The sequence below is a fragment of the Saccopteryx leptura genome, chromosome X (genome assembly GCF_036850995.1).
Source record: "Saccopteryx leptura isolate mSacLep1 chromosome X, mSacLep1_pri_phased_curated, whole genome shotgun sequence".
Classification (NCBI taxonomy): domain Eukaryota; kingdom Metazoa; phylum Chordata; class Mammalia; order Chiroptera; family Emballonuridae; genus Saccopteryx; species Saccopteryx leptura.
In genome coordinates, this window is record NC_089516.1 from 130,436,208 (window position 1) to 130,564,983 (window position 128,776).

At 38.7% G+C, this 128,776-nt stretch overlaps 1 protein-coding gene across 3 annotated transcripts; it reads left to right on the plus strand.

Annotated features, from left to right (window-relative positions):
- The first annotated feature begins 55,030 nt into the window (after positions 1 to 55,030).
- On the plus strand, positions 55,031 to 121,459 carry PHF6 (PHD finger protein 6). Of its 3 annotated transcripts, none has more exons than XM_066357195.1 (11): positions 55,031 to 55,184; positions 59,048 to 59,233; positions 59,467 to 59,568; positions 77,757 to 77,890; positions 78,161 to 78,204; positions 97,115 to 97,284; positions 97,444 to 97,587; positions 99,885 to 99,989; positions 102,509 to 102,642; positions 117,889 to 118,018; positions 118,335 to 121,459. In XM_066357195.1, exons 2-10 carry the CDS (start codon positions 59,096 to 59,098, stop codon positions 118,016 to 118,018), a joined length of 1,101 nt encoding a protein of 366 aa, XP_066213292.1. In that variant the 5' UTR covers positions 55,031 to 55,184; positions 59,048 to 59,095; the 3' UTR covers positions 118,335 to 121,459. The 3 variants fall into 3 exon arrangements, with proteins under 3 accessions (XP_066213292.1, XP_066213293.1, XP_066213294.1); XM_066357196.1 differs by having other exon boundaries at positions 119,012 to 121,459; XM_066357197.1 differs by having other exon boundaries at positions 97,118 to 97,284; positions 117,889 to 121,459.
- The last annotated feature ends 7,317 nt before the right edge of the window (positions 121,460 to 128,776 follow it).

Consider the following 128,776-nt stretch of genomic DNA (forward strand, 5'->3'; position numbering starts at 1 on the left):
TTTTTTACCAGTAAATCATTTACAGCACTAAATCCACATTCAGCTAAAAATGAAGACTGAAACAGTAGCAATAGTTTTCTTGCACATTTGGTTGAATTTGGGTACTTGATTTCTGTTTCCTCACAAAGCCATGCCATCACTCCTTTGATATTAAATAAAGCTTTAACTGACTCATCATTTTGCAATTCTGCGAGTTCTTCTTGATACTGCATATTTAATATATCAGACAAACCCACTAACATTGGCTGCATCATCCATGTTGGGAAATCAATTTGTTTTAAATCAGAAAATCTTTCTTTTAAATCAGCTGTTAGAATATTCAAATGATTGACAATAACAAGTAAAGCGGTATCAGTTACTTCACATTTTTGGAGCCAATGAAACTGTTTAAAGTTTTTGTTGTTAATATGTTTCTGACATAACTCAATATTGGTAATGAAACCAAATATCTTTGCTTTTGCATCGACAAGAGTCTTATTTGTTCCTTGAAGTTGCTTATTTAATATATTTAGTTTTTCAAAGATATCGGCTAAATAACTCACAAATGCTTTACCATCTATGGTTAACAGATACTTCATTTCAGGTTTGTCGCTTAAAAAATCACTAAGAGTATCAAACAGTTCCATAAATCTTTTCAAACAGTTTCCTTTAGATAGCCATCTTACTTCAGTATGAAGGAAAAGTCTCACATGGTCTTCATTTTGTTCTTCACAAAATAGCTTGAAAAGACGCTCACATTTGGCACTAGCTTTAATAGCATTAACACACTTTATTACTGTATGTAATACTTCATTCAGAACAGGCAAGATGTTTTTAGCTACCAAGTTTTCCCTATGAATAACACAATGCACAAGAATCATTTCTGGATTCACATCTTTCATCAATTTTAGGCAGCTATTTTTCTTGCACATCATATTGGGAGCACCATCTGCAGCACAAGATGTTATATTTTTCATTGGTATATCATTGACATCTAAGTAGTTTTTTAGCTTATTATATATATCTTTGGAGGTAGTGGTGCTTTCTAATCTTTTATAGAACAACATTTCTTCAGCAAAATGTCCTTTATCAATATATCTTACGTAAGTTATCAATACTGCCTCACTGTCTCTCAAAGTTGATTCATCCAATTGCAAGAAGAATTTTCTTGTTTTTAGCTTTTCAATAAGTTGTTTTTCAATATCCTCACTCATTTTGTCTATTCTTCTGCTAACAGTATTGTCACTGAGTGGCATAGCTTTTACATCTTTGTCATCTTTTTCAAGAACTGTTTTAAGAAATGCTGATATTGACTGTTTTATTAAATTCTCTCCTATAGTGTGATTTTCTCCAGTTTTAGCGATGAATAAAGAAATTTGATAACTAGCCTCAAGAACACGATTATTAGTTGAAGTATGAGCAGTAAATAGAGACTTTAATGTTGTTCTTTTTTCAAAAATTTTTTTAAAGTTTTAAAGTAACTCAAATCTGAATTAATATGAGCACTATGTTTTGCCTTCAAATGCGCCTCAAGACGACCTCGTTTCATTGATTCGTTGGTCAAGCATTGCTGGCATAAAAGACAAAAAGGAATCCGCTCATCGTGAACAGCGGGTATGAACCCAAATTTTAAATATTCCTCCGAATATTGATGAATTTTTTTCTTGCTTGCACCACTCATTTTACTATGGGCTATAAGAAATAAAAATAAGATCAATTAAAAACTAATATTAAAATATGTGTTAAAATATATTCAATGTGACATAGAGTAAACGTATACTAAAAATTCATATTTATTTAAATGTATATAACACATTTACTACACTACCACTGCAAATCAAAAGGAATCTATATTTTTTCCACTTGACAAAATTTTCTGGAAAGTTATGCTTCTAAAATTAAAATTGTCGTGCATGCACTATTATAGCCCCAATAATATTTATAAAATATTAGTGCTTTCTAGCCCCGATGCAAGAAGTACTTAATAAAGAGTTTAATATTGATAAAAATAAAATCAAATACTTACCAATTATATCTATACAATATATATGTATATTTATTAAATCAACGAGCTTTTACAACAGTTTTGACTGACACTTATTTCAAATTAACACCAACTGAATGATGTGAAACACTACAGAAGTTGCGATGGGCCAATTAGGTGAGAATAACTGCATTGTTTAGCGGGTTTTTCAAACGTCCGGGGTTCCCCGCAGCAGACGGCACGCTCAGGACGAAGTTTACTTGACGATGCCAATCACCCAGTTGATATTTTGGTCTCGTCAAATGAAATTATACTTAATAATTATTTACTGCAATTATTTAAGAATTGCATTTTTTGTTAAATTTGGCACCCATATCTAGCATTGCATTTAAATGGCCCGGGGTGAAAGAGTTAAAGTCGTGTCGAGTCCATTTTCAAATTGCCCCCCTTAACTATCGAATTGCCCCCCTGTGGGGAAAACACCGATCTAACCGGTTCTCTGCCCTAATGACAGTTTTAAGTATAAAAAAATGATATACCAAAAGGTAGTCTATTATCTCACGCATTTAATACTTAAATAAGAGCAATAAAAAAAGCACACAAAACTAGATTATGTTATAAGAGTTTCAAAATATTAATGAAAAAGTATTAAATATTACTTGACAAAAAACAATAAAACTGTTATTTAAGATATTTCTGAGAGATGACGTCAGAGTAATGGCGGGGTAGGAAGCGATACCGATAAATCTCCCCCAAAACTCAACAAGATCTTCAACCAGAAACAGAAAAACCTATCCTTGGAGCCTCCAGATGTTTTGCAATACACCCAAAGGTATGATCGAGCGAAAAATTGGCTAAATATATAACCAAACCCCGAAGGAAATAGGGAGTAAGAAATGCTCCGCCTTCCTCACTAATGTAAACAGGGCGGCTTTCACTGGAAACTGAGAATATAGAAACTAAGGTGGGCAAAGGGGGTGAATAGATCCAGGCCGCAGCACAAACGGCCGAACCAGGCTGTGGCATGGAGATCCAAGCCGAGGAAAAACTGTTCCTGTGACAACCCGGGCAATACAGCTAACACTCACGCCAAACCCAGACAAAGAAAGACAAGCGGGGCAGCCATTTTACCTGATCTCCTGGTCGGCGTGCGCACATAGTGGGCGAGAGATTCCTTCCAAAGCCCCAGGAGTGTGCACCCGTGTTGTACCACAGAGGGGCAGAGTCAGGGGCCTTTGTGTAGGCCTAAAGTGGAATCTCAGGCCGCCGCAGCACCTTGAAAAAGCCGCACACAGGGATGGAGCGAGAGCCAATTCCAACACTGGAATTTTCAGTGCGGGCGGGGGGTTTCACTCAGAAGGCGAGACTTCCGGGCTTACATCCTGGTCTGCGCGCGCAAATAGTGAGCGAGAGATTCTTCCGAGTGCCTCGGCAGTGCCTGCCCGTGTTATCCCACAGAGGGGCAGAGTCAGGGGCCTTTGTGTGGGCCTAAAGTGGAATCTCAGGCTACCCCAGCGCCTTGAAAAAGCCGCACACGGGGACGGAGCGAGAGCCAATTCCAACGCTGGAACTTTTCAGTGCGGGCGGGGGGGTTTCACTCAGAGGGCGAGACTTCCAGTCTGACATCCTGGTCTGCGTGTGCAGACAGTGAACAAGAGTTTCCTCCAAGCGCCCCGGGAGTGGGTGCCCGCCCGTGTTACCGGACAGAGTGGCAGAGCCAGAGGTCTTTGAGTGGGCGGAAGTCCCACCTGATTATGCTAGCAGCTCTGACTGACTGTGCCTTACCCAGAGCCCTCTGCTGAGTGGGAATAGAGTGGGGAGTGGCCAGCTCTTTGAGCCTCTTATTATCCAGGCAGAGGCAGCAGCAACCCCATAGCTAGATTATCAGGCTACTAATTGAGGAAGGAAAGACTAGGAGAGAGGCTCCAGGAACATGGACTCTCTCACTGTCGCAGCCTATAAATGCTAATAAGCCTCAACTGCCAACGTGATTAAAGCACAATACATGACATCGCCATAGAGACGTATCAACTGCAAACCTCTACCTGAGCGTGCCAAAGGGGCAGAACTCGGGGTACAGAGTCACCAACCAGGAAGAGGGAGAGAAAAGAAAAAGCAAGAAGATAACCGCTCAAAATCAAGAATAATCCGCAGACTTTATAACCTATCCCATTTTATTATATTTGTTCATTTGTTTCTCTTACCTTCATCCTTGATTTTTTTTTCCTCTTCCAATTTGGTCGTTTAACTCTCTACCGGTCTTACTCTCTCCTCTCCTTGAACTACACTACCCATAAGTGTACATCTCCCATTATCTTTTCTTTCCTCTTCCTTTCTCTCTATGAGGGTTGCACTCCAAAACCCTTAACTCTCTCTCTCTCTCTCTCTCTCTCTCTCTCCTCTTTTTTCTTTTTTCTTCTTTTAGTGGTTCCCTCTTTTTTTTTCCTCTCTCTCTTTCTTTTCTCCCTCTATATTAGTTTCTTTCTTTCTCCTTTACATCTCCTCTCATTTAAACCTCAATAAGGAACAAATTATCTTATCTGGGACTCAAACTTATGTTTCTGGCATTTTGGGGGGTTTTTACTTCACCTTTTTAAATCACTAGCAGTGCTCCCATCCCTGGCTCTCCATTTTATCAAGCTCTTGTTCCACTAAATACAATAGTAATTTTTTAATTTTTCCCCCCATTGTCCTGTTACCCTCTTATTGCTTTCATCATAACTCTTAGTCAACCAACACCTAAACACAAATCATTTTATTCTTGATCCAAATTTTTTCATTATTTGCTTTTTGTGGGTCCATACTCCCCCTTTTTTATTTTTTTTTATTTTTTTTTATTTATTTATTTGTTTTGCCCCTTCATTACTTTTCCACAATTCAGGCCCTCCATTACAGGCATTGTTTGTTCGATTAAATACAATATAATTCACAGTTCACCACAAGATTTTCTCAAGAAAGAGGGGAGAGGAGAGGAGAGGAAAAAAGGAGGGGGGAATAATTTCCTTTTTATATATATATTTTTAATTTTTTATTATTTTATTTTTCTTTATTTCATTATTAATTAAAAAAAAACTTTTTTCGATTTTTTATTTTTTAACTTTTTATTCTTTATTAAATCTCATTAATACTATCAACAAAACCACCCTCAGATGCCATTAATGAAGAGAAAATCAATTATCATGGATACAAAAGAAAGAGAGGTAACACAGATAGATGAGAAAAAAATCTATGGAGAAAAAATTTAATATATTGGAAACCTTGGAGCTAAATGACAGAGAATTCAAGATAGAAATCCTAAAAATACTCAGAGATATACAAGAAAACACAGAAAGGCAATTTAGGGAGCTCAGAAAACAACTCAATGAACACAAAGAATATATGTCCAAGAAAATTGAAACTATAAAAACAAATCAAACACAGATGAAAAACTCAATTCACGAGCTGAAAAACGAGGTAACAAGCTTAGCTAATAGAACAGGCCAGATAGAAGAGAGGATTAGTGAAATAGACGACAAGCAACTTGAGGCACAACAGAGAGAAGAAGAAAGAGACTCAAAAATTTAAAAAAATGAGATAGCCCTACAAGACTTATCTGACTCCATCAGAAAGAATAACATAAGAATAATAGGTATATCAGAGGGAAAAGAGAGAGAAAATGGAATGGAGAACATACTCAAACAAATAATAGACGAGAACTTCCCAAGCCTGTGGAAAGAACTAAAGCCTCTAATTCATGACGCAAACAGAACTCCGAGTTTTCTTAACCCCAACAAACCTACTCCAAGGCACATCATAATGAAATTGGCACAAACCAATGGCAAAGAAAAAATTCTCAAGGCAGCCAGGGAAAAGAAGAATACATCATATAAAGGAAGGCCCATTAGATTATCATCAGATTTCTCAGCAGAAACTCTACAAGCTAGAAGAGAGTGGACCCCAATATTTAAAGTCCTGAAAAAGAGGAACTTTCAGCCACGAATACTATACCCATTAAAGCTATCCTTCAAATATGAAGGAGAAATAAAAACATTCACAGATACAGAAAAGATGAGGGAATTTATCATCAGAAAACCCCCACTCCAGGAATTACTAAAGGGGGTTCTCCAATCAGATACAAAGAACAGAAAAAAAACAAAGCCACAGTAAAAGCTCTAAGAAGAACACAATAAAACGAAATTTATACTGTAACAACAACAAAAAGAAAGGGGGGGAGAGGATGGTGATTAACAGTAACAAAGGACGATGGAGTGCAAAAGTACTCACAAAATATTGCAGTACAATGAACAGGGTAGGAACCATTTTCATTACTTAAAGGTAACCACCATTGAAAAAACCACCACAGAATCACATGAGATAAAAAAGATAGCAACAGAGGAAAGATGTATGGAATACAACCAAATAAAAACAAAAGATAGAAAAACGAAAGAGAAGGATCAAACAAGACACAAAACTAACAGAAAGCAATCTATAAAATGGCAATAGGGAACTCACAAGTGTCAATAATTACACTAAATGTAAATGGATTAAACTCACCAATAAAAAGACACAGAGTAGCAGAATGGATTAAAAAAGAAAATCCAACTGTATGCTGCCTACAGGAAACTCATCTAAGTAACAAGGATAAAAACAAATTCAAAGTGAAGGGCTAGAACACAATACTCCAAGCAAAGAACATCCAAAGAAAAGCAGGCGTAGCAATACTCATATCTGATAATGCTGACTACAAGACAACAAAAGTACTCAGAGACAAAAATGGCCATTTCATAATGGCTAAGGGACACTGAATCAAGAACACATAACAGTTCTTAATATATATGCACCAAACCAAGGAGCACCAAAATATATAAGACAGCTACTTATTGATCTTAAAACAAAAACTGACAAAAATACAATCATACTTGGAGACCTCAATACACCGCTGATGGCTCTAGATCGGTCATCCAAACAGAGAATCAACAAAGATATAGTGGCCTTAAACAAAACACTAGAGCACCTGGATATGATAGACATCTAAAGGACATTTCATCCCAAAGTGACCGAGTATACATTTTTCTCCAGTGTACATGGATTATTCTCAAGAATTGACCATATGTTGGGCCACAAAAACAACATCAGCAAATTCAGAAAAATTGAAGTTGTACCAAGCATATTTTCTGATCATAAAGCCTTGAAACTAGAACTCAACTGTAAAAAAGAGGGAAAAAATCCCCCAAAAATGTGGAAACTAAACGACATACTTTTAAAAAATGAATGGGTCAAAGAAGAAATAAGTGCAGAGATCACAATATGACATATCAGAATCTATGGGATGCAGCAAAAGCAGTGATAAGAGGGAAGTTCATATCACTTCAGGCATATATGAACAAACAAGAGAGAGCCCAAGTGAACCACTTAACTTCACACCTTAAGGATTTAGAAAAAGAAGAAGAAAGACAACCCAAAACCAGCCGAAGAAAGGAGATAATAAAAATCACAGCAGAAATAAATGAAATAGAGAACAGTAAAACTATAGAAAAAATTAATAGAACAAAGAGCTGGTTCTTTGAAAAGATCAACAAAGTTGACAAACCCTTGGCAAGACTTACCAAGGAAAAAAGAGAAAGAACTCATATAAACAAAATCCAAAATGAAAGAGGAGAAATCACCACGGACACCGTAGATATACAAAGAATTATTGTAGAATACTATGAAAAACTTTATGCTACTAAATTCAACAATCTAGAAGAAATGGATAAATTCCTAGAACAATACAACCTTCCTAGACTGAGTCAAGAAGAAGCAAAAGCCTAAACAGACCTATTAGTAGAGAAGAAATAGAAAAAACCATTAAAAACCTCCCCAAAAATAAAAGTCCAGGCTCCGACGGCTATACCAGCGAATTTTATCAAACATTCAAAGAAGACTTGGTTCCTATTCTACTCAAAGTCTTCCAAAAAATTGAAGAAGAAGCAATACTTCCAAACACATTTTATGAGGCCAACATAACCCTCATACCAAAACCAGGCAAGGATGGCACAAAAAAAGAAAACTACAGACCAATATCTCTAATGAATACAGATGCTAAAATACTAAACAAAATACTAGCAAATCGAATACAACAACATATTAAAAAAATAATACATCATGATCAAGTGGGATTCATCCCAGAATCTCAAGGATGATTCAACATAGGTAAAACGGTTAACGTAATACACCATATCAACACAACAAAGAACAAAAACCACATGATCTTATCAATAGAAGCAGAAAAGGCTTTCGATAAAATACAACACAATTTTATGTTTAAGACTCTCAACAAAATGGGTATAGAAGGAAAATATCTCAACATGATAAAGGCCATATATGATAAACCATCAGCTAACATCATATTAAATGGCACTAAACTGAAGGCTTTCCCCCTTAAATCAGGAACAAGACAGGGTTGTCCACTCTCTCCACTCTTATTTAATGTGGTACTAGAGGTTCTATCCAGAGCAATCAGACAAGACAAAGAAATAAAAGGCATCCATATCGGAAAAGAAGAAGTAAAGGTATCACTTTTTGCAGATGATATGATCCTATACATTGAAAACCCCAAAGAATCCACAAAAAGACTACTAGAAACAATAAGCCAATACAGTAAGGTCACAGGATACAAAATTAACATACAGAAGTCAATAGCCTTTCTATATGCCAACAATGAAACAACTGAGAATGAACTGAAAAGAATAATCCCCTTCTCAATTGCAACAAAAAAAATAAAATACTTAGGAATAAACATAACAAAGAATGTAAAGGACTTATATAATGAAAACTATAAACCATTGTTAAGAGAAATCGGAAAAGATATAATGAGATGGAAAAATATTCCTTGTTCTTGGTTAGGAAGAATAAATATAATCAAGATGGCCATATTACCCAAAGCAATATACAAATTTAGTGCAATTCCCATCAAAATTTCAATGACATTTTTTAAAGAAATAGAACAAAAAATCATCAGATTTATATGGAACTATAAAAAACCCTGAATAGCCAAAGCAATCCTAAAGAAAAAGAATGAAGCTGGGGGCATTACAATACCTGACTTCAAACTATATTATAGGGCCACGACAATCAAAACAGCATGGTATTGGCAGAAAAGTAGACACTCAGACCAATAGAACAGAATAGAAAGTCCAGAAATAAAACCACATATATATAGTCAAATAATTTTTGATAAAGGGGCCAACAACACACAATGGAGAAAAGAAAGCCTCTTCAATAAATGGTGCTGGGAAAACTGGAAAGCCAAATGCAAAAGAATGAAACTGGACTACACTTTGTCCCCCTGTACAAAAATTAACTCAAAATGGATCAAAGATCTAAACATAAGACCTGAAACAATAAAGTACATAGAAGAAGACATAGGTACTAAACTCATGGACCTGGGTTTTAAAGAGCATTTTATGAATTTGACTCCAATGGCAAGGGAAGTGAAGGCAAAAATTAATGAATGGGACTACATCAGATTAAGAAGTTTTTGCTCAGCAAGAGAAACTGATAACAAAATAAACAGAAAGCCAACTAAATGGGAAATGATATTTTCAAACAACAGCTCAGATAAGGGCCTAATATCCAAAATATACAAAGAACTCATAAAACTCAACAACAAACAAACAAAGAATCCAATAAAAAAATGGGAAGAGGACATGAACAGACACTTCTCCCAGGAGGAAGTACAAATGGCCAACAGATATATGAAAAGATGCTCATCTTCTTTAGTTATTAGAGAAATGCAAATCAAAACTGCAATGAGATACCACCTCACCCCTGTTAGATTAGCTATTACTAACAAGACAAGTAATAGCAAATGTTGGAGAGGCTGTGGAGAAAAAGGAACCCTCATACACTGTTGGTGGGAATGTAAAGTAGTACAACCATTATGGAAGAAAGTATGGTGGTTCCTCAAAAAACTGAAAATAGAACTACCTTATGACCCAACAATCCCTCTACTGGGTATATACCCCAAAAACTCAGAAACATTGATACGTAAAGACACATGCAGCCCCATGTTCATTGCAGCATTGTTCACAGTGGCCAGGACATGGAAACAACCAAAAAACCCGTCAATAGACAACTGGATAAAGAAGATGTGGCACATATTCACTATGGAATACTACTCAGCCATAAGAAATGATGACATCGGATCATTTACAGCAAAATGGTGGGATCTTGATAATATTATACGAAGTGAAATAAGTAAATCAGAAAAAAACAGGAACTGCATTATTCCATACGTAGGTGGGACATAAAAGTGAAACTAAGAGACATTGATAAGAGTGTGGTGGTTACGGGGGGAAGGGGGAAAGGGAGAGGGAAAGGGGGAGGGGGAGGGGCACAGAGAAAACTAGATAGAAGTTGACAGAAGACAATCTGACTTTGGGTGATGGTTATGTAACAAATTGAACAACAAGATAACCTGGACTTGTTATCTTTGAATATATGTATCCTGATTTATTGATGTCGCCCCATTAAAAAAATAAAATTCAAAAAAAAAAAAAGATATTTCCATATTGCTGCTTTTTTTTTTTTTTTTTTTTTTTTTTTTAGTGAGAGTGAGGGATAGACAAAAAAGGAGAGAGATGTGAAGCATTAGTTCTTGGTAGTGTCAGTTTAGTTGTTCATTGATCGCTTTCCCATATATGCCTTGACTGGGGGCTCCAGTTTAGCCAGTGACCCCTTGTTCAAGCCAGTGACCTTGGGCTCAAGCTCATGAACCTGAACTTAAACTGGGGTCCTCAGTGTTTTGAACCTGGGTCCTCTGTGTCCTAGGCCAACACAATTCACTGCACCAGTGCCTGGTCAGGCATCCATATTGCTTTTTTTTTTTTACAGAGACAGAGAGAGTCAGAGAAAGAGATAGATAGGGACAGACAGACAGGAATGGAGAGAGATGAGAAGCATCAATCATTAGTTTTTCGTTGCGACACCTTAGTTGTTCATTGATTGCTTTTTCATATGTGCCTTGACTGTGGCACTACAGCAGATCGAGTAACCCTTTGCTCAAGCCAGCGACCTTGGGTTTAAGTTGGTGAGCTTTGCTCAAACCAGATGAGCCTTCACTCAAGCTAGTGACCTCGAGGTCTTGAACCTGGGTCCTCCATATCCCAGTCTGATGCTCTATCCACTGCTCCACCGCCTGGCCAGGCCCATATTGCTTTTTGATTGGCGTCCTTACTTATCATTTTTTTCACCTATGGATGAAATAAACATTGTTGAAGAAGCTTAGAATATGCTGTTGCACAGATGAACATTCAAAAAGAGTAAGGAATGTAAATTTGAGATTTCCACTTTGAGTGGCTGCCCAGGTGCAGAACTTAGAGAGAACCCTGATTACAAGTGTCATTTTAACAACCTGTTCACCAAACTCAACAAAAATTAGGTGTCGGTTCTGCTGAACTGGTGCGAACTCACTGAATCCCATTACTGGCTATATTAAATACATACATGCATACATACATACATACATACATACATACATACATACATAATTGGAGCCTGAGCATTGGTGGCACAGTGTATAGAGCATCGGACTGGAATGTGGAGGACCCAGGTTTGAAACCCTGAGGTCCCAGGCTTGAATGCAGTCTCACCAGCTTGAGTGTGGGGTCGCTGGCTTGAGTATGGGATAATAGACATAACCCCATGATCACTAGCTTGAGCCCAAAGGTTGCTGGCTTGAAACCCAAAGTTGCTGGCTTGATCCCAAGGTCGCTGGCTTGAGCAAGGGGTCACTCACTCTGCTGTAGCCCCCTGGTCAAGGCACATATGGGAAAGCGATCAATGAACAGCTAAAGTGACACAACCAAGAATTAATGCTTCGCTTTTCTCTCCCTTCCAGTCTGTCCCTATCTGTCCCTCTTGCTTACTCTCTCTGTCTCTATCTCTGTCCCCAAAAAAATGGACAGCAACAAATGTTTGTGAGGATATGAAGAAAAATAAACCCTCATATACTGATGGTGTGTTTGATTTGGAAAACAGTTTGACAGTTTCTCAAAACATTAAAGATAGTTACCATATGATCCAGCAATTCCACTTCTAGGTATACACCCAAGAGAAGTGAAAATATACATTCTCACAAAAATTGTCATATGTGGATGTTTACAGCAACTTTATGTGTAATAGCCAAAGTGTGAAAAACAATTCAAGTGTCTACTGAGAAATCAATGAATAAAATGAGGTATATCTACACAATAGAGTACTAATCATCTATAAAAGGAATAAAGTGCTGATACATGCCACAACATAGATGAAACTTGAAAACGTAATATTAAGTGAAAATCCAGACACGAAGGCAACGTCCAGACACGAAGGATAACTACATTCATTTGAATGCCCAGGATAGTAACAAACAGTACATTAGAGGCCATGGTTGCATGTCCTTGTGAATATACTAAAAAGCACTAAATTTTATACTTGAAAATAGTATGTGGCATGTGAATTGTACCTTGGAAAAAATAGAGAAAGAAAAGGAGGAGGGAAATAAAGTACCACTACCACGCAAATGAAATTGCTGATGTCACAAGATTCTCCTCAGGTGCCAGTTATTCTCTCTTTGAAGAAAACAAGTAGGCTTCTGATAAAGCCAACATCTAATTGGAAATGGCTGTGCTCCAGGACCCTGCGGGACAGATTTTAACAACCTTCTTATAGTTACTCTAGTAATTTCTCCAGAAATGTGTGCAGTATGTTTTGCTTTCCCCAACAATTTCTGTTAAAAAGCACAATGGTGTTTTCTGTTCCACATTTTATCCAAAAGTTAGAAGTATAGGTTGGTCTAGAAATTTTTCTTCTTCAGTTGGGTTATGAACATGCTACTGAGCTGATCTTGTCTTTGATGAGTAGCTGAGCCTCACACATGTTGCTGGCCTATAAAAGAGGACTACTGCTGTGTCACGGATTGACATGCTCTGATTTCTAATTTAAATCCCATAGGTTTGTGATTATTGCATTTGTTTTTACACTCAAATGGGAGACTATAATTACTTAAGTTTGTGCATGATGATTTTGCCAACCAATTTGCTAGTGAAATGTTCTTCCTTCACTTGTTTGTTTTTGATGCTGCAGGGCTTCTGGCCAATTCAGTAACAATTACCCCACATTTTCATCATGTCATGAGAAAGAATTATGCAATAGTAGATTCTAAACAAATGTGTACTGGGTAATTGAATGAATGATGTGCTTTCTTATTTATTTTTATGGGGGTACAGAATCGGAAACAAATGCTTCATATTGTGATTCAGCTACTAAGAAATTAGGTTCACTATCATTTAAGTGAGAAAGATGGTAGAATCAGACAGTTGCATGCTGGGATATTTTATGAACACGGATTATCTTTGTTTGCAACCAAGGGCATGGTATCTAGGAGTCCAAAAAACCAGACAGGCAATAGTGAGGGTCAGGCCATAAGAGATAGGGTCTTCCTGTTCTCATTTTCTTTACTTCCTCCTCAAAACAATTGACCTCCCTTAACTTTAATTGCTGACTTAACTCTTCATACTGGCGTGGAGTGTAGCTTCTTAAAGAATCTTCAAAGATACCAAGGGGAGAAGGGGAAGGGGAGGAGAGTAAGTAGGGACAAATATATGGTGGTCAGAAAATGAGTTGACTTTGGGTGATGGACACACAATGTAATGAACAATTCAAATACCATGGAGGTGTTCAACAAAAACCTATGTACTCTTATTGATCAATGTCACCCCATTAAAAATAAAAGAAATCCTCAAAGATTAGGATTTTTGAGGCTAAACTAAAATTTACTGCATTGTGTTGCCCCTTGTGGATGCACAGAAGAAATACAGCATACATCTCCTGATAAACTGATAGAAGGAAGGAACAGCTTCATTATAGAAGATGAAATAATCAGAGATTGGAGAATCTTAGCAACCGTAGCAGTCAATAAATAATGGCAGGATCTGTGTTAGATATTCTTCCTTGTATAAGACACTGCCATGTATAAGATGCACGTAAATTTTGGGGCCCGAAATTTGAAAAAAAAATGTACCATATTTTTGCTCCATAAGACACACCTAACCATAAGAAGCACCTAGGGTTTTAAGGAGGAAAAAAAAATATTCTGAACCAAATGCTTGGGATAAGCAAATGTTTTTTAAACAGGAAATAAAAATCAATAGCTAAAAGGATAAATATTAATAAATTATTCTTCATTATAATAATAGTTAAAAAAAACTTCTGTATGCCAAAATACACCATTTAAAAAGTGAAAAGGCATGTCATATAGACAGAATATTTGAACAAGACTTTTCTCTGACAAGATTCCTACTACGACTACACAAAAATTCCTATATATCAATGAGATAAAGTAATGGAGTTAATTTATTTTTATTTTCCAACTACAGTTTGTACTCAACATTATTTTGTATTGGTCTGGGTACAGCTTAAGGGGGCCCATCATCATGCTCCTCTCGACTGTCCTGGGTCAGAGCAGTGTGGAGACAGTCCATGTTCAACATTGGAGTCTGGGCGACTACCACAACAAGGGTGGGGCCTTACCTTTAGTACCTTTTCTGGCCAACACCTTCTATCAGCTGTCAAGCTACAAGATTATCACCTCAAACTACCTTTTTGGGAGTTTCTTGCAGGGAGCCCTTTTTATGTTAACCTACAGAGTTATCACATCAAGCCACTTCTTATTTATATATAACTTCACACACACAATAACTGGGCCCTGAGCAAAAGGCCGAGTCTGCCTATCATATTTGTACATACTAGATTAATTCCTATCCAGACAGCATAACCTTATTTACTTTACTTAATTGCTTTTAATATTATATCCTAATTATTTCTATATAACTTCCATATTTTTCTATATTTCTATATATTTAATTACTAAAACATTTTATTACTGTAACATAAAGAGAGAACAGATTAGTGCAGTGTCTCTGAACTTTTTTTTTCATTATCGGCCCTCCCAAGAACACCTTTTAGACATTTTTTTCTAACTATCCCCCCAATTAAATACTAAGGAATAAGATTTTATCAGGTAGGGTTGAATTTTAGAAGTTGTACTGTCTAACATTGTACTGTCTAAAATTTTTTTTTCAGGGAGGAGGGAACATGTTGGAAGGGATAAGAGGAAGTCACACTTCTCTGAAGATACATTTTTGTAGAATTTTGACTTCTGAAATACTGCCAATGTTCTACATTTTCACAGATAAAATTGAATCAACAGGATGGGAGGAGAAACCTAAAACTGAAAGCAAATAGAAACAGATGAACCCAACTGCATTTCAAATGAATAAAATAATCACATTGAAAGTAACTAATCTGAATCACCTTTTCTTTTGACAGAGACAAAGACAGAGTCAGAGAGAGGGACAGATAAGGACAAACAGACAGGAAGGGAGACAGATGAGAAGCATCAATTCTTCATTGCAGCACCTTAGTTGTTCACTGATTGCTTTCTCATATGTGCCTTGACTGAGGGGCTACAGCAGAGAAAGTGACCCCTTGCTCAAGTCAGCGACCTTGGGCTCAAGCCAGCGACCATGGGGTCATGTCTATGATCCCACACTCAAGCCAACGACCTCGGGTTTTCAAACTTGGGTCCTTTGAGTCCCAGTTCAATGCTCTATGCATTGCACCACCACCTGGTTAGGCCCAAGTCACTTTTGAACATAGCACTTTTTAAGAATAAAAATAACAGCATACAAATCTTCAACCCTTTTAAATAGGTTTGTCTTATATATAAATGCAGCAATTCTGAAACTATTTTATGTATATGAAGTAAATGAATTAATATTGTTGGAAACCAAGCTTCTCACTGGAAGAAAAAAGATTAAATTATAAAATGGATGAAAGCAAGAAGTACCATGTAGTGTTAGATAGGAATTGGAATATCAGTATGCAGTCACATTTTCTTCAAAATTAAGGGGAAAATTGGGATGTGGGCTAGAAAGTATTAAAGATACAGACAGACAGACCGTATTTTCCCATGTATAAGATGCACCTTTTCCAAAAAATTTAGGGTCCAAAAACTGAGTGCGTCTTATACAGTGGTTGTAGTTTTTTGTTTTTTTTAACTTGCATTTCCCACTTTTTCTCACTTGTTTTTGTTGAAGACAGTGATTCATCATCAGACACAGATGAGGACAAGCTAATGGATAGGAGTTTTGACAGTGATGAGGAGCTGTATGAATTTTATGATGAATAAAACTTGAGTTCAGTAACTTTATGTAATACATTTTTTTTTCAAATTCTGGGCCCCAAAATGATGGATCTGATACATAGAAGCATACATGGGGAAGTACAGTAGATAGATACATAGTTAGATAGATAGATTTATACCACATTATATACACACATAAATGGATTATACTTAACTAGAATTATTTTTATATATAAAGATTATATATAGAGAGAGAGAGACAGAGGGAGAGAACACTGTTGACTAAGAAATATCTAAAAAAGTTGTTTTCAAAATAACCAACAATTTGACAATGTGCTCCTGATTTTATTATTATTATTATTTTCTTTATTGACTGACTTTTAGAGAGACAGCGAGAGAAAGGGAGAGAGAGGGAAGGGGAAAGGGAAGCATTAGTTTGTTGTTCCACTTAGTTGTGCATTTATTGGTTTCTTCTTGTATATGCCCTGACCAGGTATCAAACCTGCAGCCTTGCCATTTTGGGATGATGCTCTAACCAACTAAGCTAACCAGCCAGGACCTATTATTTTTTAAACAATTTAAAATTTCCTTTCATTTTGGAAATCATGTATGGTTCCATAGTCCTTTTATGTTAGAAACAATGTAGCATATTGGTTAATAGAATGAGTTGTGAGGTCAGATAGTTTAAAGCTCAGCTTTTCCACTTATAAGCCGTGTGCTCTTAGTCTAATTATTTAACCTCTCTAAATATTGGATATCTGGTCTGTAAAATTAGAGTAAATTGTATCACTCAGAGAGATGCATATTTACATACCTCACAGAGGATTCCATAGAGTGCCCAACATACTGCAGATGCTCAATTTCAAATTGATGTTATTGTTACTGCATGCAACTATTATTGAGTAGCACAATTATATGTTTATGATGTATTGCTTTTTTTCCATATGTAAGAAAGTGGGACTTAGTACCTAATTCAGTCACTGATACCAGAGAATCACATAATGTTTCTGTTCTCATATTACATATTGATACACATTTTAGGAAGTCAAAGCTAAAATATGGAACTATTTCAGCCTTGGCCAGTGGCTCAGTGGATAGAGCGTCAGCCTGGCATATGAATGTCCTGATTTTGATTTCTGGTCAGGGCACGCTTGAGAAACTATCATCTGCTTCTCTCCCCATCCTGTTCCCCCTTCTCTCCCTTTTTCCCTCCCGTAGCCAGTGGCATGATTGGTTCGATAGATTTGAGCATCAACCTCAGGGCACTGAGGATAGTTTTGTTGATTCGAACACCGGCCCCAGATGGGTGTTGCTGGGTAGATCCAGGTTAGGGTGCATGCAGGAGTCTGTCTCTTTACCTCCCTCCTCTCACTTAAAAAATATATTTTATAATTATAGTGCTTGCGATAATTTTTCATTGAAGAGGAATTCAACATAAGAAATGTTTTTGCACTTTGGACTTTTAATCAGAATGTTTTTGTTACTAATGGAACAATAAATTGTCACTTAAAGGCTGAATGTCTCCTCCAGGAGATAAAGGATTTTAGTTCTGGGGCAGTAAATGACCAAGAGTCAGCCACCTTGTGTTTTGAGTCCCAGAACTAACTGCCTTTTCTCATTGTAATACCTTGGGCTAATCACTTATATACTTTAAATATCACATTCCTCATCTGTAAGATCTGGATAATGTTGTCTATTCATAGGGTTGTTATGAGGATCAATTGAGAAGGGATGGGAACACACTTTTGTAAATAGTAAGGTGTTACACAAGTATATCAGATGGTTTTGTGCCATAAACCTCAAAGAAAATGGGAAAATGGTTCTGCTATAGTTTCACTTGGTTTTATAAGCTATGATTTTGCTATTCAGTACATGCCAATAAAATTCTCAGTAGATATTCAAAAATAGATTATGAGGAATTAGTTTATAAATTGTACAGTGCTTTTGTCACCTACCATGGTATGTGTCCTTTGTTTAACCCAGTGTTTCCCAACCTTTTTTGTGCCATGCCCCACCTTAACCTTTCTAAAATTTTTATGTCCCCCCCTATGTAACACACATAATTTTTAACATTAAAAATTGATTTGTTCACTTAATAAACAAATGATAGGTTCTAGGAAGAAATCACTATGAAATTGTTAACAAAACACAGTAAGTAAAATTTCAAAACATATAATGAAAAACAGAAATTTAAATTCCAAATAATTTAATACAGATTTTTCTATATTAATTTACTTTTTATTTTAGTGTGATCCTTGCACTTGATGCTTGCTGCACAGAGATTTTATATTAGGTTCCAATTTGGTTAGCTTTAGTCTCAAGTCTCCACGTTGTGTTATATCCAGCCGATTTCTTTTTTTTTTACCAGTAAATCATTTACAGCACTAAATCCACATTCAGCTAAAAATGAAGACTGAAACGGTAGCAATAGTTTTCTTGCACATTTGGTTGAATTTGGGTACTTGATTTCTGTTTCCTCACAAAGCCATGCCATCACTCCTTTGATATTAAATAAAGCTTTAACTGACTCATCATTTTGCAATTCTGCGAGTTCTTCTTGATACTGCATATTTGATATATCAGACAAACCCACTAACATTGGCTGCATCATCCATGTTGGGAAATCAATTTGTTTTAAATCAGAAAATCTTTCTTTTAAATCAGCTGATAGAATATTCAAATGATTGACAATAACAAGTAAAGCGGTATCAGTTACTTCACATTTTTGGAGCCAATGAAACTGTTTAAAGTTTTTGTTGTTAATATGTTTCTGACATAACTCAATATTGGTAATGAAACCAAATATCTTTGCTTTTGCATCGACAAGAGTCTTATTTGTTCCTTGAAGTTGCTTATTTAATATATTTAGTTTTTCAAAGATATCGGCTAAATAACTCACAAATGCTTTACCATCTATGGTTAACAGATACTTCATTTCAGGTTTGTCGCTTAAAAAATCACTAAGAGTATCAAACAGTTCCATAAATCTTTTCAAACAGTTTCCTTTAGATAGCCATCTTACTTCAGTATGAAGGAAAAGTCTCACATGGTCTTCATTTTGTTCTTCACAAAATAGCTTGAAAAGACGCTCACATTTGGCACTAGCTTTAATAGCATTAACACACTTTATTACTGTATGTAATACTTCATTCAGAACAGGCAAGATGTTTTTAGCTACCAAGTTTTCCCTATGAATAACACAATGCACAAGAATCATTTCTGGATTCGCATCTTTCATCAATTTTAAGCAGCCATTTTTCTTGCCCATCATATTGGGAGCACCATCTGCAGCACAAGATGTTATATTTTTCATTGGTATATCATTGACATCTAAGTAGTTTTTTAGCTTATTATATATATCTTTGGAGGTAGTGGTGCTTTCTAATCTTTTACAGAACAACATTTCTTCAGCAAAATGTCCTTTATCAATATATCTTACGTAAGTTATCAATACTGCCTCACTGTCTCTCAAAGTTGATTCATCTATTTGCAAGGAGAATTTTCTTGTTTTCAGCTTTTCAAAAAGTTGTTTTTCAATATCCTCACTCATTTCATCTATTCTTCTGCTAACAGTATTGTCACTGAGTGGCATAGCTTTTACATCTTTGTCATCTTTTTCAAGAACCGTTTTAAGAAATGCTGATATTGACGGTTTTATTAAATTCTCTCTTATAGTGTGATTTTCTCCAGTTTTAGCGATGAATAAAGAAATTTGATAACTAGCCTCAAGAACACGATTATTAGTTGAAGTATGAGCAGTAAATAGAGACTTTAATGTTCTTTTTTCAAAATTTTTTTTAAAGTTTTAAAGTAACTCAAATCTGAATTAATATGAGCACTATGTTTTGCCTTCAAATGCGCCTCAAGATGACCTCGTTTCATTGATTCGTTGGTCAAGCATTGCTGGCATAAAAGACAAAAAGGAATCTGCTCATCGTGAACAGCGGGTATGAACCCAAATTTTAAATATTCCTCTGAATATTGACGAATTTTTTTCTTGCTTGCACCACTCATTTTACTATGGGCTACAAGAAATAAAAATAAGATCAATTAAAAACTAATATTAAAATATGTGTTAAAATATATTCAATGTGACATAGAGTAAACGTATACTAAAAATTCATATTTATTTAAATGTATATAACACATTTACTACACTACCACCGCAAATCAAAAGGTATCTATATTTTTTTCACTTGACAAAATTTTCTGGAAAGTTATGCTTCTAAAATTAAAATTGTCGTGCATGCACTATTATAGCCCCAATAATATTTATAAAATATTAGTGCTTTCTAGCCCTGATGCAAGAAGTACTTAATAAAGAGTTTAATATTGATAAAAATAAAATCAAATACTTACCAATTATATCTATACAATATATATGTATATTTATTAAATCAACGAGCTTTTACAACAGTTTTGACTGACACTTATTTCAAATTAACACCAACTGAATGATGTGAAACACTACAGAAGTTGCGATGGGCCAATTAGGTGAGAATAACTGAGTTGTTTAGTGAGTTTTTAAAACGTCCGGAGTTCCCTGCGGCAGATGGCACGCTCCGAGGTGAACTCAGGATGAAGTTTACTTGACGACGCCAATCACCCAGTTGATATTTTGGTCTCGTCAAATGAAATTATACTTAATAATTATTTACCACAATTATTTAAGAATTGCATTTTTTGTTAAATTTGACACCGATATCTAGCATTGCATTTAAATGGCCTGAGGCGAAAGAGTTAAAGTCGTGTCGAGTCCATTTTCAAATTGTCCCCCTTAACTATCGAATTGCCCCCCTGTGGGGCGTGGGCCCCATGTTGGGAAACACCGGGATAGAGCATCAAGTTGGGATGCTGGAAAACCAAGGTTTGAAACCCCATCATTTTCAGCTTGAACCCAAGGTCGCTGGTTTGGGCAAGGCTTCACTGGCTCATCTGGAGCCCCCTGGTCAAGGCACATATGAGAAAGCAATCAATGAACAACTAAGGTGCCTCAACTACAAGTTGATTCTTCTCATCTTTCTCCCTTCCTGCCTGTCTGTTTTCCTCCTTCTCTGTCTCTCTTTCACTTGCTAAAAAAAACCCAAAAAACAGGGAGCCCCTATTTCTCCAATTGTTAAGGAGCCCTTGTCAAAAGACTTACTGATGTCTGGAGACCTTTTGTTTACATTTTATAATGAAGCAGTCAGGTAATCTAATCCAACCTATCTAAATTACCTTATGAAAGAAAGAAGTTAGTTTGATGTCTATATATCATACATTCCAGTTGGTCCTTTCTTTTTCCAAGTATTCAAAAACACTTTTTTAAATAATGCTTGCTAAAATTAAACATTTTTTAATATCAGGTTATTTTTAAGGGATCTACCTTTTCTCGGGGCAGCTCTATAGCATATTAAGCACCACTCACATAACATTTATTATCTAAACCCTTATCCAGAGCACTAGGTATATCTTTGTTTTACACATGAGAAACTCTGAGGCTCTGAGAATTATTTATGTGACCTAACCAAAGCCACACAGTAGTAAAAGTCAGTGCCAAAATTCATAACAATGTTGTCTAGTTCTAATGCTTACTTTTATTCTTTCAAGCTCTTTTGCCTATTTTCACTCCTGGAAATCATGTTTTTTCTCCAGCAATTTCTTAACCAGAGAAGAAAGAAACAAAATAAGAGCTGAAGTTATTCCTTTAGTATGTCATACATGAAATTACATCATCAGCTGTAAGCATCAGGTATCTAACTTTCTTAATCTTCTTCCTATTTATTTTCTGAATATAAAGTCCCTCCGAGTATTTTTGGTTTTCAACATTTATTGCAATTCTCAGATCATTTAGAGCTCCTTGTCACTATTCATAATTAGCTATGACAAACTCTTATGTGTTTTTCCTTGAAAGTGAGTGCTTCTATCCCTGTTTTCATTCACTTATTCATTTATTTAATCAGTAAACATTAACTGAATATCACATAGGTTAAACACTGAGAGGGTAGAGGTAAACATGATGTACACAGTTCTTGTCTTCATGGAGTTTATAGTCTAATGAGAAAGTCAATTGAGAAGGCATTTATATTACAATGTGAAAAGTTCTATAATAAAGTGCTGAGTTCTGTGAAAGTTCAAAGAAGAGAAACCTAATCTTTAAGCAATTAAGAATGCACAGTATGACAAGCAGAGAGAATGCAGGGCCATGGAAATCTTCTAGGAAATGACCATACCAACTAAATTCGAAAGGATAAGAAGCCTGGTGAAAAGGGCAGGGAAAGGGATTCACTGCAGAGATCAACATGTTCAAAGGCTAGGAAGATAAAGAAAGCTGGATTATTTCAGAAAACATGAATAATATTGTATGGCTGGATTATAAGATAAAACCAGAGGAATACATTTTTGTAGATGGAAAAATAATTTGTATATCAATTATGAAGAACTTTGTAAACTATGCTAGGGTGATTGGGCTTCATTCTGAAGGCTATAGAAAGTTTTTTATTGATTTCAAGAAGGGGAATTGCATGATGACATAAATATTTATTTATTTTATAGTCAATATGGAAGCAGGGTGGAAAATAAATTGGGTAGGAAAACAAAGAACATAAGTATGAAGACCAGTAAAATAAAATGGATACTATGTGAGGTGGAAAGTTAAAAACTTAAGAGAAAAATCTGTCAAAATCAAAGTCTTTTGGTTCTACAGAAGCAAATCTCCAGGGGGATGGCCTAAGTAAATGTTGCAGGCACCGGAGAGCTATGCTTTAGCAACAAGGAAGAAGCAAAGTGACCTAGAAATTACCAAACTGCAAACCAATCTTAATCAGCTCATCGTCTGGTTGGTTAAAATGATATATCATCCATTATATCTGTCTAGCAGAGAAAGGTATGAAAACTTTCTGAAGAAAAAAAATAACTTTAGCAAGAGTCAGAGTCTCTACAATTTTTAATATACAGTGTCCACCATTTAACTAAAAATAATTGGGTGTGCCACGAGATTTAGAAAAAGATGGTAGGACTATAGAAATAGACCCACAGAATATCCACAAATTTGAGTTAACAGACAAGGATGTTGAAATAATGTTTATTTATGCATTAAAGAAAATAAATTATAAGATGGGGAATTTCAGCAGAGACTTGGAATCTATAATAAAGAATGGAAGGATAAAGTCAACCAAGATGGTAAAGTAGAAGAACCCAGGTTCTTCTCCATTCACCCACAAAGACAGCTATCCATAAAAACAAAACAAAAACAAACAGTTCTAGGAGAGCTCAGGAATCCACTTAAGAAACTTCAGCAACAAAATAGAACAAAAAGCCTAAGAAAAATCACGCAAAAAGGGAAGGAAGACCAGATTCATTTTCCCTACATTATCCCATCTTATTTAGTGCCATAAGGGAACTCTTAATCTAGAAAGAGTTCTCTTCACTAAGAAAAGGACAGCAGGGTAAACGATCAGCTTCTGTAGGCTTTCGAAGCACTGCATGAAGGACCCAGTTTGGTTTCACCCCGCCCAGAGACCAGCATAGCTGAGATATATAGAGACAGCTGAGAACAAGGAAGAAGGGCAGGGCCACCAGTATCAGCCACATAGCTGGGACAGTAGAGGTTCCCTGTCACCTGCTCTGCAGAGAACCCCAGTTCATCTCACCCCTGAAAACCAATGGTCAACACAGCCACCAAGGACCCTCTGAAATTTTCATGGCCTTCTGCTCACAGATTTTTTTTGCCTGTGGAATCCAGCCATCCTAGTCCCCTCTGTTTCCTCTAATCCCTACCAGAGCCCCTGATCTTAGCAGGCACACTTGGCCTCTGCTACATGTGAGTCATGTGAGTGTGGAATTCCAACCTAGATGTGTGCAGCTGATCCCCACAACTGTGCCTGAACTCAAAGCTAACTCCTCCAGTTGTGTACCTGAAACTGCTGACCCTACTCCCAGCATTGGTTTTCAGGGCCATGAGGGCACCTGTGGTGAGATGCTGCAGCAGTGGTGCCGCCTCTGTGGAAATTAGTATGGAGGTTCCTTAAAATATTAAAAATGGAGCTACCGTATGATCTAGCAACTCCCCTTCTGGGTATATTAGCAAGTAAAAAAATCAGTACTTCTAAAAATATATATGTGCACTTCCATGTTCGTTGTAGCATTAGTCAAGTAGCCAAGACATGAAAACAATCTAAGTGTTAACCAACGGATGAATGGATAAAGAAAATATTGTATACTGTATATATACAGTGGAATATTTATTATTCAGCCTTTTAAAAAAGAAAAAGAAAACCCTGCCATTTGTGACAACATGAATAGACTTTGAGGGCATTATGCTAAGTAAAATAAGTCAGTGGAGAAAGACAAATACTGTAGATCTCTCACTTATACGTGGAATCTAAAAATGTCAAAGTCATAGAAAAAGCAGATTGATGGTTACAAGGGGCTTGGGGCAGGGGTGAGGACATAGGAGATATTAGTGAAAGTTACAAATTTTTTTTGTGTGTGTGTGAGACAGAGATAGAGAGAGGGACAGATAGGGACAGACAGACAGGAAGGGAGAGAGATGAGAAACATCAATTCTTCCTTGCAGCCCCTTAGTTGTTCATTGATTGCTTTCTCATACATGCCTTGACTAGGGGGCTACAGCAGAGTGTGTGACCCCTTGCTCAAGCCAGCGACCTTGGGCTCAGGCTAGCAACCATGAGATCATGTCTACGATTCCACACTCAAGCAAGAGACCCCACACTCAAGCTGGTGAGCCTGCGCTCAAGCCCAGGACCTTGGGGTTTCGAACCTGGATCCTCCACATTCCAGTCTAAGTCTCTATCCACTGTACCACCACCTGGTCAGGCACAAATTTTCAGTTATAAGATGAATGAATACTAGGGATCTAATGTACAATATAGTAACTGTAATTAATAATACTCACCGTAACTACAGTGATAGCAAATGGTAATTATGCAAAGTGATGGATGTATTAACTAACCTTGTAATGGCAAACATTTTGCAGTAAATATGTATATTAACTCATCACACTGTATACCTTAAACCTACAAAATATTATATGTTGTTTATATCTCAATAAAATTGGGAAAAAGAGTCAAATGGAAATTCTAGAATTGAAAACTAATATATGAAATTAAGAACTAAATATAAGTGTTTAACAACAAAATAGACTTGATAAAAGACAGGATTAGTGTATTAATAGACAGGATCAATGAATTCATAGACAGTTAGGTCCATAGCACCTAAACCTAGTAGCAGTGCTGTTGCAGGAACAAAGGAGCAACTCTCGTAGGACAAAGACTCTCAGACAAGTGCTGAAGGAAGGAAGGTGTTATTAGCCAGCAGAGCATTGTGACTCAAAACAGGCAACAAAGCAAGAGCTCCCCGAAGTTAGATTTGTTACATCTTATGTACTTTTAAAGCTTTAGCTTTCACGTGACAAGTGCCTGATTTCTTTGACTCCTTTGTCTACAGACCTACATGACTTTTGTGGCTGGGGATGGGAGGGAGTATGTAAGGAGGTTTGAACTGTTTGTCCTTGATTGTTCACATATCCTGTTTTTCTTGCTTGTGTTGCAAGTTATTTCAGGGAGCTGATAAAGGGCTGTACAGCTGTGATTTGTTACTTTTCAAACTTTCTCAGTCAGCCCTTAGAGCCTTTCCTTAGTACAAAGAGAAAGAAAGAATTTGAAGAATAGAGAAAAGAACAGACATGAGAGGTACACTGAAAATATCTAATATTTTATTTAAGTATTCAGTAATTTTATTCAGGTATTTGTTTTTTCTAGTTTTACTTTTTATTTTTTTCATTTTAAATCATTTTTATTTTTAAGTTGACATACATTGTTATCTTAGGTTCATATAATTAAGTACCAGAAGGAAAGAGAAGAAAATGTATGGGGCAGAAAAAATATTTGTAAAAATTATGAATGAGCATTTTCCAAAACTGAGTAAAGATGTTAACAAGCAGATCCAATAAATTCTATGAACAGAATAAACACACACACACACACACACACACACACACACACACACACACCCCACTTTTAGTCATGTCCTAGTAAAATTACTGAAGATCAAAGACAAAGTTTCTAAAGCAACCAGGGGAAAAAGCCAAATTACCTTCATAAAAGCAAATAAGTCTTATTTTTTTTTAACTTTTTGACAGAGACAGAGAAAGAGAGAGAGGGAGAGATAGGGACAGACAGGAAGGGAGAGAGATAAGAAACATCAATTCATTGTTGCGGCACCTTAGTTGTTCACTGATTGCTTTCTCATATGTGCCTTGACCAGGGGGCTACAGCAGAGCGAGTGACCCCTTGCTCAAGCCAGCGACCTTGGGCTCAAGCCAGTGAGCTTGGGCTCAAGCCAGCGACATTTGGGCTCAATCTATAACCATGGGGTCATGTCTATGATCCCATGCTCAAGCCAGGAACCCTACACTGATGAGCCCGTGCTCAAGCCAGATGAGCCTGTACTCAAGCTGGCAACCTCGGGGTTTTGAAACTGAGTCCTCCGCATCCCAGTCCGACACTCTATCCACTGTGCACCAAGTGGTCAGGCCAACATAAGTCTTAAAAATTACTTCTTCACACCAACCCCAAATATTTTGTATTTTTTTATTAAATGAGAGATGGAGAGGCAAAGACAAACTCCTGCCTGTGCCCCAACCGGGATCCACCCAGCAAGCCCCTTACTGGGCAATGCTCTGGCCATCTGGGGCCACTGTTCTGTTGCTCAGCAACCGATCTATTTTAACACCTGAAGTGAGGCCATGGAGCCATCCTCAGTGCCGGGAGCCAACTTTTTAAGCCATGGCTGCAGAAGAGGAAGAGAGGGAGAGAGAAGTGGGAGGGGAGGAGAAGCAGATGGTTGCTTCCCCTGTGTGCCTTGACCAGGAATCGAACCCCAGACTTCCACATGCAGGGCCGACACTCTACAGCTAAGCCAACTGGCAAGGGTCATCCAACCTCAAACATTTTGAAATGTACTCCCCTAAAATCAAAGATATATCTTTGCTACAATTCCAACTAACTACCTACCCAAAAACTGTCTCTCTGTATCATTGATACTTCTGTTATTAATAGGTTCTCCAGAATGAGGTCCGTACTCAGTGGCAGGCAGTATGATATGGTGAAAATATAGTAGCAGGGTTCTGGCTCTAACAAATTGTGTGACCTTGGGCAAGTTGATTAACCTCTTTAAACCTCTGATATGTTTCTCATCTGTAAAATGCAGACAATATTCATCTGTGGAGTTAGTGTGGCAATTACATGAGAAATGTCTTTAAGTACAGTACTTAATTAAGATATAGGCATTTTGCCAGACCTGTGGCAGTACAGTGGATAAAGCATTGATCTAGAATGCTGAGGTCACTAGTTTGAAACCCTGGACTTTCCTAGTCAAGGCACATACAAAAAAAAAAAAAAAAGATATAGGAATTTTGTGAGAGGCAGCCAATATCTTCTTTTAAGATAAAACAGTTTCGCCTGACCTGTGGTGGTGCAGTGGGATAAAGCATCGACCTGGAAATGCTGAGGTCGCCAGTTCAAAACCCTGGGTTTGCCTGGTCAAGGCACATATGGGAGTTGATGCTTCCAGCTCCTCCCCCCTTCTCTCTCTCTCTCTGTCTCTCCTTTCTCTCCCTCTCTGTCTCTCTCTCCTCTCTAAAAATGAATAAGTAAATAAAAAAAAGATAAAACAGTTTCAGCAGAGGAAGTAAAGAGTTTACCAAATGTTTCACTTTCATTTTTAGCGGAAGGAAAAGCAACAACAACGATCTGACGATAACGAGAATAATGGTCTGATGATGATGACTCTAACTACAATTTATTGGAGCACTTTAATTGTGCTGGTTTACCTTTACCCCTAATAGCAAACTTATAAAACCAGTAGTATGATTGCTCCCATTTTACAGTTGAGGAAACAAGTTTAAGGAGGTTAAGCAACATGCTTAATGTGGAAATGGCAGAGCCCAGACCCAAACCAATATGTCTCTGACTTTGAATTTATAATTGGAATGTTAGGTGATTTCCTTCACTCAACTATGCGAGGTCAGCCATAGCTCTTTGCAAGCTTATCTACACCATCCATTGGAAAATCTCTATTACACCCCACAGTGATACTGCTTCTATGTCTCCCTCTGTTAGCCTGGTCCAGTTTTCTCTGGTTTCTTCATTCTCTGCTCTCTGTACCTGCACACAACTGGATTATCATAGGGATGTATTTCCCTATGACTTTGGTTTTTAAATGTGGTTATCATTCTACTGTGTTGAAGTTCCCTTTCTCACTTTTCACTAGTCACAATAACATCCTGGTCCAGTCCCAAGAAATTCCAGTCCCTTTGCATAAGTAACAAAGTTTCATTTTAGTAATTGACTCAGTCATCCTGATTCCTGAGCTACAGGCATCTCCCAGGGCAGGGAAGAGTTCCCAACTTGGATCTAGAGGAGAGTGGGTGGGAGGTCCTTCTTTCTTGCTCCCTTTCTTCTTCTCTGCACTGAGATTTTAAGGGTTGGTATAGGAAAAAGAAAGAATGTAGACTGTCATTTTGTCTGAATGTCTGTGTTGAAGTTCCTTTCCTCTATTTATGGGTCATCATTACAACACAGTGGATAGTAATGATACCCAAAATGGGGTGTATCTCCCTGGGGGGTATAAGATGCTCCATTAGGTACTGAAACAAAATACTAAAATTTCTATCTATAGGTTTTCTAATCCAAAGAAAAAATTTAAATTCAGTTTCACTAATTTGCATCTCTCTGCTGATTAATGATGTTGGCATTTTTTTCATATGTTATTGGTCATTTGTATGTCCTCTTTGGAGAAATGTCTATTCAGGTCCTTTGCCCATTTTTAAATTATATTATATTTCTTTCTGGTGTTGAATTTTATGAGTTCTTTATAAAGTATGGATATTGCCTGACCAGGCTGTGGCACAGTGGATAGAGCATCAGACTGGGATGCAGAGGGCCCAGGTTCAAAACCCTGAGGTTGCTGGCTTGAGCACGAGATCACTGGCTTAAGCGTCATGTCATAGACATGACCCCATGGTCGCTGGCTTGAGCAAGGGGTCATTCACTCTGTTGAAGCCTCCCGGTCAAGGCACATATGAGAAAGCAATCACGCCCTGGCAGGTTGACTCAGCGGTAGAGCGTCGGCCTGGCGTGCGGGGGACCCGGGTTTGATTCCCAGCCAGGGCACATAGGAGAGGCGCCCATTTGCTTCTCCACCCCCCCTCCTTCCTCTCTGCCTCTCTCTTCCCCTCCTGCAGCCAAGGCTCCATTGGAGCAAAGGTGGCCCGGGCACTGGGGATGGCTCCTTGGCCTCTGCCCCAGGCACTAGAGTGGCTCTGGTCGCGGCAGAGCGACGCCCCGGAGGGGCAGAGCATCGCCCCCTGGTGGGCAGAGCGTTGCCCCTGGTGGGCGTGCCGGGTGGATCCCGGTCGGGCGCATGCGGGAGTCTGTCTGACTGTCTCTCCCTGTTTCCAGCTTCAGAGAAAATACAAAAAAAAAAAAAAAAAAAAAGAAAGCAATCAATGAACAACTATGGAGCTGCAACGAAGAATTGATGCTTGATGCTTCTTATCTCTCAGTTTCTGTCTGTCTGTCCCTATATATCCTTCTCTCTGTCTCTCTCTGTCACCAAAAAAGAAAAGATATTAGCCTCTTGTCAGATGAATTGGCAAATATCTTCTCCCATTCAGTGGGTTGTCTTTTCATTTTGTTGATGATTTCTTTTGCTGTGCAAAAGCTTTTTAGTGATGAAGTCCAATTTTTTTCTTTATTTACTTATTTACTTTTAGCTACCGAGAGACAGACAGAAACAGGAAGATAGTAAGATGAGAAGCATCAACTCATAGTTGCACCACTTTACTTTTTCTAAATTAATTTTAGAGATAGGAGAGAAAAAGATAGGAGGAGGAGGGAGTGGGAAGCGTCAACCTGTAGTAGTTGCTTCTCATATGTGCCTTGACTGGGGTAGCTCAAGGTTAGGTTTTGAACCGGTGACCTCAGCATTCCAGGTTGACACTTTGTCCACTGAGACACCATAGGTCAAGCTTTTTTTTATGTTTTATTTCGGGAGTTTTTTGTTGTTGTTTGATTGGTTTATTTGTGTCATTTTAGTTGTTCATTGATTGCTTCTCATATGTGCCATAACAAGGGTTCTCAAGCCAAGCCTATGACCTCTTGCTCAAGCCAGAGACCTTGGGCTTAAGCCAGTGACCCTGGGCTTCAAACCAGTGACCTTTGGGCTCAAGCCAGTGACCATGAGACCAGTTGATCATCCTATGCTCAAGCCAGCAATCCCACATTCAAGCCTGCAACCCTGCACTCAAGCGAAAGAGCCTATGCTCAAGCCAGCATCCTCAGGTTTTGAAACCTGTTACCTCAGCATCCCAGTTTGTTCTATCCACCGCGCCACCATCAGTCAGGTCCATTTGTTTACTTTATTTTTTATTTGCTTCTCTTGCCCAAGGAGATATGTCATCCCAATAAATTCCATAAAAATAATAAAAGTCAGCTCCACTAATGTTTAATGTGCAATTGACATCAGCAACTTCCCTGAATCCATGCATGTATTACATGGTCACATAAAAGATATGGAAGATTCTTGGATAAGACAGGGATTTCCACAAAGCAAATGTCTTATCAGTGCTGCTCTTCCACATTCCTCAAAATTTTACTTTTTCAATTTACCTGTGGAGGGTTGACTGTATTTATTCATAATACGATCTCATTTTAGCTAAACCAACTTTAATATAATAAACAAATGATTTCAAAAGGCCTTTACAAAGAATCCATGGATTTAAGTAAATGATAATAATGCAAGCACAAACAAATAAAAAATGGCAGAGCAGATGTTTTTCATCCTCTCTGTATAAACACTTCTACATCCCTATTTCAATGAGAAGAGTGAGACATTCTATTCAGGTATGACAAAAAGTCAGGGAAAAGTTTTTCTAATTATCAGAAAGACTATTATAAATATGAATTTACATTTACATTGAACCTCAAGTTTGCTTTATTATATAGTCTCATTTTAAGTTAAAGAGTTGAAACATTTTAAATAGTTGAAACATAAGCATCTCTCCTGATTCTATTCTGTTGTTGCTTCCTGTATTCCTAGATAAATATAAATAGAAGGATTAGGGAAATGAGTCCAAGAAGATTTAAAGTTCTAATCCTATGTGACCAGATACGTTGTGATGTGGAAAGTTGGGAATAAAATGGTAGATGATGTTGCCTGTAAAAGAGTAAAGACTAAAAATAAAATAAAATAAAAAAGTAAAGACTAAGGTTAGAAGAAGACATATTAGAAAACCTGAATAATACAAACACACACCTACACACAGCATATTTGGAAATATATACTTAAGCCTGACCAGGTGGTGGCACAGTGGATAGAGCATTGGACTGGGATGCGGAGGACCCAGGTTCGAAACCCCAAGGTCACCAGCTTGAGCACGGGCTCATCTGGTTTGAGCAAAACTCACCAGCTTGGGCCCAAGGTTGCTAGTTTGAGCAAGGGGTTACTCAGTCTGCTGTAGGCCCGTGGTCAAGGCACATATGAGAAAGCAATCAATGAACAACTAAGGTGTCACAACAAAAAACTCATAATTGATGCTTCTCATCTCTCTGCGTTCCTCTCTGTCTGTCCCTATCTATCCCTCTCTCTGACTCTTTTTCTGTCTCTGCCACAAATATATATATACTTAAGAGTTTCATTGTGAAGAACTTGAAAAAATGAATTTGTAAATTCAAATTTTTACAAATGGAAGTATATTACTACAGTACACCAAAGCAATGTATAATATATTCTACTTTAAGAAAATACAGATATTAAATATTTAGTGCATTTATAAATAAGAACACATTTTGAAGGAAAAGTGTCAGTTCCAAAGTGGTAGTGCATAAAAAGTTTAAACACCATGCTCTTTTAATATACATTTTGCAAATAAAACATTGCAATTAAAAAAACTGACTTCTCAACAAAAACAATAGAAGGCAGAACATAGTGAAATGGAATTACTGGAGTGTGAAAGAAAGCCACTGAAAAAGTAGAAGTTCATAACCAGTGAAGAGATCATTAAAAAATAAAGGTGCCATAGATATGTGTAAGACAAAATCTGAGTGAATTTATAGTCAGCAAGCTGAACTAAAGGGAAGTCTTCAGGCAGGTAGAAGTTAAATAATACCAGATACATACAAAAAAAATGCAGGAAGGAATGCAGAGCAATGCACAAGTAAATGTGTGGGGGAAAATAGATTGATTTGATTGTAAAAACAATAATAGCAATGCTCAGTAGGGTTTTTAAACACACACACACACACACACACACACATACAATTAAAATGCATTATATAGCACTGTTCCAAAAGGAGAAATGCACCCCCATGTTTATGGCAGCATTGTTCACAATAGCGATCTGGAAACAGCCCAAATGTCCGTCAGTGGACGAGTGGATTAAAAAGCTTTGGTACATATATACTATGGAATACTACTCAGCCATAAGAAATGATGACATTGGATCATTTACAACAACATGGATGGACCTTGATAACATTATACTGAGTGAAATAAGCAAATCAGAAAAAACTAAGAACTATATGATTCCATACATAGGTGGGACATAAAAATGAGACTCAGAGACATGGACAAGAATGTGATGGAAACCGGGGGGGGGGGGGAGGAGAGGTAGGAGGTGGGGGGAAGAGTGGGGCACAAAGAAAACCAGATAGAAGGTGACAGAAGACAATTTGCCTTTGGTTGAGGGGTATGCAACATAATCAAATGTCAAAATAATCTGGCTATATTTTCTCTGAACATATGTACCCTGATTTATCAATGTCACCCCATTAAAATTAATTAAAATAAAATAAAATAAAAATTTTAAAAATGCATTACAATATCATGGAGTTAGATGAGATTAATCCCAATCACTTACTTCAGGGTTGGGCATGTGATACAGACCTGGACAATAAAATACCATAATGATTGGTTAAATAAAGGCTATGTGACTAATAATGGATCCATAAGAGTCAGCAAGCACAAGTTCTTAATCTTTAGCAAAATTATTTGGGTACACACACTTTTTTTCATTGGAGTTGTTAAGTAGCAGGCTGTAAGCTTTGAGGTTCCAGTGCTTAATACAATAGTGAAATGGCTTATCAAGATTAAATTTTGAACACAGGGAACCAGAGATGATAAACAAAGAGAGGTTTATTTTGGATTTAAGATCCTGGATCCAGCCGTAACTAAAGTTAGTCCTATCTCTGGAATTAGCTTCCTTTTTTCTTTTTTAAAACCAGATGCTATTATGCAAAGTGAGAGCATAAATGGAGTTAAAGATCTTTAGAATTTTAACATTATTTGGAAAAAGGAAAAAAAAATATTTTGTATTAGGCTTCAATAAGTCAAGGATGCATATTCAATCTTTAAGGTAACTGCTAAAAGAATAACAAAGAAATGTACAACCAACCAAGCTAACAGAAGAGAAAATTTGAATAGTTAAAACAACAACAAAAGTTTAAAAGAAAGTAAAAAATAAGTAAATAAAAAGAGAAAGAAGGGAACAAAAGTAGGTGAATCAACAATTTTTTTAAATGTGACTTAAAAACTCAACTATTTCTAATTTTATTAAAGTAAATGAACCAGAATCCAAGATGGCAGCAGAGTAGGTAGAAGCTAAACTCACCTCCTCCCAAGACCAAACTGGAATTACAACTAAATTATAGAACAATTAACCTGAAAAACCAACTGAAGACTAGGTGAAGAAAAGTCTTATAACTGAGGATTTACAGAATAAGCCACATCAAGACTGGCAGAAAACAAGAAAAGGCAAATATGGCTGGCCTCATTCCTTTGAGTAGTGGCTGAGATTCTGGAGAAATATTTCAGTTTCAAAGGTTCTCCCTGAGAAGCATGGACTCTCAATCTCAAGCCAGGATCTGCAACCCAGCACCAGTACCAGGAAAAGGCACCCACATAACATCTGACTGAAAATGAGTGGGGATTTAGCAGACTTCTGCTATCAGTGAGGGGCAGAAGTGCTAGAGACACAGGAGTCTTCTTAAAAGGCTAATGCACAAATTCTTGTTCACAACCGCATACCTAGGGCCCCAATGGAGGGAGGGAGGAGCAAACTAGGGTTGTGACATTGAAGAGAGAGCTAAAATACAGTCGCCAGCATCTCTGAGCTGAGATTTCTCCCACATTGAAGACACTATCTTTCTTAGGTAGGTTACTCCCCTGCATATGATTCCCTGTCACCCCACTCTGTGGAACTTGTTCCCTGCTAAGTTGTCAGTTGACTGGGAAGGTGTGTAGAGGTCTGGGAATACTCAGGGTTGTTGTATGGTTTTGTGGGAATGGCTATTTCCCCCACTTTCCTGTGTACTTAACTGGTACCTCCCTCTCATGGGAAATCTGTTAGCTCCACCCTCTGGGCTCCCAAAGGCCCCAGCCCCCTTACTCTTGGTGGCCCCACTCTGCCGAGGTCTTAGAAAAATACAAGAAAGACTGAGTTATGTGCTCTAGGACAGAGAAAATATTTCCCTTCTACAGTTAAGCAGTGCAGAGCCATCCCTTTACATGACCAAATCTTGGTCTGTTTGGGCCAAATAAACTCTGATGGCCACACTCAGAGAAATCCCTGAGACCACCCGACCACAAACGTATGCAAACACCTAGCTGGTGGAAGATAGACTTCCTATACTCTGGGACATTTGCTGAGCAGCATCAGACACAACATTAGCACCAAGATTGAACCTTTGTCAATCTGGTGTACACTAATTGCCCTTACCTGATGACTCACTGAGAAACTACCTTATACACCTTAAGTACAACCAGAAATTCTTTCAGTGACTGAGGCTAACAGGCAGCTGGAAGGCAGAAACAAGCAGAGGCAGATCTCATTGTGCCTTGGGACTTTTGCTGAACTTCCTCTGGACATCCGATTATGGCAGAGGCAGCCACAAACTGTGGATCTCTTTGCAACTCCAAAGAGGTTGCCCAAGGCCAGTCACAGTCAGCACCTGACATTGGCTTATACCAAACTCCCCCCAAAGAGGACCCAGGGGAAAAAAAAACACCTAGAGGCCAGCTTCAGATAATATCAGAGTAGGATCCATTTAGCTTCACAAGTGGCATATACGAACTATAGAAATGATCCCTGAAAGTATAGTCTTACAAGTGGCATATACAAAGGGAGATCTCTGCAGGAACCATAACCTGCTTAGGTGATTCCACTTTGTTTGGTCAGCACCTGCATAGCAGCTCATACACATTGGTCAAGGTTGAGCATCACAGTCAGCCAGCCTCAAAGTTGAACCCACAGACAAATGAAGCAACAGCAATCAAGACTTAATTAAAACTGGAGGGCCCACATGATGCACACAAGGGACATTCTTAGAGCACCCAGCTTAAGTGATCAGGACTATACCACTGTTTCCAACAGGACATGACTACATAAGGTCACCCTACCAAGAATTGAAGTTATAGCAGATTGATCTAATACATAGAAACAAACACAAAGAGGCAGCCAAAATGGAGAGACAAAGAAAAAGTCTCAAAAGAAAGAAGAGGGGCCTGATCAGTTGGTGGCGCAGTGGCTAGAGTGTCAGCCTGTGATGCAGAGGACCCAGGTTTGAACCCCAAGATTGCCAGCTTGAGTGTGAGCTCATCCGGCTTGAGTGTGATCTCACCAGCTTGAGCGTGTGGTCACTGGCTTGAGTGTGGGATCATAAACATGACCCCATGGTCACTGGCTTGAGCTCAGAGGTCACTGGTTTGAAGCCCAAGTTCACTGACTTGAGCAAGGGGTCACTGGTTCGGCTGGAGCCCCCAGTCAAGGAACATATGAGAAAGCAATCAATGAACAACTGAGGTGACACAATGAAGAATTGATGCTTCTCATCTCTCTCCCTTCCTGTCTGTCCCTATCTGTACCACTCACTGTCTCTCTTGTTGAGAGAGAGAGAAAAAAGGCAAAGTCTTGAGAAAAAAATCTACATAAAACAGAAGCAAGCAAATTATCAGATACAGAGTTCATAAAAATAATTGTAAGGATGCTCAAGAAATTTAGAACTACAACAGAATAAAAATGGACATAGAACCATAAAAAAGAGCCAAATACACTTTCTGAAATTAAGAATACACTGGAAGGGGAAAAAGTAGGTAGGTTGAAGCAGGAAATTGAAACAGCTATTTAAAAGACAAGGTAGAAAAAAACACCCGATCAGAGCAGCAAAGAGAAAAAAAAAGAATTTTAAAAAATGAGTATAGTTTAAGGCAGTGGTCGCCAACCCCCGGGCCGTGGACTGGTACCAGTCCATGGGCCATTAGGTACCAGTCCGCAGAGAAAGAATAAATAACTTACATTATTTCTGTTTTATTTATATTTAAGTCTGAACTGTTTTATTTTTAAAAAATGACCAGAATCCCTCTGTTACATCTGTCTAAAACTCACTCTTGACGCTGGTCTCGTAAGTTTGACAATTATATTTTAAAATACCACAATTTTTACACCGGTCACATAATTTTATTTTGTGCATTTATCCATCCCACCCTAAAGGCTGGTCCGTGAAAATATTTTCTGACATTGAACTGGTCCGTGGCCCAAAAAAAATTGGGGACCACTGGTTTAAGGGACCTTTAAGACAACAAAACCACAACAATATCCAAAGCATTGTGATACCAAAAGAAGAAAGAGAGTAAGAGAATGAGAACCTATTTAAAGAAATAATGAACAAAACCTTCCCTAAACTGGTGGAAAAAGACACACAAGTCCAGGAAGCAGAGAGAGTCCCAAACAAGATGAACCCAAAGAGGCTCAACCAAGACACAACATAATTAAAGTGACAAAGGTTAAAGACAAAGATAAAATCTTAAAAGTAACAAGAGAAAGAGAGTCAATTATCAACAAAGGAGTTCCCATAAGACTGACACTGATTTCTCAACAGAAACATTTCAGGCTAGAAGGGATTAGTATGAAATATTCAAAATAAAAAATAATAATAATAAAATTAAAAAAAAGAAATATTCAAAGTGATGAAAAGCAAGGAACTACAACCAAGACTACTTAACCCAGCAAGGCTATCATTTAAAATTGAAGAACACATAAAGAGCTTTCCAGAGAAGAAGAAGCTAAAGGAATTTACCATCAAATCAGGATTATAAGAAATGTTAAAGGGCCTGCATGAAGAGAAGTAGAGGGAGGAGGATGAGGAAAAGGAGGAGAAAGAGGAGAAATAAAAGAAAACAGAGAATAACTTTAAATGTAAATGGTTTAAATGTTCTAATCAAAACACATTGGGTAGCTGAATGGATAAGAAAACAAGACCCATATATATGCTACCTACAAGAGACCCACCTCAGAAAAAAAAAAAACATGCATACTAAAAGTAATGGGTGGAGAAACATATTTCATGTAAATAGAAATGTAGAGAAAAGCTTGGGTAGCAATACTTATAATTGACAAAATAGATTTTAAAACAAAGGCTACAAAGACAGAGACAAAGGATGCTACATAAAGATAAAAGAAATAAAAGAAGCAATCCAACAAAAGGATATAACCATTGTAAACATTTATTCACCCAATGTAGAAGCACCTAAATATGTAAAGCAATTTTTTTTTTTTTAGAGGAAGAGACAGGAACATCAAGTTGCTCCTGTATGTACCCTAACTGAGGAATTGAACTGGCAACCTTCATGCTCCTGGAAGATGTTCCAACCAACTGAGCTATCCTGCTAGAGCTTTGTAAAGCAAATCCAGATGGACATAGAGAATGACAGCAACATAGTCATAGTAGGAGATTTTAACACCCCATTGACATCAGTGTATAGCTCTTCCAGACAGAAAATCATCCAGGAAATGACAACCTTAAATGACACATTAGATCAGCAGTAGTTAATTGATAGCTTCTGAGCATTTCACCCCAAAGCAGTGGAATATACCTTCTTTTCAAGTGCACATAGAACATTTTCTAAGATTGATCACATGTTGGGATACAAAACAAGTCTCAATAAATTTAAGATTAAAATAATATCAAGCATCTTCTCTGATCATAATAGTATTAAAACAGAAATCAATCACAAGGAAAAAACTGAATAACACAAAGACATGGAAGCTAAATAATGTTAATAAATAATGAATTGGTTAACAATAAAATCAAAGAAGAAATCAAAATATACCTTAAAACAAATGAAAATGCAAACATAACACCCAAAATTTTGGGGATACAGTGAAAACAGTCCTAAGAGGAAAATTCATAACATTAAAGACTTTTCCCAAAAAACAAGAAAAATCTCACCTAAACAATTTAACTTTACACTTAAAGCAACTAAAACAACAAAATCCAAAGTGAGTAAAAAAGAAGAAATAATAATTATCATAGCAGAAATATATTAAATAGAGTCTTAAAAAGCAATGTAAATGATTAATGAAACAAAGAGCTGGTTCTTTAAAAAAATAAATAAACAAGATTGACAAACCCAGACTCATCAAAGAGAGAAAGAGAGAGAGAGAAACTCAAATTTAAAAAATTACAAATGAAAGAGAAAAAGTAACAATTAACACCACAGAAATTCAAAGGATTATAAAGAAATATTATGAACTACTATATGCAAACAAACTGGGCAATCTGGACAAAATGAATGAATTCCTAGAAACATACAATCTTCCAAAACTGAATTAGAAAGATTTAGAAAAACTGAATAAACAAATTACAACTAGTGAAATTGATGCAGTGATAAAAAAAAACTACCAACAAACAAAAGTCCTGGATAAGATGGTTTCACAGATAAATTTTACAAAACATTTAAAGAAGTACTAACACTCATCGTTCTTAAACTATTCCAAAAAATTCAAGAGTAAGGAAGAATCCTAATCTTATTTTAGGTGGCCAGCATTATTCTAACTTCAAATCCAGATAAAGACACTACAAAGACAAAAAATTATAGGCCATTATCCTTCATAAACATAGATGCTAAAATACTCTACAAGATATTAACAAACCATATCCAAAAATACATTTAAAAAATTATACAGCATGCCTGAGCAGGCAGTGTTGCAGTGGATAGATCATAGGACTGGGATGCAGAGGACCTAGGTTTGAGACCCCGAGGTCACAAGCTTGAGCGCGGGTTCAACTGGTTTGAGTAAAGCTCACCAGCTTGGACCCAAGGTCACTGGCTCAAGCAAGGGGTTACTCAGTTTGCTGTAGCCCCACGGTCAAGGCACATATGAGAAGCAATCAATAAACAACTAAGGTGTCACAATGAAAAACTAATAATTGATGCTTTTCATCTCTCTCCATTGCTGTCTGTCCCTATCTATTCCTCTCTCTGACTCTCTCTCTCTCTCTGTCTCTGTAAAAAAATAATTAAAAAATATATATATATACATACATACACACTACACAGCATGCTCAAGTGGGATTTATTTTGGTAATGCAAGGTTGGTACAATATCCACAAATCAATACTCATGATATACCACATAAATAAAATGAAGAATAAAAACTACATAATCATATTGATACATTCAGAAATGCATTTGATAAAATTCAGCACCTATTTATAATAAAAACTCTCATAAAAGTGAAATAAAGGGAACATATCTAAATATAATAAAGGCCATATATGTCAAACCCACAGCCAACATCATACTCAATGGGCAAAAGCTACAACTGTTTTCCTTAAGATTTGGAACAAGACAGGGACGACCGCTTTCACCACTCTTATTCAAAATAGTACTAGAATGCTAGCCACAACAAACAAAAGAAGAAGAAATAAAAGACATCCAAATTGGAAAGAAAAAAAGTAAAAGTATCATTATTTTCATATGATATGATACTGTATATAGAGGACCCTAAAGATTCTACTAAAAAAAATTGCTTAATCTAATAAATGAATTCAATAAAGTAGCAGGATACAAAGTAATATCCAGAAATCAGTTGCATTTTATACCCCAATAATAAAATATTAAAAATAAAACAATCTCTTTTACTACTGCATCAAAAAATAATACCTAGGCCTGACTAGTTGGTGGTGCAGTGGAAAGAGCATTGACTTGGGATGGTGAAGTCCCAGGTTCAAAACCCCAATGTCACCTGCTTTCATGACAGTTCATCTGGTTTGAATGCTGGCTCACCAGCTTGAGTGCGGGGTCACCAGCTTGAGCGTAGGATCATAGACATGACCCCCATGGTTGCTGGCATGGACCCAAAGGTTGCTGGCTTGAGCATGGGGTCACTGGTTTGGCTGGAGCCCCCCAGTAAAGGCATGAATGAGAAGCAATCAATGAATAACTAAAGTGCCACAACTATGAGTTAATGTTTCTCATCTCTCTCCCTTCCTGTCTGTCTGTCTCACACATGCATGTGCAGGGGAAAAAAAAAGAGAGAAAAGAAAGAAAGAAAATCCTAAGGACAATCTACTGATAATCTACTAGAACTAACAAATGAGTTCAGGAAGGTTCTGGACTCAGGATCAATATTTTAAAAAAATAGTTATGTTTCTATATACTAGTAAGGAGCAAGTCAAAATGAAATTAAGAAAAGAATCCCATTTATAATAGCATCAAGAAAAATAAATTACTTAGGAATAAATTTAACGGAAGTGCTAACTTGTACACTGAATGCTAAAAAAAATGTTGAAAGAAATTAAAGATCTAAAATATTAAAAATCATCCTATATTTATAGATCAGAAGACTTAATATTTTAAGATGGCAATACTCTGCAAATTGATCTATATATCCAACAAAATCCTTTATCAAAATCCCAGTTGTCCCTATTTCCAAAACTGATCTGAAAATTTATCTGTCAATTCAAAGAACCCAAAATATCCAAAACAACCTTTGCAGAATAAGTATGAAATTTGAAGATTCACATTTGCTAATTTTGAAACTTATTACAAAGTTATTATAATCGAGATAGCATGGTTCTAGCGTAATGATAAAGAAATATGGAAAAACACTGAGGTCCAGAAATAAAATCTCACATTTATGGTCAATTGATTTTCAGTGGGTGAACTGATTTTCAGCAGGGTTGCCAACAGTGGGAAGAAAATGGCCTTTTCAACAAATGGTGCAGGGACAAATAGATATTCACATGCAAAAGAATAATGTTGGAACACTACTTCCCATCATATACAAAAATTATCCAAAAATTGATCAAAACTTAAATCTAAGATCTAAAATATCCTCTTAACAAGAGTTTTGGACATAGAATACCTACATTTTACTAAGTAAAAATATCAGTTTTTCAGAGTTGTAGGAATTAGTTTTCAGCTCTTCAAAATGTCATTCACTTAATGCCCTACTCATTGTGCCACCATAGGTCAGTAAAAATGTAATTCACTTGGTATCTTCAAGCTACTTTTGGTAGACCAGTTGTTTACCAATCAGGTCTTTTGCATCTACAAATTTATCCATAGTCTTATCCATGTGTAAAATGTTCATAATTTTTAACAATATTGGATGTCATCTCATTGACCCTTTTTTCTTAGGGAAAACTGTTAAAGCACAGAGGTAATTTATTTTATTTTATTTTTTTTTAATTTTTAATTTATTTACTTTTTTAGATTTTATTTATTCATTTTTATTAGAGAGAGAGGGGAGAGAGAGAGAGAGAGGGAGAGATAGAGAGAGAACAGGGGGAGGAGCAGGAAGCATCAACTCCCATATGTGCCTTGACCAGGCAAGCCCAGGGCTTTGAACCAGCGACCTCAGCATTCCAGGTCGACGCTTTATCCACTGCGCCACCACAGGTCAGGCCCTATTTTATTTTTTTAATTAATTTTAGAGAGGAGAGAGAAAGGGAGAGAAAGAGAGACAGAGAGGGAGAGAGAGAGGAGAGAGACAGAGAGAGGGTGGGGAGGAGCTAGAAGCATCAACTCTCATATGTGCCTTGACCAGGCAAGCCCAGGGTTTCGAACTGGCGACCTCAGCATTTCCAGGTCGACACTTTATCCACTGCACCAAGCACAGAGGTAATTTGAAATTGAGAAATCAAAATTGAATTTCAAATAATTTAGAGTTTTCATAAGAATTTGAAAAAGTCATTTTTTACCTGACCAGGCGGTGGTGCAGGGGACAGAGCGTCGGACTGGAATGCAGAGGACCCAGGTTTGAGACCCCGAGGTCACCAGCTTGAGCGAGGGCTCATTTGGCTTGAGCAAAAAAGCTCACCAGCTTGGACCCAAGGTCGCTGGCTTGAGCAAAGGGTTACTCGGTCTGCTGAAGGCCCGCGGTCAAGGCACATATGAGAAAGCAATCAATGAACAACTAAGGTGTCGCAACGAAAAACTAATGATTGATGCTTCTCATCTCTCTCCATTCCTGTCTGTCTGTCCCTATCTATCCCTCTCTCTGATTCTCTCTCTGTCCCTGAAAAAAAAAAAAAAAAAAGTCATTTTTAATTTGACTGCCTTTTTCTGGTGACATTTTTTTTTTTTGAGTTCTAAAAGCTGTTTGATTTCCAAAATTTGTATTGGTATTGTCTGCTGAATATGCAGATAGCAAAGTTAGACTAAATATCAACAATCTTTTATATTTTTACAGCTTCATTATAATGTTTATAGAAATCAAGAAGATGATTTGAAATTCTAGTTTTCAAATCAAATTACCTAAAAGCCAGGAGGAACATTTTATAGTTCCTATGATCAATATATCACTTGATAGAGAGTATGATCCTTGGTAAGATCTGATAGAGTCAGTTCTATACTGTTAGAGGCCAACACATCTTGTACCAACCCTTTCTGTTCACTGACAGGACATTCCAATTGCAAAATCTGAATCAAGAAATACAACTTTTTCAAAGGGCATTCAAGAGAATCAGACAATAATAAATGTTTATTCAATGATATGTCCAGGCTAAATTACTAGTCACCAAATTCCTCTGAATATTAGTGTCTTTTTGGAATATCAAAAGCTTGCCTGACCAGGCGGTGGCGCAGTGGGTAGAGCGTCGGACTGGGAGACAGAGGACCCAGGTTTGAGACCCCGAGGTTGCCAGCTTGAGCGCGGGCTCATCTGGTTTGAGCAAGAGCCCACCAGCTTGAACCCAAGGTCGCTGGCTCAAGCAAGGGGTTACTCTGTCTGCTGAAGGCCCGCAGTCAAGGCACATATGAGAAAGCAATCAATGAACAACTAAGGTGTTGCAATGTGCAATGAAAAACTAATGATTGATGCTTCTCATCTCTCTCCGTTTCTGTCTGTCTGTCCCTGTCTATCCCTCTCTCTGATTCACTCTCTGTCTCTGTAAATAAATAAATAAATAAATAAAAGAATCTTGCATTCATTTAAAAAGCTTTTGATTCATTTATAAACACTCATGTGTGTCTCACCCTAAACTTGTAAGAATCAATGTCCATATGTGCTTTTGCATCCCCTTTTCTGTCAGTCCCAAATTCTTTTGAGATTATTGTCCAGTATGTTCTGTTTTACTACCGTAATCCAGTTATATGTGTTCTTTCATCTGTCATCGAAATAACAAGGTCACTTACCTTTTTTTTTTTTTTTTTGGTGATTTCTGGGTCAGGCTGGGGGTGCTGTTGTAATCATTCTCATTTTCTTTATCTGAAGACTTAGAACACAATAGTCTCAATATTCTTTTTGTGTATATGTGACAGAGACACAGACAGAGAGACAGAGAGAGGGACAGATAGGGACAGGCAGGCAAGAAGGGAGAGAGATGAGAAGCATCAATTCTCTGTTGCAGGACCTTTGTTGTTCATTGATTGCTTTCTCATATGTGCTTTGACCAGGTGTCTACAGCAGAGCAAGTGAACCCTTGCCCAAGCCAGCGGCCTTTGGGCTCAAGCTAACAACCATGGGGTCATGATTCCACGCTCAAGTGAGTGACCCCATGCTCAAGCTGGTGAGCCTGCGCTCAAGCCAGATAAGCCCGTGCTTAAGTGTTGATCTTGGGGCTTGGAACCTGGGTCCTCTGTGTCCCAGTCCGATGCTTTATCCATTGAGCCATGGCCTGGTCAGGCCCAATATTCATAACGTTAAAAATTAATGTAGCATTATCTCCATGCAAATCACAATTAATTCACAAATTTAGAGATAAAATGTTAAAAAGTATGACTGCAACACACTTAAGTTGCAAACTTGAAGTTGCACCCCACCAAGTGATACAACAATAGATGACCTATTATTGTGAAATGCAAATCACGTTTGTCATCATCAGTGGTCAGTATTAAAAACAACAACAGTGACTATAGATAAATAATCAATGCCATATCCATTGGACACTAAAAACAGCATTGCATTCAGCCTCTATTTTTGAAGCCACATTATGGGTTTGGTATCTTTTCCCCAACCATGAGAAACTATTGCTGAAAACTGATTTTTCTGATCCTAAGAAGGAGTTTCCTGAGATGCAGGACTTCCAGTGCTAAAACCAAGACAGTACCAAGGAAAAGTAGGTTGTTCCTGGGTTAAGAATGAGATAGGTTCTGTAGGTTTGTTTTTAAGTTGAATTTATATGTACCTTGGAACAGGTACATTTGCAGATTAAATGTAATTTAGACACATGTTTGCCTTAACATAGTATTGATTTTTACCTTTCTGTGCACATAAATACTTAAACATTTTCAAACCTACAGAACTTACCTTTTTCATAATCTAGTGATGACCTGTAAGGTTCATTGGTCACCCTGCCTTTTGTGGCTTCCCAGGGCACTGAAAGGGTTGGTATTTTGACAGTTTTGTCCAGCTTTACCATTGATTTTGAGGGAGAAGATTTGTTAATCTTTTTAATTCATCATGCTGGAAGTAAATTGCCCATACTATATATTTGACATATTATTATTTTGTATATCTCTTTTTCTAAAATGTAAACTCCACAAAATAGGGATTTTTGTTTGCTTTGTTCACTGTTGTGTTCCCTATGCTGGGCACACTATAGACCCTCAATAAATATGTTTGATGAAAAATTAATTAATGACACATGTAGGAATGTGGACACTAGATGGAGGAGGAAAAAATTGAATCAGAGAGGCTAAAGGGTCCAGATTAGAGATGGTAGAGATAGTGGAGATAATGAAAAGGGAACAGATTTTATCAGGAGGCCAAATTGTCATGATTAATGATAGAGTGAAGATAATTGGGGGAGTGAAATAGAAGGTGGTGTCAAGGATGATGCCTTGATTTCCAGCCCAGAGAACTAGATGTTTAATAGAGGTGCCATTCAATAAGTTAGCAAACAGTGGGCTGATATCAAGTTTATATGGAAAAGATCCCGAGTTCAATTTAAAACCTAGTGAGTTTGAGACACCTTTGAGAGGGCTAAGAAATGTCATATGGGTAGTTGGATACATGGTCTTAGAATTCAGAGAAGATATGTTGACTAAAGACAAAAATGAGTGTGCTATCAATCCCAGTGGTGGTAAATGAAGTGATGGGTGTCAACGGTTACCAAGGAAAAGAAAGAAAGCTTGATATCAAGCTGAAATTGTACTCTGCATGTCCTCAAGTTTTCACTTATATAAATAAAATTTTTTGATTGTCAAGTAGAGCTTAAATTAAGATTTTAAATCACAAATGTTTTAAGAATTTAAAATGCAACAATTCAAAAAGATTTTCAGGTTTTCTCCTACTTTTCTTTCATGTCCCATTTTTAGAGATGAAGCAGTTTGGTATCCATTAATTATTCATTGTTTAAAAAAAATTACCTGAACAGGCGGTGGCGCAGTGGTTAGAGCATCAGTCTGGGATGCGGAGGACCCAGGTTCAAAACCCCGAGGTTGCCAGCTTGAGCGTGGACTCATCTGGTTTGAGCAAGGCTCTCCAGTTTGAGCCAAGGTCGCTGGTTTGAGCAAAGGGTTACTCATTCTGCTTTAGCCCCCTGGTCAAGGCACATATGAGAAAGCAATCAATGAACAACTAAGGTGCTGCAGCAAAGAATTGATGCTTTTTATCTCTCTCCTTCCAGTCTGTCTGTCCCTATCTGTCCCTCTCTCTTTGTCACAAAAACAAAAAACTGGTTAAGTGCCTATGGAGGACCATGCTTCTGACTTTTAAAGTATTTATCAAGTCCTCCTGAGTTCTCAGCACTGTTTAGGTGCTGTGGAGAAAATATTTACTATGCTTACTCTTGAGAAAATTTCAAACTATTGGGAGGAAGAATGGTATATTAAAACTGGAAGAGACCTGCCCTGGCCAGATAGATTGTTTGGTTAGAAAACTGTCCTAAAGGGCAGAGGTTACTGTTTCAATCCCTGGTCAGGAAAAGGTCCTGGCCAGTTGGTTCAGTGGTAAAGCATTGGCCTGGCATGTGGAAGTCCCTGATTCAATTCCTGGTCAGGGCACAAAGGGGAAATAACCATCTGCTTCTCTTTCTCTCTCTCTCTCTACCTCTCCCACAATCATGGCTCTATTGGTTTGAGCTAGTTGGCTCCAGGAAACTGAGGATGGCACCATGGCCTCTCCTCAAGGGCTAAAATAGTTTGGTTTAGAGCAGAGAGCATCACCTGGCAGGGAGCTTGCCAGGGGATTTCGCTTGGTTGGGGTGCATGCCTCCCTGCCTCCCACTTAATAAAAAAAAAAAGTTAATAATTGGAAGAGACCTTAAAGATCATTTAGTCATGTTCTATCATGTTTTTCAGAACATAAATGTGTGTCCCAGAAAGATAGAATAAAGCAATAGAGATATTATTTTAGAACCCAGAGCTCTTGATTTCTATCCTAATCAAGCACACTTTTTCACTAAGAAATGAGTTCCTTCAACAAATTTTAACTGATGCCTACTATATAAAGTTACTGTTTGTTGGTCAAATAAGTTTGTAAATATGATATATATGTTTGCTCGCTTATATTTTGTATTGGGTGTGGGGACAGGCTGTAAGCAGGCAGGGTCGTTATACCCTAAGGCTTAGTTTTAAGACTAAGTCTTTCCCACCCTAAGTGACTTTGTATCAGAGACTTCCTTGTTTGTATATTGGATTAAAGGTTTTGATTTCTACACTATAAAATGGGGCAGACCAGGAGCTTGCTCTCTCTCGGTTTCTGAGATTAGCATTAGAGAGGAGAGCAGAGAAAGGCCATGTGGAGGAGAGGAGAGGCAGCCAAGATGGTGGAGTGCTGAAGGAGAAGCCAGTTTGTGCAGAGTTTTTGCAGAGAGAAGGAGATGGGGAACAGAGGTGAATAAGGCTGGTGAGCTAGAAACCTTTGATTCTAGGAAACTCGGATAAGTCAGTGGCTTTGGGAGCCCTGAATGGAAAGAAAGTGTTTTTCCACTGTTGTATTTCTTGCTCGCCGGGTGCAAGCTAGGATTAAAGGTAATGGCCCACCAGTTCTTGGCTCCGTTGTTTCATTACTGTCTGTTCGAATCAAATGGGAACCTGCATGGGCCCGGTGGCTGTGATGGTGGCCGTGGCTACTGGCCTTACACTGTTCTAGGCACTCATGGTAAATCATGCTACTTTATCATCTTTATTTGCCTCTGGAGAGTAATAGTAAGATTCAAAATCCTCTCAGCATTCGATAAGGAGAGTTGACTAACAACTGGATGTGCCTTACAGCTGGACCATCTATTTTCAATTTATAATCATATTTTCTCTTAGTGCCTGAAGGAAGAGGAAATAGGTAGTCGATTAACATATGAATCAATTAGAGAATAATATGCAGTATATAATTAAGTGCTAAATTGCATTGTGTGATTCAAAGTGCAACAGAGGAGTACAGGATCCAGGACCCACAGTACAAGAAAGCAATCTTAGAGAGGGAAAAGTCTTCCAACAGTAGTAACCATTAGCTCCCTGACATGGTTCTTTGAGTAGTTCAGAAAATATTTATTGGCCAGGCACTGGACTTGGTGCCTGGGGTATGAAAAAGAATAAAACATGGTCTCTTCTCTGCAAAGCTCACTGTCTATTGGGAGAGACAGAACTACATATAATTCTGATATAATGGCAGTAAGTAATGAGAGAGGTCTGGCCAGGTTGTATGAAAGCAGAGGGGAGTTTTACCCAATGAGAGGGTATGTAAATCTTCTGGGAATCTAAGGGCTGACACCTGAACTGAATCTTGAAGGCCACTAGACCTTTGCTAGTCCAAAAGTAGTTTTGAGAAGCAAAAACGGCCTATAATATGAATAAAGAAACAAAGACCTTTTGTCTCTAGCCTACTTATCAGAAAAACTAGGAACAATACTTACTCTTAAGTGCAATAAGATAAAAACTATTCCATATTTACTGCCTGTAAGGCCTGTAGCATGGCCACCATCACAGCAGCCTGGCCCATGCAGGTTCGCATTTGATTTGGACAGACGGTAATGAAACAACAGAGCCAAGAACTGGTGGGCCATTACCTTTAATCCTAGCTTGCACCCAGCGGGCAAGAAATACACACAGAGGGAAAACACTTCCCTTTCCATTCAAGGCTCCCAAAGCCACTGACTTATCCGAGTTTCCTAGAATCAAAGGTTTCTAGCTCACCAGCCTTATTCACCTCTGTTCCCCATCTCCTTCTCTCTGCACAAACTGGCTTCTCCTTCAGCACTCCATCATCTTGGCTGCCTCTCTGCTGCAATGTTAATTTCAGGAACCGAGCGAGGGTAAGCCCCTGGTCTGTCTCATTTTATAGTGTAGAAATCAAAACCTTTAATCCAATATACAAACAAGGAAGTCTCTGATACAAAGTCATTTATCTGAGGTATAACGGGATTCCTCATGAGAGTGCAACACCCCACATCATACAACAGTCATGGGTGTGAGGAAAAGCTTAGTTTTGAAAAGATCTTAGTATTAGAAGGGCGGGAAAAGTTTAGTCTTAAAACTAAGCCTTAGGCTATAATGACTTTGCCGGTTTACAGCCTGTCTCCCACACCCAATTCAAACTATAACCCAGCAAACATATATATCATATTTATAAACTTATTTGATCAACACTGCCTATAAAGCTAGCCCTCATAGCTAGCTTTATTGAGATCTGTGACCCAGGAATTGTGCTGAGTGTTTTACATGGATCATGTCATGCAACTGTAACAAACCCCAAAGCACCTTGAGATATAAATCTCATGTCACATGTTGTACACCTGAAACTAGTATAATACTATATATTAACTATACTATAAAAATAATAAAAAACAAAATATCTGCCTTTAAGAAATTTAGAATTTGGGGAAGAAGTAAACAAAAGAAAGCAAAAAACAATAACAGTAATCCCTTGAAAAAGATACAGTACTTCCATTATCCTTAGCATACAGATGAGGAAATTATAACACTGAGAAGTTAATCTAGAGCCAGGGTTTGTGTTAAGGCCATTTAGTTTTTGCCTTCCAGTATAGATCATATCTCATTGTGAATATTAGGATTTAACACATCCAATCTATAAAAACTTCCTCTAGCTTTTAGACATATTATTTTAACATTTGAGATTAGTGTAGATCTGCCTAATCATGTTACCTAACAAACAGCCAAAAGGAACAAAGATGCTCAAGATCACCTAGGACCCAATAGTTGAGTCCATTATAAGCAAGTGCCTTCAATAAAATATATGTTTATAAATGACATTGATCAGAATGAAGTCTTTCAAGCACTCAGACGTAACTGATGAAATGCTCTAGTGACTTTTTTTTTATTTCTTGTTTCCAACTTGATGGCTGCAGGTTGGTGGTTTTCCAAATTTTCTGTATACCAGTTTTTCCAGGGGAGCTTATTAAAAATATAGTTGCTGGGCGCCATTTCACATGTATGCTAAAATCACTATGGTAAGATTTAAACTGCTGTATAATTCCTGAGAATTCCAATTCCACTTCTCCCATTCTGTATTATATTCTTTTCCACATTCTCAATGGCCTTTAAATATTTATTGAGTACCTACTATAGCCCAGGCACAGAGTTCAATGGGTTGGGTACAGAGCAGTGAACATGACAATACAAAGCCTGTGTCCTGAAGGAGACAGACAATAAATACATAAACAAATGAATAAGAGGCAATACAGCTTAGCGATAAAGAGCTTGACTAATAAGCTCAAAACAAAGGTAGACTTGACACAAGATTCTTCCTCTTCCTCGCTGTGTGACCTTGGGAAAGATACTTAATTGCTCAACAGTCTCTCTTCCTTTGTAAAACCCCTGCTATCCTTTGTAATATTCCCTGCCTCTGAGGGCTGTTGTGAGAATTGAATAAGATAATGCACATAATGTACTTAACAGGGTGCCTGGTACATTGTGCAAAGTCAGTTAACTCATTATTTTGCAAGCATCAGCACTGTAAAGTTTAATTACTTTTTTAATATTGCCATCGATATTCAGTTTGGTTTCTGTGTTTATTCAACATTCAACCATTAACATTTTAGAGATTTTCATATGTCTCTAAAGCATTTCTCTACCAGTTATGTTTCCTGGGCAGTTTGTGCCCCCTATCGAGCTTCAAACTGCTAAACAAGAGAGAGACATTAACAACAAAGTCCACCAAGGCTCCCAGCTCCTCACTTAGGTATCTGAGTAGCTCCATAGCTGGAGTTGGACGGAGTTAAGAATGTTATGAACTCTCACAAATACACCAAGTGGAAATTAAAAAATAAACAACCCAAAGCAGACAGAGGGAAAGGGGATGAGAGGATGGGATCAGAGAAGGGAAAGAGATTAGTGAAATTATATATACTTAACACAGCATTATAGAGAGCAGAAAAGCAAATCCTGGAGGGAAAGGGGGAAGGGGGGAAGGTGTTGGGGGGAGGGGATAAGGGGGATATCGAGGGGAATGGGGGTGGTGGGAGACATATTCGGGGGGACACTTGAGTTAAAAAAATAAATAAATAAACAACCAAACAATAAAGTAGAAGAGCATAGGGGCCAAATGCTTGGAGCATATAGATCTTTCAAATGATATGGCAGTTAAGGGACACAAAAATTTTTTTTCCTTTATATTTGTTGAGGGAAGACCATTCATATATGTCATTATCTGTTCTTGGGTATCAAAACACATTTTCAAGTAATATTATCTCATTTGACTGATTTGTAAACAAGGCTCAGAGAAGCCAATTGAATAGCCCAAGGATACTCTGCTAGGTAGTGGAAGGCCAGTGAGTCAAGCCCAGGTCTTCTGATTCTTATGCAGCATCTCACACAAATAAATAGAATTTTATTTTCTTCACAGAAACATTTAAACTGCTTAATCCATCCATTTTTAAAATAAAAAAAGAAATATAAAGTATATCTAATAAACAAAATGCAAATAGACTTTGCTTCCATTTAAGTGCCATTTAGAGTACTTGTTTTTGCTCTAGTCACAATTGTAATTTTACATTTATGTGATCATGTGATCTGTCTTTGCCGTTACATCAAGATGGACCATGTCCATTTTTATCGAACACATAGTAAATAATCAAAACGTACTTGATGAATGAATGATCCAGCCAGAAGGGAGGATGTCAGCATGGTGGTGGATTTAGCCTTTGCTTTAAGCAGGAGCAAAAGTGCTAGCAGCATTTTACATGAAAACACTGAAGATGGGAAAATAATTACTTTTTTAGTTGCAGGAGAAGATGAATTTGCTTTTACTGCGTTTGGTGATTTAAACTCAAGGACAGGATGACCTAAGTGGAGCTGATGCAGTTGCTAAGCAGTGTCTACAGGTCACAGCAAAGTCAAGAGATTGTATCAATTCTACAAAAAGAAAAAAAAAAAAAAGGATGAGGGACAGCTTCTGCATGTGTGGTCTTCAGTATCAGAACAGCTGGGCAATCCAAGAAGGCAGATTTCTGCTCACAGACCTTCCAAATGGGGGGTGGTGGTAAAAAAAATCTGCATGTTTAACAATCTTCCCAAGTAACTCTTACTTCCACAGTTTAAATACTCCTGGGGTGGAATAACAACAGACCAGCGGAGGGTCTAAGACTTGGTCTGGGGCAAAGTCAGCATTATAAAGTGAGAGGAATGGAAAAGTACAAAAGAGACAAAAGAGACTGAAAGAGCTACTAGAAAGCCAGAGTTAGAGTCCTTATTCTGAACTGAGGAAGGTGAAAGTTTAAGCATAAGTAAATAGGAAAAAAAAAGTGCTCATTGTAACAGAGATGACAAGGTGGGAAGGTGGAGAAAAGTTGTGGAGATGGAATTTAGATTTTGGGGGGCCTGGAACTGCCCTGAAATACCGAACTCAAAATATTTCCTCTCTAGGGATGTATTTTTTTATCTGCTATACATAGTTCATCAATCTTTGTGCTATATGTTATATAATCCTATTATAGCATTTTACCTATTGTACTGAAATTCTGTTTTCTTTCTCATTAGAAATGCTTGGTTTTCTTCCTCAGACTGAGAATTCCTTGAAAGCAGGAACTCTGCCATATTCTTTTTTATTTATTTATTTTTATTTATTCATTTTAGAGAGGAGAGAGAGAGGGAGAGAGAGAGAGAGAAAGAGAGAGAGAGAGAAAACGGGGGAGGAGCTGGAAGCATCAACTCCCATATGTGCCTTGACCAGGCAAGCCCAGGGTTTCGAACCGGCGACCTCAGCATTCCAGGTCGACGCTTTATCCACTGCGCCACCACAGGTCAGGCCCATATTCTTTTTAAACCACCAATGTCTGGCATAATACCTGGCACCCAAGGTGGAGGAATACTATGTGTTTAAAGGCAAATGAAAGTCAGGCAATGGATGCTGCAGGAGCAGGAAACAAGTAGGAAATTTGTTCTTCTAGAGCACAGAAGAGATGTGATTAAAACCATGGTTTTTGCTTTAAAAGGAAAGACAATTATTTCTTTGAATCTCAAAGGAAGCAAAAGCTAATGGGTGTACAAGATATAGCTTACCTCAGATGGCTCCACACTAAATAAATCAGTAGGTAAGGCCTTTATTGAGAATGATGTATAAAAAGCAGTATCTAGAGCTTGAAGAAAAAGACTGGAAGAGTGTTGGTGGGAGTATACTGGTGGATCAGTAAAAGATGAAGAGATCTTATGCTATATCCTCAGGCATTATTAAGAGCCTGTTATCACAATCTGATCCTTTTTTGTATCCCTTGGCATAACAGGCTGCATCTATCAATTGCTAATTGGAACTGGCTACCAGACTTTGGGTCTGAAACTAACAGGAGTCACCGATCTCTTCCTCTCCTGAACTCTCTGCACTTTGTTTCCAACTTTTAAGACACTTTCCTCAGTCTATCATTTCCTGTCAGAACTACTTGTCTTTTCCTAGTTAGTCTGTAAAGAGGTGAGGGCAAAGGCTGTGTCTTATTCACTGTTGTGTTGTAGCTTAGCATAGTCCTTTGTGTCATATATAATAGGCAGAGGATGTCTATATCAGGCACAAACCTTGAAAAAGCATTTATCATATTATACTGTATTTGTTTGCTGGTCTTCTCCCTTTATAGACCATGAGCTCAATCAAGGTCAGGAATTGAGTTGATCTGTCTCTTTTGTGTTTGAAAATTAGTTCTGTATGTTTATTGAATCAGATTGTGTTGAAATGAATGCATGGATGATAGAATGAATAAAATGTGGGAATGTGGACGGGAATCTAAAATATGATAGTGCATAGGCATTACATTTTGACACACAATCATCAATCTCATTTTGACATCAGTATATATGTAAAGCTGGTGGAATATGATGCTGAGGGACCTTTTTCCAAATTCACTGAAAATGTTTGGAATATACATTCTGGGTCTTAGTAAATCTGCAGCCATGCCCTTTCATGCTACAAGGACTGGGAGAAGGGGCTAAGGGTTCATGCAGCTAAATGACTGCTTTGCCCACTTTTGTTAGGTACCTATACATAGATGCATAGGTATGGGATACAATGTTACATCGACATGGTTACTGTTTTCTTGAGGATTACAATTTAAGATTGACAATGCAGGGAAAAATATAAACAATGAAACAGGATTGTATCAAAACAATAGAAATCCACCGCCTGTCCCCACAGCACCTCACAGAAAAAATAGATACTTGAAGGACAGCTTTAAACTTTCATTTGTTTGTTAGGGCTTTTTTTCATAAACCACAGGCTTGCACTCTGTGAGCCAAGAAGAAAATAATAAAAGCTAGCCATTACAGAGGGCAAACTATATGTCCAAGTATTAGTTTATGTAACTGACATATATTAACTTATTTCTTAGGAGATTTTGACATGTTGAAACTGAGGAAGAGAGAAATAATGCACCATGCTCAAGGTCATAGAGCTAGAAGTGGGGGGAGCTAGGATTCAAACCCAAGAATTCTGGCTTCATTCTTCAAAGAGGAACCGTTCGTCTAGCTGTCTAGTTTACCTGTGTGAGTTTTAAAGAAAACCACTTATCATTTCTGATTATGATCATCTTAGCATTTATAGAGACCCTGTTATATGCCAGGGACGTTAATACTCACTTGCATTATCTCATTCCTTCCTCACAATAAACCCGTTAGATCCTATTTTTACCCCCATTTTAAAGACAAAAAAATAATAATAATAAGGCACATAAATTAAAATGATTCTCCCAAGGATTGAAATCAAGGCAGACTGACTCCACTACGCACTTCTCAGTCTTTCTTAGTAGTAAAATGAGAGAACGGAGGACCTCAAAGGTATGGCATGAGAGTACAATGAAATAATGGATGTAGAAAGGCCTCGGTGAACAAGTGCAAGGTATAAGGCCTACGCATATGAATCACTGTTGAAAACCATTTACCTAGGGCCCCTATCCAAAGGTTTCTAGTCACAACCCTGCCTTTTCTCCCTCCAACCACAGATAATAGCTTTGAATCTCTTTCTCTAGCTCGTCGGAACCTGCCCCCAAACACTTGGCTGAGCGATGGACCGGAGAATAGAAGGTACGCGCGCAAGCAGGAGGCGGGGCCTGTCGCCTCGAGCCCAAGGGGGGTAGGCATTTGCGCATGCGCCATGGCTCTGTGGCTTCAGCTGTTTCTTCTCTGCAACCAATCAGGACCCGCGGCGCGTTCGGGCGTATTAACGCCCTGTGAGTCGTTGCGTGCAAGGGGAGGGGGCGACGTAAGGGAGCTCCGAGAGCCGTCTCCTCGAATGAAAGGAAACAACCTCCAGCGACAGAGCCCCGCTCTCAGGCGCTGCTGGAGAATCGAGACCGACTTCTTTCTATTTCCCTTCATTGGAGCTTCTGCCCTGCTGTTCGCTTTTGGGCCCCGCTGGTGAGTCCCCACAGTACCCCGGGGGCCCCCATTCTCTGCCTGGCGGGAGAAGACAAGGAGGATGGCGGTGGCCAGGCCGCCGCCCCTGCCCGTTGTTAAGGGGGACTCTTGGTGGTCTCGCTTTATTGTCGGGGGACCCCAGAAGCGCCGTTCATTGAAGGTGCTTGGCTAAGAGGCTGTTGAGAAAAGTGCTTTAGAGGAGCTAAGAGAGAGGTTAGGCTTAAACCTAGACTTCGGAGAAGGGGATCCAACATTTAGGGAGGAAAAAATACTGGGAATTTTTAGTCTTTGCCATTGCTTAGTACATATTTGGGAAGGAGGGAGACTCCCAGTTTGGGAAGAGTAAGAGGAAGAATTGTTAGGATGGCAAGAGGGTAAGCCTTCAGGAAAGAGGAAAACTCAGAGGTGGGGGGACTTAGGGGTGAAACACATATGAAGCGAATACTTAGAGGACGAACTCCTAGGGAGGAGGGTTAAAGAAAGTGGTTAGGGTGATAATTTCCTGGATTCCAGAGGTTTGGAAAAGGACAATTAGGGGACCCTGACTTGACGACAGAAAGGAACCTGCTGAAGTGCTCGAGAGGAAGATAGTTTAGCGAGTTTAGCGCTAGAATAGAGGGAGATCTTGGAGTATAGTGTGTATTGAGTAAATAACGGAGAAGGTTCGGTACGTTATGTGTACTATCCTTTATTATATGGACGAATAGAACGGTACTCTCTTGAAATTTGTTCCTTTCGATATTCTGCGTAGAAGTCGAAAAATCCCTTAGTATTTGAAAAACCCTTCCTTTTCACTGGCGTACGGACTTAATATCAGGTCTTATTCATACAGATCAAATTCTTTCTCTACCCTTGGGTTTGAAACAACTGGAAAATTCCTTCAGTTTCCTTTTGAATAACCGCAAAAAGCAATGCGAAGCATGTACTATCGTGCAACCGAATTCAGGGGCCCTTCCGGTTCATCTCTTACTCGTTTATTTCTCTCCAGTGTAACTTTCCTGACATAAATACTGCTTCTTTGGGGTTCGTATTTATATAGTTTGATCTGTATATTTCAACATGCATGCGTATGTAATTGTTTGATCTTCCGGAACTGCAATTTTTGTTTAGTTTTCCTGTTAAAATGGTCTTTTCAGGTACCAGGCATTGAATGAGCTCTCAAGTTGGCTCTTGAATGCTCTCCTTGATGTTTCAGGTTATTTTTACCTTGGTGCTTCACAGCATCTTGGAAAATCAGAAACGCATTGATTATTTCAGCTTAACTCATCGGTCTTTTTATATAAAATTTTCAGACATTTCAATTGTTTTTCATCGCTGTTATCTTTTGCTTCTTTATTTTTCTGTTTTATAACATCATCTATAACATGTTTTATGGAAAAGGTTTCATTGTTGGATGAAAGCATCAAACTTTGATCTTTGCATGCCCTGAAAAGCCTTTTAGACTGAAATTAAAATGCCATATAGCTGCATGGATTATGATGAAAACCTATTACTGGTCCTTGGAATGCCCTTATTCTTAACTAGAGACGACAGATGTGACAGCATTAGATAAAAATCTGTATTTTTACGATAAAGGCATTTTTGTTAGGACTCATTGTTTCCATGATGTTCTCCACTTCACGTTTTACAAGGAGGCTGTAAAAAAATTTTTAGCGAAATGTGCACAGATGCATTATTTGAATTTTAGTGGAAAAATCCATTTAGTCATTGCAAATTGGGGAAAGTTTTTAATTGGTTTTGTGCTCATTTGTGTGTTTCTGTTCACTTTACAAATTATATTTAAACTGATTACAGGAAAAATACACTGAAATATCTTTGAATGCAAAATAAAGTGTACCTTTTTTCTTTTTTGGATTTCAGGGTCTTTGATGGCTAGAAAAGCAGATTCTCAAAATTAAGATGTGAAATTTACCTGTTTATAAAATAAAAGAGGCAGAAATCAATATAGATAAAATATTGAGGGTACCATTTTCAGAATTAATTTCAAGAATAAAAAGTGATTTTGTACTTTAGAAATTTTCTGTGTCTTAAGCCGATTTGTAGCCTAGCCTAGCTGACGTTGTATAGGAATTACGCATTAAAGATGTCTGTACAGATTCGATTCATAATGTGCCACCTCTCAAATGGCCAAGGATGACCAGGAGAACTACTGAACATATTACAGTGGTTTCATAGTGCCTGCTATTGCACAGTAGTAAGGAAAGATAATTTAGAACACAAATAGCAAATTTTGGTGCTATTTATGAAATCTGGTGTTTCACATAGTTAATTCTAAAAATTCTGGTGGCTATATTTTTGATAAAGCAACTGAATACACATTTGCCTGAGCAAATGCAAACACACTTCCCTTCCCTTTTGTTTCTCTTGTTTCTCTGTTACGTCCTTTTTTCCCCCCTTTAATCCTAAAAGTATTTGCTGCCTGTCTTCAATCAGTTTCACGGTTTATAGCCAGTGCTATGAATACAGTACCATCTGATATCATTTGGACGACCGAGGAATTTAAAATTGTAGATAGCATTAAAAGTTTGTTAAACCTATCAATGCAGACAATGTCAGGGCCTTTGAAATTTTGTTAAAAGGAAAAATCTAGATGTCAATTGATGAAGAACTCTTTCACTTTAAATTTTGATTGAGTATCTGCATTTTTCTATTGTCAAGTGCTGGAAGTGTTTGTAGCTACCACCTCGCTGGCATCTAGTTGCTGCTGTTCTTGGTGAACAAGTACATCTCAGAAAGCTGCAATGTAGTGTTAGAGAGTCCATTTTTTTTCAACCTGCTATTATGAAAAAGTTAAAACAGAGAAAAATTGGAAAAAAATATTAGTAAATTTTAAGACAAAAATTTGAGATATTATTAACTGTGATTTCTGGCAACCTGGGTCTTGTACTGCTTAGTTCTATTGATTGGGGGAAACTACACAAATAAATAACTAATTTTACATTTACTTAGATACTCGTGAAGAATCCATGTTGAGCTTGATGATCTAAATCTGAAACCTTCCGTGTTAGGGCTTTTCTTCCCTTTTTGTTTTACTGTCCTACCTATAATTACAGTTTGACTGAATTTAAGACTTATTCAGAAATGAGTTTTTATATAATACAACTAATTTAAGTGTGAAACTTATTATATTTAAAACACCACTGTTAGTATCTCTCTTTAATAAGCAGGCTCTTAGAGTAACTCTGAGTCAGTTTTTTATAAATAATTGGTTTCTAAAGTTTGCACTTTTGAATAGACTTATTATAAGCCTAATTTTTTCTTCACTTGAACACAAATACAATAGTAAAAATTAATTTATTAAAGATGGATATGTGATTTTTTTAATTTGAAAATAATTCAGGTTTAAAAATTAGTTCTAAAGTCATGGTTAAGTAAGTTTATTTCTCTTTTATTGGTTTATCAATATGTAAACTTTAGGGAATTGTGAAATTATAGAATTTTGTTCATTCTGGGTGTTGTATAGTTCTCGTAGTTTTTACTCTTCTCTGAGATGTATAATTCTTTGTTACCTTGAAAGGGCACCTAGCTATATATGAAAAATGTTTTGTATTCATTATGTCAGCAGATGATGAATTTATTATCACACGTTGTGCATTTTTTACTTATTGCAGAAATAGTTCTAATCATATCACATGGCCCCTCATTTGGGAGCAGTTTGATTTCTCTCAGTTACTTCACTATGTTATACATAAGAACATATTTTTAATTATGGAAGCATCTTAAGTTTTAATATTGATTTGTCTACACTAAAAAGCCACTTAAATACATACACTAAAACTTAACTCAGATATTAAACAACTTACATGACTGTGTAAACTGATTTTAAATGAAATTAATCTTTTTTTTGCCCTTCTTCTCTGTAGCATTTCTTGAGGCTTATAAAGTGACATTCTAAAGACCATTTAAAAATCATGTCAACCTCAGCTGAACAGAAAAAAGGGCCTACAAGACAGCGCAAATGTGGCTTTTGTAAGTCAAATAGAGACAAGGAATGTGGACAGTTACTAGTGTCTGAAAACCAGAAGGTGGCAGCACACCATAAGTGCATGGTAAGTACACCAGCGACAGCCAATGAAACCATGAAAATCTAAAGGAGTAGTCCTGAATTCTAAAATAAGAAGAAAACCTCAGTTACATTTTTAAGAAATGATTTTTCTTTGAAAAGAAAAAAAAAACTTAATACTGTGCCATTTTGACAATATTTTATTTAAACTTAATATCTTATTCACTGTTTCGCTATAATTTTTTTACATATGAACCTTTTTTTTAATGTAATTTATAGCTTTTTTCGTCTGCCTTGGTGTCATCCCACACTGATAACGAAAGTCTTGGTGGATTTTCTATTGAAGATGTCCAAAAGGAAATTAAAAGAGGCACGAAGCTGGTAAGTTGGTATTTCTGCCTCATGAGAATAAAACTTATTTTAAGCTCATTAAGGAAGAAAGTACTTATTTTAGAGCAGGGGTCTCAAACTCACGGCCCGCCGAACAATTTTGTGCGGCCCGCAGACTAATCCCCTAGGCTTACTTAATTTTATCCAAAATATTTTGAACTTCGTGGATTAGTCTGCGGGCCGCACAAAATTGTTCGGCGGGCCGCGAGTTTGAGACCCCTGTTTTAGAGTGTATTACCTTCTTAATGGAATATAATTTTAAATTGCAGTCTTTCCCCCCCAAATGAGCAAATTCTGGGGCTAGGTTTAACTAACATATCAATCAATAAAGAAAGGAATGAATCACTCGAAACTATATTATTAACCAGTGCCACCCCAATAAATTTAATTAAAATAAGCAAATACAAAAAAGGAGTGAATCAATATTTAATATTATTCAAAAATCCCTTTCAAAAAAATTAAAACTTTCTTGGAGGCTACATTGACTTCGAAAACAAGCAATTTGTTCAACTTGAACGTATCCTTTGTTAAAGTCTTCATTTAAATGTATTTTCACAATTAAATTTTGACGTGTTTTTTTCTTCCATCACAAAGTAATTGTCATTACAAACGAAGATGACAGTACCCTTTCAACAGGAAAATGATAGCAGTTGCTGAACAAAGTATTGTACTGTGGTTCAGGTATTTAACACAGCATTTATAACTTTGGTTAACTTTTGGTGAGTTTTATCATTTTTCTGAAGCTATGCCAGAATAATGTTCCCACAGGTTGCTTTCTCCGATACCAGTAATCAGATTGTGTTTTGTATTGGAAAAGTAGTATCATCTCAGTTGGTATTTTATAATACATTATAGTTCACATTGAAACAGTTTCTTTTTATTTGATTATTTTTCTCCTTTGAGGTCCCTATTGAAATTACATCTATAATTTCACTGTGAAGTGTTACATAGTATCACTATGAAGTGTTTCATTATATTAAAGTTGGGTTTGACCAAACATATATCTTTGTTCTTAAACACTGAGTAATATCATTTCACAAAGAATCGGACTGGAAGGGGAGCTATCATTTTGATGATCAGGAATAATTATTGTTAAGAGTAGTCAGTCTTCTAGTACAGTATTAGAAAAAAAACAATAGGAAGAAAGAAGTTCAAAAATAACGTTTGTGATTTACTTTAAGATAAATAGTTTCAAACCCTAGAATCAGTATTTACATAAATGGGAATTTAGAAGTTAGATTGTTTTTGTTGTGATGAGACCTTAACTGAAAATGTTTATCTTCCCCCCACACACAAAACTGTAGGTAGCAATAAAACACTCCATTTTTTTTTACTGTGATTGTTGTTTAAATGTGGCTTTAAATTTAATGTTACTGTGGCTTGCTGACTTTTGAGAACCAGAACAGTATGTTTTTATTTCCTCATTCTTAAAACCAAATTCAGATGCAAAGAAAGCATACTATTTACTTGAAACTGGTTGTACTCTAAGCCTTATCACCCCGTTATTTATTCCTTGGCACTGTGACTACGCCTAGAAAGTGCTTCTACATCCTGACTTGTTAGAGTTTTTGTCACTTGACATGCTGCTCTAGTCAGAACAGCAACTTTCATTCCTAATGTTAAATATTATTTTTGTGTGTGTCTGACAGGTACAGAGAGAGACAGAGATAGGGACAGACAGATAGGAAGGGAGAGAGATGAGAAGCATCAGTTCTTTATTGCAGCACCTTAATTGTTCATTGATTGCTTTCTCTGATATTCCTTTACCGGGGGGCTACAGCAGACTGAGTGACCCCTTGCTCAAGCCAGCAACCTTAGGCTCAAGCTGGTGAGCCTTTCTCAAACCAGATGAGCCTGCACTCAAGCTGGCAACCTCGGGGGTTTTAACCTGTGTCCTCCGGGTCCCAGTACGATGCTCTATCCACTGCACCACCGCCTGGTCAGGCCCTAATGTTAAATATTATTAACAAATACAATAACTAGTTTTTCATGAAGCAGCACACATCTGCCAGTATTGCTAATTTCAATGGAGATTTAATCTATTTGGACTGTATGTGAAGAAAGCATCAGAACTTTGTACAGATTTCACTATTATAAGTTATTTTGGTTAATTTTAATGGTATAGTTTAGGGTGTTGGGTTTTTCCCCCCTCAAGTATAGTGAGTTATATATATAACAGCTTGTTTCTTGATCTAATGAGTAGAACAATGTTGGAGATAAATACCACAAACTATAGTAAGTCTTGAATTTGAATCTCAGCTTTGTCACTTACTACTTGGGTGACCCATGGCAAGTTATTTACTTCTGCACCATGTTTTTCTTTACCTGACAGAAGGAGATAAGGAGAGTATTTGACTCTCAGGGATATTGTGAGAATTAAAAGAGAGACTATACAGGCCTGACCAGGTGGTGGCACAGTGGATAGAGTGTCAGCCTGGGACACTGAGGTCCCAAGTTTGAAACCCCAAAGTGATCTGGCTTAAGTGTGGGCTCACCAGCTTGAGTGCAGGGTCGCTGGCTTGAGCAAGGGGTCATTGGCTTGACTGGAGCCCCTCCCCCCCAATCATTGCTTCTCATCTCTCTCACTGTCTGTCTGTCCCTGTCCCCCCCCCCTTTGCTTAAAAAAGAAAGAAAGAAACAAACTATACAGGATTGAGCATGGTACATATATATAATAAGATCCTGCTAATGTTATTGTAGGCTAATGAAAAGCATACTGGGCTGGGAAGTCATGGAGCCTGTTTTTTTAAATAACTTTGCCATTGACACATTATGTAACTTTAGACAAGTCATTAATTTATTTGTCTTTTTGCCAATGGTAAACAGATAATGCTGTATCACTGCTTACTAAACAGTGATGCTGAATGACTAAAGAGTGCTATAAACATACAGAGAGCTACTTTAGGAAAGGTGGTTTGAATCCATGTTGAGGCTGTGGACATCTGGCTTTGAAGAATAATGGCAAAAGGAGAGAACTTTAGAGCCTACATATATAAGTTTGCTCCTTTTCCTTCTCCCCAAATGTCAGAATTTAAATCACTTCCGTAGTGAATAGGACTAGAGTGGCATTTATAGGTTTAACATTGAAATAATATTCAAGTATCCTTTTAGCCTTTACTTTTGCTCCTTCCACTATTTCATCTTTATATGAAGTACTATCAAGTAATCAGTATATCAGTTTTCAGTTTTCTTTTTTAGTTTTCCCTGTGTAGAGTTGTCTAAGTAATAAAAGGGCCCCAAACCAAACAGGAAGGGAGGAAAAAAGTGAAGAGCTTCATTTGTATAGGTAAACTATATATAAACTAGATAATCAGCTTCCTGATTAAGTTTTGAAAGCATTTTATCCTGTAAGCCTGTTGGCCCTGGCTCCTGTTGATCTAGATTTACAGGTGAAAAGTAAGTCATGAATGACCACTGAAAATGATCAAAAACAGGAGTGCTGGTCCCTGGATGCTCTCAAGATAGGTTCCAGTCTGTACCTGGTGTTGGCTACAGAGGTGCTCAGAGAGCGAAGAGGCTGGGGGTTGAGGTGGAAGTGTACAGGGGCCAGACGGAGCAGTCTGGAGTCTGGAGAGGATGTGAAGCTGCAGCAGAGCAGGAGGTCCATGTATGTGGTTTCTGTGTTCTTGCTTCTGTCGGCAATTTTCCGAGGTTTTCATGTCAGCGACAAGGATCAGGGAAGGAAAAATCATTCTGCATGAACGTATTCATTGCTTTAACATCCCTTTAAATATAAAGCACTAAGGTTTGTATAATTTAAGACTGTTTTTGCAGTTGAGATGGAGACATATTTTTCCAGGATGGCTTCCAGTTCCTGTTGAAGCCATATGGAGACATCACATCTGTACCACCTACTCCAATTCTCCAGCCATCTAGCCAAGAAATGCAAATTTCCAAGTAAAATTATGAGTTCTTGTTATTTTCATTTTGCTTAAGGAGACACTTGAAAGAAGTATATTTAAAGAATATACTCTTTCTGGATGAAGTTGGTGGTAAAATCATTAAGAGTATCTACATTGGATGGTTACTGCTCTAATTGGTACCTGTGTCAGATATATCACCGACTCGAAGAACAGAAGGAGTTCAAAAGGGCATTTTGTTCACCATCCTTATCCCTAGCCAAGACTACCTGCAAGCCGTCCAACATAAGATTTTTGGCTGTTCCTATTCTTAAGTATACCAAGAAATGGTAATTCTACCCAAGCAATCTGAAACAAGACCATCATTATATAACATAATTCAGAGTCAAGAAATTCATCCTTTTGTATAACTCAAGTATGTTGCTTAATTTAAAGCCATTTATTCTATGTCTGCTTTTTCTGTTAAAGAAAGTATTTGGTTTTTCCTTATTAAAAATGAAAGTCTTCATATATCTCATAACTTTCCTCTAGTTACTCCTAAACTTTCCCATTTTCTAACTAATTTTTTTTTAATTAAAAAAAATATTTTATCCACTGATTTTTAGCAAGAGGAGAGAGAGAAGGGGGGGGGCAGGAATGGGAAGCATCAGCTCATAGTAGATGCTTTTCATATGTGCCTTGACCCGGCAAGCCCAGGGCTTCAAACTGGTGACCTCAGCTTTCCAGGTCGACACTTTATCCACTCGTCACCACAGCTCAGACTATTGAATGCTTAATTTGTGTTAGGAACTGGGATATGTACTTTAAATACATGATTCTATTAAAATCTCATAATCATACTATGAGATAGTAAAATATTCATTCTCACTTTACAGATGAGGAAACTGAGGCTCAGGGAAGTTAAGTAACCTGACTGTGGTTATATAGCTAGCAAGTGGCAGAGCTAGAATTCAAATCCATGGCCAGTTAATTGCAAAGTCAGAATTATTAATCATTATGTTATAATAGACTGCTTTTTAAGGTGTCTAACCAAAAATCACATTTAAAAATGTCATGGTTACTTAGCATAATACTCTCCAGGTCGATCCATGCTATTGTAGAAGGTAAGATTTCATTTTTTATGGCTGTGTAGTATTCTATTATGTAAAAAAACGTATCACAGATTTTTTTTTATCCACTCATCTAACTGAAGGGCACTTGGGCTGTTTCCAGATTTTGCAAACAATGCTGCAGCGAACATGAGGGTGTATATCTTTTTTTGAATTAGTGTTTTGGGATTATTTGAATAAATTCCCCAGAAGTGGAATCACTGAGTCATAAGGCAGATCCATTTTTATTTATTTTTAATTTTTATTTTATATATATTTTTTGTGACGGAGGGAGACAGAGAGAGAGACAGTTAGGGACAGACAGACAGGAAGGGAGAGATGAGAAGCATCAATTCTTCCTTGAGGCACCTTAGTTGTTTATTGATTGCTTTCTCATATGTGCTTTGACCGGGGGTCTACAGCAGACTGAGTGACCCCTTGCTTGAGCCAGCGACCATGGGGTCATGTCTATGATCCCATGCTCAAGCTAGTGACCCCACGCTCAAGCTGTGAGCCAGTGGTCAAGCCGGATGAGCCCGTGCTCAAGCCGGCGGCCTCTGGTTTTGAAACTGGGTCTTCTGAGTCCAGTCTGACGCTCTATCCATGGTCCTACCTCGTGGTCAGGCCTATTTTTTATTTTTTTGAATTAACTATTTCTTTCCAAAGTAGCTGCACAAGTCTGCATTCCCACCAACAGTGCACGAGGGTTCCCTTTTCCCCACATCCTCGCCAGCACTTGTTTGCTGACTTATTGATGAGCAAGCAACATTCTGACAGGTGTGAGGTGATAGCTCATTGTGGCTTTGATTTGCATTTCTCTAATGGCTAGTGAAATCTTTTCATATGCATAAGACAGAGAAGGACAAGTATATGATTTCTCTCATGTGGAGTGTAATAAACTAACAAGCAAAATAAAGACTGACTCATAGATAGAGAGCAGGCTGATATCTGTTGGGGGGTGGGGCTGGGGGCTGGAGGGATTGAGCAAAAAAAAGTTAAAATATTGGTGGGTGGGGGAGAGTTGGAGGAGGGTCTCAGGGAGATAAGTGGTGATGGAAGGAGACTTGACTGGAGGTGGTGAATGCAGTGTACAGATGATGTGTTGCCGAATTGTGTGCCTGAATCCTTTGTAATTTTGTTAATCACTATCATCCCAGTAATTTCAGTAAGAGAAAAGAAAATGAAATAAAAAATAAAAATGTCATGATTAGAGCTTAGTAGTTTTCTATTAAAGATGCACATAATACCTCATTTAGGGCATAATCAGATTCTATTAATGTATTCTGTTATTAGCATTATCTTGCTGTTTTTAGGCCAAGAATCCCGTATGCATACTGATTGTCTGTTACTCTTCAGATATCTTTTGTAGTCCCTGAATATAAAAAGACCAACTACATAGTCTACTTTTTTATTTAGTCAGCACCAATGGAGTGCTTGACAGCCCAGAGATAAAGGAGGTCTGATTCTGAGTTTATGATCTAAATACTGGGCATGCCATGTATACGCATATATGACAATTTATAACGTACACTTCTTATTTTTTTGACAAAGACAGAGAGAGGGACTGATAGGGACAGACAGACAGGAAGGGAGAGAGATGAGAAGCATCAATTCTTCATTGCAGTTCCTTAGTTGTTCATTGATTGCTTTCTCATATGTTCCTTGACCTGGGGGCTACAGCAGAGCAAGCTTGCTCAAGCCAGCGACCTTGGGGTCATGTCTGTGATCCTACGCTCAAGCCAGCAGCCACTCACTCAAACTGGTGAGCCTGCACTCAAGCCAGGACCTTGGGGTTTGTAACCTGGGTCTTCCACATCCCAGTTTGACGCTCTATCCACTATGCCACCATCTGGTCAGGGATATAACATACACTTTTTAAATTCTTCTGTGGGTAAGGAATCTTGTCTATTTAGGTAGTTAAAACTGCTTCCTAGAGGTGGTAAGGTTAAAAAAAGGGGGGGAGGGATGAGTTCAGGTAACAGATTAGCTCTACTAGAATGGGTCATTGAGACTGGCAGCAGTGGATCAGAACGGAGTAGTGTGGGATGACTGCAGGGTCTTTAAACGTTAAACAGTAACTTCAGCTTGGATAGGAGGGGATAGGGAAGGCCATGCATGGTTTTTAGGCGATAAGTGATACACAGAGAATCACTGTAGAGAACAAAATATCATGACAGCATATTTGGTATATATAGTTGTCCTGTAGGCATCTTAAACTCAGCCTTTCTAAAGCAATCATTATCTCCCCACCCTGAAACCATATTTTTTTTCTGAATCCTTTACCTTTCTTACCTTTACCTCTTTCTACTTCCTACTTGATTATATTTCCTTTTTTTTTTTTTTTTCTGAAGCTGGAAACGGGGAGAGACAGTCAGACAGACTCCCGCATGTGCCCGACCGGGATCCACCCGGCACCCGGCACGCCCACCAGGGGGCGATGCTCTGCCCATCCGGGGCGTCGCTCTGCCGCGACCAGAGCCACTCTAGCGCCTGGGGCAGAGGCCAAGGAGCCATCCCCAGCGCCCTGGCCATCTTTGCTCCAATGGAGCCTTGGCTGCGGGAGGGGAAGAGAGAGACAGAGAGGAAGGAGGGGGGGTGGAGAAGCAAATGGGCGCTTCTCCTATGTGCCCTGGCCGGGAATCGAACCCGGGTCCCCCGCATGCCAGGCCGACGCTCCACCACTGAGCCAACCGGCCAGGGCCTACTTGATTATATTTATAAGATGTCTCTGCTTTCTTTTTCTTTTTTTCTTTCTTTTTCTTTCTTTCTTTCTTTCTTTCTTTTTTTCTTTCTTTCTCTCTCTCTCTCTCTCTCTCTCTCTCTCTCTCTCTTTCTTTCTTTCTTTCTTTATTTTTTGAGAGAGAGAGACAGGAAGAAAGAGATGAGAAGCATCAAGTCAGAGTTGTGTCACTTTTTGTTGTTTCTCACATGTGCCTTGATGGGGGAGGGGCAGTTCCAGCTGAGCCAGTGACCTTTTTCTCAAGCCAGAGACCTCTGGGCTCAAGCCAGCGACGATGGGATCATGTCAGTGATTCCGTGCTCAAGCGGGCAAGCCTGCTCAAGCCGATGAACCTGTGCTCAAGCTGGTGAACTCAGGGTTTTGAACCTGGGACCTCAGTGTTCCAGGTCAACTATTCACTGTGCCACCACCTGTCAGGCTGACTTCTTTTTAATGGTATCCTATATCCAGTCTTCCTCTTTCCATCCTTCCAACCTACTGCTAGCAATTATTGGATCTATACATTTAAAATCTAATGTCATTCCCTGACTCAAAACCTGTGCTGGTTCCGTACTGCATACAAAGTGGTATCTGGAGGTCTCAGCCTGCCCTTCCGAAGTCTATCTCACATCACCTTTTCTGTTCCTTATATCAGTTCCTCTCCTCTCAGTTCCTCCAGTATGCTCTCCTTGTCTCTACTGCTGCATGTGTGCTAGTGTTATTCATCTAGCTTCTTTGCAGTTTTCTGTTGTGTGTCCTCCTCAGCCTTTACCTCTATCATAGAGTTTGACATGCTCTGCATTGTATTGGCTACATGTGTACAAGCCTTTCTTCCCCATTCTATGTGAATTTTGGGGGAGTAGGGACTGTATTCTGTTTGCCTAGCATAGGATTATGTGGGGATAATGTTTAGAGAACACTTAGCATAGTGCTTGATGTCTCATTTGTGTTTGATAGCATTCTAATAAGTAAGTGGGTGCTCATTAACTGTTGGTTGCATTGGAAGGAGAGAAGCTGCTGTAGTTGGATAATAGTGAGACACCTTAATAAGGAGCTAGTTGTAAATTGACCAGGGAAGTAAAGGTGTAGCCTAAAATTTCGGTTTGGGTTGATCAGTGTTTTAGTGTTGTGCTATTTGCAGCTCCAAGAGTTTGAAAAGGATAGAGAGAGGTCTTGAGGGAAAGATTGGGTTGGTCATTTGTTCAGTCTGGATGGTAAAGAGCTGTGTATGCCTCAGTCAGGCTGGGTTTTGTTTGTGCAGCTTTCACTCACCCAGTATGGTGTTGTTTTTGTTACTTCTGTAGTCATTACGATTGTCAAGATCTCCATCCAGAGTCCAGAATTCATCTACTTGTCCACTTGTCAGATACTTGAGTTTCTACTTTGTCCCCAGCACAAATGGAAACATTTTGGGTGCAACCATGAATAAATAGAGTTTAGCTTTAGAAGTGTCAAAGAACGCAACAAATGAGCAGGGAAAGAGGGCTCTAATTAATTCTACCTGAGAAGGCAAAAGGCTTCATAGAAAGTGACATTCGAAATGACTTCCTCTGGGAATGTGATGCTGTAGAAGTCAAAGTGGGAAGTTTCCAGGAGGATTAAATGGTTAAAGTATTAAATAAGTATTGCATGCCAGTTGTATTTAAAGTAGACTGTGTGGCATATTTACCATTCAGTAAGCACAAAACGAAGCACCCACAGTATATGGAACGCTAGCACTTCTAACTGTATACAGAGGAGCAGAAGATGCCAGGGGACTACTAGTGCTACTAACCAAGCAGTGCTACCTAAGCAGCTATGAAATCAGAAAGGGGGAATGGGGGACTCCAGACAGATATCTTTTGAAAAAGATTCCCAAGTGATTTTTAATGAATACTCTTGGTCATGGACCATTGCCTTGGAACAGGGGTTGGCAAACTTTGTATAAAAGACCAGATAGGCCCTGGCTGGTTGCCTCCGCAGTAGAGCGTTGGCTTGGTGTGTGGAAGTCCCAGGTTCGATTCCCGGCCAGGGCACACAGGAGAAGCACCCATCTGCTTCTCCACCCTTCCCCCTCTCCTTCCTCTTTGTCTCTCTCTTCCCCTCCCTCAGCCAAAGCTCCATGGGAGCAAAGTTGGCCTGGGCACTGAGGGTGGCTTCATGGCTTCCTCCTCAGGTGCTAGAATGGCTCCAGTTGCAACGGAGCGATGCCCCAGATGGGCAGAGCATCGCCCCCTGGTGGGCCTGCTGGGTGGATCCAGATCAGGTACATGCGGGAGTCTGTCTGACGGCCTCCCTGCTTCTCACTTCAGAAAGAAAAAAAAAAAAGACCAGATAAGTATTAAGGCTTTGCCAGCCATATGGTCTCAATTGCAGCCACAGACAATACACAAAAAACTATGTCTGTGTTTCAATAAAACTTTGTTTATGAAAACAAGTGGTGGACTGGATTGGACTTGCAGGACTCCACCTTAGGGTATTTTGGTGGGGGACAGGTACATTTTCTTCCGGAAGTGACCTCATTGTCATCTGTATAACTCTGTACATGAATCACGAATGTACTCATATAAATATGATATTTTTTTAAAAAGTTCTTATTGGCCTGGTTGGGTAGCTCGGTTAGAGTGTCACCTGCCAAGGTTGCAGGTTCAATCCCCTGTCAGAGCACATATAAGAATCAACCACTGAATGAATAAATAAGTGAAACAACAAATTATGCTTGTTTCTCTCTCTCCCTTCCAACTCTCCCCTCTGTCTCTCCCTTCTGCCTCTCTCCCTGTCTCTCTCTCCCTCTCGTCCCCCCTTCCTTTCTCTAAAAATCAATCAATAAAAATTAAATTAAAAGCTTTGCTTATGACATGCATGTAATTTTAATGTGTGCAGACATTTTACATCATTTATATTAAAATGAACTTTGTCTTACTTGGAGGTGATTAAGGAGAATGAATGGCCTGACCAGGCGGTGGCGCAGTGGATAATAGAGTGTCAGACTGGGATGGGGAGGACCCAGGTCTTGAGACCTCAAGGTCACCATTGAGCACGGGCTCATCTGGCTTGAATGTGGGCTCTCTGGCTTGAGTGCAGAGTCTCTGGATTGAGCGTGGGATCATAGACATGATCCCATGGTTGCTGATTGAAGCCCAAGGTCACTGGCTTGGGCAAGGGGTCACTTGCTCTGCTGTAGCTCCCCCCTCCCATCAAGGCACATATGAGAAAGCAATCAATGAACAACTAAGGTCCCACAACTATGATTTGATGCTTCCCATCTCCTTCCTGTCTGTCCTCCCCCCTCTGTCTTGCTAAAAAGAAAAAAAAAAAAGAAAAAGCAAACTTCAGAAATCCCAAAAAGAGAATTTTTACTCCTTGTCAGAGATGGTTCATACATTTGAAGGTAGTTGATATATGTGATATTCAGAGCAAGGTCAGAAGGCTAGGTTAAGTAACCAGATAGCCTGACCTGTGGTGGCACAGTGGATAAAGTTGACCTAAAACACTTAGATGACCGGTTTGAAACCACAGGCTTGCCTGGCTAAGGCACATGTGGCAGTTGATGTTTCCTGCTCCCCCTTCCTCTCTCTCTAAAAATGAGTAAATAAAATCTAAAAAAACCCCACAAAACTTAATAGGCTTAGTTCATTGTCCTCTAATTTCTACAAGACTTCTGAACTGATTTATTCATTTTTATTTTTCCTTCTTTTCCAAGTGAGAGAGGGTTAGATAGAAAGACTTCCGCTTCCACCCCAACCAGGATCCACCCAGCAACCCCCTTTTGGGGCCATGCTTGCAACGGAGCTATTTTTAGCACCTGAGGCGGAGGCCACACAGAGCCATCCTCAGCACCCAGGGTCAATGTGCTTGAACCCATTGAGCCATGGCTACAGGAGGGGAGGAGAGAGGGAGAGAGAAAGGATGGGGAGGGGGAGGGGGTAGAGAAGCAGATGGTAACTTCTGTGTGCCCTGACTGCGTATCGAACCTGGGACATCCACACTGGCCAGGGCTGAACTGATTTATTCAGTAACTGCTTAGATTTAGTCTGTTACTCTAGTAGAAACAAGTAATTTTTAGTGACCCTGTTTTTTAGAAGCACTTGAAATTAAGGTCCTAATCTATCAGGTTTGTCACTTTTCAATGACTTTGACAGCTTTCAAATTTTATTTTTGCTTTCTAGCTTTCCATTTAGATTTAATTATATTATACAGACTTTGTTGTTATTAACAATATTATATTCAGTTTGTGTTTTATAAGACCTTCAAAATGCTATGTTTATAGAAAAATAGCTATATCTATATATATAGATATATAGATATATACTTATAGTTTTAATGATGAACCAGAAATGGTTATAAGATCATGTTCCACTCTCGTGTGAAATGGTATTATTTTTAGTAATTTTTAACCTATAAATGAGATGCCTATCAGTTAACCCGGTAATTCAGAGTTCACTCTGCTTTGTATGTTGGATAAGTGAGGTATTACTATAAATAAAGCAATAAACCTGGAGTTCAGAGCATTTTTTAGGCAGTTCTGAAAACTTGCCCCAACAGCACTATCTTTCTTTTATTAAAACAAACACCAGTGTTAACTTAACTGCTGTCACTTTTTGTTTCAGCCCCTGTCAAATCATCCTAGATACCATGTTCTCAACTTCAAGTACTTCTGTCATTTTCTCTTTGCCTTCAGACTCCAGAACAGTCTCCAAATATTTGTAACTATAAATATTTTCTTGGAACAGGTGTCTTGAGAGTAGTAACTACTTGGCCGTGAGAATTAACATCTGTACACTATGGTCAGTTACTGATGTGTGTAGTAGATACACAGCAGTTAAGTTGGGCAAAGCTAAGCCTTAGAGAGCCTGCTCTCCTTTGGCTCTATCTAGCCATAAGATTTCAACCTTTTCCCTAGAGCCGTGATGGCAAACCTTTTTATAAAAACCACCCACTTTTGCAGTGCTGGTCAACCTGGTCCCTCCTGGGCGTTCCAGGTTCCAGCTTTCAAGGTGGTGGTGGGGGGGAGGGGGGGTAGCGGAGCAACCAAATGGCTATGCGATTGGCCCACCTTGGCCCACCGTGAAAGTTGGACCACCCACTAGTGAGAGATCAGGTTGACCAGCACTGCAAAAGTGGGCGGCTTTATAAAAAGGTTCGCCATCACGGCCCTAGAGCCTTCTCTTTTCTGCTATTCTAGAAGTTGTCACTCTCATTTGAGTTTTCCCTTATATCTATCTGTGGTCTTAGTTGAATTTTCCTGACGTGTTCTTGTCAGGTTAACTTTCATTTTCCCATGTTTGAGAGAGCCACGGGTAAAGTGCAAGTATCATGTTTAATGGCAGCTGACATTCTGCTGAGGGCCGAGTAGGGACTGTTACAAATTGGAGGGCAAATGTTTTTGTGTAAAAAGCAATACAAGATAGCATTACTCAAGTCTGACTAACTGCTGCCTAGCTGTAGTGGGGGTTTTCTTTTCCTGTTATTCTACTTTTTTCAAGAGAAGTCCTTTATTTTCTATAACATTCCACCTATCTGCCTTCCCAACTTCTTTAGTTTTTCATTTTCTCTTTCTTATTCTCAGCCTTCTTTATTTTTTTTTTATTTTTTTATTTATTCATTTTTAGAGAGGAGGGAGGGAAGGAGGCAGAGAGAGAGAGAGAGAGAGAGAGAGAAAGGGGGGAGGAACAGGAAGCATCAACTCCCATATATGCCTTGACCAGACAAGTGCAGGGTTTTGAACTGGCAACCTCAGTGTTCCCAGGTCGATGCTTTATCCACTGCGCCACCAGAGGTCAGGCTCAGCCTTCTTTATTAACAGCTAATTTTCCCCATATGGTCTTGCCTCTACTCATTCTGTGCCCTTTCAACTGGATTATTCTTAATTTCACCTTTCTAAATCCTAGATCAGACTGTTTAAATATTTATAGACATACCAGAAGACATAAATCTGCAGGAATTAGAACCTGAATGAGAAAATACATGCCTTAGATACTGAAATCTTCAACAATAGAGTAAGCTGAAAGCCAACTATTTTGCAAGGCACAGTGTTAGATTTCCAAAAACTCAGTCTGGAAGCAATCTATACATTTATAAAGATAATTAGCCATACATGGTAATAAAATTATAAGAGCCAAAATGAATACTGTGCCTTAAGTTCTATAGTAGTTCAGGGACAAAAATTATTTCAGGGTCTGGAATATAGCAAAGTAGGCTTAAAAGTAACAGTTATGTTCCTGTGTCGTCGTTTGTTTGGAGAGAGAGGGAGAGAGAGAGAGAAAGAGAGAGAGGCAGGAAGAGAGAGACATGAGAAGCATTAACTCATAGTTGCCTCACTTTAGTTGTTCATTGATTGCTTCTCATATGTGTCTTGACTGGAGGACTCAAGCCCAGCCAGTGACCTCTTGCTTAAGCCATTGATCTCGAGGTTTCAAACCTGTGACCTCAGTGTCCCAGGTTGACACTCTATCAATTGCATTCCACCACCAGTCCGGCTTATGTTCCTGTTTTGTATTCAGGGATACACAAACATTTAAATTTTATATTTAGTTTTATTATGGGTAATTTTTGCTGTTCTATTAGAACCTTGAATTTCATATACAAGAAGGTATTTCTGCTTGTATATGAATGTTGTATAAAGTAGATCCTGTAAATTCTAATTGAGAAAATTTCCTGCTCCTAATCTTAAGAATTTTCATGCTCTGAAAACATTTTGTGTGTGTGTGTGTGTGTGTGTGTGTGTGTGTGTGTGTGTGTGTGACAGAGACAGAGAGAGGGACAGGTAGGGGCAGACAGACAGGAAGGGAGAGAAATGAGAAGCATCAATTCTTTGTGTGGCACCTCCGTTGTTTACTGATTGCTTTCTCATATGTGCCTTGACCAGGGTGGGAGGCTACAGCAGCCCTAGTGACCCCTTGCTTAAGCCAGCGAAGCTGGTGATCTGTGCTTGAACCAGATGAGCCCATGCTCAAGCCAGTGACCTTGGGGTTTCGAACCTGGGTCCTCTGCAACCTAGTCCATTTCTCTATCCACTACACCACCACTTGACCAGGCTGAAAACATTTTTTTTTTTGGTATGTCTTTTCTTCCTTGAAAGAAACGGACAAAAGTGAGTCTTTTTCTCAGATAAAAAAAGAAAAAGGTACCTGACGTAAGTTGCTATAGTTTTAACTGGTTATACTTTGGGCTGATTTGAATTTATAACCAGTCAAAATACTTGTTGATATATTTTAGACATTTGGTTTTCTCATTCTCAGTAAACTGAGAGATATTGAAAGCATTTGCTAGAGTATTCCCAGTATTCTTAAACAATGTTTTGTATATAAAAGTATTTTTGCTCATTGTAGAAAAATAAAAAAAACACAAGAAATTATGAAAAACAACACTCCATGATAACCACTCAGCTTTTTCGTATATTTACTTCCACCTATTTTCAAAAATATGTTATAATTGGAATCATAAATCACTGTTTTGTATCTTGCTTAATTTTTCACTTAACATTATACATAAACCTTTCCCCATACCATTGAAATGTCTTTGAAAAGAGTGGCTATAAAATATTCCTACATGTGGGTGTACTATACTTTATGTAAACATTTCTCAGTTGTTTTCCAGGGGCGGTGTTACCTTTCCGGCTTTTCTAAAGTCATTTTGCAGTGAACATCACTGTGTATAAATTGTTTGATTCTGATTGTTTTAGACTAGATATATAGAATTAAAATGACTGGATCAGAAAACATTAACGTTTCAAAAACTTTGATAAATGAGAAGTTACTGTGCAGAAAGTGAGCCAGTTTGCAGCAGCATTTGAGAGCAGCCATCTCACTGCACCTACCTTTGACAGTGTTGAGGATTTTTCCTCCGCTTTCATTTTTGCTTTCTAATGGAATTGAATATGTTTTTTGTCTAAATGTACTTACACAAACCTGCCTTAGATGTAATGTCAAGATGAACTACTTGCAGCATAGGTTTTAAAGAATTGGGTAATGTTCCATTTATTCATTTAAAACTGAGTTGCAAAAGGACACATACAGAATTACATGGAGAAAGACTTTCACATAAGCTTGTAACACATAAGCTTGCTGACTTAGAATGATTTTAGACATTTTTGGGGGCTTTTTTGCGTTTTCCAACATTTCTATAATAAGTATGTGTTTTGATTAGAAATGTAATTTACTGAAGTAATAGAACCTCATAATGAAGCTGCGGTACAAATGTTGCAACTTATCAAGAGTTTATAAGCCACCTAAAAGTAGTTAATATCTTTTCCTGCTGGGTAATTTGGCACAGCATTTCTTTCTACAGTAATCCTTTGAAGTTTCTATATTTATTTAAGGAGTGGAGTATTTCACTAGTATTAATAATGGACACTGGCCCTTGTGTTTTCTTGGCCGTACCTATATTGAGAATGTTTCTGTTTCTGACTTACATATGAGTATTTCTTTTAATGGTAGCTTGAATAAGAGATTGAATGTTTGACTTGCTTAAAGAAATATAAGACATTTTATTGGAATTTATATTAACCTCTTGGTATAACAAAATTGCTTAGGGGACAAGTAATCCAGAATTAGGATGGTATTTTTTTTTTAATTTAAAATTAATAAGGCCTGACCAGGCGGTTCGCAGTGGATAGAGCGTCGAATTGGGATGTAGAGGATCCAGGTTCAAGACCCCGAGGTCTCGATTACAGGCTTGTCTGGTTTGGGCAAAAGCTCGCCAGCTTGGACCCAGGGTCTCTGGCTTGAGCAGGGGGTTGCTGGGTCTGCTGAAGGCCCACGGTCAAGGCACATGAGAGAGCAATCAATGAACAACTAAGGTGTTGCAATGAAAAACTGATGATTGATGCTTCTCATCTCTCTCCCTTCTTGTCTGTCCCTCTCTCTGACTCTCTCTCTATGTGAAGGAAAAAAAATTAATAAGGAGGAATAAGAACAGTTTAGAATGAGGTATCTAGCAATTTCAAAACAAATGAGCAGTTTTTAAAATTTATCTTACTGTGAATTTATTTCGGCATGTCATTTATGGCTGACGAGATAGCTTCATTAAAGGCCCACTCAGCCTGACCAGGCAGTGACACAGAGGACAGAGCATTGGCCTGGGACGCTGAGGACCCAGTTTTGAAACCTCAAGGTCTCTGGCTTGAGCATGGGATCCATAATAGGCGTGACACCATGGTCTCTGGCTTAAAGCCCAAAGTCGCTGGCTTAAAAAGGAGTCACTGGTTCGGCTGGAGCCCCCAGTCAAGTCTGTCTCTCTCTTTCTAAAAAAAAACAACAAAAAACCACTCAGCATAGTACGAATATTGATCGACTTACGACCTATGTAACTTATGACCATTTGACTATATGACCACAATCGCTAGCCTGCTCCGCGTCTGGCAGCGTAAGCGTTGCCCAGCTGTACGTATGATAGTGCAGACCAGCTTCTGGCAGCACTACCATCTTCATGTGTACCATTTCAACTTATCCCAGACTCAGTACAGCAATTTGTGTTATGTGTCTTGGATATTTTTCATCAAACCCCTCCCAAGATGTCTGCCAAGAGGAAATTGTCTTTGCAAATATTATACCAGTTGTACTGGTAATGCAGTGTTTTACTTAAACATGACGAATGTAAAAATAAGAAACAAAATGGTGTAGAGATGATACAAATGGCATAAAATGAACAAAGAAAGTTATGATATATAACAATAATGAAAGAAAATTATGATAAAATATGACAAAGATTTTTATAACATCATTTCACAGTACTGTACATATAGCCTACTCAACTTACAACCAAATCATGTTACGACTGGTCTGTCAGAACAATCATTGTTATGTAACTATTTTTACTTTTTTAAAAGATTTTTTCCATAAATTTAGATCATGAGCTAGTTAAACAATATGAATTATTCAATAAAGTCATAAGGTAAGGTATATTTAAATATGTTGAAAGAATTTTTTTTACCTATCTGTATTTATAATGCAAAAGCTAACAAATTAAATGAAAATAAATGAACATATTTTCACAATCAATTTGACATCACAAATTATTTTCAGAGCTTGAGCTATTTAGAAATCTACATAATTCTTTTATCCTCTTCCTTCTCCTCACTTAAAATTGATTTTACAAGTTTTCCAAATTGTATTTTTTTTCCCAAAGAGTCTCATTGATTATGTGCAGATATCAAGGAAATTTTTTTTCTGTTTTGAGGCATTTTTCCCAGCGACACATTTCTAGGAAGATGGATTTTGAAACTGTCTTAAGTTCTATACAGTGTACATCCCTGATTCGCAATATTTCAAATTTTCTCTTGGCAATAGTGAAATAATAGACATTAATAATATTCCCCAAATAATATTCCATTAATTTTATTATTGTTTAACATGGAAAAAAAATACCCCCAGTAGAATTTGATTCCAATTAGTTCTTGGCGAGAACATAAGAAAAGTAGCATTATTAGTTACAAACTTGGTTTCCCTTGACAGAGATCGATAGCTCCAAACCCGATATCACTGCTTTAGCCAAGTCACGCACTAATAGTCTTATTGTCTTGTTCTGCTGTAGATGTGTTCTCTGTGCCATTGCCCTGGAGCGACAATTGGTTGTGATGTGAAAACATGTCACAGGACATACCACTACCACTGCGCATTGCATGACAAAGCTCAAGTACGAGAGAAGCCTTCACAAGGAATTTACATGTAATTATGAAACTTCTCTTCCTGTGTGTTAAGTCATAATTTCTTTAGGCTTTTGTGCAAATGTTTTCCATTTCAAAACATTTCATCACCTTAGTAAAGAGTCATTTTGTTAAGCAATGTAATGTTTAGAGAAATGGCATAGGAAGTTTAATAATAAGGTTTTGGGATCCAGCTTGTGTGAGTAGGGTGAAGTGGACTGTTCGTTTTCTTTATTTGAAAAATGAGTTTAGTTTCTTTACTTGATAATTTTTTATTTCTTCATTTTTATAGGGTTTATTGCCGGAAACACAAGAGAACCGCTCATAACTCTGAAGGTACGTCATTCAGCAAATTTTCAATTTCAAGAAGAAATTTGAGTAAAATAGGAATGAATTATACTATATTAGTTTTTACGGTAAGATGTAATCTCCATATTGAATACATTTTGAAGAATTAAGAAAAGCATTAGGATACATAAATATATAGTAGTGAAAAAGATCTGAATTTTTAAGAAAACTTTTATTTCAAAGTTGAGTTAGTCAAGAGTATATTTATCTTTAAGAAGAAATGATGCTAATGGTTAGGAATTTCAATGTTGATGTAAGTGTGTTCATAGATTATAAAGTTAATAATTGGCCTACTGTTAGATGCAGAAATTTAAACTGGATAATAGTACATTTTCTGATCACCAGGCTTTCTATTAAATTTTTATTCACATTGTAGTACTTTTTTGTTTCTTTTGTTTTAAAACATTTTTTATTATTCTAGAGATAGGGGAGAGAGATTAGGAGGAGGAGAAAGAGAGAGAGAGAGAGAGAGAGAGAGAGAGAGAAGGGGGAGGGGCAGGAAGCATCAACTCCAGCATGTGTGTTGATCCGGCATCCTCAGAGTTTCAGGTCAACGCTTTATCTACTGCGCCACTGCAGGTCAGGGCTGTTTTTTAATGCAGACATGTTCATAAGAAGTAATCAATTTTAAAATGCAAACTTAAAATTATTTTATAGATTGTTTTCACTTAAATTTATACAAAACTGGGTTAGTCATGTTTATATATAGTTAGCCACGTTGTACTTGGTCTTTAAAAGGTATGGGAAAGTTCTCAAATTGAGTTCTGACTTGTTTTTTAAATATTTGCAGACAGGTGGTTTTTCAATGTAAAAAGGCTTATATTTAATCTGATATTTTTCTGTTTTTCCGTTTAGATTAATGATCTTTAGAGTTTTTTTTAGCTTCCTAGGACGTGTTGCTTAGAATCGTTGGAGCGTATTGTTTTAGGAAGCTGTTTTCTTAAGACTTACTTATCAGTGTTAGAATATTACAGTTTGTGGCCCCTTTGGATGTCTTAGATTTTGACTTTACAATATAAAATAGTATTATTTCCACTTTGCTCCAGATTGGTCTACTTATACTGCTCATAAAAACTGGAGGATATTTTATTGCTTCCTATCCATTTTGAAATTGCCCCTAGTTTTTGTGAGCAGTCTACTTTAAAAGTGCTGCTTACGTTTTTGTCTCTCACTATTCACCCCCCCATGCCTTCCACAATGTTGTTCGTTAGTGGGCACCTGAAACCTGTATTATTATGTTAACCAGTGTCACCCAATACATTGAACTTTAAGAAGTGCTGGCTAAAAATACAGTGTAAAGCGAAATACAGTCTTAGCAAAAACTTGTTTTGAAGGTAAACATATTGGAATAACTGGTAAACCTTCATAGAGTTTCTCAGGTTTTCTTCCTTACTTAGTTCTAGAATTGAATTGAAACCCCTTTTGTGAAAGGTGAAGAGTGATGAGCTTTTCCAGGGGAGCTGAAGGAAGGGTATGGGGGTGATGACGGACGGAGACTGGACTGTAGGTGCGAACACACTATGCAAGGTACAGAGATGTGTTGTAGAACTGGGCACCTGAAACCTGGAATTATGTTAACCAGTGTCACCCCAATAAATTCAGTAAAAAGAACAAAAAGAATTTTTAAGAGTAATCTTTCTCACCTTCCATTACTTCAGATTTTAACAGTGTATTTATTTTATTCTCTTTAAGATTGTAGTGACCATATATGGCAAGCCAAGGATTGAGACTTATGACCTGATAAATACAAGTATATGAGCATTCCAAGGCAGGATATTTTTGAGGATGGCAGCAATGATTAATTTAGACATCTCCCCCTTTAATGCTCTAGATTTTTGAAGCTTATAGTACCATCTAGTGGTAGAGAAAAGTCACTGCAGACTATGTAATTTTTACCACCTTTTTGCTTTAAGAACCTTCTTAATGAGAAAGATCTAAATTCATACTTTTAAAATTTTATTATTTATTGATTTTTTTAAGGGACGGGGATAGGGAGAGAGAAAGAGAGAGATGCCAACTTATTTATGCATTCATTGGTTAGTTGTTTTTCTTTTTTTACAGAGTCAGAGAGAGGGATAGACAGGGACAGACAGACAGGAACAGAGAGATGAGAAGCATCAATCATCAGTTTTTCGTTGTGACACCTTAGTTGTTCATTGATTGCTTTCTCATATGTGCCTTGACTGTGGGGCCACAGCTGACTGAGTGACCCCTTGCTCGAGCCAGCGACCTTGGGCCCAAGCTGGTGAGCTTTTTTGCTCAAATCAGATGAGCCCGCACTCAAGCTGGCGACCTCGGGGTCTCGAACCTGGGTCCTAGGCATCCCAGTCCGACGCTCTATCCACTGAGCCACTGCCTGGTCAGGCTAAATTCATACTTTTAAAGATAACTTATTTTAATATAACTGGCAGGGTAGCTACAATTCAAATTTGTGAGACAATTGATTTGAATTTTGAGTTCTGTGTATGCTTTTGGAGCACATTGGGGCCCCTTGTATTAGTGATAATATATGTAGTGCGTTTATACTTATATTGTAGAACTTGAAGCACAATTTTATAATTGAAAAGTATTACAGAATTCATATTTATTGAATTTTGACTTTTATAACATTTATCTCACTTGAGCTTATTTGTTATTGAGTTTATTTGATATTTGTCAGAAACAATTTCCAATTATTTCATTGTTCTAATGAGAAGCATGTTCCATTTCTGTGATGGCAAACCTTTTTATAAAAACCACCCACTTTTGCAGTGCTGGTCAACCTAGTCCTTCTCGCCCACTAGTGGGCGTTCCAGCTTTCATGGTGGGCCAATTGCGGCACCATTTGGTTGCTCCACTACCACCCACCATGATAGCTGGAATGCCCACTAGTGGGCGGGAGGAACCAGGTTGACCAGCACTGCAAAAGTGGGCGGTTTTTATAAAAGGTTCGCCATCACGGTTCTATTTTCTGATTGTAATTTACAATGGGGGTTTATAGGATTGCATTTAAGGGTCTTTGTTTGAAAATTGTACTGTACTCATCTGTATAGCAAAGAGGAATTTATACTTGTGGTGTTTTCTTTATCATTTGCCATTTGTGGCTCAATACCTACTTTGCTAATACTGAAAATGATAAATACTATATAATTCAGTCTGTCATATTAGTTTGACATAACATGAACTGTATTTTAAAATATTAAATTTAAGAATCTTTCTATTGTCTCTATAGTTTTTCACTTTTCCAGAATGTCAGTAGTTAGAATCATACAGTAGATAGTCTTTTCAGATTGGCTTCTTTCATTTAGTTGGCCTTTTTTGGAAGGGGGTGGTTAGTGGATATATAAATACTTACACAAGTAAACGATCCTATAGGCAAGAAGAGATTGAAGGTAGAAGAGGAGGATTCATGGCACAAGCATAACGATTGGCCTGTAATAGAAGGAGATTTCGCCCTGGCTAGTTGGCTCAGCGGTACAGTGTTGGTAGGGCGTGTGGAAGTCCTGGGTTTGAATCCTGGTCAGGGAACACAGGAGAAGTGACCATGTGCATCTCTACCCTCCCCCCTTCTCTCTCTTTCTCTCTCTTCCTCTCCTCTCTCTTCATCTCCCACAGACATGGCTCAATGGTTTGAGCATGTTGGCCCTGGGCACTGAGGATGGCTCCATGGCCTCTGCCTCAGGCACTAAAATGGCTCAGTTGTTGAGCAACAGCACAGCGGTTCCAGATGGGCAGAGCATCACCTGGGTAGGGGGCTTGTTGGGGTCGGGTAGCATGCTGGAGTCTCACTCTGCCTCCCTGCCTCTCACTTAATTAAAAAAAAAAACAAATTGGAGGATATATCCACTGTAATAGGAGATAAGGAAGAGAATAGGTGGCTCCTATCTGATCTGAGGGAGAATGTGGGGAGAGGCGTGAGGGTTAGAAGTAGATTGAAAGAGGAGAAGGTTTGAAAGAACAGTTGTGAAGACCGGGAGAGGAAGTTTGCCTAGAGAAATATAAGGTTTCTAGACTGGCGAGGCCAATTTGAGGTTGATAACCATGAATTTATGTAGCGATATCGTCAGTCAGATTGTGTGACTTTCCTCCAGCAATTCAGGATCCTGAGCATAGCGTAGAGAAAGTGGCTAGTTGATTAATTCAGAATTGAGATTTTTTTGTCTACGGCCATACCACCCTGAACGCGCCCGATCTCGTCTGATCTCGGAAGCTAAGCAGGGTCGGGCCTGGTTAGTACTTGGATGGGAGAATTGAGATTTTTGCCAGGTGGGCTTCACAAAGAAGTAAAGGGGTAAAGGAATTTAGGATATATGCTAGAGAGAAACCTAAGATCGGGATGTGAAGGCAGGAAGAGAAGAAAAATGGGAAGGAATTATATTCTGGAGGTCTTGATAAAGAACAATGAAAATGAAAGTACTTGGGAAAGCAGTCATTTGTGGTTCCAAAGTGTGAAGTAGTTATTTCAGAGGTAGAGCTGTTTGAAGGGATTATAAGGTATGACTAGGGATTGGGTACTTGATGGGCATTATTGAAGGTCAAGGAACTGACTGGCCAGGAGTTGTTTGGGTCATCTGTGTGTACAGTGGAAATCACCAGGTGGTGGCAGGGGTCAGGAGAGAGAAAAGGTCTGTGAGGTGTGTGCTAAGGAACGTCTAACTGTGTAGGTAGATGATTGGGAGATGGTAATTGTTAGCAACAAGGAGAAGAAGGATAGCATGCCCTGTGGACCAGCAGAATTGGCATCATCTGGGGGTTTGTTAGACATGCCTAATCTCAAGCTTCACTTCTGACATACTAAATAGGAATTGCCATTTTAACATGATCCTAGGTGGTTTGTATTTACATTGAAGTTTGAGAATCAGTGGGTTTGCTCAGTGGTCGGCAAACTCATTAGTCAACAGAGCCAAATATCAACAGTACAACGATTGAGATTTCTGTTGAGAGCCAGGTTTTTTATTTATTTATTTTTTTAAAACATTTTTTTTAAATTTTATTTATTCATTTTAGAAAGGAGAGAGAGAGAGGAGAGAGACTGAGAGAGAAGGGGGGGAGGAGCAGGAAGCATCAACTCCCATATGTGCCTTGACCAGGCAAGCCCAGGGTTTGGAACTGGCGACCTCAGCGTTTCCAGGTCGACGCTTTATCCACTGCGCCACCACAGGTCAGGCTAAGCCAGGTTTTTTAAACTTAAACTATATGGGTAGGTACATTGTTATTAACTTAATCAGAGTACTCCTAAGCTGACCAAAGAGCTGCATGTGGCTCGCGAGCCGCGGTTTGCCGACCACTGGCTTAGCTGAATGACAAGGACCTCAGAGGTGCAGCAGGGGTTTTTATAAAGGGATAGAGAACTAATGGCCTGACAGGGGTATCTGGTAGAACTTCCTTTGGCTATGGAAATATTCTGCATTTGCATTTTCCAGTATGGTAGCCACTAGCCACATGGGGTTACTGAGCCCTTTAAAGTGGTCGTAGTGCCTTCCTATTCTTTTTTTTTTAATTTAGTAACAGAGACAGAGAGTCAGAGAGAGGGACAGATAGGACAGACAGACAGGAAGGGAGAGAGATGAGAAGCATCAATTCTTTGTTGCAACACCTTAGTTGTTCACTGATTGCTTTCTCATATGTGCCTTGACTTGGGGGCTACAGCAGACTGAGTGACCCCTTGCTTGAGCCAGTGACCTTGGGCTCAAGCTGGCGAGCTTTGCTCAAACCAGATGAGCCCACGCTCAAGCTGGCGACCTCGAGGTCTTGAACCTGGGTCCTTCCGCGTCCAAGTCCAACACTCTGTCCACTGCACTACCGCCCAGTCAAGCACTTTCCTATTCTTAATGGAAACTTAGACATTAAAAATGGACAGGAATAGCCAGAATTAAATACTAGAGCTTATGGATTTTTCCTTTGTTGGCCTGTGTATTTAGATAATAGGTATTTTTTTACCTTTTTCAGAACAATATTTCAAAAATGGCAAACATTGGTAATAACAAATAGCTCTAGCTTGTAACTGATGCTAGTATCTTTTGTAGAAGTGCTTTAATGTTATAGCTTGTCATTACTAAGCATTTGAGTTTCCATAAGGAACTGTGATGACATGTGAATTAGTGGTTCTTTTATTTTTTTTTATTTTAATTTAAAAAAATATTTTTCTGAAGTGAGAAGCAGGGAAACAGACAGACTCCTGCATACACCCTACCGGGATCCACCCAGCATGCCCACCAGGGGGCGATGCTCTGCCTATCTGGGGCCTGAGGCAGAAGCCATGCCTGGGCCAACTTTGCTCCTCTGTGGGAGGGGAAGAGAGAGATAGAGAGGAAGAAGAGGGGGGAAGGATGAAGAAGCAGATGGGCCCTGGCCGGTTGGCTCAGTGGTAGAGCATCGGCCTGGCGTGCAGAGGTCCCGGGTTCGATTCCCAGCCAGGGCACACAGGAGAAGCGCCCATCTGCTTCTCCACCCCTCCCCCTCTCCTTCTTCTCTGTCTCTCTCTTCCCCTCCCACAGCGAGGCTCCATTGGAGCAAAGATGGCCCGGGCGCTGGGGATGGCTCCTTGGCCTCTGCCCCAGGCACTGGAGTGGCTCTGGTCTCAACAGAGCAACGCCCCCTGGTGGGCAGAGCGTCGCCCCCTGCCCTGCCCCCTGCCCCTGGTGGGCGTGCCGGGTGGATCCTGGTCGGGCGCATGCGGGAGTCTGTCTGACTGTCTCTCCCCGTTTCCAGCTTCAGAAAAATACAAAAAAAAAAAAAAAAAAAAAGGCAGATGGGCGCCTCTCCTATGTGCTCCAGTGGGGAATCGAACCCAGAACTTGCACATGCCAGGCCAACGCTCTATTGCTGAGCCAACCAGTCAGGGCTGAACAGTGGTTCTTTTAAAAACAATTTTCATTAAGGGGATAAGGGATTTCTTTGTATTAATAATTTGTATGGAGCAAAGTAATGTGATGAGATAGCGTAATGCTGGTGGCCAAGGCCAGGCAAGTTCACTTCGGATTCAGGCAGACGGTAGAGAAACTGTGGAGCTGAAAAGCATTGGGCTGTTTCATTTAATAGTCTCACAAGGGCAGGCAAGCACACAGGCAGGGGAAACCGCCTCTCAGGCAAACAAACAGCAAAATGGCCCCTCCCAGTGGGTAGCCTTATATAGGCCATACACATGTGATGCTGCTACACACCCACACACCGATCTGGCAAAGTGCTTACAGCTGGTAACCCGCAGCAAGCCTCACACAGCTGCCCCAAAGATAAAAAGTATCTAGAGTAGAAGCTGAATGTTAGTTGTTCACAGCAATGATGTGTAGATTTTGATCACAAACGTAACCTCAGCTCAGTTTAGGTTCTTCAAATGATAAAAAGCCAAACGTGGTTTATTATTTATCTTAAATTACTTAATATAGAATGTTTTACATGGGATGGGTGCTCAAGAAATGTTTATAACCACTTTATTTTCTTCGGCTTGAATCTGAGCAAGGTATTCAATATGTCACTGATTTGGGGTGATGCTTCCTTTGCTGAAGGCTCTCCTGCACTCATTGTTAGTAGCTCAAGGTGAATAAATAAAATGGTGTTTCAGCATTTGGGCAGTAGGGAAGCATAGTTTAGTGACAGATATGATCAGCTGATTAAAATACAGTGGTGACAGATGAAGTATTTAAGAGAGATAAAGGAGCATCACATTTGCATCTTAATTCTTAAAACTTAGAAAAAGTATGTGAGTATTTAGAAAGAATGAATGATAAAGCAAATGTGACATATTCACATTTGGGTAAAGGGCATATAGGAAGATTTTTACAAATTTTTATAAGGCTGAAATGACCTAAAAAGGTATTATAGTGATTAGTGCCATGATTACAGTGACCATAAAGTCCCAAGTGTTCTGAAAAAGTGTAAAGTAATCTTTTCTGCCTAAACTTGGAGACTCTGGCCTTGATTTTCAGAGACCTGGTTGGATGCCCTAACCCAGTGGTCCCCAACCTTTTTTGGGCTACAGACCAGTTTAATATCAGAAAATATTTTCACAGACCGGCCTTTAGGGTGGGACGGATAAATGTATCACGTGACCGAGACAAACATCAAGAGTGAGTCTTAGACGGATGTAACAGAGGGAATCTGGTCATTTTTTAAAAATAAAACATCGTTCAGACTTAAATATAAATAAAACGGAAATAATTTAAGTTATTTATTCTTTCTCTGCCGACCAGTACCAAATGGCCCACGGACCGGTACTGGTCCTCGGCCTGGGAGTTGGGGACCACTGCCCTAACAGTTCAGAATCTTTATAGTGAAGATTGCTTGTCAAGTCATATAACTCAGTTTGTTTCTGGAAAACTGGTCACCATGGTTATATTAATATTAGAAGTACACTGAAAGTATGTTATTTGTGTAGCTTCAAAGTCTTTGCCTGCTTTAATATTTCCTTAGGATTTTCCTTCTCTAGTTTCTCTAGAATATACTACAACTTCGAATCTTCATTACTTTTATTAATTGGAAGTTTGGGGGAGATTTTAATATGGTGTCAAAGTCTTTAAAAAGCATTTGAGTTTGGTAGCATTGATTAAAATTTATTAAGAACCGGAAAGGCAGTTTTATAAACTGAATGAACATGGGCTTTGAAATCAGATCTGTATTTTCATCTTAGCTTTGCCGCTTCCTAGTTACATGATCTTGGACACATTATTTAGTGACCCTTGGAGCCACAGATAACTGCATCTATAAAATGGAAATTAAAAAAACCCACCAAATAGTAAGGATTAAATGAAATAACTGTGCGTCAAGCTCTGAGCAACGTCCTGGGCATCTAGTGAGCGCTCAGTAAGTACTGTGTTCCATATCATCACCGTCATCATACTTTCATTCCTTGAAAACTCCACCCACCTTTATTGCCACTCATCTTTTCATGTGCTCTTCCTTGTAAGGTAATAGGATTTAAATTGTCTTTGTGATTTAACTTGGAAAACTTTAGTAGTGTATTCATAGTGTGCTTTTTACTATATCTGACTCCCTTTTCTTTCATTGATTCTCCAGATTTATTGACTCCCCGTGTGCCAGGTGCTGTGCTAGGCATTATTTACCCTCCTCCTCTTTGATTTAGCACACTTCACAACCTTGCATTATAACAAGTTTCAAACCTGCAAGAGTGTGTTTGCAACAGAGGCCATCACCCAGCCTGTGCGGTTAGCAGCTCCCTGCCGCTCTTGTCTCATCTGTGCTCCCCACCCACTTCCTCCATCTGAATTATTTTGAATTAAATACCAGATGTCATATTTCACTTCGGCATACTTAATTAAAAATAATATGTTTTGATCTGTGCTGTGTATTTATATATGCATATATATGCATATGCATAAAAGTAACAATTTATCTGATAACTACTGAAAAAGCAGAACGCAGAGTTTACTAGTGACACGGAGCATGCAGAGCAAATGCACATGTTTCCACTGGAGAAGGCAGGACAAGTGACCGCCAGCCTTCCTTTAGTAGCAGCAATAAAGACTCAAAATAGTTGGTGATTGTTTCCCCAGCCTTAACGATTGACCTTGTTTCTCTCTCTCTCTCTCTCTCTCTCTCTCTTTCTCTCTTTTGCTTTTAGCGAGAGAGACAGAAAGGGAGAGAGATGAGAAACATCAACTCATAGTTGCTGCACTTTAATTGTTCATTAACTCATTAAATGCTTTCTCAAATGTACCTTGACTGGGTGGCTCCAGCCGAGCCAATGACCTCTTGCTCAAGCCAGAGACCATGGGGTCATGTCTATGATCCCGCACTCAAGCCAGCGACTTCGGGGTCTCAAACCTGGGTCCTCCGCATCCCAGTCTGACGCTCTATCCATTGCGCCACTGCCTGGTCAGGCAGGCTCTCTTTTTCTTAAAAAAAATTCCAACAAAGATTTATTGAGTGCCTGGTGGGTGTGAGCACATTGAGGAATTTAGAAATGTAGTCTGTGGACAAAGGACTTACAGTCTACTCTATGACAAGAGTAATAATTAACAATTGAATAGAATTTTATAGTTTACAAAGCATTTTTCACAACATTGTCTTAAGGCAGCCTTTTCAGGAAGGTGTTAATCATATTGCCATTTCATATACCAAGAATGTTAAGAACTTTACCAAGTTCAGACCTAGCAAGTGGCAGTCTTCAGGCATTCTGTCCAGGGGTTCTTTCTACTGCACACTCTTACCTGATGTGAGAATTTAGGATGGGGAGGGAAATGTGCCTTAAACCAGTGAGGTAGAAGATGAGCAAAACACTGACTAGGAAGGAGAAATGAATTGGTAAAGGGACAGACAGGACTTTATAATAGGAGGAGGAGAGCTGGTTTCCTGGTAGATTGGTCACTCCTATGCCTCCTGGGGGCAATCAGAAGGGTAACATGGTCATTCTACAGTGACAGACATCTGGGGGCCATGCTCACCAATGTTGGGAGCTCTTGGTCTGGCACCGATGGAGGACAGCCTTGTTTTCTCATGTACCGTCTCAGCCTGGGGTTTCAGAATTTGCAGCTGTGGATGCAAGCCTAAGGTTTTATGTTTTATTGTGATCATTTGTTTAAATAGGTATATGGATGTTGTACAAAAATCAGCAGTTGAAGAGAATGCGCTGTAAGGGAGCTTCCTCCCATCCTTGTCCTTGCATCTGTTTACCGATTTCTTTGCTGAGAGCAGCCACTTCTATCAGATTCTTTTGTATCCTGCTAAAGCAATTCTGTGCATACATAAAACATGTACACCTTCTTTTTCTGACTTCAAATATGTATTTCAGTGACAATGGGTATTAACACTTTAAAAGCACGTAGTAACTCACCGATAAATATTTGTCCCAGCTCTGCCACTACTTAGCTGTGTGACTATGGTCAAAGTTCTTTAACCTTTCTGAACTTACTTTTCTTACTGTGAAATGGGGGATGGGGATAGTGATTGATACAACCTCCTGGGGCTGTTGTAAGGCTCAAATGAGATAAAGCATATACACCGCATACCATGTCTTGTGTAGTCACAACTCAAAGAACTCCAATGCTAGCTCATTCTTGAGTATTTACAATTCATAGATGATGTGAGAGAGAGCAAGATCTATAGAACACTGTGCTTAGAATGCCATTTCCTTGTACATCCTTTTTTTTTTTTTTTTTTTTTTTTCCTGAAGCTGGAAACGGGGAGAGACAGTCAGACAGACTCCTGCATGCGCCCGACCAGGGTCCAACCGGCATGCCCACCAGGGGCGTCGCTCTGCCGCAACCAGAGCCACTCTAGCGCCTGGGGCAGAGGCCAAGGAGCCATCCCCAGCACCCGGGCCATCTTTGCTCCAATGGAGCCTTGGCTGCGGGAGGGGAAGAGAGAGACAGAGAGGAAGGAGGGGGGGTGGTGGAGAAGCAAATGGGCGCTTCTCCTATGTGCCCTGGCCGGGAATCGAACCCGGGTCCCCCGCAAGCCAGGCTGACGCTCTACCGCTGAGCCATGACGCTCTACCGCTGAGCCAACCGGCCAGGGCCTTGTACATCCTTTTAAAACCACATTTGTACATGCAGAGAAAATGGCAGCTGACATTTACTGAGAGCATCCTATGTGCCAGGTGCTGCGGAACAGTGCGGCTCCTAATAACGGTGTGGAATTAAGGAAACACACTTATTAAGGAAACACACTTATTAAGAAAAAATGGGACCGGGAGGACTCTTCAAATGCTGATGGCAATATCCGAGTGCCCCATAGTCCCAGTTTGCTTTATTATATAGTCATATGCAAATCAAGAAAGTCCTTGCTACAAAGTTACACATCCAGGCTAAAACAGGAACTCTCCCAAGGCATAAACAGGAATCCCCCTACCATGCATAAGCGAAATCAGCCAACATCTGAACAAACAAAGAGTCAGAGGAAGGGCATGTAAATTGCTTCCAGCAAGTTAAGGAAGCAAGTGAAGTGGGTGCAAATACTCAGCATCATAGCCAACATGGAGGTGAAGGGGGGAGAACTTAGCCTTTTGCTAAGCCTTGAATCTACAAAGGCTTTTTGCCATTTATGGTCCACAACAGCCAGGCACTGTTCTGGGTTAAGTACTTTACATGAACTAATTTAATTCAGGAACATTCTGAGGTGGGTCTTAGCTTTAAAGACACACAGTCCAGGGAACACGGGGGTGGGGGTGGGGAGAGGGTGTTATATTGAGTGGGACGCTTGAATCCATGTGACCACAATAAATTAAAATTAATACAAAAATGAAAAACTTTAATAGAGAAAACACAGTCAATGGCAAACAGGATTCAGAATCAGGCTGTCAACCCTTGAGGTTGAGAAAAGAAGCAGTGAGCAGTGGTGGCCTTAAGAGGGAAGGGGGCAGCCTGTGAGAAGGAAGGGAAGCTAGAACCCTAGGCTATCAGCTGCGGCTGCAGAGCAGGTGGGATTAGAGGTGGAAAGGAAGAGTGTTGACTGTTTTTATACAGATCTTTTATAATTAAAGAAAACGTTAAGGCAGCCTTGGTCTTGGTACGGTGGATAGAGCTTCATCCCAGAGTGCTGAATCACAGCTTCAACCCCAGGATTGCTGGTTTGAGCCCTGGTTAGGGCTCAACCCTGAAGGCGACTGCCTGAGCCCCAGTCAGGCCACATATGAGAAACAGTCAATAAGGACACAACTAAGTGGAACAGTGAATTGATGCTTCTCTCTCTCTCTCTCTCTCTCTCTTGCTTTCTCTCTCTCTCTGTCTCGCTCCTACTCTCTCCCCTCCCTCTCCCCCTCCTTCTTCCTCTCTTTCAAATAAAAATGTTAAAATATTTTTACAATTTTAAATTGGGAAAAGAAAACCAGTAAGTAACCATGAAAACATTAAACAAAGGTTCTGTGACTAGCTTTGTATTCACATTTTCAATTATTATTATTAGTAGTAGTAGTAGTAATAGTAGTATTAGGACAGAGAGGGACAGACAGGCAGGAAGGGAGAGAGATGAGAAGCATCAGTTCTTTCTTGCGGCTCCTTAGTTGTTCATTGATTGCTTTCTCATATGTGCCTTGACCAGGGGGCTACAGCAGACTGAGTGACCCCTTGCTTGAGCCAGTGACCTTGGGCTCATGTCTGTGATCCCACACTCAAGCCAGTGATCTTGTGCTCAAGCTGGGGAGCCCTCAGCCAATCCAGACAAGCCCTCACTGAAGCTGGTGACCTCAGGGTTCCAAGCCTCAGTCATCAGCATCCTGGGCTGACGCTGTATTCATTGTGTCACTGCCTGGTCAGGCTTTTTCAATTATTTTTTAGGATAAGTTCCCAAAAGTAAAATCACTGGCTCAAACAGTTCAATTTTTTAAAAATTATTTATTTATTTTTTAGAGACACAGAGAGAGACAGAGAGAGAGAGAGAGAAGGGGGGAAGAGCGGGAAGTATCAACTCATAGTTGCTTCCCGTATGTGCCTTGTGCAGGCAAGCATAGGGTTTTGAACCTGTGACCTCAGTGTTCCAGGTCAACTCTTGACCCACTGTGCAACCACAGGTCAAGCAGTTCAGTTTTTTTTTGTTTGTTTTGTTTTGTTTTGTATTTTTCTGAAGCTGGAAACGGGGAGAGACAGTCAGACAGACTCCCGCATGCACCCGACCAGGATCCACCTGGCACGCCCACCAGGGGCGAAGCTCTGCCCTTCTGGGGGAGTCGCTCTGCCGCGACCAGAGCCACTCTAGCACCTGGGGCAGAGGCCAAGGAGCCATCCCCAGCGCCCGGGCCATCTTTGCTCCAATGGAGCCTTGGCTGCGGGAGGGGAAGAGAGAGACAGAGAGGAAGGAGAGGGGGGTTGAGAAGCAAATGGGCACTTCTCCTATGTGCCCTGGCCGGGAATCGAACCCGGGTCCCTCGCATGCCAGGCCGACGCTCTACCGCTGAGCCAACCGGCCAGGGCCAGTTCAGTTTTTTTTAAGAGAGAGACAAATAGGGAAAGACAGACAGGAAGGGACAGAGGGAGATGCGAAGCATCAATTCTTTGTTGTGGGACCTTCGTTGCTCAGTGACTGCTTTCTTGGCAGTTCAGTCTTTCTAAGGTTGCCACACTTCTTTCTGGAAAGATTGTGCCACATTATATTCCTGTCAGCAGAGCATGACTTTACCCCTTCCTTTCACCACGTTGGGTATTAGATATTCTTTTCATTACAAAGGTAATACAATGCCCATTGTTTTAAAAAATTCAAATAGAACAATAGTACTAGTAAAATTAGAATAGTTTAAAAAACACTGTTCACTCTAAAATCACATTCTCTAGGAGTAAATAATAAAATAGCTTGATGTATATCTTCCTAAAGCCTTTTGTACATACTCATAATCTTACATACATACATATATATCTCTGCATACTTTAAAAGGTAGATTGGCATAATATATATACTAATGTTATGCAACTTGTTTTTTTCATTCTGTCATATATCACAAACATCCTTTCCTGTCATTGCGTACAGATAGACCTCATTCTTTTTAAGTTATGTCCCCTAAAATAAATAAAGCCATACTTTATTGATGGATATCTCTATTGATAAAAGTCAGTTATACCTATTTTTTCTAAAACATGTAAAACCGTATTGATCTTCCTTGTACATGTGTGCTAATGTAATTACACAAGTGATCTTATAGGACAGAATCCTGGAAGTGGGGGTGTCAGGTGAAAGGGGAAAGGGTCTGTGTGTCTGACAGTGGGAGGAAGTGCTGTCGGATGCACAGTACTGACTTTATACTCCCACAAATGGAGAGTGTTCACTATGAGAGTGTTCAGTTCCCCACACCCGTGCTCCATTTTTTTTTTTTTTTTACAGAGACAGAGAGAGATAGACAGGGACAGACAGACAGGAATGGAGAGAGATGAGAAGCATCAATCATTAGTTTTTCGTTGCAAATTGCAACACCTTAGTTGTTCATGGATTGCTTTCTCATATGTGCCTTTACCGAGGGCCTTCAGCAGACCGAGTAACCCCTTGCTCGAGCCAGTGACCTTGGGTCCAAGCTGGTGAGCTTTTTGCTCAAGCCAGATGAGGCCACGCTCAAGCTAGCAACCCCATGGTCTCAAACCTGGGTCCTTCCGCATCCCAATCTGACGCTCTATCCACTGCGCCACCGCCTGGTCAGGCCCGTGCTCCATTTTATCAGTCTTTACATCTTGGCCTATCTGGTTGTCTTATTTAATCTCCATTTCTTTTATCACTAGTAATGTTGGGCTTCTTCCAGTTGTGAGTGTGAGTGTGTGTGTGTGTGTGTGTGTGTGTGAGTGACAAAGAGACAGAGAGAGGGACAGATAGGGACAGACAAGAAAGGAAGGGAGAGAGATAAGCATCAATTCTTCGTTGTGTCACCTTAGTTGTTCACTGATTGCTTTCTCATATGTGCCTTGACCGGTGGACTACAGCAGAGCAAGTGACTCAAGCCAGCTCAAGCTGGTGAGCTTTGCTCAAAACAGATGAGCCCATGCTCGAGCTGGTGACCTCAGGGTCTCAAACCTGGTTCCTCTGCGTCCCAGTCCAACGCTCTATCCACTGCACCACCGCCTGGTCAGGCTCTTGTTGTTTTTTAATCATTTATATTTCTTCTGCGAATTGCCAGTTTCTATCCCTTGCAATTTTTCTCTTTAAGTTTGTCTTTTTAAAGTTGATCTTTAGTGTTATCTGCAACATAGATATTAATCCTCTGTCACTAAAAGCACATGATTTTCCAATTTATCATTTGTCTTTTCACTTTGTTTATGGTGCTTGTTCCACACACAAATTCAGTCAGATCTCTCAATATTTTCATTTATGGCTTCTGAGGTGTCCCAGCCCCAAGATTATAAAAAATATGCTCCTTCATTTTCTTCTTTTGCATTGATAGTTTGTGATAGATGTTTAAATCCATCTCAAATTTTTAATAGGGTATGAGGAATGAATCTCAACTTTTTCAAAATGGATAGCCAGCTGTGCTGTCCTGTCTGAATGCCACCATTGTCATGCTCTGCATCCCTGTATGTTTACAGTCTAGTTTCCAATCTGGCTTTCTCTTCTGTGGATACATAGATATGTGTTATATATATTTATTCCTGTGTCAGTGTTTTAACTGCTGTTGCTTTATAGTGTATTTTGATTTTTAAAAAGATATTCTTTTGTATTTTACTTTTACTCTTCCAGAAAACCGTGGAATCCAGTTTTAAGTTCTATTTTACTAGAGTTTCTTTAAATTAGGTTAGTGAGAACTGATATTCCAGTGTTGATCCTGTTCATCCAGAGGGGTGGTGTATCTGAACATTTTTTATGGACTTCTGAATGTTTTATTTTTAACACATTTTTCTTGGGTTTAGTGTAGATTACCACTTGATTTGTACTTCTTTGAGTCTAGAGAAGTCAGACTTTCTAAAGGCATGTTTACTTACAGTCTGTGAATCATTTTCTGTTGGAATCTTAATCTTTATGAGTTGATTTCATAAGGATGCCAACCCTTTGTCATAGGTACAGCAGGTCTTTTTTTAGTTGCCTTGTAATTTTTTTAAATTTTTTTATTTATTCATTTTTAGAGAGGAGAGAGAGACAGAGAGGGAGAGAGAGAGAGAGAGACAGAGAGAGAAGGGGGGAGGAGCTGGAAGCATCAACTCCCATATGTGCCTTGACCAGGCAAGCCCAGGGTTTCGAACTGGCGACCACAGCATTTCCAGGTTGACGCTTTATCCACTGTGCCACCACAGGTCAGGCCAGTTGCCTTGTAATTTTATCACTTTAATTTACATTTAGAACTTCGAAAGTTTAATATAGTTAAATCTATCAATTTTTCTGAGATTTTTTTTTTTTTTTTTTTTGCTATTGCTATTATAAGGTCCTTTAAAATTTTTTGCTGAATGAGTCCATATTTAGAAAAGACAAGTATGCCACGTGGAATACTAATCATATTGACCTGATAATGAATCAGTTATTTCTTTATAGATGTTTAATAATATAGTGTTGTTATAGTGTTTGTTATTGTCTTCACTGTAAATAAAAATATTATGTATATCACATATATTTATCAGAATGATTGAAACATTTATGATTTTTCATTTTAAGAATTTTAGTTTTGGGGAAGTTTAAGTAATTTCTAACAGCTTTAAAGATATTCTCTGTGTTAAGAATTGTCAGTTTGAATGTTTAAACTTGGTAGTGTGTTGTGATATGAAATTTTCTCTAGAATTAAGATGAGACGATATTAAATAATGTACTTGTGTGTCTTCACAAGGAGATTCACGGACATGAATTTGTCTCACTGCCTGTGAGACAGTTTCCACTAACTTTTACCCTTCCCCGTGTTTCCTCCCTCAGAACCTACAAGAGTTATATGAAATCGCATCAATACCAATTTTTATGAATTATTTTACAAACAGCCTAAGTTTTTCTCAGGTCCTGAAGTTGATATATTTGAGTACAGTATACTAATTGAATTACCATTTTCTTATCATAATGAATGTGTTTCTATTAAAAAAAACTTTAAAGTATTTATTAGGAAAGATCAGCATAGGAGTTGATATGTTTTTTGTGTGTGACAGAGACAGAAAGAAGGACAGACAGACAAGAAGGGAGAGAGATGAGAAGCATCAATTCTTCATTGGGGCACCTTAATTGTTCATTGATTGCTTTCTCATATGTGCCTTAAACGGGGAGCTACAGCAGACCGAGTAACCCCTTGCTTGAGCCAGCGATATTGGGCTCAAGCTGGTGAGCTTTGCTCAAACCAGATGAGCCCGCACTCAAGCCTGTGACCTCGGAGTCTCGAACCTGGGTCCTCTGCGTCCCAGTCCAACGCTGTATCCACTGCGCCACCGCCTGGTCAGGCTTGATATGCTTTCTCACAGAGAAATTAGTTCCTGGAATTATTATCAATAACTTATGGTACAAGAAGTAAAGGAGGCATTATAACTGTACCTAAAACTCTATAGTTTGACCCTAAGTCAAGTGGACACTTGGTTCTTAAACCTTTTGAGCACTAAATACATTGTCTTATATACAGTAGGCCCTCAATGTGTAAAATATTTGTAGTGAATAACTAAATGAAACATCTTTCATTAATGGTAGAAATTCTTTTCAAAATGCTGGGAATAGCAGTTATAAAATTTCTACATACATTTTGTTTAATCCTTTAAAGTATGTGCTGCTAACCTGCAATGTCGCTTTTCTATTGCTTATGTTAGAAATTGCTCTTATACTTCATAGTTGTTTAATCACTTGATCATTTAGCACATTTGTAGATGACTTCCCTATTGAGTTTGCTCATTTGATTTTCATTGTAGTTTACAGAGCCATCTGTCTAGAGCAGTGGTGTCCAGTAGACTTCTCTGTGACAGAAACATTCTATGTCTGTGATGCCCATAGAGACACATGTATGACTAATAAGCACTGAAAATGTCATCAGCTTGACTGAGAAACTGAACGTTTAATTTTACTCAATTAATACATGGCTTACATTTTTCAAAGCCTCATGTTTCTAGTGGCTACTATATTAGCACAGATATATATATATATATATATACACACACACACACACACACACACACACACTTTACTTTCATTTGGTTTCCCGAACTGTTCTAAGTTTATTTTCTAGGTAAGTGTTCTGATTTCACCAACAGTGTGAGCTAAAACTCTGAAACCTATGGTAAAAAGAATACAAGAGCTAATTGTAAAAATTAACTTATTGGAGGTTAGAAATGTTTACCAAATTACTTGCACAGTTAAGATTCCTAAACTCATTTTTATAGAATTATAAATTCAATGGAAATAATTTTTAATGATAATAATAAAAGCATTTTTTTAAATTTTTTGCACTTATATTTAATGTTAGGTTGCTATACTGAACATACCAGAGACCATTTCTCCTTTTCTAAAGGCAATTTAATTCTAAGTAAGGCAAAACGTATGGTCTAAAGACCCATGAACTAATGCTTGTGTAAGACTGATCCATGTAAATCTTTTGTTCATTTTTAAGCAGCTGATTTAGAAGAAAGTTTTAATGAACATGAACTGGAGCCCTCGTCACCTAAAAGCAAAAAGAAAAGTCGCAAAGGAAGGCCACGGAAAACTAATTTTAAAGGGCTGTCGGAAGATACCAGGTCCACATCTTCCCATGGCACAGATGAGATAGAAAGTAGTTCCTATGTAAGTAGAAACAATGTATTCTTTTTGTTGCACTGCAAATACTTCATTTAAACTGTGTTTAAAGGTAAAATCCATCATTTGAAATATTGGCTAAACTTAAGGTACTAATAGCATATTTTCATAGATGTTTTAAAGTTTTTTTCTCTTTTATGTTTGCAGAGAGATAGATCTCCACACAGGAGCAGCCCTAGTGACACCAGGCCTAAGTGTGGATTTTGTCATGTTGGGGAGGAAGAAAATGAAGCAAGGGGAAAACTGCATATATTTAATGCCAAGAAGGCAGCTGCACATTATAAGTGTATGGTAAGCGTGGTTCATTTGATGTGCTTTTGAACCCAAGTTTTTTGCAAAGCGTTTAGCTAGTAACCAAATATGGTGCTTCCCTGCCCCCAGTGTTAGTGCTTTGCAGTTATAATAGTATATCCTATAATCCTAAATCTTCATACACTTTCCATTTTTCAAAATACAGCCTTGTTTATTTTTATTTTTAATTGATGTTTTTAATTGAATTTATTTGGGTGATATTGATTAATAAAGATAAGAACTGTATCTTTATTCTTTTTATTTATTTTATTTTATTTTATTTTATTTTATTTTATTTTATTTTATTTTATTTTATTTTTTTCCTGAAGTTGGAAACGGAAAGGCAGACAGACAGACTCCCGCATGCGCCCGACCAGGATCCACCTGGCACACCCACCAGGGGGCGATGCTTTGCCCATCTGGGGCGTCACTCTGTTGCGACCAGAGCCATTCTAGCACCTGAGGCAGAGGCCACAGAGCCATCCTCAGCACCCGGATCAACTTTGCTCCAATGGAGCCTTGGCTGCGGGAGGGAAGAGAGAGACAGAGAGGAAGGAGAGGAGGAGGGGTGGAGAAGCAGATGGGCACTTCTCCTGTGTGCCCTGGCCAGGAATCGAACCTGGGACTCCCATACGCCAGGCCGACGCTCTACCACTGAGCCAACTGGCCAGGGCAAGAACTGTATCTTATCTTTGCATCCTTATATATAGGTCTGATATATATATGTATATATATAATCCTTAGATATAGGTCTGACATATATATTATATACAAATATATATTATATAGATGTATGTATCATATATATTATATATTATATAGATGTATGTATTTTTAGACAGAGAGAGACAGACAGACAGGGACAGAAAGACAGGAGAGAGAAATGAGAAGCATCAACTTGTTGTGGCACTTTAGTTGTTCATTCACTGCTTTCTCATATGTGCCTTGACCAGGGTGAGGGCTCCAGCTGAGTCAGGACCTCTTGCTTAAGCCAGCGACCTTGGGTTCAAGCCAGTGACCATGGGGTCATATCTGTGATCCCTCACTCAAGCCAGTGACCTCAGGGTTTCGAATCTAGATCCTCAGCCTTCCAGGCCTCCGTTCTATCCACTGTGCCACTGCCTGGTCAGGTCATAAATATTTTTTAATTAGATTGTATTGAATTACTCATTCCATTTATGATTGAGTTTTAAAATATATATATTATTGCCTGACCTGTGATGGTGCAGTGGATAAAGCATTCACCTGGAGCGCTGAGCTCACTGGTTTGAATTCCCGGGCTTACCTGGTCAAGGCACATACTGGAAGTGACTACATATTACAAGTTGATGCTTCTTGCTCCTCTTCCCTCCCCTCCCTCTAAAATCAATAAATAAAATTATGAGAAAACCACATGTGTGCCTGACCTGTGGTGGCGCAGTGGATAAAGCGTTGACCTGGAATGCTGAGGTCGCCGGTTCAAATCCCTGGGCTTGCCTGGTCAAGGCACATATGGGAGTTGATGCTTCCAGCTCCTCCCCCCTTCTCTCTCTCTCTCTCTCTCTCTCTCTCTCATTCTCTCTCTTCTCTAAAAAAATTAATAAAAGTAAAAAAAATTTAAAAAGAGTCAACCAAAGAATGTATAAACAAGTGAAACAACAAATTGATATCTCTCTCTCAAAGTCAATAAATAAAAATTAAAAAAAAAAGAAAAAAAAAAGAAAACTACATGTGTGTGTATATATCCCTGAGGTTCTTAATCAGAGATGCCAATTAGATTTACCTGGAGGGCTTTTTCCAATATATAAATATATCCCTAAGCCATGCTAAACATGTCCCGTTTGTGTGACAGAAATCTGCAGGTAATACCTGCATCTATGGATGAAAAGTGCCAGTTGAAACTGTTATTTAAAACTTTGTGCAAATGTAAAGTAGTTGAGGTGACAGCATGGCCTTGTTGAAATCAGCATTGTTTAATGAAGTATTGACCCTTGGCCCCACACTGACACCATCAGTTTTATTTCATTCTCTTTATTTTGGGGTATATTTTAATAAAAAATGGGAATATACCATATTTTTCGCTCCATAAGATGCACTTAAAAAAAAAAAAAGATGCACTTTTTCCCCCCAAAAGTGGAAGGGAAAATGCCCGTGCATCTTATGGAACGAAAAATATGGTATTGAATATCTGAATTAATACTTAATAACTAAGGAAAACTTCTTTCTCAGGATATTGAAGGTTACACATTTGTTATGTGTTATCTTTTTTTCCAGAACTATTCTGAATATTAAATGTTCTTGCATTTTTTTTCTTCTAGTTATTTTCATCTGGCACAGTCCAGCTCACCACCACATCAAGAGCAGAATTTGGAGATTTTGATATTAAAACTGTTCTGCAGGAGATTAAACGAGGAAAAAGAATGGTCTGTGGTTATATATTTATTCTATTCAACATTTCTCTCCTGACTTTTTGCTTTAAATATAGAATACATCTCAAATTTATCCAGCCATCAGAAAATTTAATACAAAGTAATTCATATGTTAAAGCACAGTATCTATTTCACATATTTGTAATGTAATAAAGAATACTGTATCCTGAAACTTATTCCTCTTTTTGTGTAACTTCATTACTTAAGAGAATTATACTGAGATTTATATTTCAGCATATTTGAGTCTTTTCAGAAAAAAATGAAAATGTGAATGTAATGCAACTTATTAAGTTTAAAATGTTAATATTGTATAAGATTACCTAAAGAAAAATTTCATATTCCCAATAGAGCATTGAGAACCTTCTGTGTGTTATTCGTTCTTTTTTTAATTAAAGAAAAAAAAAATATATATATATATATATATATATTTTAGAGCCTTCTGTTTAGTTAAAGTTCACATTCACAGTTATGTTTTTTAAACTGTTTATCACAGTTTTAAAGTTTCCTTTCAAATGTGCGTAAGTCTAAGGTTTTAAAGAATTCTGAATCACTAGTAAATAACTTTCTGTAATATCAACATCTTCATTGATCACTTCCTCCACAGTTGATGAATATTTTAATGTCAGTGGAATGCAAACTCTTTTTTTTAAGACAGTAATTATTTCTAGAAATGACTTTACTTTTTGAATTTTTATTGTGAAAAGTTTCCAACATGTCAAAGTTAGACAGACTTGCCACACATGCCAGTCCGTCACCCGGACACATCGTTTTCCCAGAGTTCTGTGGGACCTGTTTCTTTTATGCCTTTTCCTCTTGTTGCTTGAAGTGTTTCAAGGCAGAGCTAAGTCTTCACATCATTTCATCCCTACAGATTTCAGTATGTTTCTCTGTCAAATCTTGACTTCTTCTTACCTAACCACAGTGCAATTACACTTTATAAAATAACAGTGAGTCCTCGGTGTCATTTAGTACCCAGTTTATATCTGTATTTCCCCAGTTGTCTTAAAACAATCTTTTTAAAGTTAGTTGGTGTGAATCAGAACCTAGCGGAAGTTCTTACAGTACATGTGTTTGTTACATATTCCTTTAGTAACTCAGGGCATGCCCTCCTCCCTGTCTTTGTTGATTCTGGCCTTGTTTTGTTGTATGCCATTGGCTTGTTGAAGAAAGTTCATTTATTATCTTGTAGAGTCTCTCTGCACTGTTAAACATAGGGTAAGCACTAGACTATCCCACGTTTTATTTGTCTGTTTGCTTTGGCATGGTACCATCTATTTACCTTACCCCTCTATTTGCCAGATTTTCTGTAAAGTGAAGTTAAATATAAAGTCTTGATTAGATTCAGTTTCCTTTGGGGTGTAAAAATATGTAACTATATCATCCATGTTTTTATAGCAGACAACTCATAGCATCTGATTCCTCCATTGTGACAATTCAGTCTTTCATCTAGTGGTCTCTCAGAAATTGATGATCTTTGTCTGAATCCATTAGAAATTACTTGTTTTTTTCTTTTGGTGGAACTGTGTACTTTTGAAGGTGTGAAGATTGTTGATATTCTGTGTTCCATTTAAATCCAGTTCAGTTTATTAATATTTGATTATACTTTTAAAAATGAAACTTCTTTCAAACAATATGTAGACTAAGAAAGGGGGGAAATCACTTCATCATTTCATACATAGCAATATTGTTGTGTTATATACTAAAGTACAAATTGGGCACTAGGATAACAATTCAGTTCCTTCGATCAACTTACTTCCCTCTGCACTGTTGAACATAGGGTAAGCACTAACCTAGCATTGCCCAAAATGTGCTCCGAAGGACACTAGTCCATCACAATGCTCCCTACGCCTTTCAAAAATAAAAGGGCATCTGGACTTCAGTATGCTGGAGAGCTGTTCACTAAACCCTCCTTCCTGGAGAACAGGTTGTTGGAAGTTCTCTCATCAAGCAATCTGTTTAAAACGAGCATATCTCAAGCTTCTTTCACTGTGGGACCCTTTTGTCAACACTTTTTAATCTCAGAACACTCTTGAGGCAAAGCTGACCTAGGCCAGATTGGGAAGTCTTGAAGAGATTGCAGCCCCTCAGTCTCCCTCTGCCCTTTTTGCCTGCTTGGCAGCGATCTATCTCTGGGAGGCATTGCTTTTCTCATTGCAGGGAAGACAAGAAGTCAGCCACTAAAATGTAGCACTGTATGTTCTTTTTGCATTCGGCAGTATAAGAAATGTTTTACTTAGAGTTTAGATGTCGGATCTCTAATGGTTGGTACAGTTAAAAATGGAAACATCAGGGGATGATTTAATATTAGAAAGTCTATGGAAGTATGGTTTAAATGGCTCCATTATTTAATATATCACCATCTAATAAGTTCAGTGTATTTTTTTCAATAGAAAATTGACTGTTTTCTTTGTAAGATGGAATGTTTGGTTGTAATATGGCTAAAATAGAAAAAAGTGAGATTGCATAAGCTTTGAAATACTGCTTATGATTACTCTTTTTCTTCCCTTAAACAGAAGTGTACACTTTGCAGTCAGCCTGGTGCTACTATTGGATGTGAAATAAAAGCCTGTGTCAAGACTTACCATTACCACTGTGGAGTGCAAGATAAGGCCAAATACATTGAGAATATGTCCCGAGGAATTTACAAGTAAGAGAACAAGTATCTGTTTTCCTAAACTTGTCATTAAGTAACTGCCCTTCAGTAGATGACATTAGTTTACTTCATCATTATTTTTAGGTGGTATTTTAGCAAAGCTTCGAATAACGATGACTCTCTATATAAAATGAGTACTGCAATTAGCATTTTCTCTGACTGCACCTCCCTGGATTAGCATTCATCAACTAGTACTCATTCTGCCTACTATGTTCCAGTATTGTGTCAGTATCTGGGCATATCATAGTGATCCAAACACATACAGACTGCTCCCTCAGGAAGCTTACAGTCAAGGGGGAGAGACATATTACTTAAATGGCCACATAGTGAAGTATACAATTACAAGCTATGTAAGCATTATAAAGGATACATTACCAAGCACTATGAGAACATACAACAAGGGAGACCTAACCAGGTCCCTAACAGGAAAGTGTTCAGGACTTTTCTTAAGGAAATAGTCCTTCAACTGAGCTATGAAGGGTGAAGATGAACATGGGTGTTGGAAGAATGAGACAGAAGGTGCAAATGGGGAAGTGGGTTAGGAGGCTACTCCTTAGCATCCAGGTGAGAATTGTTGGGGGCATAGGACAGGGTTATGAAGATAGAAGCCAAAAGATACTCAGGGAAAAATGATGACAGAATAAACTTGAAGATTTGGGATTACATGTTACCTTCTTTTTTATGGGTCTTCCACAGTGCTGCATTGGGCTAATGTTATTGATGTGCATCTGTAGTGGTTCCATGTATTTATTCGAATGGAGAATACGTTGGTAGGAATCCCTGAAGTTTTGATTTCTCTGTGTAAATTGTGAAGCACTTTCTTACTCTCACATTCTCATGTTAAACAAAGCAGTTTGCATAGTCACCCTGTCATTTGGGTGACTGCATGAGGTGCTAATGCTGTATTATAAAATTTTCAAAAAACTCAAAGGTGATTTTCAAATGAGTTCTATAAAATGTTTAAGGAACACAGATAATTCCAATGTTAAAAGATCCATCCAGCACATAGCAAAAGATGGAAAACCTTTTGGTTCATTCTGTAAAATTTCATAACTATGGCACAAAAATTGACAAAGATAGCATTTAAAAGAAAAACAAAAAAACTATTGTCTCCCCTGTGGTGGCACGGTGGGTAAAGCATTGGACTGGAATGCTGAGATCACTGGTTCAAAACCTGGGCTTGCCTGATCAAGGCACATATAAAAAGCAACCAAGGGCCTGCCTGAACAGGTGGCAGTGCAGTAGTTAGAGCATCAGACTGGTACGTAGAGGACCCAGGTTTGAAACCCCGAGGTAGCTGGCTTAAGTGCAGGCTCATCCAGCTTGAGTGTGGGCTCACCAGCTTGAGGGTGGGGTTATAGACATGATCCCATGGTCTCTGGATTGAGCCCAAAGGTCACTGACTTGAAGCCCAAGGTCGTTGACTTGAGCAAGGGGTCACTTGCTCTGCTTTAGCCCCCCCCCACCAGTCAAGGCACATATGAGAAAGCAGTCAATGAACAACTGAGGTACAGCAATGAAGAACTGATGCTTCTCATCTCTCTCATTTCCTGTCTATCTGTTCCTATCTTCTGTCTCTCTGTCTCTCTGTCTCTGTCACAAAAAAAAGCAACCGAGGAACAACTAAAGTGAGGCAACTATGAATTGATACTTCTCATTTGCACCCCCCATAAAAATCAATAAATAAAATTTTTTTAAGCAAGAGTGGGACAGACAGACAGGACTGGAGAGACATGGAAAGCATCAACTCATAGTTGCAGCACCTCAGTTGTTCATTGATTGCTTTCTCATATGTGCCTTGACGAGGGGGCTCCAGCCAAGCCAGTGACCATGGTGTCATGTCTATGATCCCACGCTCAAGCCAGTGACCTTGTGCTCAAGCCGATAAGCCTGTGCTCAAACCAGCAACCTCAGGGTTTTGAACCTAGGTCCTCAGTGTCCTAGGTGAATGCTCTGTCCACTGCACCGCCACCTGGTTAGGCTATATAAATAAATTAAACATTAAAAATAAACTATAGACCAATCTTATATATCAAAATTCTAAATAAAATATTATAAAATAAAATTTAGTGCTATATCTAACAATTTAAAGACTGTTCAAAATTAGGCAATATATTAATGTGATCTATTATAATTAATAAAGAAAAATTCTATCACCTGATGGTGGATGGTGAAAAGGTATTTGATACCATTCAACACCCATGAGTTTTACAGTAAGTTAACAAGAGTGCTTTTGGTAAGCTGGGAGTCTTAATAGAGTGTTTATGAGAAAACAACAGGAAATAGCTTATTTAGTGTTAAAGTGTCAATGTTTCTTAACCAGGACTGAGCCTCAGAATCACCTGAGGGTGGATACGGCCCTCTTTAGAAATGTTCTTTGCCTGGGTCCCACTCTCAGAGATTTAAATTTAATAAGTTGAGACCCAAACCATGTGTTTTGATGGCTTCCCAGGTGATTTTCATGTTCATCTCTAATTGGGACCCACTGCACTAACATACCCATTCAGATCAGGAACAAGACAAGGCGCCTACTAATATCTCTTTCAGTGTCCTTCTGGAGGGTTAAGCAAGTACAACAAAAAAGGAAAGAAAAATATATAATAAATATTCTGAAGTGCCTGACTAGGCAGTGGCGCAGTGGTTAGATTGTGGGACTGAGATGTGGAGGACCCAGGTTTGAAATCCTGAGGTCGCTGGCTTGAGCACGAGCTCATCCAGCTTGAGCATGGGATCGTAGACATGCCCCCATGGTTGGTGGCTTGAGCCCAAGGTCACTGGCTTGAGCAAGAGGTCACTCGGTCTGCTGTAGCCCCCCGGTCAAGGCACATATGAGAAAGCAATCAATGAATAATAAGACTAAGGTGCCTCAACGAAGAATTGATGTTTCTCATCTCTCTCCCTTCCTGCCTTTCTGTCCCTATCTGTCCCTCTCTGTGTCCCTCTCTGTGTCCCTCTCTCTGTCTCTCTCTGTCTCTGTCACAAAAAATATTGTAAAGTAACAAAAAAAAAACTGTCAGTGTTATTGATATCATTGGCTACTAAGAATATACAAAGGGATCAACTCTGAATTTATTAAACTTAATTGCTTAGTAAGGTTGATGCCTATGAAATGCATTTTTCAAAACAATTCCAGTAATAACTAGTTAGAAATGTAAAAGAGAAATGTCCCCCTCCTACTCCACACACATACATACACTAAGTGTGAAATTTTTCCTTTAAAAAAATTAGCATTTTACAGGGGACCCAGATGAGTGGCAAAATATATTACATTCCTAGATGGAAAGAGTCAACATTGATAGATACCTATTCTCAAATTAATGTATACATTTAATGTAATTTCAAGGAAATTCAAATTTTTGACAGTTGTTTAAAGAGTAGTTGTGGTGTTATTTTTTTATTATCATTAAATTATATAGCAGGAAAGATACAGAGGCTTGAATAAGATAGAAGCTTGTCTCTCTCCTAAAGGACATTGAGAAGAAAGCAATCCAGATGTGGCAGGCAGCTGTTCAGTGCCATTTGGGTCACAGATCACCATTCTTCTACTCTCCCATCTTTGCGGCCTCCTTTCATAGGAAGTGGGAAGAAGTGGGAGCAGGAAAAGGGAAGGAACGAATAGCTGTTCCTCCAGCTGAGTCTATCTTTAATCAGCCTTCTTGGAAGTTACACACACACACACACTCTGCTAAGCTCTCATTTGTCAGAATTTAGTCACATCTCCAAGAGAGACTTGGAAATGTACTCTTAGTTGGTACGTGACTACCCAAATAAAATCTGTTTTAGTACTATGGTGGGGAGGGGTAGAAAAGAGATATTGGGTTAGTCAACTAGTCTTTATTACATACAGTCAAGAAAATTTTGTATGCAATTGAGAGAAGTCTCCTATTAGATATCAAAGCCAATCATATAGTAATTAAAACAGTATGGTACTGGCATAGTGACAAAGGTCACAAGAAACAGATCCATGTCTTTGTTGGATCCTTATAACTCTGGTAGCATTTTGTACCTGGAGAAGGGATCAATTATTCAGTATCTGACATCTATACAATTGGCTCTCCAATTAGAAAATAGTTTGGACCCTTATCTCAGACTGTACCCCCCAAAACAGATGCCAGGTGGATTAAAAATTTTAATCACAAAATACTGAGTATGAAATAATGGATAATTTTTCTATAACCAAGTATATAGAAGGCCTTTTTTTTAGCATGATAGGAAACTCAAGATTTTTATTTGACTACATTTAAAATTACACTATATAAAGAACTCCAAATAATTAAGAAAAATGCAACCCAATTTAAAAATGGACAAAGAACATAAACATGAAATTTATAGAAGAAATAGCCATGGGTTGGTTATAAGCATGTGAAAATCTGTTCAACCTTATTAGTATTTAAGTAAATACAAATTAAAACAAGATCTTAGCAATTTTTGCCTGTCAGATGGGCCAAGATTAGTAGAATTCATATTACCTAATATTAGCTAGGTTCTAAAGACACAGGCATTCTCACTGGATGTTCACATAGAACAGGGGTCAGGAACCTACAGCTCGCGAGCCAGATGTGGCTCTTTTGATGGCTGCATCTAGCTCACAGACAAATCTTTAATTAAAAAAAAAATAACGTTAAAAATATAAAACATTCTCATGTATTACAATCCATTAATTTCCTACCGCTCATGTTCATGGTTGCGGGTGGCTGGAGCCAATCACAGCTGTCCTCCGGAACACCACCACATTTTTATTGGATAATGCGTAACATACACGGGTGGTTGTATGGCTCTCACGGAATTACATTTTAAAATATGTGGTGTTCATGGCTCTCTCAGCCAAAAAAGTTCCCGACCCCTGATGTAGAATATCAACAGGTACAGCTTTTGAGGAGAGCAATTTATCATTGGAGACTGAAGCTTAAAATAATGCCGTTTTGACTAGTCTGTAGGGATTTATCTCAAGAAAGTGAGCGAACAACAGTACAGGGATGTATGTGCCAGAAAGGTCATTGTATTATTGCTAATGATTGCTGCTGTATTCACTAGGGCATCTTAGAATAGTTTCTATTAATGATCAACCAGATTCCCATAGATGACAGCAGTCTACTCAAGACAGGAACTGCAGCTTGCCACCCAAGGCAACATCAAATATTCCTCTGCTGTGGGAGTCCTTGCAGTAATCATTATAGCAGTACAGCTAAGGTCCTATAAGACATGGTCCACAAGAAGCAGGCATGAGATCCTTTTAAGAAGCCTCACACCCCAAAAGAGCCAGCGCCTCATAAGTTAGATGGGTATAGATAATTTTCAGGTTATACTACAAGGAGGACCAAAGATGGCTTTTAACAGAATACAGTCCTTAGAATTCTCCCCATCAAGATAGAGTCCACCAGTTGTGAGGTACCATGGCTTAGTAAAATAGTTGACAAACCTTTTTCGTAGTTATCAATGGAACAGAGTCAGAGTGTTAACCACAGGCGAAATTCTTATGCAGAATTGGGAAAAGATATTTGTTAAAGTTAACCATTTACCCACAATAGCACAATAAAAATAAACTAGAATGTTCATCAGGAGACTTAATAAATTTTAATTCCTGCATTTAGTGGAACACTGTGCACTTAAGGAATTAAGTAGATCCATGTATAGAGTAGTGAAGAGGTATTTCCATGATACAATAAAAGGGGAAAAAGTTGTACATGTACAGAAGATATGTATATGCATATCTAGGAGCATATTCAGTAAACAGCTGTTACCACTTATTCGTTGCATTGGGATGGAAGCAAAGAGGCAATTTTATATTCTTTGCACTACGGTATTTGGATATTTTTTGAATACTATTAATATAAAGTAGCCATTAATATTTTAAAATAACAAGCCCATTTTAAATTTTGTTTATTGAACAGGCATTTTAGAGAGAGAGGAAAGAGAGAGAGAGAGAAACATTAAATAGCCCCACTTATTCATTCTTTCATTGGTTGATTCTTCTATGTGCCGTGACCAGGGATTGAACCCACAGCCTTGGTGTACTGGGACAATGCTCTGACCAACTGAGCTTCATGATCAGGACCCAATAACAGGCCCATTTTAAGCATCTACAATCAGATATATGGAGAATTACCATATTTACATTTTAATTTTATTTAGACATTTTTTAGAGGGAAAAATAGAAACTGTTGTAAGGGAAAAAGACAACATCAGCTTTAATTCTATCACCAGAGATAATAATTTTAAATATTGGAATACTTTTTTTTCAGACATTTGTGTGATTATATATATATATACATATATATATATATGTATATATATAAATAAAAACAAGGTTTTATTATATATACTCTTATATAATGCTTTTCACTTACTATCCCCAAGACGTTTTTTATTTGTTTGTTTTTTACATTAGTTTTATGTCACCATTTTAATGTTTACATAGTATTTCATTTGTATGGATATATCAGGTAGTTTAATTGGTTCCTTTCTTAGACATTTAGGTGATTTTACTTTTTAACTAATAGCAAACCATATTGCAGTGACCATCTTTAAACAAAAATATTTGCACTGGAATCCATGATTATTTGAATTGCTTTTTAAATTTTTTTACATGTGAATTTATTTCTAAAATCTGCTTATAATGTGGGTTCCCAGTTATTTTATCATAGAGACCATTGAGTACAAATGATAGTCCATATGCCTGCAGTAGTTTTCAGGAAAGAAGAATATACAAATAGGAACAGCAAGGATGGATATTTCTGAATGAAGTGGCTTTCTCCTATATGTGGCTTTTTTACCGGGCTCTTCTGGATTCTGAATATATTCATATTAAAAGGGCAAGGGAAGATTATTCAGTGATTCTTTTTATTTTCTTTTAAACTATTTAAATATGTATTTTTAAAAGATTTTATTTATTGATTTTACAGAGAGAGAGCAGACAGGGAGCAAGAAGTATCAACACATAATTGCTTCACTATATTTGTTCATTGGTTGATTGTTGCTTCTGGTTTGTGCCTTGACCTGGCAAGTCCAGGGTCTTGAACTGATGACTTCAGCATTCTAGGTCGACACTTTATCTTCTGTGCCACCACAGGCCAGGCTTAAAATGTTTTTTGGTTTTTTTTATTTTTATTTTGTGAGAGGCGAAGAGGCAGTGAAACAGACTCCTGCATGTGCCTCGACCGGGATCCACCCAGAATGCCCCTACAAGCAATGCTCTACCCATAGGGGCTGCTGCTCCGCTCTTGGCAACTGAGCTATTTTAGCACCTGAGGTGAGGCCATGGAGCTATCCTCAGCAGCCAGGTCCAACTTGCTCAAACCATTTGAGCCTTGGCTGTGAGAGGGAAGAAAGAAAGAGAAGAGGGAGGGGTGGAGAAGCAGATGGTCACTTCTCCTATGTGCCCTGACCAGGAATTGAACCTGAGACTTCCACACACCAGGATGATGCTCTACCACTGAGCAAACCAGCCAGGGCCTTAAATATGTATTTTTTAAATGTCAGTCTCTGACCACAGAATAGTAAGTTCTGTAATAACAGTGATCTTGTTTGACCAGTTGACACTGTAGCCTTGATGTCTAGACTGGTGAAGGACGTGTAAAGGGCCTATGGGAAATAGTCCTTGAGTGAAAAATAATCCCATAAAAAGGTTAAAATTTGTTCTAATGTCAAAGGTCTTATCCTTTTAGATAAAATCTATTATGTCCCTGGCCGGTTGGCTCAGTGGTGGAGTGTCGGCCTGGCGTGTAGGAATCCCGGGTTCAATTCTCGGCCAGGGCACACAGGAGAAGCGCCCATCTGCTTCTCCACCCCTCCCCCTCTCCTTCCTCTCTGTCTCTCTCTTCCTCTCCCGCAGCCAAGGTTCCATTGGAGCAAAGTTGGCCTGGGCACTGGGGATGGCTCTGTGGCCTCTGCCTCAGGCGCTGGGATGGCTCTGGTCGCTAAGGAGCGGCGCCCCCTGGTGGGCATGCCGGGTGGATCCCGGTCGGGCGCATGCGGGAGTCTGTGACTGCCTCCCCATTTCCAGCTTCAGAAAAATACAAAAAAAAAAAACTTATAAAAAACTTCAAAACTATACAAAACTAGAACATTATAACAGCTCCCCATCACAGCCAGTACTAAGTTCTTGCCACAGTTGTTTCATTTATTTATTTTTTTCTTCCTGGGGTATATTTAAGCAGAATCTCAGATTTCTTATCATTTTATCCCTATATATTTTAGTGTACATCTCTTAAAAACATGGATGTTCCTTACCTAATCACTATGCCATTATCATACTTCTTAAAAGTTCTTCACATCATCTCATATTCAGTTCACATTTCCCCAGTTTTCTTAAAAATGTCTCTTTAGACCCGATTTCCTCAAAGTTCGATATATATATATATGAGATTTCTCCATTGCTTTTGACAAATATATCTCTAATTCTCTCATAATACACAGCAATCTCCACTCCATCCTGCCCTCTACCCATACTTGGTAAAGAACTTCAGTAAGTTGTCCTAAAAGTCTTAGATTTATCTGCTTTTCCATGAGGCCATTTGCCTCATTACCCTTCCATATTTCCCATAAACAATAAGTTGTTCAAAGTCTTAATTATATTTAGGTTATATTTTTGGGAGGCTACTTAATAGCTGCACTATGTAGGAGTCTCACTCCTCATATTTAACACATGATTAAAAAACATGTGATTCCCGATGTGCAGTGTCTAAAAAGTACAAATTCTCCATAGTTCTTTAAAAATTATTGAGAATGTTTTGCGAATAAAAAGGTAATGAACAAAACTAGGTCAAAAGTCAGTTGTTATTGTTGCCCTCCCCCCCAATCCCATTCCTGCTTTTATTCTATGCACTTGTTAGAAACTTCTCATGTTAAACTCATTTCAGATCATTTGTGGCAGATGGGTTCCTATGTGAACAATCCTTTATCCATTGCTGACCACAAGAGGGCATCCACTGAAAGTTCTTTAAGAATTGTTCTATCTTGTCATCTTGGGCATACAGTCATGCACCCCCTCTACATCAATATGGTCTGAGAAATGGGTGGCTAGGCAATTTCATTTTGTGCAAACATCAGAGTGCATTTAATCAAACCTAGATGGGATAGTCTACTACACACCTAGGCTGTATGGTATAGCCTATTGATCTGAGGTTACAAGTCTGTACAGTGTGTTACTCTATAAAACAATCAAGATTGAAACAAGCACAAGAGAAAATGATTCAATCAAGAGACACTGAAAACATGAAATGTATGAAGCTAATGCCTATGTAACACAATATACTATTTTATAGCAAACCTTTTTTGTGTGTGACAGAGACAGAGAGGGATAGACAGACAGACAGAAAGGGAGAGAAATGAGAAGCATCAGATCTTCACTGCAGCACCTTAGTTGTTCACTGATTGCTTTCTCATATGTGCCTTGACTGGGGTGGGGGGCTACAGCAGACTGAGTGACTCCTTTGCTCAAACCAGCAACCTTGGGCTCAAGCTGGTGAGCCTTGCTCAAACCAGATGAGCTTGAGCTCAAGTTGGTGACCTAGGGGTTTTGAACCTGGATCCTCTGAGTACCTGTTCAACACTCTATCCACTGCGCCACCACCTGGTCAGACAGCAAACCTTTTTTAATAAGTAGAAAGAGCACACTCTAAAATAACAATGAAAAGTATAGTATATTTAATACAAAAACCAGTAACAGGTCCTGGCCGGCTGGCTCAGTGGTAGACCATTGGCCTGGCGTGTGGAAGTCCTGGGTTTGATTCCCGGTCAGGGCATACAGGAGAAGCGCCCATCTGCTTCTCCACCCTTCCCCTTTTCCTTTCTCTCTGTCTCTCTCTTCTCTTCCAGCAGCCAAGGCTCCATTGGAGCAAAGTTGGCCCAGGCACTGACGATGGCTCCATGGCCTCTGCCTCAGGCACTAGAATGGCTCTGGCCACAAAGGAGCAAGGCCCCAGATGGGCAGAGCATCGCCCCCTGGTGGGCATGCCGGGTGGATCCCAGTCGGGCGCATGCGGGAGTCTGTCTGACTGCCTCCCCACTTCTCACTTCGGAAAAATACCAAAGAAAAACCAACCAAACAAAAAAAACAAACCAGTAACATAGTCTTTTATTGTTATCATTATCAAGTATCATGTAATGTATGTACATAATTGTATGTGCTATATATTTTTTGATTTTTATTGTGATGATTTTAGAGACAGAGGAAGGTAGAGAGACAAACATTGATCTGCTCCCATATGTTCCCTGACCAGGGATCAAACCAGCAACTTCTGCACTTCGGGACAATGCTCTAACCAACTGAGCTATCCAGCCAGGGCCTATATATTTTTTTATATATTTAGAAATTAAATTTAATGGGGTGACATTGATCAATAAGGGTACATAAGTTTCAGATGAACATCTCTATAGCATTTGAGCTATTGATTGTGTTGTGTTACCATTGCCCAAAGTCAAATCATTTTCTGTCACCATATATTTGTCCCTCTTTACTCCACTCCCCCTGGTAACCACTTCACTTTTATCTATGTCCATGAGTCTCAGTTTTATATCCCACCTATGTGTGAAATCATATAATTCTTACCTTTTCTGATTTTCTTATTTCACTCAGTATAATGTTCTCAAGGTCCATCCATGTTGCTGTAAATGGCAATATGTCATCATGTCTTATGGCTGAGTAGTATTCCATTGTGTATATGCACCACGTCTCCTTTATCCAGTCCTCTGTTTGGTTGGCTGCCTTTTTGTTTTGTTGTTGATTTCCTTTGCTGTGCACAAGGTTTTTAGTTTATATAATCCTATTCATTTATTGTTGCCTTTACTTCTCCTTCCTTTGGGGTCAAATTCCTAAATTGTTCTCTATGGACAAGGTGCATAAATTTAGTATCTGTTTTCTTCTAAGTAAGTTATTGTTTCATATCTTATATTTAAGTCTTTGATTCATTTTGAATTAATTTGTGTGCAGGGGGACAAACTGTAGTCGAGTTTCATTCTTTTTCATGTGGCTTTCCAATTTTCCCAGCACCATTTATTGAAGAGGTTTTCTTTTCTCCATTGTGTGTTTCTGGCTTCTTTATCAAAGATTATTTGTCCATATATAATGTGACTTTATTTCTGAGCTCTTGATTCTGTTCCATTGTTCTGTATGTATATTTTTCTGCCAGTACCATGCTGTTTTGATTATCATAGTTCTGATAGTGTAATTTGAAGTCAGGCAGTGTGATACCTCCAGCTTCATTCTTTTTTTCTCAGGATTGCTTTGGCTGTTCTGGGTCTTTTATGGTCTCACTCAAATCCTGTGATGTTTTGTTCTATTTCTTTAAATACTGACATTGGGATTTTGATGGGGATTCAATTAAATTTGTATAATGCTTTGGGTGATTTGGCCATTTTAACTATGTTGATTCTTCTGATCCATGAACGTGGAATATTTTTCTACTTCATTGTACCTTTTTCTTTTTTTTTCTTTTTTTTGTATTTTTCTGAAGCTGGAAACGGGGAGAGACAGACCAGGATCCACCTGGCACGCCCACCAGGGGCGATGCTCTGCTCCTCTGGGGCGTCGCTCTGCCGCGACCAGAGCCACTCTAGCACCTGGGGCAGAGGCCAAGGAGCCATCCCCAGCGCCCGGGCCATCTTTGCTCCAATGGAGCCTTGGCTGCGGGAGGGGAAGAGAGAGACAGAGAGGAAGGAGGGGGTGGGGATGGAGAAGCAAATGGGCGCTTCTCCTATGTGCCCTGGCTGGGAATCGAACCCGGGTCCCCTGCACACCAGGCCGACGCTCTACCGCTGAGCCAACCGACCAGGGCTTCATTGTACCTTTTTCAATTTATTTTAATCATGCTTTGTAATTTTCAGTATATAGGTCCTTCATATCCTTTGTTCAATCCTAGGTAGTTTTTGTTGTTGTTGCAATTATAAAAGGAATTTTTTTCAATTTATTTTCTGAAGTTTCATTGTTAGTGTGTAGGAAAGCAGTAGACTTCTGTATAATAACTTTGTATCCTGAAACTTGGCTGTATTATTGGTCTATTGTTTCCAATAGTTTTTTGGTGCAGTCTTTGACATTTTCTATATACAGGATCATGTCATCTGCAAAAAGTGATACCTTTACTTTTTCTTTCCCGATATGGATGCCTTTTATTTCTTTCTTTTGTCTGCTCTTGCTAGGACTTCCAGTATTATTTTGAATAAGAGTGGAGAGAGTAGGCAGTCTTGTCTTCTTCCTGATTTTAGAGGAAAAGTTTTCAGTTTTTTCCATTTAGCATGATGTTAGCTGATGGTTTGTCACCAATGGCCTTTATTATGTTGAGGTATTTTCCTTCTATACCCATTTTATTGAGAGTTTTAAACACAAATGGATGTTGTATTTTATCAAATGCATTTTCTGCATCTATTGATAGGATCTATATTTTTATATGACCGGCAGCATAGTAGTTTTTTTTTTTTTTACATAAGCATCAGTACAAACGCGTGAAGAATGTGTTATGGTATGATGTTATGACGGGTGTGATGTCATTGGGCGATTGAAAGTTTTCAACTCATTATAATCTTATGGGAACACCTTTCTATATGTGGTCTGTCATGGACCTAAACATTGTTATGAGGTACATAATTGTAATTGACCTAAAAGTTAGCTCAGATCAGCATACTTTATGCTTGAGCAGGTGGTGATGCAGTGGATAGAGCATCAAACTGGGACACAGACAACCCAGGTTTGAAACTCTGAGGTCACTGGCGTGAGCACAAGGTCGCTGTCTTAAGTGTGGGATCATACACACGACCCCATGGTCACTGGCTTTAGCCCAAGGTTACTGGCTTGAGCAAGGGGTCACTTGCTCTGCTGTAACCCCACGGTCAATGCACATATGAGAAAGCAATCAATGAACAACTAAGGAGCCGCAATGAAGAAGTGATGCTTCTTATCTGCCTCCTTTCCAGTCTTTCTGTCCCTATCTGTCCCTCTCTCTGTCTCTTTCTCTGTCTTTGTCACAAAAAAATATAAGAGAAGTCCACCTTTTGATTATGGGTGGGGTAGTTAGGTGTAAAAAAGTATCGGTGCGTATACATTAAAGTGGCCTGTGTCTGGTCCAAAATTGCCTGCTTTGCTATTTTCATTTAAAAATTTTTGATTATACAATTTATATATCCAAATAAAATGTTCTTAGAGCTACATAGTATCAAAGTATGTCTTCAGAGATTGCTTTTTCTTCAAAGAGAGAAAGAAGGAAATACTGACAGGAAGGGAGAGAGATGAGAAGCAGCAACTCATAGTTGGGGCACTTTAGTTGTTTGTTGACTGTTTCTCATATGTGCCTTGATGGGGAGGGCTCCAGCCGAGCCAGTAACACCTTGCTCAAGCGGATCATGTCTCTGATCCCATGCTCAAGCCAGTGACCTTGCGGTTTTGAACCTGGGTCCTCAGTGTCATTGATCAATGCTCTAGCCACTGCACCACCACCTGGTCAGGCAATTATTTTCTAATTTTAAAGGGGAAACCAATCTGGCCGTCACCACCACCCTAGGCAAATGATCAAACAACATCAGTAAAATAGAGTATTCTGTAATTTCATGCCTCCTGAAGTATGTAGGGTCGATCTAGAAAGTCTCCCAGACTAACAAAATAACATTGAACCTCTAGCTAACCAAGCCCTTAGGCTTTGTTTCCAATTTATAGGAAATATGGTATGAGGGAGAACCAAATAAAACAGCACCACAGTTAGACAAATCCAACATATGGTAAAACTGATAAGGTATCTGATCTAACTCTTCCAAAAAGAGTATCACGGGGAAAAGATTTGGAAGAACCAATCTCGATTTAAAGAGACATAGCAAAAAAGTAAATAAAAAAGCCATAACCAAATACAGTTTTAGAAAACTCAGGTGATTCAGAAAGTCATTTTAATGAAGACCAGGACACTAATGATGAAAAGACATGTGGAGAGGTTGAATCAAATTGTTGCATGAGCCCTGGCCGGTTGGCTCAGCGGTAGAGCGTCGGCCTAGCGTGCAGAGGACCCGGGTTCGATTCCTGGCCAGGGTACACAGGAGAAGTGCCCATTTGCTTCTCCACCCCTCGGCCGCGCTTTCCTCTCTGTCTCTCTCTTCCCCTCCCGCAGCCAAGGCTCCATTGGGGCAAAGGTGACCCGGGCGCTGGGGATGGCTCTGTGGCCTCTGCCTCAGGCGCTAGAGTGGCTCTGGTCGCAACATGGCAACACCCAGGATGGGCAGAGCATCGCCCCCTGGTGGGCAGAGCATCGCCCCTGGTGGGCATGCCGGGTTGATCCCGGTCGGGCGCATGTGGGAGTCTGTCTGACTGTCTCTCCCTGTTTCCAGCTTCAGAAAAATGAAAAAAAAAATTGTTGCATGAAATCTGAGCAGAAATCTATAATATATATAGCGAAAGAATATAATTTCCTGAAATGTGCTTTTAAATAATGCCTCTGAAACGATATAGAATTTGATTTTTTTTTTTTTTTTGTATTTTTCTGAAGCTGGAAACGGGGAGAGACAGTCAGACAGACTCCAGCATGCGCCCGACCGGGATCCACCCAGCACGCCCACCAGGGGCGACGCTCTGCCCACCAGGGGGCGATGCTCTGCCTCTCCGGGGCGTCGCTCTGTCGCGACCAGAGCCACTCTAGCACCTGGGGCAGAGGCCAAGGAGCCATCCCCAGCGCCCGGGCCATCTTTGCTCCAATGGAGCTTTGGCTGCGGGAGGGGAAGAGAGAGATAGAGAGGAAGGAGGGGGTGGGGATGGAGAAGCAAATGGGCGCTTCTCCTATGTGCCCTGGCCGGGAATCGAACCCAGGTCCCCTGCATGCCAGGCCGACGCTCTACCGCTGAGCCAACCGGCCAGGGCCTTGATTATTTCATCTATATACCTTAACATTGACATTTTCAAGTTGGATGAAAAAAGACTTAAGTTTTTTTTATTTTTTAATTTCAGTTGACTTTCAATATTATTTTATATAAGAAACTTTGTTTTTAATTTTATTGGGAAATATGAGGAATTGCTTTATACTCAGGTGTATGTGATAACTTTCATCCTAAAGCAAAGTTTTTATTTCAGGTGAACTTTTAATATCTCATGAATAGAGTGCTTTCCTATCTTTTAGACAGAAAGGAATCTGTAAGTCATTGTGAAGTGTTTTTGAAGTGTGAATGAGGAAAAGCATATTTTAAATGGGTACCAACCTCATCCACTAATGACATAAATATATTCTCATGAACAGTGGCAACACATTTTGAGATTTTTATCTTTCATCATTGTAGACTATATTGTAAAAATCATAGTGGAAATGATGAGAGAGATGAAGAAGATGAGGAACGAGAGAGTAAAAGCCGGGGAAAATTAGAAATTGAACAGCAACAACTAACCCAGCAGCAACTGAATGGAAACTAGGTATGACAGTTAATTATATTAGATCTGTTGTCAGAATACAATACAAACTGATAAAATCCTGTTGAACTAATGATGTGCAGTATGATTTTTTTAATGCTATTATGTTTAGCATGTTACTAGAATGCCGAGGATTGTGTAAGCTTGCATAGTTTTTTTAACTAGCTGATTTTGTAATAGTAAAAACAGCCTATCTTCTTTATCAATAAATGTAGTCAGAATGTCAAATCAGTAAGATATTCTCGCTCCTCAATAACATTATATTTATTGTGTTTCCCTCAAGCATCTATTTTACATTTTTTTATCATCTTTTAAACAGGTTCATGGGACAGAGTTAGAAAACTGGGAATGAATAAGACATCCATAACTGCTATTCTCTTTTCACTGTTTTCTAAAATCAAAAAGGGTTTGTAACTTTTTACTGCCCAACTCTTAAATCCTTCATTGACCTGCCTAAAAATGTCTTGTTTTATGAGCTTTCTTCAGTAGATGGCATAGTTTGACATGTTGATATTACATAGCTGTTGTTTGCAGTTTCTGGGAAGCAATTGAAACACTGTTTCCCATGTGTAGAGTGTCAACAGTTAACGCAGACATTGAAATGAAGTAAGCTATATTTCTGGACTGAACAAAGTTCTGTTTAGAGTATCTAAGTTTGTTTAGTGGATTCATACTCAAGGGAAAGCATAAACAAATTTCACTTTACAGTGCAAACATGCCTCTGGTTGCAACACATGGGAACTTGTGAATTTTTTTTTCACACTCAAGTAATGGAGGCTAGAAATGAAGAGAACTTTCTTTTTCTCTTGGCTTTGACAGCAGATGCTAAAAATTTCTTCCAAGAAATGTGCTAAAGCATTTTATTTGGTTCCTGGTAAAGTTGTTCTTCCTGACCAGCATGGACTTGGGCAACTGGTCATTATAAGCTATGAGCTCTAGTGCTTATGCCAAAATTCTCTTGACAGTAAACCTCTTCTTCTTTCATGTTATATAAAGAGCTTCTAGCAAAATGATCGGATCCTTTCAAGTTTAAACTAACATTTGGCAACAACAAATTAAAACTCTTTAAGATTTTAAGGGTTACCACTCACTCACGAAAGGACTTGAGCCACCGAGTCTGCAGCCCGTTCCTCTCAAGTGCCGTGTTGTGTGGAACACTTCATATACTGGCCCAAGTGTGGAAGGAGATCTCATGTGCTCTAGGAGTAAAAAGCAGTCTTTGCATAAAGCAGTATTTATTTTTACTTTTGTGACCACTATTTTAGAAACTTTATTTAATATTTTGAATGTTTTCATTCATTGCTTTGCTTATCTATTAAATAGGCTATTGTCCCTACTTTTCCTCTGGTAGGGATCAGTGTTGTTTTATGGATCAACAGAATTGTTTCTCAAAACCTAAGAATCTGGCTTTTTAGAAGGGATTTTCACACTGGCATTTCTAGTTAGTGATTTTTCTTCCATTTATCTTCTGAAGCACATTTATGTATTTCTTTATGGCAAAACCAAAAACCTTTAGTTGTGGTATGCCTGATATTACTGTAGCACCTCATTATCAAGGATAGGGATTCTGATTTCTGAATCAGTTACCCTACCACATTAAAGCAAATTAGCAAACGAGAAAGAATTGTGTTAACTTGCCTGTACATCAAGATATTTTGTATCTTATGTAAAAGCATTTTTAAAATGTAACAGGTGGAAAATTACACTGTGTTTAATGACTGATTTTTTTAAACTTCTAGTTCCTTAAAGACACATTTATCAAGTGTGTATTCACACATTTACTTAAAATAAGGGTCTCGTTGATTGCTTTATTTTTACCCTATGTTATGATGTTTAAAAGGAAACTAGCTTTAGTAGTGGTTGCTCCTCCATATGTTTTTCTCTTCCTGCTCTGGATAGGCCATTGCGTTTCTTTGTATGTATGTGATGCCTTTTCCAGATTCCCCGTGACTTGAAGTGCAACGACAGATCTAGATGTTTGTTTACCAAGCTCTGTGACTTTTCCCAAAGGATCTGTGCTTTATTTCCTACAACAGCTTGAAACCTGTTCTTTTAAATCTTGGACTCACTGTGTCTAGGTCGTTTGTACATCATATGTCATCGGTTTACTCGTGAACTGACAGAGTACCTTCATTTTTGGACAACTACTGTAATGTTTTTTAGGGAAAATGGAAGGTGCCGGGGTAATAATGAGCAGTCAATAATCACATACTGAACTTCAAATACTATAGCTGTCAGCTGATGGCTTTGTTATGTAATCTAGTGTATAATTTTGTATGGGTTTCTTCAACCCTTTCTCTGCCCCTAGCAACCAGAATAGCACTTTACCTTTTGGTTGGCTAGGTAAGTGGCTGGCTACCTATTTTTCTCACTGTGGTGTGATTGGCTAAATAGTCTGTCATTAAAAATTGAAATGTAAATTGAAGTCACATGAAAAATCACCTTTGGTTGTAAACCTCCGATATTTTCATTTTCTATCCATATTTGTCACATGCTGAGTAAAAGTGCCTTACAATGTAAAAATTGTACAGTACTGATGTTCCCAAGTAGCATCATCATCTTCTGGGTAGTAATTACATTGTGGTATGAATATTTAGAAACATGGACCTCAGCAGTGTATTTACTGTTCATCTCTTCAATCCTTAACTGTAGTTGTAATAAGCATGACATTCTTTGATGAGTATATAACATTTACATCATTTCAAAAAATACTGCCATGACTGTTTTATGCATATTTTAGCTTGAAATTTTGAAGCATCTTTTCTTTTCCCTTTCTTTTCCTATTTTTGTTTTGTTTTTGTTATTGATGTTAAACAGTGTAATCTTTGCAAGCATATATTGAAGATTATTCTGGAGCATTTATTGCCTTACCAGAAATGTTAGTAAGCAATGTTCTTTAGAGTAGAAAGATAGACTTGAGTTTCTATACTTTAGTAAGAGCTCTTTGTTCCTGGGGGAGGGGGGGGTCGAGGTGAAATTTTACTTTCATCTCAGTTTATTAAAAATCCACAACTGAGATACATTTTATTTCAAAAATCAGTAATTTTAATATTTCAGATAGTACTTACTCAGGAGTACATGCTACTCAAGATATTAAGAGAATAACAAGCTATGTAGATCTACTGTTGGATCAGAATCTATGTACTTGAACAAATGTGTGAATCTTAAATATGTCAAAGCAAAAGAAAAGTGTTCTTCTAGAATGTTGCTTTTTTAAAAAGCACTAAAGTTAGACCAAGGTATACAGTTTTGTTCTAACAGACATTTAGGTTAATTGTAAAGATAAGGAATGCATTATGGGTCAAAATCAAACATTCCTCTCATGTTATGTATATTTTGTTCCTGTTATATTGGCTTTATTTTCAAAATTGTAGTTTGTAGTATTAGTTTCCTTTTATTGGTATTGCATATACTATTCATTCAATAAATGAGTTATGACTTTCATGTTTGTATGTATGTCTTTTTTTATGAAAGGGTATGTAATGAAGCTTATTTGTAACAGCAATAGTATTGTGGTCATTTTAGTCTTTTTTAATTGCAAGGTGAAATGCCTACTTGGTTTAAAACTTCTTAAACAAGTAGGAGAGAAAAGTGTGAATTTGAGTTCAGTTCAAATGTTCACAACATAAAAGGTTTTATCACTGGAGAGAAGCAGCAGTCTTCCAAGTATAATAGAACTACATTACATCTTGGTTCTCTTATTATATGATTCAGATACCTATGACCTAAATCACATCCTGTAGAACTTAGTTAAAAGGTGATTTTTGAAAATAAACCCAAACTCCTAGTGTATTTAATCTGATTCGTAATAAGGGTGCAGGATTAATATCTTTGTCATAGCCTGACCTGTGGTGGCGCAGTGGATAAAGCGTCAACCTGGAAATGCCGAGGTCGCCGGTTCGAAACCCTGGGCTTGCCTGGTCAAGGCACATATGGGAGTTGATGCTTCCTGCTCCTCCCCCGCCTTCTCTCTCTCCTCTCTCTCTCTCCCCCTCTCTCTCTCCTTTCTAAAATGAATAAATAAATAAAAATTAAAAAAAAATATCTTTGTCATAAAAGGATTTTACCTTATAGATCTAAATTGACTCCTTTTCCCATGGGCAGCTTGCTTCTAGTACAGTGCTCATATTTTGAGGTGGTCTTATCCAGGGCAGAAATAAAAGTTTTAATTAGCAGGATATGTTCATTCCATACACACAATTCCTAACCTGCCTTCCTACTCAAGAGGGAAAAGAGAAAAATTAAGAGGTTCTGATTTATGTTGTGCTTTCCTACAAATGGTACCTACCAGTGCTTGGTGTGTGTGTGAAATCCATTACTTAGCTTCATTTTAATTACCACCTAAAAATATGGAGAAAGGAGTTACGTGGTTTTCTTTAGCTAATTGAAACTATTAACCACCGTGTTTTTTTTTGTTTGTTTGTTTGTTTGTTTGTTTTGGGGGTTTTTTTGGTTTATCAGCTGAAGTAATCAGCAATTGCTGAGATCATTCCCAAGCATAAACCTGGTGGAATTTCCTAGGAAAATTCTGTGGCCAGCAATGGCCAGAACATTTTTTTAAGAGAAAACCCCAATCCATCTCATATGTATATATATCAGAGTCCTCACTTACGGAGACACAACGCTGCTTTATCAACCAATGTTACCTAATTTTGCCTTGTTCAGCTAATGACAAAACTGTATATTAAGGACATAAGGCAAAATTTTATTTTTGATTTTTATTCAGAAGATGAAAACTATCATACCAGTTACTAAGAAAGTTAATGATATCATTTTAAAGTGTTACACTGTAGTAGACATGTCCTGCACATGGTCAGTGTACTAACGTCAGATCAGTCGGTCAGACCTTGGTCCTTGTCAAAAAGGAAATCCAAAAAAAAAAAAAAATCTAAAAAAAAAAAAAAAAAGTAGGAAATCCATAAACACCCCAATTACACCTTTGCTATACCTCTCTTTGGCTATAAATGTGTTTTGATGTTGGAGGGGGGATAGTGGCAAGGAGACAGGGAAGATGCAGCTGGGAAAGAGCTAAGTAGGTCTGCTTTGTGAATAACTGTCTAGAAAGAGACGTGAAAAAAAGTACTGTTTGAAGGGGGAACTTTTTTTTGTATTTTTCCAAAGTGAGAAGTGGGGAGGCAGAGACAGACTACCGCATGCGCCTGACCAGGATCCACCCAGCATCCCCACCAGGGGGCGATGCTCTGCCCATCTGGGGTGTTGCTCCATTGCAACCAGAGCCATTCTAGCGCCTGAGGCGGAGACCATAGAGCTGTCCACAGCACCCGGGCCAACTTTGCTCCAATGGAGCCTTAGCTGTGGGAGGGGAAGAGAGAGACAGAGAGGAAGGAGAGGGGGGGAGTGGAGAAGCAGATGGGCGCTTCTCCTGTGTGCCCTGGCTGGGAATTGAACCCGGACTTCCGCACGCTGGGCTGACTGACGCTCTACCACTGAGCCAACCAGCCAGAACTGAAGGGGCAACTTTTAAAATTTATTTATTTATTTATTTATTTATTTATTTATTTATTTATTTATTTTTTACAGAGACAGTGAGTCAGAGAGAGGGATAGACAGGGACAGACAGACAGGAACAGAGAGAGATGAGAAGCATCAATCATTAGTTTTTCGTTGAGCGTTGCAACACCTTAGTTGTTCATTGATTGCTTTCTCATATGTGCCTTGACCGTGGGCCTTCAGCAGACCAAGTAACCCCTTGCTGGGGCCAGTGACCTTGGGTTCAAACCGGTGAGCTTTGCTCAAACCAGATGAGCCCATGCTCAAGCTGGGGACCTCGGGGTCTTGAACCTGGGTCTTCCGCATCCCAGTCTGACGCTCTATTCACTGCGCCACTGCCTGGTCAGGCAAGGGGCAACTTTTAAAATGGGCCTGAGAGTAGATATCCAAGAGAATGTTAGGAACACAAAGATAGAAATAAATTGTAGTTTCATATGAACACTGGATTTTGAGCTCTTGGGTTTTTAAAGTGATTTGTATAAAGGATAAGGTTTTTCTGTCTATTTTTAAAACTCAGAGCAATTTACAGATATTTTTATTTATAAAATTCATATAGAGTCATAAAAAGAAATGAAGTACTGATATGTGCTACAACATGGATGAACCTTGGAAACATTATGTTAAGATGCCAGGTACAAAAAATCACATATTGTATGGTTCTATTTATACGAAATGTCCAGAACAGGCAAGTCCATAACAACAGAATTCAAATTAGTGATTTCCAAGACTTCCGAGGAGGCGGATGAGAAGTGACTGTTAACTGGTATGGGGTTTCTTTTGAGGGTGTTGAAAACGTCTAGAATTAGATAGTGGTGGTAGTTATATAACTAGATTTAGTGAGTATAAAAACCCCACGAATTATACACTTTGAAAGGGTGACTTTTGAAAGGGTGAGTTTTAAAAAGTAGTGTGTTTATTGTACATAATTCAAATATCAAAGATATGTTAAGCAAATATGGAAATGTCCCCCTTCTCCATAAGCCTACTCCACAATACTTGATCTGTATCCTTCCCAGTGCTTGGGTACATATGGAACTTAAGCACTTGTTTAGCATAAATAGGATCATGCTGCACCTGCAGGCCTGTGCCTTTTTCACTCAAACAGCACTGCAAGGTTCCAGGACAACTAAATTTCTCACGTTCTGCCTACCAGTTCCGTAATATCAGTGTATGGATGAACTGGAATCGTTCTATGGCTTGCATATATCCTCATGCCCTTATGCATGCAATTTCTTAGGCTAAAGTTCCAGAAGTAAAGATAATATACATTTAAAGTTTTGATCCAAAATATTGTGCCAATTTAAAAGTCCATCTATAAGGATTACCCTTCCCTGCTTCCACACTCCAATGAAAAAAAGAGGTATGGTACCTTTAAAAAAAAAAAAATCATACGCCTGACCTGTGGTGGCGCAGTGGATAAAGTGTCAACCTGGAAACGCTGAGGTTGCCGGTTCAAAACCCTGGGCTTGCCTGGTCAAGGCACATATGGGAGTTGATACTTGCTGCTCCTCCCCCCTTCTCTTTTTTTCTGTCTCCCCTCTCTATAATGAATAAATAAAATCTTAAAAAAAATCATACGCGTCCTGTAGAAAATTCAATGGGGTTTTTATTTTGATATAAAGAAAGATCATGTAAACTCTATCCCAAAGTTCAATATGTATTATTTTTGAGAAACGACATTCATGTATGAAATGGTTAAGTTAAAAGGTTTTGTTCCATGTGTATTAACAGTAGTAATTGGTGAATCATTTTCCTTCCTTCTCTTTTCTGAAAGGTAACAGATTGCTCATGGCTATTCATTGTTGCCAGGTGGATTTTCTTCTCAGTCTTCCCAGGGTCATATGTGGCTCAGTTCAGTGCACTCTGATGGGTTGTGTGCTATTTTGTTAATTCCTGTGACCTTTATCTGTTCATGGTTCTTACTTCCCAAATCATGAGTATATCTAACAACTGGTTAATTATATGAAAACAAGATAAAACAACTTGAACTTTTTACTTTTCAACTAGTTGTTTTGTCCTTAAGTGAATTAAGACTAACTAGAAAAATGAACTTGATGAACACTTCATGCTTTTATTTTAGCTCATTTGATAGAAAATGACTCTTTCTTTCAAGAATTTCAAGCAATGATTACCTGTATGTCTGAAAATAAGTTGTTGAAAAAATGACACAGATACTCAATTATGCTGGTCAGTCAGCATGAAAGTTTCTAAATAAAAAATAAATTGAATGCAGTCAAGGATGAATTCATGCCGCATGAAAATTAGTGTTTTCTAATTCTCAAAATTACATTTGGTGCTTATTAGGTATTTATAACATTAGCCAGTCAGCTATTTTATTTAAAAAGATTTGTCAGTTGTATGACATTACAAAAATATTTTTTAATGCTGGACCAATAACTCAACCTTTAATCATGTTTCCTTTCCCTCTTTTTTTATGTTTATGAAATAATTAAGTCTTTAAAGGAGGGTCATCAAAACAGGATGACTACATTAGATCGTTCTTTTTGTAACTTCAAACTGCAGCGGTCATGGAGACTGTTATTTTCATTTCAGAGATTAGCCAGACCATTTAACACAAAGGCTTGTTTTCAAACGTTCCTCATCCTTAAGCCCAATAGCCTTATGTTTTTTATTTAGTATTGATTTAGTATTACTGAGAAGTAATAATTTCTTGGACCCTCATCTCATGTTCTCAGTTAGAGGGCAAGCACAAAAGATAAGCAATTTCTTGAAAGTTGGCAAATCAGAGAGCTGGAATTTTGGCATTATCTTCAAATACAACCGTCTTTCCGGACCTCCCTTAGAAGAGCTGTTAAGCATTTCAACCTATCCCATGTGCCCGAACAGCTTGGGAGGCTATCCAGCATGCTGAGGGCGGGGGTGGAAGCCCAGGGACAGGGGTTAAAGAAAACATATGCTGCTTAGGAAAAAGGGTTGACAGATTTTCTTTCCCTTGTGGAGGAGAGGCAGGCTAGGAGAGAAGATTTAGGCAGCCTTTATGGCGTTTCGTAACTGGGATCACTCCATTTCATGAAACTCGGAAATGCAGCCAGCTATTTGTAGGCGACTTCCTGTAAAGATTGACACAAACTTGGAATGGTCACATCTTTATTCTTTTTCCTTTGATGCCCCTGCCAAATTCTCATTCCTTGATTGCTGCTCTACCCGCTGAAGCTTCATGCTGAGTGTCAAACTGTTCTGAACATTTTTACCCAAACTGCTAGCTACTAAAGCATGAGTCTCAAACTAAATTGTACTGACCTGAATTTTCTCTATTTGTTAATGACACCATCAGTCAATAGGGCTGCGTTTGTTCTGCTTTGATCTCCACATGTAGTTGCTGAGTTCCTCAGAATATATTATGCTGTCTTTTGGATCCATCCTCTCTATTCTTACTAGTGATAAACTAGTTTGGATTTTACTGTTTGATTTTAGTTTGAATTTTTTGCCCAGATTCCTGCCTTCTTCCACTCTGTATCTATGTTTATAAGAGTCTTAGTTCCTTCACTTTCTTTATCTGGAAGTTCTTGGCCTCGTTTTCCTAACTAGTCAGTTTGGATAAAGTGGTCAATCTTACCTTCATTACCTCTTGATACAACTGAGTTCAATTTCCCATTTCTCTTAATTCTCTTCCACTCTCCTGACCTGTGGTGGCATAGGGGATAAAGCATTAACCTAAAACTCTTGAGATCACCTGGTCAAGGCACATGTGGGAGTTGAAGCTTCTTGCCTCTCCCCACATCCTTCTTTCTCTCCTCTAAAAAAATGAATATATTTTTAAAATCTTCCCAAAAAAAGTAATCTTCCGCTCTCTTACCTGCCCTGTGCCTAGAGTTCACCCAATACTTACATCTGAGGAAAATGACCTGCTATAGGTCTGCACAACAGTGCAGACTGATGCCACCACATACATTGGTGTTTCAAGTTTTCCATATCAATATTCAATCATTTTTTCTTGTCCTTCCCAGTATACTTAGAAACTATTAAAACAAAAGCATATGGCCTGACCAGGTGGTGGCACAGTGGATAGAATGTCAACTTGGGATGATGATGTCCCAGGTTTAAAATACTGAGGTTGCCGGCCTGAGCATGGGCTCATCCGGCTTGAGCTGTGGGATCATAGACATGACCCTATAGTAGCTGGCTTGACCCAAGGTCGCTGGCTTGAGCAAAAGGTCACTGGCTTGGCTGGAGCCCCCCAGTGAAGGCAAGTATGAGAAGCAGTCAATGAACAACTAAAGCCACAACTACGAGGTGATGCTTCTCATTTCTCTCCCTTCCTGTCTGTCTCTATCTCTGTCTCCCTTTCTTGCTTAAAACAAAACAAAAACAAGAAAACATCAGCATATGAACTTTAGGTTTTGGTGGCCTTGGTTCAGATTCCATGTAACCTAAATTAAGTTACTAAATCTCTCCACTTCCATGTTCTCATCTTTAAAATGCAGATTAAAATAGTTAGGATTAAAGGGGGAAACAGATTTAAAAGTCTCCCAAGCCCTGATCACTGTACCTTGTTCCTGTGTTCTCCTGTAATTTTACCCTATTTCTCATCATTTTTTGAAAAATAAAATCGCTTCTGTCTGCACCTCTACTTCTTACTATGCTAAAACTACTGGCAGAGTTTATCAGGGACCATTGCTAAAGCCAGTGGTGCTTCTCAGTCCTTTTTTTTAAGAGGGAGAGACAAGGACAGGCAGGAAGGGAGAGAGATAAGAAGCAACACTCCTTTGTTGTGGCTCCTTAGTTGTTCATTGACTGCTTTCTCATATGTGTCTTGACTGGGGGGCTCTAGCTGAGCCAGCGATCCCTTGCTCGAGCCAGCGACCTTGGGCTTCAAGCCAGCGACCATGCGTCAAATCTGTGATTGTATGCTCAAACTGGTGAACCCGCAGTCAAGCTGGTTTATGACCTCAAGGTTTCAGACCTAGGTCCTCAGCATCCCAGGCCATTCTATCTACTATGCCACTGCCTGGTCAGGTCAGTTCTTACTTGACTTTTAGACTCTTCTGTCCCCATCAGTCCAGGCACCATCATATGGTCGTCTGTTAATCTGCTTTTGCAAGTGACCCAAGAATAGGAGTAATGCATCAGTCCTGGCCGGACCGCTCAATCGGTTAGAGCACCATCCTACAGGGCAGTGCTTGCTGGTTTGCTCTTGTCAGAGCACATACAGGGACATATTGATGTTCCTGTTTCTCTCTCCTTGTCCCTTCCTCTCTCTCTCTCTTTCTCTAAAATCAGTAGGATGGC

Bases quoted from the DNA above. Each gene is read 5' to 3' on its own strand.
- PHF6 (XM_066357195.1), top strand. From the start codon at position 59,096: ATGTCAACCTCAGCTGAACAGAAAAAAGGGCCTACAAGACAGCGCAAA. The intron at 97,588-99,884 runs GTAAGCGTGGTT...TTTTTCTTCTAG, and splicing joins CTGCACATTATAAGTGTATG to TTATTTTCATCTGGCACAGT. The intron at 99,990-102,508 runs GTCTGTGGTTAT...TCCCTTAAACAG, and splicing joins TTAAACGAGGAAAAAGAATG to AAGTGTACACTTTGCAGTCA.